This window comes from Theropithecus gelada, chromosome 1 (assembly GCF_003255815.1).
Source record: "Theropithecus gelada isolate Dixy chromosome 1, Tgel_1.0, whole genome shotgun sequence".
Taxonomy (NCBI): domain Eukaryota; kingdom Metazoa; phylum Chordata; class Mammalia; order Primates; family Cercopithecidae; genus Theropithecus; species Theropithecus gelada.
In genome coordinates, this window is record NC_037668.1 from 47,818,012 (window position 1) to 47,961,469 (window position 143,458).

Below are 143,458 nucleotides of genomic sequence, written 5' to 3' on the forward strand. Positions count from 1 at the left end.
AGCCCATAATCCTATCTCACCTTCCACGCAGGGTCCTAAAGCTTGTCTGTGCTTTCCCACAGGACTGGCAGCTCCTAGTGGTCAAGAGCCCTGCAGAGCATTGCCCTCCACCCCATTAGAGACCACCTGTCATCTTTCCTTCCCTTCTCCACCCTCCCCCTGGGGCAATCTTGCTGTAGCCACTTCCATGCCTATCTGTATTCACACAAACACATACACACATGCAGCTTTTCCCTTTTTTTAAAACAAAAATAAGTTTATGCTATATAATTTCTCTATCCCTTTCTTCCTTATTTCCTTCCCTCCTTATTTCTTCCTTTCCTTCCTTCCTTCCTTCCTTTCTGTTTTACCCTTCTGGAAGAAAAATTCTTCCCCATTCTTTTTTTTTTTTTTTTTTTTTTTTGAGCTGGAGTCTCACTCCGTTGCCCAGGCTGGAGTGTAGTGGTGCGATCTCGGCTCACTGCAGCCTCTGCCTCCTCGGTTCAAGCAATTCTCCTGCCTCAGCCTCCTGAGTAGCTGAGACTACAGATCCACACCACCATGCCTGGCTAATTTTTGTATTTTTTGTATAGACGAGGTTTCACCATGTTGGCCAGGCTGGTCTCGAACTCCTGGCGTCAAGTGATCCGCCCGCCTCAGGCTTCCAAAGTGCTAGGATTACAGGCATGAACCACCATGCCCAGCCTCTTCCCCACTCTTGACGAGTCCTCCAGGAGCAGAGCTATCACGGCTCTGCTGACTGTTTCACCCCCACACATGCCCTCCCCTCTGAGTGACCTATCTCATTGGTGAGTCTGGGCTAAGGAACTGAGTCGCAGTAGCCCAGCCCCTTCCTCCCCACTGTCTCTTGGGTATGAGCTGCCCACGGGGAGCTAGGTTCTGCTTGGCTCTTCCAGTCCCTGCCACGGCCCAATGCTGCCTACACCCAGATGGGCGAGTCTGCCTATTCTGAGTACAACATAAGGCAACCCACTTCCCCACAGAGCACCATCTCTCCCAGAGCAGCTTTATCTTTAGTGAAGGTGATGTTTGGGGCTCCATCTGCCTTTCTCTGGTGCTTATTTCTCAGTTGGTTCAGAATGTGGGTGGGGAAAGAGGGTTATTGTTTATCAGCACTTACGATCTATCACATACCTAAAGACCCGGCTCATTTTAAGCCACTGATTCTGTTGGGATGCTTTTGGTGGCACATAACAGACGGTCCAACTAAAAGTAGCTTGGACAATAAGGGGCCCGTTCTCTCACATGGTAAAAATTCTGTGGGCAGATCTCTCCACCCACCTCCTGATCTTGGACTCATTTCCTTCCTCAACTCCTGGCCCAGCTCTGGGTCAACTTTCCCATCACTGTACCCACTGTAATGGGAGAAAGGGGACAGGAGAAGACGCACCACCGGGGCCCAACGTCTGCTGTGCTACTTCTATCTGTGGGTCCTTGGCCGAGTGATCAAATGCTCTGACCCTCAATTCCAACCTCTGTGACATGAAAATAACAAGATCTTCCTGCCAAGAGTGCGGTAGAGATGAAATTAAATCATCAAGAGTGTCTAGCATAGTCCTTGACACATAGCAGGACTCAGTATCCGGTAGTTCATGCCCCATTTCCCCTCCTATGACCTTCTCAGTGAAGAAGAAAAACTTAAATTGTCCACTTTAGTGCTTAGAAATGTTTTGATTTATGCCTTAGCTGTGTGTCTGTGTTGCTCTTTGTAAGTGGGAAGCCACCCTCATGTACCTGTGCTTTCAACCAGGTCCCAGGCAGTAGGGAATGAGCTTCTCCCATTAGCCACTCCCTGACCTACTTCCCTTTGAGACAGGAGGTATTCTTGGGGCTAAAAGTGCAGCTCCTAAGACACAAAACAGCTTTTCTCCCTTGAGGTCATCTGCCAATACAAACACAACAGGCACCCAACAGACACCCCGTAAGAGTCCTCTAGGGCTGCTGTAACAAAATACCACAAACTGAGTGGTTTAAACAACAGGCATTTGTTGTCTCACAGTTCTGGAGGCGGAAGTCCAAGATCAGGGTGTTGGCAGGGCCATGCTCCCTCCGTAGGCACCAGGGAAGGATCCGTTCCACGCCGCTCCCCCTGGAACACGTGGTAGCTCCTTAGCACATGGCAGCATCACGCCAATGTGCACATGGCATTCTTCCTGAGCGTGCATCCTTGTGTCTCAATTTCTCCTTTTCATAAGGACACCCGCCATATTGGATTAGGGGCCCACCCTACTCCAGCATGACCTCATTTTAACTAAATACATCTGCAGTGATCCTATTTCCAAACAAGGTCATATTCTGCAGTGCCGAGGGTTAGGACTTGGACATAGGAATTTGGGGACACATTCCAACCCATTACATACCCCATGCTTAGTCATAGTATCTCTCAAACACACCCCCTCTTCCCTCTCTCTGTTCTTGCTCATGGGTTCCCTTGACCCGAGATGTCCTTTCCCTTCCATCTCTGTCAGCATTCCACCCATCCTTCAAGGCCTACTCAAACACCGCCTCCTCCATGCAGTCTTCCTTCATCCATCTGCTCAGAAACAGTCTCTCCCTTCTTCGTCTTCTCTGACATTCTCTTTGTGCCCTCATTATAGTGCTATTCTGAAGTCAGCCCCACACTTCGTTCAGTTGTGCGATGGTGTGTCCAGGGGCAGAGCCCAGATCAGCCACCTTGCAGCTGTGTGGTCTGGGACCTCCTTACTCAAGTGTGGCTCATGGCCAGTAGCGTCCACACCGCCTGATTAGAAATGCAGAATCGCAGGCCCCACCACAGCCCCACTGAAGCTGAACAATCTAGAGTTTATCAAGGTCTTCAGGTATTTCATAGGCACACTCCAATGTGAGAGGCACTGGTCTAGCACAAGTTACTTATTTGAGCCTCAGTCTTCTGACCTGTAAAGTGGGGATAGTGATAGTACCTGCCTTATAGAACTGTTAGAGGAGTAATTGAGAAAATGTGTGTACAGTACTTAACACAGCACCTGCAGCAGTGTAAGTAACTACTAAATAATGGCAGTTATTATTAGTATTAATATACATTCTTAAAGAGCAAAGATCAAAATTAAACAAAGGAATACAAATAAAGCTTTCAGAATAACCTTGCTAAGCCCTCAACAGGGGAGAGCTGGTGTTCATCTTAATGACTGACTCCTGCTTTTCCTACCCACCCCACCTCAGGCCGGTGCCTTGCTAAAGTGTTTATTGAGAGGAAGGCAGTGGCTGAGTTAACAGGCTCAGATGGAGAGGGAGCCCTGGGCCTCATCAGTGCTAACTGCATTCTCTGGCCAATGCCAAGGCCCTCCTCCCAGGCAGCTGCCCCTTGCCCCAGTTCCACTCCCAGCCAAGAGCCCTGGACACGCATACACAGGAGTTTCCTGTCTTCATTCACCTCCCACAGTGCCCACAGCAGAAAGAGAGAGAGAGAACATGCTGGAATTGTCACTGAGGGTGTAGAGAGGTTGTGGGATGTGATTTTGGAACATGAGACACTGAATTTCTGCCGGGAAGGGAAGGGACCGGCATGTCAGGGCCACCCACTCTGTGCTGGGATCCTCTTGGACCTTTGCAAGTTCCTTGTCTCATTTTCTCCTCACTACAAAATCCCTAAGAAGCCATTATTTGTCTTCTCATTTTGTAGATGAGGAAACTGAGGCACATAGAGATTGAAGAGCTTATGTGAGCTCACCAGGCTGGTCAGTGACAGAGTTGCGATTCCAATCTATGTCTCTCTGATCCTAAGCCCGCTACCCTGAGACAGATAGGAAGAAAGGGGAAATGGGAAGACCTTCAAAACCCCTACTGCCTAGTTCTGTTCAGAGCAGAATAAAGACTAGCATGGAGAAGAGGGCTGCCACACAGGTGAGGACCACAGAGGAGCCTTCTGGAGCAATCTAGAAGGAGGGTGTGTTTGAGCTGGGAGGAATCTCTTTTTTTTTTTTTTTTTTTTTTTTTTTTTGAGATGGAGTCTTGCTTTGTCACATAGACTGGAGTGCAGTGGTGTAATCTCGGCTCGTTGCAACTTCCACGTCCCAAGTTCAAGCAATTCTCCTGCCTCAGCCTCCCAAATAGCTGGGACTACAGGTATGCACCACTGTGCCCCACTAATTTTTGTATTTTTTAGTAGAGATGGGGTTTCACCATATTGGCCAGACTGTGTCTCGAACTCCTGACCTCAGGTGATCCGCCCACCTCAGCCTCCCAAAGTGCTGGGGTTACAGTCATGAGCCACCGCATGTGTCTTCAAGCTGGGAGGAATCTTGGTGAGCATCCCATTCAGCCTTCCCGTGGCCACTGCTCCCACAGACAGACAAACGGAGGCCTGGGGGTTTCAGTGGGCCTTGTATTAGCAATGTAAGAAAATGCACATTTACTGAGTCCTGCACTAGGTGCTGTCTCATCCCTTCCTTTGGAGGCTGCATGAGCTCACGAGCCCATGACAATCCCTATCAGCTGCCATTCCAAATCTTTTTGGGAATTAGGTGGGGAACACATGTTTCAAAAACTCTTATCACTCCCATTTTACAGATGAAGAAACGAGACTCAGAGCGGTGAGGTGACTTTCCCAGGGCCTCAGAGCCCGTGAACAGCAGGGCCAGGATCATAACCCAGCCCTGCCTGATCCTGAAGCCTGAGGTTCCTGCCACTGCCCCACTTAAGAGAAGGAATCTCAGAGAAAGAACCCAGATGGAGGCTGCCCTCTTCTGCCCCCTGTAACCACTTGTCCTAGGGGGTGGGGAACCACAGTTCCTTTTCCCAAAGCGCAGCAGGCACAACCCTACGATATTAGGAGGTGGACAGAAGTCCAGTCTAGAGGTCTCTGCTCGGCGGGAGCCTCTGACAGCTACTCACCATTGCCAGAGGTGGAATATTCCAGACGTGTTCAACTCTGACCCCAGGGACCTCTGATTCAGCCAGGCCTTGCTTTCCACTGTTCCTGTCCGCTCTCTCCAGCCACGTTTGTCTCCCTGATTCTCACCTCTATAAGCGCCCTATTTATAAATGCATTCCTTTGATTGCCACATCCTTTTTCCTCCTATACTTTTATTTACTTAATATTTTTTGTTCAAGTGACTAACTCTTATAATCTGACCTCTTCCTGAAAAATAGCCAAAAAATTGCAGCCATAGTATGCTCATCATTCATGCTGAAATCCATAGAAATAACATGCAACTGTTAGAATAAAATTTGTTTATTCTTGTACCAAGTAAAAGTATCTGAAGTTGCACCAGAAATAAGAGTACCAAATTCCAGAAAACTCTGGCCTATAGAAACTGAACTAATCTCCAAAACGACTTTTGCATGGCAGTGTTATCCTTACCCTCAATTTGACAAAAAGGAAATTGAACATCATGATGACTTGCCACCCAAGGTCACATAGCCAGTGAGTCGGGGAACCCAGGTTCCCTGATTACTGGTGCCCCACTCTCCCTACTGATCTGAAAAATACAGTTACCTCTGCTTCTCCCTCACCAGCTCTTCCCTGAGTCTCTGGCAGTGGCTTCTGGGCCACTCTGCCAAGGCTGCCATCCAAAGAGCTATCCAGTAGCCTTCCCTTTGCTTGAAGTTCCTGTTTTCTTGCAACCTTTGGCACTGTCATATTCAGTCTGTGAACCCTCCCCCTGCAGCCTTTGAGGCAACCGGGAAGGGACAATCAAGATTCTGCAAGGGAGGAAGCTATGCAATGCCTCCAAGTTGTCTAAAAGGGGGACATTCTAACTCCCCCTCCCCAAAGGACAGCTTGAAGAGAGGTCTTCCCTGAGTCTAAGCTTCTTCATGCTACGAAGGCCAGCAAAGACATGCGAGATTTCTGCAGCCAAGATCAATGTTACAGATCGTTGATTGCATAGACAGAAATCCACAAATAAGAAATTCATTGGGAAGATGAGGGAAAGCTTTCAGATTAAAGGAAAACTGAAACAAACACACAAGCCAGATCTCAGAAAGAAGAAGAAACCAAAAATCCAGGTAGCAGGAGCGAAAGGGCATCTGCCAGGGCCCTGTGGGTGAATTTTGTTCACACAGTCACTATCTCTGTGTGACTCCCTTTATTTAAACTCCAGAGCAATCTCGGGTTCTGAGTCCACCTCTTTGGTGGGCATTGGAAAGGATACCTTGATTGACAGCCCCACCAATCCCGTTCATGGCAGAGAAGGGAGTGCTCATGCCAGGAGCATCAGGGCTGTCTGATCATAATGAGGAGGGATGGGTACTGACATCCAAGGTAACCGCCACGTCACCTTTAGAAGATGCCAAGGGGTCCATTATTTTCACAGTCAAGGCAATTCTAGGTCCTTATCAGAGCTGTGAAATGACGTGGGTTTCAGTGCGGATATTCTCAGATAACCAGCTAGACTAAAGGAGGGTGAGAAGAAGTTCTCCTGAGGATGTCTTGGCCTACAAGTAGTTCTGCCTCCAGATAACTGTCAAGTCCCTTGGTGGTGACCAGAGGTCTAGGGAGAATTTGGCAGGTTCCTACTCACTCATTCTCAAAGGCTCTGTGATGCCTGCTTCCAAAGATGGGCACACAATCTTTCCCATCCCACATGCCCTTTTGCAAATGTGGCTTTGCTACTCCTCCTACCAAGAGATGAAATCTATTCTCCCCACCTTCTTGAATCTGGACCAGCTCTAAGAGTTACTTTGACAAATAAAATATAGTGGATGTGATGCTGTGTGACTTACCCATTTAAGTCTTAAGTGGTCTTTTAGCTTTTGGTTTTGCATTTGGTACCTTGCACTTAGGAAATCTACCTGTTATGGACTGAATTATTACTGCCTTCCCACCCCCTGCCACCCCCCAAAATTCATATGTTGAAGACCTAATTCCCAATGTGACATTATTTGGAGATAGAATGCAGATGGAGGCTGCCCTCTTCTGCCCCCTGTAACTACAGCACAGCTTGTCCCAGGGGGTGGGGGACAAGAGTCAAGGTCAAATGAGGTCATAAGGGTAGGGCCCTAATCCAATAGGACTGGTGTCTTTACAAAGAGAGGAAGAGACACCAGGAGTATGTGTTCGCAGTAGAAGGGCCATGTGAGGACAGTGAGAAAGTGGCCATCTGAAAGCTAGAAAGAGAGGCTTCATCAGAAACAAACTCTGCCAGCACCTGAATCTTGGACTTCCAGTCCTGTGAGTGGTGAGAAAATAAATTTGTGTTTTAAGCCACCCAGATTGTGATATCCTGTTATGGTAGCCCAAGCAAGCTAACACACCTCCAATTTTTAATGGATGGAATCCCTCAAGGATTAATCCTGGCCCCTTTCCTCATCCCACACTTTAGTACTGGTATATCCACCCCAGAACTTAAATGCCACCTATATGTTGGCAACTGTAAAATATAGCTTAAATGTGGCCACTTCTCTCCAGCCCTGTTGCCATCACTTTAATTCAAGCCAACTTTTTCTCTTGCCTCATGTATCAGTCAGCTAATGCTATGATAATGCTGCATAACAAATACCTCCCCCCACAACACACAAATCCCATTGACCTGCCACAACAAACATGTATTATTCTTGCCGATAGATTTGTGGGTCATTTGGGAAAGTTCTCTGGGCTACAGTTCAGATTCTAATCTTCTCTGTAGGTCTCCTCATTCTCTGTGAACCAGCAGCTACCCAAGCCATGTCTTTCTCATGGCAGGTGGCAGATGCATAAAAGAGTGAGCCAAACTATGCAAATGCTTTTAAAGCCTCTTTTGCATTCCATCTACTAACATTCTAACATTTAACTAATGTTAAAGCAAGTCACATGGCTAAACCTAAAGACTAGGGGGCAGAAAAGTATATTCCTCCCATGGAAAGGAAGCCATGACAAGGGGCAGGAAAGGAGGAAGAAACAAAGACAAATAATACCACACCTGGGCTGCTGTAATAACCTCCATTATGGGCATCCCTCCCCAGACCACCAGAAGAGCCATCCTTTAAGAGAAAAATTTGATTAAAACCTCTTGGTGGCTATCCATCGCTCACGGAAAAAATTCCAGATTCTTACTACTGCCTGCAAGGTTCTGCAAGGCCTGGCCCCTGCCTTCTGCTGACACCTTTCACCCCCTACTCACTCTACCCCAGTCACACTGGTCCTCTTTTAATTCCTTGAACTCACCTATCTTAGGAAAGTTCCTCTCCCTAGAAGTCCATCTCCATCTTTCCTCTCTGATATGTTTTGGCTGTGTCCCCATCCTAATGTTATATTGAATTGTAGCTCCCGTAATCCCCATGTGTTGTGGGAGGAGGACCCAGTGGGAAGTAATTGAATCATGGGGGCAGGTTTTTCCTGGGCTGTTCCCATGATAGTGAATAAGTCTCACAAGATCTCGTGGTTTCATAAAGGGCAGCTCCCCTGCACACTCTGTCTCTTGCATTAAACCTATTTTTCTTTATAAATTGCCCAGTCTTAGGTATGTCCTTATAGCAGTGTGAGAATGAACTAATATACTCTCCCTTCCTGGAAAACTTCTAGTGCTTCAAGTTTCTACTGAGTTGTCATTTCTTCAGGGAGGACTTGCCTGTCCCTCTCCCAACCTGATACCTTGTATCTTCCTCTTATACATTCTCCTTACTTCCTGTTGGGGCTGAATTGTGTCCCCCCAAATTCATATGTTGAAATCCTAACCCTCAGTACCTCAGAGTGTGACTGTATTTGGAGAGAGGGTTCTTAAAGAGATGATTAAATTAAAACAAGGTCATTAGGGTAGGCCCTAATCCAATATGGTTGGTGTCTCTAAAAGAAGAGGAGATTGGGACACATACACACACAGAGGGAAGACCATGTGAAGACAAAAGGAGGAGGGAACCATTTACAAGCCAAGGAGAAAGGTCTCAGAAGAAACCAATCCTGCTGACACCTTGATCTTGGACTTCCAGCCCCCAGGATTGTGAGAAAATAAATTTATTTTGTTTCAGCCACCCCATCTGTGGTATTCCATTATGGCAGCGCAAGTAAACTTTTATACTGCTGATACACTTCTTCACTGCATGAATCACAAAGGTAATCACATGTTTATCATGCAATTTCTTTTACGTGCCTGTCTCTCCCACTAGGTGGTGCAACCATACAGAGACCTCATCTGATTTACCTAGCATGGTGCTTGGCACATAGTAGGTGCTCAAAAAATTACTTGAATGAATGAATGAACAAATGAGGTTCATCTTAGTTGACAAAGCAATGGGAGAGGCTGGAGATGGACTTGGTATGGATCCACCCTGCAACTTCCCTTGAGGCATCCACCCTTTCCTCATTCCTCGCAACCCTTGCAAAGCAAAGCTGTTCAACTGTGAGATTTGCAATTTGATTTACTCCCGAGTGACATCACAGCCATCACCATGGCAACACCCCACGATGCCTGTCTGCCAGACAAAGTCTCTCCCGTCAGCAAAGGGCAGGTGGACACCCAGGATGGAAAGGAGCCATTTGAGAGGCACAAGCATCAGCCTTCTCTGCCCTGCAGCCAGGGGCTGATGGAGCTGGTGTTGGTATACCAGGGGTGGGTGCCCCTGTGGGGTGGCAGCCTCAACATCTTTCCTTGCCATGGAAGAACTCTTTATCTCTAAGACAGGCTGGCTGCAGCCAAAAGCAAAATTACACCAGTGGGGGCCAAGTATAACATAGGCAATTCTGGCTGGCTTATCTGTGTAATCCTCCCTTTGGCCCTCAAAATACTTTAGCAGTAGACAAAGCTATTGTTTTCCTGTCTGACTATCTCTCTCTTTCCCTTCCTGATTTCTTACATTCCCTCCTGCTGTCTTTCTGTCCTCTATTTCTCTTACCCTGCCTCACCACCATCTTCTCTCTGTTTTTGTCAACAGTAATCACAAACCTGATGTGTGTCAGACCTTGTCTTGGACAGACATGGAGTATTAACCAGTGTCTAGGATGGGTCCTTCTCTTATGGAAAAAGGAGTAAAGCCCCACCCTTGCCTTTTGGGAGGAGGTCTTAGGTTGCGGCTTGTGGGTGAGGGGCATTGAAGAGGAAAGATATGTTGCTGGTATGATGAGTAAAACCTCAGAACACATTTCTTATAGCAACAGAATTATAAACAAGAGTTGGTCATAGTTAAAATACAACTAGTAACCCTGCAAGTATTTAGGGGTCAAATAAGATTTTATGGATCAGTCTGGAAATCCAACCAGCATCTTACTTAGGTGAAAGGATTCTGATTCTAAACTTTTGACACTATCTTATGTGCACTGAGAGCTGTATCTAGTGGTCTCCCATTTCCTCTCTCTGTACCTCTCAGGGCCACTCAGACTTCCTTCATCCCCAGAACCAAAGGGACCAGAAACTTAGAAGATGTCACAGTTTTATCTACTACTGACCCTGCAGGCAGGGCTGCCTGGTAGTGAAAAAATATGGTACGTAACAGAGTCGAGACAGGCTTGTGTCGGACGGACGTAGACTCCCACCCTGCGCTGCACTGCCTGGCCACCTGATCTCCCTCAAAGAGCCTCAGTTTTTCACCTGTAAAGTGGGGATAATGCATCCACATCTCAGGATCACTGCAAAGAGTGAGGACATCGCATATAAAAAACTGGCCCACAGAAGGCATGGAGTAAATGCCAGCTGTTACAGCAGCTTCTGAAGGAAGGCAGAGCCTGCCTAGCAGCCACCCCACTGGCAAACGTGTCAACAGGAAGAGTGAGAAGTGAGCAATGCCTCCTGAGCTGATGCCTACAGAGGAGCTGTGACAATCTGCCTCTAGAACAATCTCAGCAAGCTGCCTGGCACAGGGGAAATCCAACCATGACGACTTTGCCCAGACTCTGCAAGATGCTTTCTAATTGTTGGTGTTCACGAGGGACAAGCAACAGCTGAGCTCATTCCCTTCCTATCAATTTGCAACATCTGCCCCAGCCCTTACTGACAGTAGAGAAAAATAAGAACTTTCCGAGCACACCTTTAGGCCACCAATCTTCAGTGACTTACTGGGCCCTTCCAGAAATCAGATTTTCTAACTGGTCCCTGCATTAGCCCCAGTTGCTTTGGAGTGTGAGCGCTGTCTCTTTGGGGAGACTGTGGGCTCCTTGAGGGCTCTGCCTTTTTATTCTGTGTAGCCCCAGCACACAGTAGGGGAAGGCAAACAGTAGGTATTAATAAATAATGGATGGATGGATGGATAGACGGATGGATGGATGGATGGATGGATAAATGGGTGGATGAATGGGTGGGTGGGTGGATGGAAGGATGGATGGATGGATAGATCAATGGGTGGGTGGGTGTATGGATGTGTGGGTGGATGGATCAATAAATGGATAGATGAATGGGTGGGTGGATGGATGGATGGATAAATAGATAGATGAATGAGTGGGTGGGTGAGTGAATGGATTGGCAAATGGGTGTGTGGGTGGGTGGGTGGATGGATGGATGGATGGATGGATGGATGGATGGATGGATGGATGGATAAATCAGTGGGTGGGTGGGTGTATGGGTGTGTGTATGTATGTATGAATGGATGTATGAATGGATGGTAGATGAATGGGTGGGTGGGTGGGTGGGTGAAAGCCTTGGTGGATGGGTGTGTAGATGGATGGATGGATGGATGCATAGATGCATGGATGGGTGAATGGATGGATGGATGGGTGGATTGGATGGATAGGTGGATGAATGGATGGGTGGAATGATGAATGGATGGATGGATGGGTGGGCCGATGAATGGATGGATGGATGGGTGGATTGGATGGATGGATGGATAAATCAATGGGTGGGTGGGTGGATGGATGGATGGATGGAAAAATCAATGGGTGGGTGGGTGTATGGGTGTGTGTATGGATGGATGGATGGATGGATGGATGGATGGATGGATGGTAGATGAATGGGTGGGTGGGTGGGTGAAAGCCTTGGTGGATGGGTGTGTGGATGGATGGATGGATGGATGGATGGATGGATGGATGGATTGGATAGATAGATGGATGAATGGATGGGTGGGCTGATGAATGGATGGATGGATGGGTGGGCCAATGGATGGATGGATGGGTGGATTGGATGGATAGGTGGATGGGTGCATGGGTGGGTGGGTGGATGGATGGATGGATAGACGGATGGATGGATGGGAAGATGAGTGAAGTACAATGACTGAGGTAAAAATTGCCTCCTTTCCATAGGGAAATCCAAAAGCATGGGAAGACAGTGGGCTGAGGGAGCAGGTGCTGGAACTCTGGGAAAAGCTGTGAGGACCACAAAAGTGGTTGGGCCCCTATTGGCCTGGAGACCCAGGACAAGTCATTTCTTGTACCCATACAAGACATATTTCATAAAGGTGGGGATGGTGGGCTTGGGTCCCAGTGCAGCCTTTTGCATTGTAGATGAGGGCTTGAGCCTCCATTTCTTCTCCATGGCAGAGGCATGATTATGACAACTCCCTTGTGAGGTTCTTGTAAAGTTTTTATTGAGATAATGCTAGCTAAGCGGTTCACAGAGTCTGACATTTATGCATACTCATGATATAGTCAGAATATATTCATGTTATTTATAACATACAAACATTTATAACTTATAAACTATTAATATCATTGTCCAAGGTAGAGGAATCTCTAGAGTGGGCAGCTACAGAGAGAGGGAGAAGTTTGCCTTTATTTAGTTACATTGTTTTCTGATATTTTCCCTCCCCGGGTACAACAAACCCTGTAGGAGGCCCAGTGATACCCCCTGCCTTAGCTCAGGAAGAGGCAGCTGCCATGGTTTAAAGAACATGGGTTTTTAGGGTGGATAGACCCCACATCTGCCACATACTTTTCTGCATGAGTTATTTCCCTTCTCTGAGCCTCAGTTTCCTCATTACAAAATTGTAAATAACAATATCTTCTTTACGTGATAATTGTTACTAGGATGAGATGAATTTATGTATTTTTAAGAACCTGGGCCAGGCGCAGTGGCTCACGCCTGTAATCCCAGCACTTTGGGAGGCCAAGGGGGGGAGATCACAAGGTCAGGAGATCAAGACCATCCTGGCTAACATGGTGAAACACCATCTCTACTAAAAATACAAAAAAAATTACCCGGGTGTGGTGGCGGGTGCCTGTAGTCCCAGCTACTTGGGAGGCTGAGGCAGGAGAATGGCGTGAACCTGGGAGGCGGAGGTTGCAGTGAGCAGAGATCGCGCCACTGCACTCCAACCTGGACAACAGAGTGAGACTCAATCTCAAAAAAAAACTTGGTCTGGGTAGATATTCCCATCAATTCTCTCCCTCCTCTAAAGAGGCGGGGTGGATATAAATCGGGATTTGGTCCAAGTACAGAAGAGAGATGGTCAACCAGGGGCAGAGCCATCAGGAAAAACTCTGCTCCCAGTCAGCTCTGAAAGGATGAGGCAGAGCATTCCGGGCAGAGAGCAGCACCTGGAAATAAACTCAATGTTCCAGAAGCTGCGGGGAGGAGGGGAAGAGGGGTAGAGGGAAGGAGAGGCAGGCGGGGAAGTTGCAACCTCAATGACAGAGCTCTGCCTTTCAGGCGGAGGGAAGGAAGACACAGAACAGCTTGTAATCGTGGAGGACATGATCAGAGCTGGAGTTTTGAATGGGAAACTGCTGGCCACGTGCGAGGTGGCTAACAGATGGAAAATAACAGAGGCCATGCATCCAGTGTGGAGGAGATGAGGGGGCCTGAGCCAAGGCAGTGGCAGTGAGGAAGGCAGACTGGGGAATGGACTTTTAAAAATGGATTTGAAAATATCCGTTGAGCACTTTCCCCCCACCTCTGACGACTCCATATCCACTCCAATCCCTCCCTCCAAAGCTTCACTCGGCAGCCAAGTGATCATTTCAAAGCAGATCTCATCACATCTCCCCTGCTTACCAGCTCTCTGAAGGCTTCTGAATTCCTTTGAGATAAAAGTCCACATTCTTTAGCATGGTCTGAAGGCCCCATGGGGTCTGGTCATCAGCCTGTCTCATGCTGCTCCTTGTTCTTGCTGCTCCAGCCCATGTGCTCCCCTTTGCACATGCTGTTCCCTCTCCTGGGAGGCTCTTCCTTCTCCTCCTCCTCCTCTCGTTAACACTCACTCATTGAGATCTCAATTCAAGTAGATGTCCTGACCTCCCTGATTAGCTCAAATTCTCCTAGGGCAGGCAAGCACCCTGTAGCTCTCTTGATGGCATTTGTCATCCCAGTTGTTGTTGTTGTTGTTGTACTAACCGATGGCTCCCTCCTTCACTAAAATGTAAGCTCCATGAGGGTCAGCACTGTGTGTTTCTTATCTCATTGTATCCCCAGGGCTTGGCATATAGATGTGCTCAATAAACATGAGTTGAATGCTTGAGTGAAAGCATGAGCATGCACTGCATGCCAGGCACTGTGCTAGGCATGGTGGGAGGCATTTACAGGCAGGGACTTGTTCAGGAGCAGAGGACCAGCCCCTAGGAGAGAGCTGTCCTTCTGACCCCCTGTTCCCATTTCCCACTGGCTCCTCTCCAGTGTTCACAGGGCCAGAGCATCTCTAGGGCCAGCATCCCCTTGGCAACGTTGCCACCAGTCAGGCATGATTTGATGCTTATCTGGACCATGCTGGCTGGGCCCAGCCTTGGAAGGGCTAAGGCGGATGCCATGGCAACGACCTAGCTCCTCAGAGGCCCTGGCTTGCTCCTAGGGATATCAAATCAGACTTCTCCATTCTCTGGGGACTGCACCCAGCATCCAAGTTCACAGCGACAAACATCTGATGGAGAAAAATCACCTTCAAGCTTACTGGGAATACATCATTGCAATCAATTTCCTCTGAGAGCCCAGGGGAACCACAGATCAATTAGCCCAGCCCATAAGTCTGTCCACATGTCCATAGTGACTGTCACCATGGGGACCTGAGGCTCCTCGGTGGAGAGAGAGAAGTCACATCTTAGAGCGGGTAGTGGAAAGCTCCATGCAGCAAGAGGCAGTATCATGGTACTGAGGAAAGAGGCAGGCATCCCGGGCTCGAATCTTAGCTCTGCCTCCTACTTCCTTTCACCTCTCTGCATCCAGTGTCCTCATTTACAAAATGAGGATCATCATAAAGACTTATCTTCTGAGGCTCTTGTAAGGACCAGATCTGCTAATAAGTGTAAATTTCCTGGGGCCCCGAGAGTGTACAACAAATCACAGCTGCCTTCATTGGCATCACTATTGAGAATCCACAAACAGGGCCCTGTAGAGAGGTGTTGCTAGTTCTTCTGTGTAGATGCTTAAATTGGATTAGCCATCTTTGGAAAGTGACATGCCAATGTCCTGCTTCTTTTGGTAGGGCTGAGACCAAGGGTTACCTATTTGGATGTTGAAAAGTATGGCTGTCCTGGCCTGGGAGAGGATGGTTTATCTGAAATGAACTAAATTTCTTAAGTCTCGTGCAATGCAGATAGAGGAAGATTTCTATGTCAACTCTGCGTGGGGTGAGGGAAGAGGCAGTTTGGCCTGTGCCAGGCCCTGTGCTGAGCCGTTGACCTACCTGATCTCTTCTGTCTTCATGACAACCCCACGAGGCAGGTATCACCATCCCTACTTTATAGAGGAGGATATCGAGTTCCAGTAACTTGCCCATTGTCCCTTAGGTAATGAGTTCATATATTCTCATAAATACAACTGAGAAGACACAGGGGTAGCTGCTAGCCCACATGCCATGAAAATCACCATGGGCCATCTTTGGCCAGGAAGCCACCAGTCTCAGTCTCTCCCTGGACTCTTCCCCACCCTAAATACAAATGCTTTTTGATAAGGAGGAGGATTGCATGATTGCATTTGCTTGGACGATGGTCCTGGCTGGACCCTGGGCTCTTCTGCCAGCATGTACTGGTTTCCTCCAATTCCATAGCCGGGACTAAGGACCCAGAGCAGACAGGTGCTCCCCTGGCATATGTCTGTGAGTTAAATAGGTGAACGGACATCCCTCAGCTCCTAAGCACTATCCCCTCCTTTTTCTCTTTGAAAAAGACTCGGCATAGGCCAGAAGCCACTTTCATTTATGCTTTTTGCCCATGTTACACAGGCCATGGAATGTCTGCAAAGGGAACGAGCAAAGAAGCAGTTGGGAGAGATGAGTGTTTTCACATGTTCTCTCCAGAAACCCTTGTGAGAGATGATTCTGTTCATGTGTTTTATTTGCTTCTTTTCTTTTTCTTTTTTTCTTTTTTTCTTTTTTTTTTTTTTTTTTTTTTTTTTTTTGAGACGGAGTTTCACTCTGTCACCCAGGCTGGAGTGCAGTGGCGTGATCTCAGCTCGCTGCAACCTCCACCTCCCAGGTTCAAGCAATTCTCTGCCTCATGCGTTTTCTCCAGAACTAAGTCATATTGTTGCAGTAAGGCCTTCTGTCTCTATCAGAGCCAACTTTAGAAGCGTGTGCTGATCCTGACTTCCCGTGTGAGGATGCAAGACTGGCAGGAACACAGATGCACTTACTAAATCGAAACTCGACTTTGATTTACTACTGAGAGCAAAGGGCCATAATGAAGGTGTCTTAGTCCATATTGCATTGCTATAAAGGAATAAAAAAAGGTTTATTTGGCTCATGATTCCGATGGTTGGAAACTTCACGATTGGGCATCTGCCTCTGTTGGGGGTCCTCGGGCTGCTTCCATTCATGGCAGAAGGTGAAGGAGAGCTGGCGTGTGCAGAGATCACGTCTCAAAAGAGGAAGCATGAGAGAGATGGGGGAGGCGTCAGGCTCTTTTCAACAACCAGCTCTCTTGGGAACTTATAGGACAAGAACTCACTCACCCCCGAGGGAAGGCGTTAATCTATTCCTGAGGGATCCACCCCCATGACCCAAACACCTCCCATTAGGCACCCCCTCCAACACTGGGGATCAAATTTCAACATGAGATTTGAAGGGGACAAATACCCAAACCACAGCAGAAGCTGAGCAACCATTAGCAAGTGTCAGTAACATGAATGCACAAAACCCACAGGCCTGGGGCTGCCGCCAGCTGGGTAGGACCTCAGATGCCTATAAAATCCCTTCCTTTGAGTATTTCTGGAGGTCAGAGAGTGGGGAAGGGGTTGTCCTGCACATACCCTCAAACAAGTCCATGCTAGCTGGACAGCTCCATGCCGTTGTGGTTGTCTGTGCGGGGCTGGGTCTAGTTCTTGTGGATGCTCAAACTGCTGTCTAGGATGGGATGCTATAGTTTAGCGTTCTCCAAGATGAAGCCTCAAGATGTCAAAGTGGCCTCTCTTCCCATTCTATCCTCCCCATGTGGGAGCCATACTGGGGCCCATGCAGGTTGGGAAGAATTTGTTCATGCAACGACTATTTTTTGAGCATTCACTATGTACCAGGCATTGGGATAAAGTGGTCAGGGAGGACCTCTCTGAGGAGGTGACATTTAGTCATTTATGCACAAAGTAATGGGCATAACATCCCTGTCAGAAAGCACAGAGTAAGGGGAGGACCTGAGGGTTGGGCTTGAGGCACTGAGAAGAGGTTGAGTGGCTGGAACACAGGTTAGGGACAGGGAAGTAGAAAGTAAAGTTTGTCAGGGAGTCTGGGCCCTGTCATTCAAGACTGTGGTGAGGAGTCAGTTTTATTTCGAGTGTGATGTCATCCCCAAAGTATTTTAAGCAGAGCAGGGATGTCATTTAATTTATAGCTACCAAGCAACGAGTGCACAGTGGGGTGAGGCATGAAGGGCTGCTGAGAGCAGGGAGGAACCACCATGGGGGCCAGGAAAGGGGCTAGGGCTCGGTCCTGCAGGGAGGCAGGGTGGATGATGAGGGGTGTTCGGACCCAAGAGATATTCTGTAGGGAGAATCAACCATGCTTGCTTATGGACTATCCATGGATAACTTTTTTTTTTTAATTATAAGAATAATATGTGCTCATCATATCAATGCCTTTCTCAGTAGAGCCCAGACCTGGCCCATGTGTCTATGTCAGGACAAGGCACTCCACAGATTTCTCTCTCTCTGGCCCTGGGCATTGGCGCCCAAAGCTTCCTCTACCCAGTCTTCCTTCCCCAGGCAGAGGCTGTGACTACCTCTGTGGCCTGTACTGGCTTCAGGAGCACTACGCCCCCAACAAATGAGCACGTACAAATGGGTACATGCTATAGACAGCAGGAAACCAAGCGTTGCAGACATTTCTAGGCTATGCCTAGAAGAAATCAAGGCCCAGAGAGGTCAAGAGACTTACTCCACATTCCACAGCTACCATGTAGTGAGTTTTAAAACCACAAATATAGATTTTTTTCACCGGATCATATATAGTAATTCCAAGAAGCATTACCTAAGAGATATTCTTGGAGAATCTGTTTCAATAGCTAGGAATTCACTTATGCAATAAACCCATCAAGTTTCTATTATCTATTATGGGCATGAGTTATCTGTTAGCTGCTAGATATCTGGCACCCAGCCAACACCTGGAGTTATAAAGATAAATCAGATAAGGCCTCCTACCCTTGCAAAGCTCCAAGTTTGGTGGATGAGTGGGTACAGGGTGGGTGGGGAGAAGAGGAGTAAGGATGCCTCCAAACCAAAGGGCTACAATACAACCAGACAAGTGCTGTGACAAAGTCATGCTTAATAAGCTATAGGAAAACAAATTAATTGTGCATAAGCCCATCAAACGTTTCTGATATAGAGCCTGTAGTAGGTACTTCTAATGGCTTGAAAAGAGTTGTTCTCAAGCGCTTTATAAACATTTTCCTCACAAGTGCACTTAACCTATTAATTTGGACCACCCACCAGAGCAGGTTCTGTGAGGCTAAGGAAAATGTCAATCATGTTGCATACAAATGGTGGTCCCTGATAGTCATGTGACTGTTTTATGTATTTGAGGCTGTGTTTGTTTCTGGGTGGCCTCACCTAGTATAACTTCCTTGGAGGAAGAGATCATGTCTGTGGCTTCCTTTTATGTTCTGCCTTCTGACTTCAATAATGACTCAAGTGCCTGCCATGTGCTAGATTGTAGGTGCCAGGCAGAGAGCAATGAACAAGACAGGCATGGTGCCTGCTATCATGGAACCTGCATTTGACGCTCACAGAGGATCCTGTTGCTGGGTATTAATTTCCAGCTATAGCTTTATGACTCCTGAATTTCATCTCCAGCTCAGTGTCATCTGAACTCCAAACTAATACATTCAACTACAGTCTGTACCTGGATACATGATTTGCTATAAACTCATTGCATCCTAAACAAATTTCTAGATTCCCACCAATGCCACCATCCAACTGGTCCTCCTCCTGCCTTGCCTATTTCTACAAATGGCACCACCACCCATGTCATTACACAAACCCATAACTGGGGAGGCACCCTTGATTCTTTCTCTTCCCTTTCACCCACACCCAATCCATCCACTGCTCTCTGTCCTCTACCCCACCCTTGCCACCACCACCATCTTTTATCTATTACCACAGTAGCATCTCCATGAATCTTCTCCCAGCTTCCCCTACTCCAACACATTCTCCACCCAGTGGCCAGGATGAGCTCATAAAACGCAACAAAAGCACATTTGCCCTCTTTATATATACCCCGAGTGACTGTCAATGGCTCTCGGAGTAATATTTCACCTCTTACAGTGACCCATCTGTCCCTCTGACCTCTTACTTGCCCCTCTCCTTGGTGGGGGTCACTCTCACTTTGCTCTGACCCGTTTCATCCCCTTTCTCTTCCTTGGGTTTACGGAGCCCCTTCCTACCCTTTGCAATTACTGCTCCCACTGTCTCTGAATGCTCCTCCCCTGCCCCACCCTTTGAACAGCTGGGAGCTGGGTTCCTCCTCATCTTGCATTTTTCAGCTTGGCTGGCCACTCTTCAGAGAAGCACCCCCGACTTCCCAATACAGCATAGTAATCCCAGTCCCCCACCCTAGTGACTCTGTAGCAAATGACTCAAGTTATTCCCTTTGCAGCACTTATCAAGACTTTAAAGGCCTCATTGCTGTGGAGTGTAGGTTCCAGATGGTGAAGACAATGTCTATCAGGTTGACCAATCATGGCCAATGTCTACACAGAGGAGATGCTCAAATACTGGTTGAATTAAAACAAAACAAACAACACTCAAACCTGTTTCTCAGGGCTGTTTTGAGGATGGCATGAATCAGCATGTGTAAAAACACAGCCCCAGGTACCTGGTAGGTCCTCAATGTACTGACACAATGTCCCAGGGGGCCTGCAGATTTCAGGCACTAGAAATGCACTATCCTTTTCTCCTTGGGGAGGTGGGGGGAACATGAGAGACCAGAAGGCAGGAAACATATGGAAGTGCTCCTCACCACACTTGAAAGAATCTATTCACCTTTGTTTTCCTCCTTTTTTAAAATTTGTTTTTGCCATGTGTCTATTTTTAAAGAGCTGGAAGAGCATGGTACAAGATTGATAGCTTCAGAGATTCAGCCCTTTTTTGTCCCCCTAGCAGCCCTCCCTTGCCTTGATCAGCCACCTGTTCTGAGACGCCTGCATCTGTCTGGCCCCTGGCTCTCCCTGCCATCAGTGAGCTGCCTGGGGCCCCTGGCCAGGCCAGGCTGTGTTCTTGCCCCCAGGACAGCTTTGAAGCCAGGAGCTGTCGCTGCTTGTTTGTTTGTACCAAGGCACTATGAATGGCAACAGATCATGAATAAGAAACAGGCACCTGATGACAGAGCAGTCATCTCCAGCCAGCACCGACCCCTGCCAGCAGCCATGTGTACACTCCAGGCAGCCTGCCTCCAGGAGAGACAGCAGGGTGCAGGGTACAGGTTGCTGAAGTTGGAGGCAGGACCCACGTTAGCTCAGTAAGCAAGGATCAAGCCCCTCTGTGTGCCAGGAACTATGTCTGGGTTCCAGCCCTGGCTTTGCCACTAAGCCAGGAGACAGGTAATTTCCTTAACGTTTCGGATCTTCAGTATTCTCACCTATTAAGTCGATATAATAATAATTCCAAATGGGTACCTTTTATTCTTGATAAAGGTCTTTTTCATCAGTGATTTCATTTCATTTCGCTTACTTTAAATATTTTCAAATATTCTCGCTTACCTACAAATATTTTCTGAGTGCCTACCTGGTGCAGGCACCAAGCGAGGCATAGCAGAGGAAGTAACCAAAAGAGCTAAAGTATTGGCCTTCATTGAGCTTGCATTGTAGTAGAGGAGAAAGACATTCACCAAGTTGTTCCGTAACAAAAATGCTAAATTGCGGTTGTGATAAGTGCTACACAATCTACAGAGGGACTGGTACTCAGGGCATGAGAACTGGAGATTGGGGGATTTGACCTTGAAGATCTCCTGGGGAAGTGATGCTTGAGCTGACCCCTGAAGAACTACGGCTTTAATTGAAGGGAGGAGGGAAGAATGTTCTGGGTGAAAGGAATCGCTTAAACAAAACCCAGATAGCCCAGAGCCGATGAAGGCCTGAAAGGGATCCAGTGTTTCTGGAGGGTGCGGAGTGGATGGAAATGAAATGGGAGCCATCTGCAGGGACCAGACCTGCAGGTTCTTGTCGGCAGAGGTGAAGAGGAATTGTGTCTTCATCCAAGAGCAATGGGAAGACATTGACCACTTTAATCGGGGTGTCTTAAGATTGAATTTGATGCTTTGCAAGGTCCATTCTGGCTGCTGCATCGAGAGCATTTGTGGGGTGTCTGAGGGGAAGCAGGACACGAGAGGCGGTTGCAGTTGTCCCAGAGAGAAATGAGGGCAGAGCTGGAGAAAGCATCCCAGTGGCCAGGGCTGTCCTTCGCCAGGGGAGACAGGAACTCCCAACCCCATCCTAAAGAGAAGAGAATCAAGCCTCAGAAAGGACAAATGGTTCCCACAAATAGCCAGTGATGGAACAAGGACTCATGTTTGACCCCCAGGGATCCAGGGGTGAGTATCATTATTTAGGTGAGTGCCAGGTGGCTCTGAGTAAAGACTGGTCCCTGAAGCCGGGGAGGACCTCTTTCCTAAGGCTCTTGCCACCAAAGGTGATGAGGGCAGGCTCCAGCCTGACTCCTCCCTTCTCAACAAATGCTGAGCCTTCAGCCAAAGCCCAAAGGGGCCGGCAGTGGCCAGAAGGAGACCAAGCTCCAGGACCAGCTACAGACAGGACCTGGAAGGTGCATTGTGTGAGCTTTGGTAGCACAGAAACCTGGGCACAAACCCTGCCTCTGCCACCTTCTGGCTCTGTGCTCTGTGAGCTTGCCTGTGGCTGCCTGGCATCCAACCCAAGCTATATAGCATTACACCAAGGGCATAAGCCTTTGTAACCTAGGCTGGATACACTGAGGTTGTTAGGACCCCTTTGATGGATTCTCAGCTGTCCTGTCTCTCCAAGGCTGTCCTCTGGTGGGACAGACTCAACATCAGGGCTAGAAGGGGGTGTATCCTCCCTGTACTGGGGCATTAAGGCATAGGCACTGGCATGGTCAGTGAGGAGGATTATTTTCTCAGTGCTTTGTTTTAACATAACACCACGAGGCGATAATAAAATGAAAACTGACTTTTAGTTGAATTATTTTTAAATTCCCTACAGAAAATGCAAGTCTTATTGCCTGGACTCAGAGCAGATGACTCCCACCAACCAGCCCCCTGGCATGCCATGCTCTCGCTCCCACCTTCTTCCCACCTATGTCAGGTGCCAAGGTTTCCCCACCCCCTGACACTGCCACCTTCTCTGGGGAGGAGAGGAGTAGCTTGCCGTGACTCTTTGGGGGTACTGAGGTAATAGGGTCATATGTTCTTTCATTTGCTGATTCAACAAATAATTATGAAGCCCCTCTATGTGTCAAGACCAGCAATAGATATCGTGAATACAAGTGTACATGAGACATGATGCTGCCTCTGAGGTCTCATTCACTTCTTCATCCAATAGTATATTAATTGAGCACTTTTTGTGGGCGGGGACCTGTGCTGGGCATGGGACTCTGTGGCCCCCTAAGTCAGGTAATCTAACAGGATGGCCCTGCTTCCTAGAGGAGATGCTTCAGCTCTCCTTTGCAGGACGGGTAGAAGAGAGCCAGATGGGGAAGGGGCAGGGTGTCTTCTAGATGGAGGGATTGACATGGGTAAAATCGCAGAGGTATGAGACTCCAAGTCCAGGGAACCACAAATAGTTCTATCTGGCTGGAGTGAAGAGTCCATAGGAGCAGGGCCAGACATCACGACAGATCAAAAAGGGCCTTGAATGTTATGCTAAAAAGTAGAACTTTTTATGGAAGGCCATGGGAGAGTTGATGAAGGGCTTCGGGGGGGTTGAGAAAAGAGATTAACAGATATTACAAAGATCTGGCTACAGTGTGGGGAATGGACTGAAATCTATGAGACTAGAGACAGGGAGATCAGGTAAGAAGCTGTTAGGAGGCTTGATGCCAGGGGAATGGAGAGGAGGACCTACCCAAATGACATGAGGAAGGTGAAATCTACAAGAGGTAGTTGATATGGTTTGGCTGTGTACCCACCAAAATTTCATTTCAAATTCCCACATGTTGTGGGAGGGACCCAGTAGGAGGTAATTGAATCATGGGGCCAGGTCTTTCCCATGTTGTTCTCATGGATAGTAAGTCTCATGAGATCTGATGGTTCCTATAAGGGGGAGTTTTCCTGCACATGCTCTTTTATGCTTGCTGCCATCCATGTAAGACATGACCTGCTCCTCCTTGCCTTCCTTCATGATCATGAGGCTTCCCCAGCCACATGGAAGTGTAAGTCCAATTAAACCTCTTTCTTTTGTAAATTTCCCAGTCTTGGGTATGTCTTTATCAACAGCATGAAAGCAGACTAATACCCCCTAGTTATAGCCAGAAAATGCTGCATACCAAGCCACTCCAAACTCAGTGACTTAAAGAAGAAATAATTGATGGTTACATATCTCTAGATTAGCTAAGAATTGGTTGATCTTGGCTGGGCTTTGCTGGATAGCTGTGCTGAGCTGTGCAGGACTTGCTTATGAATCTACAGTTGGCTGATTTCAGTTGGGCTTGATTGGGGTGGTTTAGTCCTGCTCTGTGTATGTCTTATTCTCCTCCTGGAACCAGTGGGCCAATTTTGGCACATTTTTCTTATGGCAACAGGGGCAGAGTCCCAAGAGAACCAACCCAATCAGGCAAGCCCTTTATCAGCCTTTAATTACGTAATTCCCACCAATATTAAATTGGCTACGTCATGAGGCTGAACCCAAGGTGAAGGGATGAGAGCAACATTCCACCTTTTTAGAGGAAGAACTGCCAAATCACATAGCAAAGGACATGGACACAGGGAGGGATAAAGAACAAGGGCAATTCATGCAATTTCCTGGACCAGGTAAGAGATTAGAACAGGCAAGTTGAGAGAAAGGGAGTTCACGAGGGTTTGTTTGTTTGCCAAGAATGTGATATCAGCCCAACTGTCTCCAAAACTTGCGTTTGGTCCCTTTCATACCCCAGATCCATACTTGGCTGGGTCCAGCCCCTTCAGGAATTAAGACTGAGGCAGGGGTCCTCTCAGATGCAATGCCTATGAAGCCTGGCTACCCTACTTAGGCTGTTCTAGGGAAAGGGCCACCCCTAGGCCCCTGTCCCCCATCTAGACTCTCCCTAGTCTCTCTGACAGCCCTGCTCTGCACCCCCAGCCTGCATCACTGAAGGACCAGCTTTCCTTTCTTATCCAGACTGTGTTGATTACACATTCCAGAGATTTGTTTCCCTCCATGTGGGCAGAAACAGCCGCACAATTACTTTCAATCCTGTAAACAGAGGGCTGGGTGGGAAAAGAGGTGCGTGTCTGCAGGCAGGAGGAATCTACTGCTTCTGTCCTCTGAATTCCCTCTTCACCTCTTCACCCACCTCTCTTCTCTTGCTCCGTTCCAGACCATCCACCTTGCATTCTCCAACTGCAGAACAAATAGGAAGGAGATTTAGCCTCTCCAGAGGGCAATCCTGAAGGAAGGAGGCAGAAATGGCCTGTACCCTGGCTAGCCTGACCAGGTGACCTGGGGGAAGTCATCTCCCCTTTATGGATCTCAGTTTCACCCCTATAACATAGTAATATTCATCTAGGGAACATTGCATGTTTATTAACATTGCATGTTATTTTAACAGACGCTTGTATGGTGCTTACTAAGCCCTTTGCAAATATTAACTCACTTAATAATCATAACAACACTTCAAGGTACCGTCATTTTACAGAGAGGAGACTGAAGCACAGAGAGGTTAAGTAATTTTCCCAAGTGCACACAGCTGGGAAATGATCAAGCCAGGGTTTGAACCCAAGCTATTTGGTACCAGAGTCCACATTTAATTACCGTATTATGCTGCTACTTCCTTTCCTGGCGTCTCCGAATTTCTAGAAGTTCAGCAGCCTGGCCTCTTGGAATTATGCCTGTCCTGTGTCCTTTATTTCCTCTGAATGGGTATTGTGGATTAAATTGTGTCTCCCTAGAAGATATGTTCAAGTATTTTTTTTTCTCTAAGTTCTGTGATACCTGTGCAGATCATGCAGGTTTGTTTCATAGTTATATACATGCCATGGTGGTTTGCCATACCTATCAACCCCTCATCTAGGTTTTAAGCCCTGCATGCATTAACTGTTTGTCCTGATGCTCTCCCTCCCCTCGTCCCCACCCGCAGGCCCTGGTGTGTGTTGTTTCCCTCCCTGTGTCCATGCGTTCTCATTATTCAACTCCCAATTATGAGTGAGAACATGCGGTGTTTGGTTTTCTGTTCCTGTGTTAGTTTGCTGAGGATGATGGCTTCCAGCTTCATCCATGTCCCTGCAAAGGACATGATCTCATTCCTTTTTATGGCTGCATAGTATTCCACGGTATAAGATATGTTCAAGTCTTAACCCCCAGTACCTGTGAATGTGACCTTACTTGAAAGTAGAGTCTTTGCAGATGTGATCAAGCTGAGACGTAGTCATACTGGGTTAGGGTGGGCCCTAATCGAATGTCTTTATGTGAGAAAGGAAAGGGAGATTTGGAGACAGACATGGAGACACACACAGGGAAGACAGGCACGTGAAAATGTAGGCAGAAGTTGGAGGGACGCAGCTACAAGCCACAGGATGACAAGGATTGCCAGCAACTGCCAGAAACTATGAGGAAGCAAGGAACAGTTCTTCTGTGAAGACTTCAGAGGGGGTACGGCCCCACTGGCACCTTGATTCCAAACTTCTAGCCCCCAGAAATATGAGAGAATAAATGCCTGTTGTTTTGATCCATCCAGTTTGTGGTCATTTGTTCTGGGAGCCCCAGGAAACTAATACAATGGGGTAAGAAAATCTTGAACCCTTCAAGAAGAGGCAGCTCGAAGCCTTCTCCACTCACACCATTCACATCTCAGGTCCCCTGTCTCCTGCCACCTCTCATGTCCTCTTCACGCCTCGTATCCACTCAACCAGGCTGACGTTGTTCTCCCAGAGAGTTTTTGTCCTAAAATGTAAACTCCAGGCTTGGGACGGAGGAGTCAAAAGGATAACCAGTGGATACAGACTTCTGGTCCCATGTTCATTGGGAGACAGGGATCTTGAACTCGTGGGGGACTGAGAATTGGACTTTGGGAGCCTGGGGGTATTTGGGGGTGGTGGGGGTTAGAATTCTAAGTGGCTATGTCCCCAAGCCCCGGTCCCCTGTCTCCAAGGAACCAGGACTCTCTGAGCCGAAAAGTGACTCATAGCCACTCTAAGAGGCATGAGGTCGTGTAGCATTGTTGCAAGGGCGCTAGACTTGGGAGTCATGGAAAACTGAGTTTGAATCCCAGCTCTGCCATTTCTTGGCTATAACTACAGGCCAGTCACTTCAGCTCTCAGGTTCAGTCCCCACCCCATACGGAGCAGGGCTGATGATAACTACTGCACTGGGTGATGACGAGGGTTAAATAAAATAATGCACGCAGAAAGGCTTCAGGGAACTGTTGAGTGGGACAAAATCTGGTTGGGAAACTGTGTGCCAGGTTCCTGGAAATCTGTGTCTTACTCATCACTTTCCCCAAGCACTCTCCAAGGCCCGCCTCAAGGTGAACAAGTGTAAGTATCGAACTGAAGGTAAACTTTGTCTCATCCTTGGTTAGTCCTTATATGACATAGGCACCTTTTCATTACCCAACCAGTCATTTTCTCCTCAGCCCGTGACAGCGATTTTGCTTCTCTCTAGAGGCTGATCCAACATCTCAGCAGGGGTTCGGAGGTAGTCCAGGCAAAACAGCCAAGCCTGAGAAGTTCATTTGCCCTTGTCTAGTTCACCTTCCTCTCACCCCCTTCACTCCCTCTGCCCAGCAGTCCCCTCAAATTCCTCCTCCAGAATGTTCTCTAAGGTTCTTTTGCTGGGGCTTCCCTTTCAGCTGTCCAGCACCTTCATAGATGGGGAAGTCCTGGGACTTCAGGTAGCATATTTCGTGAAGTTCTGGGGGGGACTCGAAACTCTTTTGGAACCCTAAGTTGTCACTCCATAATGGGGAATCAGTGGTTTGTGGACTTCTGGCTAAGATCACACTTCATCTGTTACCCCAGCAGGGAGTTCTTGCACCCCACATGACATCTGTGCTCCCTTTTCCCATTGCGTCCACGCACTACCCCTATCCCATCCTCAGGCTCCACTCTCCTTAGGCAGAGAGTCCAGAAGAGGGGGCTGACCATCAGTCCCAGATGAAGCCTCCTGTGTGGAGAAGGAGGTAGGGTGGAGAGGTAGCATCAGACAGACCTGGGTTCCAACTTTGGCTCTTCCACATCCTGTGTGGTCTTAGGAAAGTCATGTCACCTATCTGAGCTCATATTTGAAATGAACATAGCATATCATCCACCTCCCAGGGTTTGGACCAGAACGAGTGAGATGCACTTCTTCCAGGCCGTGTGTGCGGTGCCCAGCACACAGTGACAGCTGTAAAAGGCCAATAAAATGCAGTGGAGTTTCCAGTGTTGGGATCACTGTGAATTTGAATCCCTGCTCTGTCATTTCCTGGCTGTGTACTTTCAGCAAGTCACTCTGCCCCTCCGAATCACAATTTCCCTATAAACCTGAAAGAAAGGCCCTCTTCTTGAGGATTTTTATAAGGCTTAAATGAGTCGTGTGATCATTTGCTCCATCCTGTACCTCTGAAGCATCTCTCAACTTTGAACTCTGTAACTCTAGGCTCTGAATTTAGATTTTGCAGTCCTAACCCAGCCGGCCACTTGGCTTCCTTGGTTATGACAAGCCCCTGGCTCTCTGGGCTACCTAACTTTGTATCTCCAGAGTTCAGACCTCCAGTCTGATGCCTCCAGGAGCTGCACCTAGAATCCTAGCAATTTCCCGTGTGGCTTTGGCATGGCCAGGGGCAGCAAGGGATGGCTTGGGACTCTAAGGGTGAACAGGCATGGCCAAAGGCCCCGGCAGAGGACCTGCCCACGACCACGGTCACCAATGCTGTCTGTTCGCTGTACTGTGGCCTTATGGGGGAAAATGGATTGGCAGCCTGTAACACTTGGCTAAAAACTAAACTTGCTGAGGGGGCAGGGAGACAGAGAGGGGCCAGCTCCTGCACAGGCAGAAGGTATCCCTGGCCCATGCAGGCTCTGCACAGTGCTGAAATTCCCTGGAGGCAGCCCCACTCCCCAGGAAGGAGCTGCCCACAGGACTGTTATCACTGGCCAGGCCCTTTCCTTCAGCCCCAGCAGGAATTAGCTGAGGCTGCTAAGTGGCCTCCAGCTTTCTCCTGTGCTCTGGAGAAGGGGGAGGGAAGGGCGAGGGGTGGGGAAACAGCACCAGCGGTGTGTGCGTATGGGGTGATTGTCATGGTTACGCTCTGACAAAACAAATGGCTCGGCTTCCTGCAGGCCACCTAAACAGCTATCGCAATGTGGGCATTGATCAAGCCAGCTGCCAGGGCAGCGGGCGCAGGGCTTGGGCACTGGAGCCCAGCCCCGGGCCGCACCTCCAGCAGCACTGGGTGCAGAAGGCAACCACTGTGGCCGTGGAGAGAGGGAGTGTGTACCTAGACACGTGTGCTTCTGGGGTAAGGTAAGAGCTGGCCCCACTTGTGTGAGGAGGAGAGGCTAGACAAGGGGGCTGCTCTGGGTGGGCAAGGGCATGCATGAGTGTGTGCGTGTGTGTCTGTGGTAAGTTTGTGTGTCTATGTGCATGTGTGTCAGGGTGGGTACACCATGCAGGCACCATGGGGAGGAGCCCAGGATGCCAGGATGCTTCAACATAAGAAGTGAGGGAGCATGGCCACATGTTGCTACTCAGGTCCGGCTCGCTCTCTCTCTCTCTTGCTCTCTCTCTCTCTCTTTCTGTCTGTCTCCTCTCTTTCTCTCCCTCGCCACCCCTTCTCCTGCTCCCTCTTCTCTTTCTTGTTTGCTTTCTGTGTCTGTTTCTCTTTTTTCTGTGTGTGAGTCTCTGCATCTCCTCTCTGTGTCTCTGTCTCTCTCCTCTGTCTCTGCCTCCTTCCTCCCTCTCTCAACCTTCCATCCCTGCCACCTGTTTCCACCAGCTCCTGGTCAATCCCCCATCATCCCTCGTCTGTACTCCAGAGCTCTGGGGTAGTCAGGAGCCCTGCAGGGTGCCCACCCCGGCAGCCGGGCTCATGCCTGCTGCCCTTCGGATGCCCGGCAGCTTGTGACCGTCCCCAGAGCCACCGGCCAAACGCACACCCTTTTCTGAGCCCCGCGTCCCTGGGCTTCTGCAAGGTAAGAGGGGAAGAAGAAAAGGTCCCCGGGCAGAGGGAAGCGGCTAGGGGAGAGGAACTCAGCAGCGGGTGCAGTGTGGCGTCTGCTAACACATCAAGCCTCCGCTGGAAGTTCCACCATAACATCTGCGGCAGCCCCAACAGTTCCACCCCGTGCTCCTGCCCGCCCGCACCGCGGCAGCAGCAGGAGGCCTGTGGGGCGGGGGCCAGAACCATTCCCTCCTCTCTTCTGAAGAGCAACAGGCATCACACACCATCCTGCCTCTCCCCCTAACCCCGTTCCTTCTTTTGCCTTTTCTTTCTTTTTCTCTCTTTCTTTTTTTTTTCTTTTTTATCTTTTTCTTTTTCTTTCCCTCTCTCTCTTTCTCTTTTATTACCCTCTCTTTCTCTCTCTCTCTCTCTCTTTCCTCCCTCCCTCCTGTCCTTCCTTACCTCCTCCCTCCTTTTTTTTTTTTTAAGACTTAGGAAGTAAGTCTTCTCTGCTGGGGCGCAGCCCCTTCCCTGGGCTCACCTGTCTAAACCCAGCCAGCTTATGGGGACTGGACAAGGCTCAAAGGGGTCTAGATGAGCTCTGGTCTTTCTGCTCCTGCGAAGAGGCCATAAGGCCATGAGACTCTGTGGTCAGCTGGGTTGGCCGGTGGGGCTGAGTACATGTGCATGTGTGTGCGTGTAATGCACGCAGGCATATGCTCTTGAAAGGTATATTAGGGGCTGGGCGCGGTGGCTCAAGCCTGTAATCCCAGCACTTTGGGAGGCCGAGATGGGTGGATCACGAGGTCAGGAGATCAAGACCATCCTGGCTAACACGGTGAAACCCCGTCTCTACTAAAAANGGCTGAGAAAAGCAGGGGAGATCAGTGTTGCCCAGGGTTTTAAAGGATAAATAGAAGCTCGTCAAATAGATAAGGTGGAAGAAAATTCTAGAAAAAGGGGAAAACCCCAAAAAAAAAAAAAAAAAAAAAAAAAAAAAAAAAAGAAAGGTATATTAGGGCATGTGTGTGTAAGGGGATTTTCTGGAGGGTAGTGACGTGTATCACGTGAACTACATGAGTTGGTAAGCAGGTCTGTGGTGTGTGTATATAAATGTGTTTACATGTTTGTGGGTGCATGTGTGTTTGCTGCTGTGCAGGGATTTAAGAGTGCAGGGACATGCATGTGTTTGTGTGCCCACGTGTGCACATGCAGAGGATTGTGACTTGAACTTGATCCAAAGGTTGCTGGGCAGGGTCCCCAAGGTCTGATGTGTGGCTGCGGGGCCCTCATCCCCTCACCCAGCCTTGGCTGGCATCTGTCTCCAGGAATAGTGCTTCGGTTGTCTCCAATCCAGCCCCATCCAGGTGATGGTGCAGGGCTGGTGGTCACCATGCCTGGGTAGGTGGCCTGTAGACCCCACTGCCTTGCTGGTCTGAGATGAGCCAAGGCTCCTGACCTGGAAATGGCTCAGGCTCTGAGCAGCCTCCTTGGCCCTAGCTTCAGGATTAGGAAACTCTTATATGTGACCTCACAGAAAAGGAGCTAAAGACACCCCCAGATCTGGGCCAGACACAGCTCTCAGAAGGTGCTCTAGACATTGGCCATTAGGCTGTTAGTAAAGTTGTCCTGGCTGGAGGGAGGAGGTAGAAGACAGGGAGCCCCACCCAGGGTGATGACATCGGTGTTCTGTTCCAAGGGGCTAGGACACCCACTCAGACATCCCAGCGGCCCCCACTCACCCATCCCCGCGGTCCGCACTCACCTGACAGCCCCTGGGCCCAGAGGGAAGAAGCACCTTTGTGCTTGCTCTGTCTCACTCATTGCGACTTTGCTCCAGACTCTGCTCTGAGCCAGCACCTTCACTGACTGGCTGGCCTCTCATTACCAGACAATGATGCAAATGCTGGTTATGGCTCTGTGAGAGGCCAGGTCCATGAGGGCAAGGGACAGCCCTGAAGAAAGAAAGGCAGTGGAAGAGGCACCCAGAGGCTCAGGGGCAGCACTCCTCCAGGCCGCTGGCCTGGGTTCCTTTTCGGGTCCTCTCTGCTGAATACCTACCTGGGTTTCTCTCAATACCCCTGGTGGTTCCCTGTACAACACAACCTTGAGTGACCAATGACCAGGCAATGCAGACATAGGGTTCTCGTAGTCTCACAGGCATCCTGGGAAGGGGCTTGAGCAAGGCCAAGAAGAGGGTCACCTAAACAGGAAACTGACAGACATCCCTGGGGGAACTGGCGAACAGCCCAGTGGGGTCACTGGACTGAGTATGACTCCAGGTCACCAGGGGTGCACAAGTCCTCCATCCTATGAAACCCTCTGGGTTCCTGGATTCCTTAGGGAGAGGGGATTGGGATCAGGAGTGTTCTGTGTGGGGCTAGGCAGGCTTCCTCAAGGAGGTGATGCTAGAGTGCGGATTTGGAGGAAGCCATGGATGGATGTGGCTATGTGGGTGGACATAGAGGAGCAAGGAAGTGTTTCCCACATGACCAGAGCGTGAGTACAGGCAGGGCTGGGAGGGGCAGGAGGCCTTGGTCGATCAGTGTCAGTTTGAATCAACAGACAAGAAAGGGTGGAAATAGGGAAAGGAATGAAAACCATTGGATCACTGGGTGCCCACTTCATGCCGGGCTCTGGGCGGCATGTTGGGTCTCTGTTCTCAAGAGGCTTGCAGTCTCAAGTGGGGAAACCAATGGTCATCAATTACCCAAGCTTATGCAAAATAGCACTCAGGAGAAGAGCTCCTGGATTTGAGACACAGAGGCAAGGGCTGAGTCAGAGGCATATCTTTGTTCAGTCAACTGCTTATGCATTGAAGCAGGGCAGGGCAAGCTTGAACCTGGAAGAATTTTTGTCTTCAGCATCTGGTCACTTGCCTCCCTGTAGTCCTGGCCCCAAGGATGAGCCTGCAAAAATAGCAGAGAAGGAACAGTTAGACATGGGGGTGGGGGAAAGAGGGACAAAGAGTAGTACCTAGTTTCTTCCTTGTCTTGTGTCATTCCCTTACCTGGTGCCTTCCTCATGCAGTTTTATTTATTTTTTATGTATTTATTTATTTTTGAGACGGAGTTTCACTCTTGTTACCCAGGCTTGGAGTGCAATGGTGCAATCTCGGCTCACTGCAACCTCTGCCTCCCGGGTTCAAGCGATTAACCTGCCTCAGCCTCCCAAGCAGCTGGGATTACAGGCATGTGCCACCACGCCTGGCTAATTTTGTATTTTTAGTAAAGATGGGGTTTCTCCATGTTGGTCAGGTCGGTCTCCAACTCCTGGCCTCAGATGATTCACCCGCCTCAGCCTCCCAAAGTGCTGGGATTACAGGCGTGAGCCACCATGCCCAGCCTCCCATGAGGTTTTACTAATCTCTACTTTACAGATGATAAAACTAAGTCTTGGAGAGCTCAAAGAGCTAGCAATAGCAAACGGCAGCGCCACCCTCTAGAAGAGAACTTAAGACCATTCCATGCATGGAGATTGTTACAGCAGGATTTAGCTGAGCAAAGCTGGATCCTAGGGTCCCAGAGGAAGGAGCAATCACTCCTAGACAAAGGGGTAGGGAAAGGCTACATGGAGGAGGTGGGTTTGAAAGGACCCAGCAGGATGAGTAGATTTCAAAACCCAGAGATGGGATCACAGGGCTCTGGGTTGAGGGAGGAACATAAACAAGGGTGCAAAGTTGAGGCTTACAGATGTCTGGGGAATAGCACATATTCTAGTTTGGAACACAGAGTCAGAGTGCAAGAGAAATATGGAATCAGGCTGCAAAGGGGAATTGTGAGGAGAAGCTGAATTTGACACGAACAAGTCAGGCTTAGTTAACACAATGAACAGTCACAGAGCAGGGAAGCACCGTGGTCAGATCAAGATCTCAGGAAGAGACATTAACAAAGGCAGACAAATTAACAAACCTGAGAAATTGAAATCTCACCTCTTGAATCCTCACTGGGGTCTGGAGGGATCCTAGTCCCCAATCTGAAAACCATTTGCTAGATCATACATTGTGTATCTTCCTAAGGCAAGGGTCCCAGGGTGTCTCAGCACAAAACTCTTCTCCCTATTCCCATGACCACACTGAGGATCAAACTGCTGGGCACGGGACTCTCTGCCAAGAGGTTCCTTCCATGGGTGCCACTGTGGAGACAGAGGCAGGACCCAGGGCTAGGGCAGGAAGCTGGAGTGATGGTCCCAACCCAGCCTAGAATGTGGCCACTGGGGGAGTGGCTGGAGGGCAGGAGATGGGTCTACCTGGTTCACCGTAGTATCCCCACTTCTTTATTCAGGCCCCATGAAGGGGTCTGCTTAATCATTATCTGCAACCCCATAGATGTGAGGTTGTAGGTTGGTTTGTTTGTTTGTTTGATGCAGTTTCTCTCTGGTTGCCCAAGTTGGAGTGCAATGGTGCGATCTAGGCTCACGGCAAACTCTGCCTCCTGGGTTCAAGTGATTCTCCTACCTCAGCTTCCTGAGTAGCTGGGATTATAGGTGCATGCCACCAAGCCTGGCTAATTTTTTGTATTTTTAGTAGAAACAGAGTTTCCCCATGTTAGCCAGACTGGTCTCGAACTCCTGACCTCAGGTGATCCGCCCACCTCAGCCTCCCAAAGTGCTAGGATTACAGGGGTGAACCACCTTGCCTGGCCAAGGTTGTGGGTGTTTCAAAATGTCATCCTAATAGAGAACATGAATAGACTGTCCACTTACAAAAGTAGTCCCTGAATAAATGTCTGTTCTTGCTCAGAACCAGCATTGATCCCTGCCCTTCACACAATATCCGTGTCCATCAGTTTCTCCGTCATGTGGGGTAAGCCGCTGATCATACAAAGCCGAAGGATTGCATGGTGAAACTGACATCACATGAAAGTTGTGGGAGTTAGTAAGGCCAATCAAAGAAGACACTGGAGGACTCCTAGTCCTACACAAGGCCATAGATAAATGAGAATCTGGCAGTTAGGCCAGAGAATGACAGAAGAGAATATGGACAACAATGAGTTCATGATAAGAAACTTTGATCATTATGCTGTGACAGTGAAATATGACCTTTTTAAAAATGTCGTATCATACTAGCATATAATTTTGTTCAGGAAAATCATGCCCTGCTAAACCAATCAATATTTGATTTGTCCTTTGAGGACTGAAAGTTTTGGCACATGGTTGTAACTATAATCTTATTTTGGTCCAATATAAGATTCTATTTTCATATTTTTAGTCTCATTTTTCAAAATGAAATCCCAACTAAAATCTTTTTTTCATTCACCCTTTTGTATGACATGTTGGTCCCTGTTTTAAGTAGATTCACTTACAGTGGGCTTTTTCTGGTCAAATTATTGGGTTAACATGGGGATCTCTCATGATGAGTGTTTAATGCTTGTAGAGTTTATAAATGAATGACTATGGAGTCCTTTCCAGAACCATTCACTTTTGCCTTTCAGGCCTCTTGCCTCTGCATTGCCTGCCTCACCTCAGGTCATTCATTCATTTATTCAGCATTTAATGAGCACCTGCTGATTGTCAGGTTCTCTTCTAAGGCACTGGGAATACAATTGTTGACAAAATATACAAAGACCTCTGCCTTCCTAGAGCTTATATTCTAGTGGACCCACTGGCCAATCTCACCTTCTTCCACCTCTTGCTCCCTTCAGATACCATAGATTCTATTCCTGGGACCATCACCTTTGCTCAAAGACCCAAACATTCATGGCTATACTAGCCAAGTTAGATTAGGCTACGCTGCAGTGAAAAAACAGCAACGTTTTAATTCCTGCTCCTGCTGCATGTCCAAAGTAGGCCATGCCTTTAACAGAGGCTCCTTGGGGCACATTCCTCCATGATCGCTGTGGCAGAGAACATGGCATGGGCAAGCACACACTGGCTTTGAAAGCTTCCACCCGGTAGTGACACATGTCACTTCCACATATTTCATTGGCTGAAGCCAGAGGCACATCTAGGCCTGCAAGGAAGCTGGGAGCTGCAGCTTACCATGCACCCAGAGGAAGAGAAGGCAGAAGATCTGTACGACGGCATGAAGATCACACGCAGCCTTATTCAAGAGCAGGGCATTGTAGCCTTGATCAGAATACTTACAGGAAATAGGGGAGAAAGGACAGGTCATCTTGGGTTGAGTCCCTTCAAGGATCTTAGCCCCCTTCTCTGACCACTGGCACTCCGGGTTGACCAGCAGATCTGAATGCCTGGTGGCCAGCAGGATTGGCCTCTGCCACTCTCAAGCCTCAGCACAGCAAAGCAGCAGGTCCCCTATTCACGGAGGAAGCTCTGCCCTGGGAGCTCCAATCCTCCTGTGTTATTTTCCCTCTGAGCCTCAGTCTCCTGATCCTTAAAATGGGATAATAACCCTTATTTTGCCCCTATTCATAAAGCCCTAATTAATTCATGATGTGAAAGTGCTTTAATCATAAATCGCTTTCTATGAGGCATGGAGGCTCATTATGATTACTTTCATGACTCCATGGTGGATTTTTTTGGGGGCCCAGGGGACAGAACAGGGTCCTGCTCTGTCACCCAGGCTGGAGCACAGTGGTATGATCATATCTCACTGCAGCTTGGAAGTCCTGGGCTCAGGCAATTCTTCCACCTCAGCCTCCCAAGAAGCTGGGATTACAGGTGTGCCACCACACCTAGCTAACTTTTGTGTATGTGTGTAGAGATGGTCCCCCTATGTTGCCCAGGCTGGTCTCAAACTCCTGGCCTCAAACAATCCTTCCACTTCAGCTTCCCAAAGTTGTAGGATTACAGGCATAAGCCACCCTGCCCGGTCTCAGTGGTGAATTTGAAAGGGTAAGCTGGTCAGGGGCTACATCCTCTTCACTGCTTACAATACCATCATTTTTAATCCTTTCCTTTGAATTCTTGAAGACTTTTCTAAGATACCCCATTTCTAAAAGATTCCTTACAAGCCTGTCAGGAAGTCTGGCCTTGATTAGCTTCACCCCCACATCCCACCTTCCCCTACACAGGGCAAAGCCGCCAGCTCACCTTCGCAGTCAGCCAGGCACTGTGTCTGGCGCTTTACGCACAGTCTTCTTTCTCATCGTCACGAGGCAGTGGGGCGAGCTTTACTTCTGTGCCCTTTTATAGATCAGAAAACTGAGGTCAGGGAGGTGAAGTAGCTTGCCTGTGTCACCCAGGGCTACGAGTCCAAGCCTGACTTTGAGTCTAATTCCTGGAGCCTGATTTGCTCCTGATGCCCAGGCTGGCTGATGAGGGCAATTCTGCAGCTGGCCTCCCCTCTCTGCTTCCTTGTCCCCAGTTGGTTTAGTCTATGTTGCTGACAATCCCATGTTGTCCCTCGGACTCTCAAAGAGAGGGCTTTTCTCTTGCTTCTGTGGATGTGGGATACTGTTACCATGGATTTTGCTATGGCATAGTGGTAAATGCAGAGGCATTGGAATGGAAGCAGCCAGGGTTCAGTTCCCAGAGTCAACCCTTCTTAGCTTTATGACCATGGGCAGGTTTACTAACCTCTCTTATACTCACTCAGATCACCTGTAAAAAGAAAGAAAAATTGCACTTAGAGGGTTATGAGGGATCCGTGTGATCATCCACATAACTTTCTTAGCACAGTGCCTACGACCCAATGGAGGAGTTTGTGCAAAGTGTAGGGAATCTCTAAACCCTAAAACCCTGCCTTCTTAAACCTGGTTGCAGTGGGGAACTTGGTATTCTAAATGCAACCTCTCCAACTGTCTCCCCCTTCTCTCTTAACCTTCGGCTGGTTCTGCACCAGCTGAAGCCCAAGAAGAAGGTCAATACCAACCTTGCCCGAGGTTTTCCTGCAGTAAGATGTGCCATGACATCCATTTTGAGGCTGTTTGTGTGTCCCTTGTGTTCCAGTTTTGTTTTTTTGTTTTGTTTTTGTTTTTGAGTCAGGGTTTCACTCTGTTGCCCAGCCTGGAGTGCAGTAGTGCAATCTCAGCTCACTGCAAGCTCCACCTCTCAGGTTCAAGTGATTCTCATGCCTCATCTTCCCGAGTAGCTGGGACTACAGGCGCCCAACGCCCCACCTGGCTAATTTTTGTATTTTTAGTAAAGACAGGGTTTCACCATGCAGGCCAGGCTGGTCTCAAACTCCTGACCTTAAGCGATCCACGTACCTCAGCCTCCCAAAGTGCTGGGATTACAGGCATGAGCCACCGTGCTCGGCCTCCAGTGGCATCTTGTTGAAATGACTTCGAAGTGGGAGTCGTCTCTAGTGTGCTGACTTGGTAGGAGAGAGAGCCAGGGTACTGATCCACTATCCCCACTCAAAACGTGGGGAGGATGCTGTCTCCTTTCCCCACTCCTACCGCCACCTCCCCACTCCTAGAAAGCACAGCAGAAGGGCAGGAGCCAGTGAGAGGTGGAGCCCTGGGGGTTTACGGCAGTCGGTGTGGAGGGGTCAAAGGCCCTGTGTAAGAGCAGCTGGCTGGCAGGTGCACTAACTCAGCCTGGGCACCTGGACCTGGCTGGAAAGGAGCAGGCAGCAAGGAAGGCACCATTAACAACTCAGGATCTGGGGCCAGATGCTTGGATTCAACTCCTGGCTCTACCACCCACTCACTGTGTAACCCTGAGGTTTTCTTCACCTCTCTAGGTCTTGATTTCCTCTGCTGCAAAGTGAGGATGAGCTGCCTCATAGGGTCTTTCTGGGGTTTCAGTGTGAAAATCCCCCTGGCACTCAGGAAACAGCGCCACCTCTGAGAAGAGACTAAGTAGTCAGACACCTAGATCCCTTCAACAGGGCGGGGCACAGGAGGAACGGGTATACATCCTCAGTTCCGATGTGGGTTGTCTCTCAAAGCAACTGAGACCCTGGACTGTCAATCTGAAGAGATGGGTGGGATGAATTCTCCAGGTGCGCATCCTCTTGTTGTTAGATAAAGAGGCCAGGACCCAGAGCCCAGAGGGACCCCGTGGGAAGGACCTTCTCCAGGTCATTCATGTATTCATTCAGCAAATAAGTATTGAGGGGTGATGAAGCTTTGTGGTTAGGAGTTTGATCTCTGAAGGTGGAGTCCAAATCCCAGCTCCACTACTTACGAGTGTATTACCTTGACCAAGAAATGTAACCACACTGGGCCTCGGCTTCCTCTTCCGCAAAATGGCAATAATAGCCGCGCCTTCTTGATAGGATTGTCCCAAGGGTTACCAGAAAGAATTCATGAAAAGCACTTAGAACGCCACCTGGCATCTACTCATTGCTCAATATGTGTTAGCTGGGATTTTTCAAAAACTGTTTTAGGCACTCTTCCATGTGCTAAGAACCATAACAAGGAAGAAGTATAGCTTTGACCCCTACCCCAGGGTCTAATGATCCCACCAATCTTTATGTCCCACCAGCTGTGCTCCGTGCAGGCCCACGAGGTGTGGCCAGGCCATATGTGTGACGGCAGGGTCCCAGTCTAGGGTTCACATGCAGTTGGTGGCAGAACTGGTCGTCAGGCCAGGGGGAGGCACTTTGACTCCCGGTCCAGCACCCTCTGCCACCCCACAAAGCATCTCTGTGTGCGGGGGGCAGTGTGTGCAGGGAAGCAGTCTTATAGATTGGCCCAAACTGCTCTGGGACCTCAGAGAGAAGGGAAGGCAATGAATGTATTCTTTAGCCAACACCTAGGCAGGGGGCCCTGGGATGGCTGGGTGGCAGGTCTGAGAGCTGTAGGGGGCCAGAGCCACCAGGGGAAATGCCAAAAGCTCAGGTACCCAGATGCAGTCATAGTGGGTGGGAGAGTGAAACCACGAGGACAACCCAAAACGAAAAGGGAATTAAAGCAATAGCCAACATTCACTGCGGACCAGAAACTGGGACAAGCATTTTATAGGGCAGTGTGTCCCTTGCAAGCCTCTCAATAACCCTAAGAAAGAAACGACATTTTTACCTGCCCACTATACAGAGGGTGAAACTGAATTTGAAAGAAGCATCCAATGAGAGAGCACTGGAGAAGGAAGAGGAAAGACAGATTCCAGGGCAGGAATTCACTTCCTAGCCTGTCATTTTACCACTTCGAGGTTGTGCGGGAAGGCACAGTACAAGGATTTAGTCTTCAACTCCCTAGGAGCCCCACTGCAACCGAGTAGCTCTAGAGGGGCAGTGGCTGGATTCAAAATCAGCTCTCCCTCTGTGCCACCAGCCGGCGAGCCCCTCCGCACACGGAGAGCAGTGTGCTGGAGACAGGAGCAAGGCTGGAAGCCACACAGAGAATTTACTTAGTGCTTTTCAGTGGAGCCACAGGGATGCTGGCAGCTGGGCTGGGTGAGCTCACCTTGCAAACATGCCCCTGGAAAGGTGGGTGTAAACTGAATTTGTGTAATAAAGCCCAATTTTCCCAGAGATGTGTGGGTGCATTTCTGAGTGACCCTCAGAGAGCAGAGGCTCCAATGCAGGAGTCTTACTGGGCCCCCAGGGGACAGGCATGGCACAATTTCCGTATATGTAAACGACTTCCTCCTTGATCCAATCCGACAAGCATCTTTTCAGATGCTTAGCCCAGATAGATGGCCCTCATTTATCTTTTCAAATGTGGATGCACTTATTTCTCCCTTCTTCAGCCGGCCCAAACACAGTCTCCTAGCTGGAAGCCCCAGACGTCGTGGGTGGCTTGGCCCCAGCCTCCTGTCCAGACTGACTGTCCAGGACGTCTCAACTGGCTGGACTCCAGGTCTCTCAGGCAGTGTGAGGACACAAAGCACTGAGAAGCCTGAGCATTCTGTGCCGTTACTACTCCCCCAATCCCCAGCCCCCACCAAAGGAGACTACAGCTATCTCCAGGATAGAATCTCATGGGCTCTGGGCTGAAATAAATTTCTTCCGTTGTATAGCCAAGGACTATATCCACCCCATGACACATTTCATTCTATTTATTTGGCCACTCACTCATTCATTCAACCAATAGAGTACATGCCATCCATTCATTGTTGAGCACCAACTACTGGCCAGACACTGGGGAGAGACAGAGTATCCTGCCTCAAGTTCTGGGGGCTAACTGCTCCTGGTTGGGGTGGGTGGGGGACAGGACACAAAGCCTGAGGGCAGGGGCCCTGTACTTCTTGGTCATTGCAGTAGCCCAGCCTAGCACAGTGTCTGGCATAGAGTAGGTCCTCCCTATAGGTCTGTTAAATGGACACATGGCACATGGATGATGAGACAGATAACGTGAGTGGTGCTGACTGTGCTGGTGGCAGGGGGCAATCTTAGGCAATGCAGGACCCTGAGAAGGCTCCATGGCAGTGATAACATTGAAGCTGACCTTGAAGGATGGCTAAGGATGGAGAGGTGGAGACAGCATTCCCGGCAGAGCCCTCAGTGCCAGAAGAGATAGTGGTAGCAGAAGTCAGCCTTGTTTGGAGGCATAGCAAGAGTTCTTGACTGGCTGGAGCACGGGGTAAACGGGGTCAGGGTGGGCCTCACAATCATGGATTTGTTACCCACGTTGGCTGGATATAGGCCTACGTGGGGAGGTTTAGAGGAAGGAGACCAGAATATGAGAAGCCCAGAATTCTAGAAGGTTAGAACAATCAGACCAGATCCAGAGAACCTACAGACTTGGCCCCACTTTGATAGGAGTGTTGGTGCTGTCTGTGATTGGGTGGCTTTGGAGCACAGGCTTCTAAAGGGGCCATGAAAGCAGGACTTCCTAGAGGGGCTGGAGATGAGAAAAGGAGCAAAGGCCTCTAACCCCAGGTAAAAGGGCAGGTGGCAAGTCCAGAATTGCTTGTGGGCTCACAGTCTTCATCCAGCCCAGGCCTGGCTGAGCCCACACAGGTGGAGGACCCCAACTTTGTGGGGCAGGATCTGGGAGGGATCAGACCAGAGTGAGGGTGAGATGCTTCCAGAATGGCTTTGCAGGTGGGAGGAACATGTTGTTTCAGGGACAATAATGTGCTGTGGATGCAGGGGAAAGGGTAGATTTCAGCAATAAGAACAGAGTCAGGGTCAGGGGTTACTAGGGCAGATGCTAGGCAGAGGCCCATGGGACCTTCCCAGCTTAGACCTGGAGGAAGCTAAGGCACAAGGAGGTTAAGTCACTTGCTCAAAACCATGCAAAATGTGAGTGGCAGAGCCCAGCAGTGTGACTGGGCCAATTACTCTGGAAGTGGCCATCACAGGGACTCTAACCTCAGGCAGTACCCCAGAGACTGGGACCTAGGCACCCCTAACCACTACCTCACGGGCAAGTTTCTGCCTTCCCAATCTCTTTCTGAAAAGCAAATATCCCCCAGCAAGGTGGGCATGAGGGCCTTCTCCTTGACCCCAGGAGCCTTGATACAGCCCCCTCCCACCTCCACCTCCCTTGTGATGGCTGAAGCCAGCAGAGCCCCAGCACTCTCTTCCCCTCTGTGCTCAGCATGAACTGGGAAGCAGCCTGAGCAGGGGAAAGAGCAGGCTTTGGAGTCCAGGCTGGTTTCCGTTCAGCTTGGCCACTCTCTGGCTGTGTGATGGCTTTTGGACCTCCCTCTGAACCTGGAAATTGGGAGTAGGTGTGAGTACTAGTGATGCCTGTGAAGTACTAGAACCTGGTAGGTGCCCCCATTCAGAGTCCCTCATCCAAACCAAGCACAGTCAGGGAGCTGGAACAAGGCAAAGGAGGAGGTGCAGCCACTGCTGTTTCAGAACTCACAGCCCCACGGAAAGATCAAGCCATTGCAGATGAGTGGCTATAGTGCCGCAGGATGTGGGGTGTTATAGACAAGGGCTCAAAGGCTATGGAAGCCCCAAGAAGAGCGTGTCTGTTGGACTGGAGTGTCAGAGAAAGGGAAGGCTTCCTGGAGGAGGTGCATCTAAGCCTTGAATGATGACCAAGACTTTGAAGGCAGAGGAGGCAAAGGGTGGCAAAGAACCTGACATGTTCAGGGCATGGTGAGAGGGTCAGTGTGTTTGGAGGAAGGCGAGCATGTAGAACGTGGCGGGCGGGCGGTGGCACTGGAGAGAGACGGTGACCCACTGGGGAGAGCCTTGAATGCCACACTGGACATTTGACTTACTCTTTTGGACAAAATCAATGGGAAGCCATTATGCTCAGGAAAAATAGAGGGGTGTGTGTGTGTGTGTGTGTGTGTGTGTGTGTGTGTGTGTGTGTGAGGGGACCAGAAGGAAAACAGCCTGGAGGTTGAATGACCAGGTAGGAGATGATACAGACAGTCTAGGGGAGATCAATGAAGCAGCAGCAATGGGAAGAGAGAAGAGAGAATTGTAAGACTCGCTCAGGAAGAGGTGACAAGGCTTGGGAGAAACTCAACGCAGGAGATAAAGTAGCCTCATGTTTAAGCACATGGTCCTTCTGCTTGGGTTTACTCTTAACCTCATTGTTTACTGACTGTGTGGCCATGAGTAAGTTGCCTCACCTCTTTGAGCCTTGGTATTTTCATTTATTAAATAGGGATACTAAGAGTACCTACCTCCGAGAGATGCTGAAAATCATATATGTAAAGCACTCAGAGTGGTATTTCATCCATTCAGCAAATACTTATTGAGCATCTACTAGGTGCCCGGCACTACTCTATGGGCAGCAGATACAGCAGTGAGCAAACTAAAACAAAATTCTGGCCCTCACAGGGATTACACCTTGGAGGGTTAGGATACACATTAAACAAGATAAATAAGCAAGATATACATTATGTCAGATGGTGATAAGTGCTAAGGAAAAAAACAAAGAAAGGAACCTGGAAAGTATTGGGAGGTTGCAATTTTAGGAATGGTCTTGAAGATGGAGCCATCCCAGATGGTGTGTGAAGTTCATGGCACGGGAATGGAAATGCAGGCTGAGCTGGGAAGGAAACAAAGGTTGCTGACATGCAGGGTCAAGGGGTAAATGCCCACGGTGTTGATGCACTGTTCCCAAGGATGCTCGAGTCACCTGAGATGATGGCAGGGCTTGGGAGACAGAGGAAGTCATGAGCCAAGCACCAAGTGTTGACTAAAGGAGTATGATTGAGACCTTAGAGAAGGCAAGCCACAAGGATGGGATAGCCAAAAGGCAGCAGTCCCCCAAGGAGAAGGGTTTTGACTGGAGGACAGAAGAGTGACAGTCTTGGCGCAGGCAGCAACAGGGACCCAGGACACAGAGTCTCAGGAGAGGCACAGGATCTGGGGTATTTTGCAGGCCATGCAGAGGCAGCTGCAGAGGACACAAGGGAAGGTTTGGAGAGGTGGGCGGTGGGCAGTGGCGAGGAGCTGGCTCAGGGGCACAGAATTACAGAGCTTCCTCAGTGGGTTGATGGTCTGTTACAAGATGGGTGGCACCTATAGTGGGCAGGGAGGGTGGGTTTGGACCATGGTACATAAAGACTGGAATGAGAGCCTAACAGATTAAACGTCCGTAGCTTCTCTGTGGAGCTGCCCCTGACCTGGTGGCCAGAGGATATCTCTCCCTGAGCTGAACCCATGCAAAACCCAGAAACGACCAGCCTGACATTGTGATAACATATGGATCCATGCATTCATTGAACAAATATTTTTCATCCCTTTCTATGAGGGCAAACAGAGCTCAAGGTACTTAGGATGCATCAATGAGAAAAACAGGCTCCAATCACCACCCTTGTGGAAGGAAGCAGATGAAAAGCAATAAATGCAATAAAAGTTTTCTATGTAATATGTTGGAGAGACATGCTATGGAAAATACCCAAACAGAGCAGGATGAGGGATCTGAAGGAAAGCAGGGGAGGGGTGCAAGTTTAAAGCAGGTTTTCAGGGCCCTTCCTAAGAAGGTGCCATCTGAGCAGACGTGAAGGGGTGAGGAAGCGAGCCACGAGCACGTGCATGTCTAGAGGCTGGAGTGAATCCATTAAGCAGGTGGTCAGAAGGGAAAACAGCAGGGGCTTAGATTGACGGGGGCTTGAGGGACATGGGAGCCATCAGAAAGTCTGAGTCATGGAGTCACACAACTTTGTCTTCAAAGGACGACTCTGACTGCTCCACTGGGAAAACACAGTAAGGGGACAATGTGGCTGCTGCAGTGGGGATGACAAGAACAGGCTGGATTGTGAACTTCCAGCATTATTTACTGTCTGTCTCTTCCATTAGTATCTCCACTCACGCCTGCCTGTTCCCACTGTATCCCCAGCACCTAGTGTCCTTCAGAGTCCTTGGGAGGCTGCTGGAACTCATTCATTCCACTTTAGAAATATTTATTGAGCACCTATTATGTGCCAGGCATAAATATGAATAATGTCCTGCCCAGAAGGACAGCAACTATTTGGGATTTATCATCTCTAGGCCATCACAAAAGTGTTGGCATTTAACAGGCACACCAAGAACCTCCTCTAAGCCATATAGAACTCTTAGTGTCCAGGTTTGGCCCAGCGTTTCATCAGGAAAACACTGTCCAGAGCCTCAAATCATTCCAATCTTTCTATGTGCCTCTTAGAGAATATGAGAGGGGATCCAATTTATAACTCTGGGCACTCATTCTTAAAAATCCTTTTTTCCTGCCCTCCCCTGTCCTCCCTCCCTTGTTCTTTAAGTCCTCCCTCCCTCTTCTCCCCTGGCCCTTTCTGCCAGCTCCACTCAATCCCTTTCTGGTTTCTCTCACCTCACCAGCTCTTTTCCAGACGCAGCATCCCAAAAGTGAAGGAACTGGGCAAAGACATGTTGTGTGGCACACTGAGGAAGGAGGTGGGGAAGGTAAACACAGTGTTGACCCTCACACACTTGACAAGCCCCACTCACACCAGACAACATTCCTAAGACTGAACCCTGGCTTCCCACACTCTGAACCGCAGATGCCATGGCCTTGTCCCTGTCCCTGGGTGATTCCTGTGGCCCACGCCCATCTGAGGCCCAGGTTGGGACAGAGCTGGAAGGGAAGACACTCAGCATAATCTATTCTGGTCCTTATGGTCCCCATCTCTCATGGGGATGGCCCTGGGCCCCTCCCAGGAGAAAGTCCTACACGTGTACCCATTTACTTGTGTGCCCTTGAGGTACCCCAAACCCACATCCAAAGCCAGCACACTCCCTTGAGGCCTCACCGTCCTCATCTGCAGAAGAATAATACGGTTTTATGAGGATTAAATGAGATAATATATGTGCCTGGCACATTTTCAATGTTTAATAAATTCCAGCTGTCATCGCTATGACCTTCCCCCACTCCCACATTTCCTCTGTTGCCACATTATAAACTCCTTGCCATTTGGGTTGGGTCTCATCCTTATATAGACAGTGGCTAATTCAGAGCCTGGAATACAGTAGGTGTTTATCAATGCTGGATGAATTGATAAAAAATATGCATTTACCAGGCCCCCACAGGATTTAAAGTTTATTCTTTCCAAGGGGTTCTGACATTCTTTTTTTCCATAATATAGATTTTGGTTTTTTATTTGCGTGTGTGTGTGTGTGTGTGTGTGTGTGTATGGTTTTTTAAAATAATTTCAACTTTTATTTTAGATTGAGGGGCTACATATACAGGTTTGTTACATGGATATATTGCATGATGGTGAGTTTTGGGGTATGACTGATCCCATCACCCAGGTAGTTAGCACAGTACCCAACAGTTAGTTTTTCAACCCTTTTCCCCACTCCTTCCCTCCCCCACCAGTAATCTCGAGTGTCTATTACTGTCATCTTTATGTCCACGAGTGTACAATGTTAAGCTCCCACTTTCAAGTGAGAACATGGGGTTTTTGGTTTTCTGTTCCTGCATTATTCGCTTAGGCTAATGGCCTCCAGCTGCACCGGTGTTGCTGCAAAGGACATGGTTTTGTTCTTTTTTATGGCTGCATGACATTCCTAAAGGGTCAATGCTGAGGGAGTCTGCCGTCTGTTATCAGATGTCCCTCATCTAAGCCCCGCTCCCTGGGCCAGGGACAGTGTGGGTAGACTGGGTTGGATAAGATGCCTTTGGCAGAACCTCACCCCAAGGTGGACTGGAGCTGAGGTCTGGGTTCAATGCATGTCTGGGTGCTGGCGCCCTAAGGCTGCGTTCCCCAATCAGTATTCCAGACAGGAGCGAACCAGGATGCGGGCGGGGGTGGTGGGGGAGAGAGAACGTTGGGAGGGGGAGACGTGGCTCTGTCAGGAAATGAAGGCTGCCTCTCCACCCCCTTGCCCCCTGCCTCCCCACCCCCTTGAAGTTGCCAGGCTTTGCCAGGCTTTGATCTGGCCACCAGGAGAGAGATCTCCTAAGAGAAGGCCACTTGGGGAGACAGCAGCTCCCTCCCGGCTCTTTATCTGCCTGCTGCTGTCAGTCAGCCCGACAGGAGATAAGCCCAGAGCTGTCTGGGCCTGAGCCCAGAGGGAGAACATAATTAAAAAGCCACTGCTGGCCTGGCGGGGTGCCGGGGTGTGGGGGAGCACCTGAGGATCTCAACTGGGGACATGGAGAGGACCCAGGAGAAACAGTCCCTTCTTTGAGAAAGAGCAGGGTACTCAGCACTCATTGAATAGCCTTGCAAATAAAGGGCAGCAGGCTACCAGCCCAGGGAAGCTTTGCCTGGCACCGACCCCACAGACAGGAAAACCCAGAGGGAATCTGACCTCAAACTTCTACTCCACACCCTTCATATGACTTTGCTTTCCATTCCCACCCTACTTCTTCAAGGCATGTGATTACTTGGGCGGGGGTCTTGGGAGGCCCTAGATCATTGAGACACGGTCCTGAGAAATGCTGTGGAGGCCTTCATGCTGCAAGGATGAAAGCCATGCATTCTCTTCTTCATTCAATCAACATAAAGCGGGTAGTGAAGCCAAAGTCGATGTGGCCCATGCCCATGTATATAGCGCCTACGCTCAAACGGGAAACAGAGAGTAACAGACGTCACTCAGAAACAGAACGCAGCACAACAAATGGTTAGAGATACTCTTGGGGAGAGAAACTCAGCTCTGTGCGGGGATGACAGAGGATGTTGGGCACACTGGTCTGGCCTCCCTGCGGAGGGGACCCGAGTTGACCATGAAAGATGAGTAGGGGGTTACTAGTTTAAAAATGGGGGTGGGGTGGGCCTTCTGGGAGGAGCAGCAAGCACAGGGATGGAAGGAGCAGGACACGTGTCCGGAGTGGAAACTGCTGAGACCCACAGGGTGTGTTTGGGGACCGTGGGGATGCTGAGATGGGGAGGCCAGCAGGGGCCCAACCCCATAGAGTCCCAGGCCACCTTAAACTTTGGTTCTCTGTCCAAGGAGCAAGGGAACTCATTGGTGAGTACAAGAGGGAAGTGGGGTAGCAGAGACCTGTCCTGTTTATGTGTCCAGAATGTTTGTTCTGGTGAGTGGGTGCAAAATGGATTCTTGGGCAAAAGTAGATTCAAGAGGCAGATCAGGAGCTGCAGTCCACGTGGAGGTAGTGGTGGCCTGGGACAAGGTGCTGGTGGCCGCGAAGGGAGGATGTGGATGGATACAAGGGTTTTTCCAGAGATGACACATGGGTCTTGGCGATGGATTGTCTGTGTGTGTGTGTTGGGGTGGGGAGGTGGGAAGGAGGTGCAGGAATGACTCCCAGGTTTTGGCCTCTACACCTGGAAGAATGTGGCTCCCCTTACTTTGGTGACTATTGGGGGTGGCCCTCACATACCAAGTGTTCACTGCAGTGAGCAGGCTCACTGAAGTCAGAGAAGGAAGGACGTGGTGAGCTATTCCAATGTCCTCATTCTGCAGGGGCAACATCTGAGGCTTAGGGATTACAGGACACACAGAGGATGGGGTCAGAGCCTGAGCCCCTCGACTGCCTTCCCCACATGGTCTGTTGGGAGAGTTCCAGGCTGAACGTGAGGCTACCTGGACTCTAGCCCTGACTGTGCTCCAACCATTTGAGTGAATCCCAACAGGTCACATGCTTTCAAGCCTCAGTTTCTCTACCTGTGAAATGAAAGGAAGAGAATGGCCACTTCTCCTCTTCTCAGGGAAGAATGGTAGTTATCCTGCGGTCACTTCCTTCCCAGGAACTAGGAAGTTCTTGGGGAAAATGAAAACAATGCTGCTTTGATTGGTTGGGGTTGTCTGAAATGGGAAATCTAGGTTGGGGGGACTTGGGGGAGCCTTTCCCCACTTCCTGCCCTTCCTCGTCTTGCAGGTTCTGAAGGCTGAGTAGCCAGCGGGATGCCTGGCTTGCTGAATTGGATCACGGGGGCAGCCCTGCCCCTCACGGCGTCTGACGTTACCTCCTGTGTCAGTGGTTATGCCCTGGGCCTAACTGCCTCCCTCACCTATGGCAACTTGGAAGCCCAGCCCTTCCAGGGTAAGGACACCTGCTGGGGCCTCCCCGGCTCCCCGGGACCACTGCCTCCTCCATATTGAATCCCTGTCTTGACATTTACTTGCTGACTGACCTTAGGCGAGTCACGCCACCCCTCTGAGTCTGTTTCCTCATCTGTAAAATGGTGAGACTATTTCTGCTTTGCAGGCCCCAAAGCTAATAGCAAGGAGGGTCAGGATTTGAGCTGAAGAAGTTTGGGTTCAGCCCCAGCCAACTATCCCCACACTTTTCTTTTTCTTTGAGACAGGGTCTCATTCTGTTGCCCAGGTTTGAACGTAGTGGTGCGATCACGGCTCACTGCAGCCTCCACCTCCCGGGCTCAGGAAATCCTCCCACCTCAGCCTCCCAAGTAGCTGAGACTACAGGCATGTGCCACCTCACTCAACTAATTTTTGTATTTTTTGTAGAGACTGGGTTTTGCCATGTTGCCCACTCTGCTCTCGAACTTCTGAGTTCAAGCAATCCACCCGCCTCAGCCTCCCAAAGTGCTGGGATTACAGGCTTAAGCCACAGTGCCAGACTGTCCCTGCACTTTACAGCCCACAAGGCACACTGTCCACTGGTCAGTCCCACACTTTCTCCAGGGGGCCTCACAAGAGGAGAGGCATCAAGACTCAGTCAAAGCCAGAAGCCTCCACTCCTAGCCATGGTTCTTGCTCCTATGACCCTGGGGAAGCTGCCACCACCTCAAAATCAGGATGTTCCTCCCCACTGTCCAGATGCCCTGGGTCATGGCGGAGCCGATGAGGTAACACAGTAGGCAGGACTTTGTGGACTGAGAAACCATCTGTGAATATGAACCACAGTCAGGGGTGTGGAGGCACACTGGCCTGCCAGAGTCATTTGTAAATCAAACTCCTCTCCTTCCACTTCAGGAGGGGAGTTGTGGGAAGGCCAGGAGGGCACCGGCCAGGATTCCCTTCCTATCCGCAGTGATGGGGCCTCCTAGCCACCAAACTTCGTGTCTGTGGTCACCAACCTTTGGTGACAAAACCTCAGCCCCACCTGAGATTCTGAAACCCCTGCAGGGCTGCCCTGGGGACCAACACTACCAAAGGGAGCCACAGGGAAACTTTCTTCCCCTTAGAAATTTCCCGGGCAGGGCAAATGGCCCTGTTCCTGTGTTCAAGGAAACCTAGAGAGGGCGACTTAAATTAGGATCCACCTGCGACTCAGGGAGCTAAATACCCAAACTACTTCCAACAGCCCTTTGGCTTTCCACATGCAGAAGGCACAAGTCCCCCCACTTTACAGATGAGGAAACTGAGCCCCAGAGGGAGCGGAGGTCGGGGTTTGTGGGGGGCTCACCCTGGACCCAGCATTGTGCTGTCCCGATATTAAGAGGGTAGATAAAACAAGACCTTAACACTGTCAACGTGATCCCCAGCCGCCAGCATTACTCACAAGCTGCTTCAGAATGGCAGGATTTCTGGCCCCACCCCAGAGCTACTGGATCCAAATCTAGATTTTAACAAGACCCCAGGTCACTCGTGAGCTTCTAAAGTTTGAGAAGCACTAAGATATAATAATGTGTGGCACGTGGCTTCATAAATGATGCCTATTTTTTTCAGTTCTCACTACGACCCTGGGAATAGGCTTCATTATCCCCATCTTACAGGTGGTGCTAGGAGGCCTAGAGAAGCTAAGTGTCTTATCCAAGGTCACCTGGCTAGGAAACATGACGGGGCCTGGATTAGAACCCTAGTCTTCCTCCAAAGCCCCAATCTTCCATGCCACAGGTGGCAAACTTGTGGTCCATGGAAAAAACTGACCACACAGATGTGCTTTATGAGGCGCACACAACAAGTCCCATAAAAACCCATGTTTTCACTCTCTTGGAAAATCAGAAGTTCTGGCCACACCAGGCTCACACACCTGCAAAATAAGAGCTGGCCCTGGCGCTGCACTTACCCACCTGGTCCCAGAGCTGGCTCGCTGCCGAGGCCTCTGGGCATCTGCTGAGTGGCAGTGGACACCACCCAACCAGCAGGCCAAGGATTCAGGTTCCTTCCAGGCAAGGGGTGTGCAGGGTGGGCCTGGGGCACCTCGCGATGCTGGGCCCTGCTCTGACAGGCCTCTTCGTGTACCCCCTGGATGAGTGCACCACGGTGATCGGCTTTGAGGCGGTCATTGCCGACCGTGTCGTGACGGTACAGATCAAGGACAAAGCCAAGCTGGAGAGCGGCCACTTTGATGCCTCCCATGTTCGATCCCCAACAGTCACAGGTAAGGAGACCAGAAGGGCTGCAGCGGGACCTGGGTTGGGCCAGCCAGAGCTGCCTGGGCTGGAGCCTCAGGCTGACTGCAAGGATAGCAGCGGAACATGAGAGAGAAAGAGCACTGAACTAGTCAGGAATCCTGGATGGAATCCTGTGCCACTTTGGGCCAATAATTAACTTCTCTGAACCTCAGCTTCACTGTCTGTAAGACAGAGGTAATTGACTTTCTGTTGTCACTCGAAAGTGTGTGAGGATCAAAGGAAGGGAGGTAACAAAAGGATTTTAAAGGTCTCTCTAGAGAAACAGAATAACATCTTTTAATTTCAGAGGCTGTGGGACAAGTCCCGCCAGGATTTGACTCCCTTTTCTGTTGCTTACAAATGGTGTGAGCTTAGAGAAAAAGTTAACCCCCTCTGTAAAATGGAATAAATAGCTGTCCTCACCTGATGCTCAACCAGGATAATGCAGGCAGAGGACTCACATCACAGTAAATACTCAAAGCGTGGCTACTAATGCCTGCTACTGAGGAAACTGAGGCTCAGAGAGGAAGAGCAACTGGCTCAAGGTCAGTGAAAGGCAGCTGTTAGTGCCTTTTAGGCAGCATATCACACAGCATGCTGGTGGAAGAGCCAGGGCAAGAACGTAGACCAGGTATAATACAATGTAAGAGATTCTTACTGTTGGATCTACGATCAAGGTGAAGTTTGTTCAAGTGGTTATTAAAATGTTCAATGAACACTCATCCTGTATAAGGTGCAAAGTTGTCCCTGAGTTGTTATGATTTATCACAGTCCAAAAGGTTAGTTAGGATCTGTCTAGGAGTAACCATGATGGGAGCAGGGGGTGGAAAGTGACTGTGTCAAAAGAGGTTGTGATGATGTTAGAGGAAAAGACCAGCCTAGATCAGGGACCAGGGAGGTGTTCATGGAGGGGTTGGGTGGGTGGGTAGACTGGGTAAGCAGGGACGAAGAAATGGGTGTTTTGATAAAAGGAAAGAGCATGAGCAAAAGTATGGATCCCCAAGGGCGGGGGATGCTTTTATTTGGTTCTTGGGTTGGGAAGTAGAATTTGGGGGATGAAGATGTGACCCTCTGTTGGGGTTTTGTGAGTCCAAGTTTTCCACCCCCAGCAAGGTCGAGTGGAAAGTTCACAGGCCTAGAGTCAGACACATGGGGGTTCAGATCCTGGTTTAACGGGTTACTTATTCACAACACACACCCTCAAGCTGAGCCTTGATTTTCCCATCAGCAAAATGGGGCCACTCACTTACCACAAGAGCAATCTTAGAGGGGATCAGAGATAATCTATGTACAGCCCCTGACACCAGCCTGGCACTTAGGGAACATTCTGCAAGAGGGGGTTTCCATCGCCCCTCATTCCTGCACACCGGGAAAGGTGACCTTGGATGAGGATTTGGAGCGGATCCTGTTTGTGGCCAACCTGGGGACCATTGCCCCCATGGAGAACGTCGCCATCTTCATCAGCACCTCCTCGGAGCTCCCGACGCTGCCCAGCGGGGCTGTGAGGGTCCTTCTGCCTGCTGTCTGTGCCCCAACTGTGCCCCAGTTCTGCACCAAGAGCACTGGCACCTCCAACCAACAGGCCCAGGGGTAAGGAAGCCCTGCCTAGACCAATCAGAGTCCCAGGTGGGCAACAGAGAGTGCATCAGGTGACATTAGTAGGGGATGGGGTGGGGGAGACAGGGAGGAGATGGGGAGGCTCTGCTGTACGGTTGCCACCCTCTGAGCCATTTGCTTCTCCCCTGCTCACTTTTAGAGCACTTAAAAGCATCCCTGAAATGCCCTGTAATGGTACTGGCCAGAAGTTATGAAATTTGGACAGCTTGGAATCAGCATTTCCAAGCTGTCCAAATTTCATAACTTTACTCAAGAGGTACTTTCTGATCACCTGTGATGTGCCAGACACTGGGCTGGTTGTTAGGGATAGAGAAGGAGAAAAACCAGTATGTTTCCTGACATTTTGGAACTTAGTGGAAGACCATTATCCAACAAATAACACAACTAATTATGTGACTCATTGTATACTGGAATGCATTAGTGACTGAAAAGCACAAAGAAGGAGAAGTTCATTGGGCTAAGAGTATAAAAGAGGGACCCAACCTGGGGGGTCAGGGGCCGGGCCAGGCTTCTCTGAGGAGTGATGTTTCAGCTAAGAACTGAACGATGAGGAGGATGTAGGTGCAGAGAGGAGCGTTCCCGTAGGTGACAGCAGCAGGGACAAAGGCCCTGGGGTAGCAAGGACAGGGCACTGGAGAGGAACAGAAGCACAGGTGGTTCATGATGAGGCTGCAGAGGCATCGGACACCCTTTGGCCCTGGCTAAGATTGTTTCTCCAAAAGCAACAAGGAGCCATTAAGAGGGTTTTCAACAGGATGGGGAAAGGAACATGACAAGCCCGTACCTGGACAGTTTCTCTGTCCTCCCCTCGTGGTATGGAGGGAAAATGAGGTGGGTCACAGTCTAAGGCACTTACAGCTGAGATCATTTTCTATGAAAATAAGTGCTGTAGGGGACGGAAGGGGACAGAGTGGGACAAGTGCCATTTTAGCTCCAACAAACAAGAACTAGGCATCATTTGTGGCCTGACCTGAATGAAGGGGACAAGCCATGAACATATACTAGAGGGAATATTTTGCACAGGGAGAGTCACAAGTACAGAGGCCCAGAGGCAGCAGCAGGTGCCATGTGTCACGGCAGCAGCAGAAATGCTAGTGTGGCTATTGCAGAATGAGACAGGAAAGGAGAGAGGTCAGATCGGTGGTGATGAGTGGGATCGTGCATGGTCTTGAAGGACGACACTTGGCACAACAGAGAAGCTGGTGGCATAAGCCAGTCTTAGACCAAAGAGCACCAGCCTGTGTGTTGTCTTTGTAAGTGTTGCCGGTGACGATGAGCCTTGTGCATTTGAGAGGCAGGGCCTAGCTGGGACATTCGGGACCTCAGTGGATCAGGGAACAAGAGGCCAGGAGGCCCTGATGCCACTGAGCGGGTGCTAATACGCTTATTTCTGCCCATTCTAGCAGACAGAGCTAAGAGTGACACTCTTGGAAAAAGACTGCCTCAAACCCCTGTGAATCTCAAAGGAGCTCAGATAGAGTGACACAAGACAAAATCCAAAAACCAGATGACACCAAGTGTTAGTGAGGAGAAGGGGAAGGCTTGTTCACTGCTAATGGAATTAGGAATGGGGACAGCCACCCAGGAAAGCAATCTGGCAATCCTCAGTGTGCCCTTTCCCCCGGGGATCATGAAGAAATTATTTCACAGGTCCAAAGGGAACACAGACAGGGATATTCATGGTGGCGTTATTTGTGGATGTGGGGAGGCCGAGCTGGGAACAACAAGTACAATGTAACGGATGCCCCCAAGTGATATCAAGTTAGCAGCGAGGACTTGGGTTTGCAGCCTCCTGGGCAGAGTTTTAAGACATAACATTGTGCCAAAAAAAAAAAAGTAAGAGATCGAATGAGATTCATAATATAAGGCGATCTTGTCAGCTTAAAGCACAATCACACCCAAATGCTGCCCCGTATTTTACAAGGATGTGTGCATATGGAAGGACATAGATTAAAAGCCTTAGGGGGTGTGCCTGTGGAGACAGCATAGGATGGGAGATGGGGTGGAGATCGCAAAGAAAGAGGGCCCCGAAACGTGAGCATTCAGCAGGTGACAGACACTCGGCTAAGTAGTTGCTCCTGGAGTCCTCAAAGCAACTGCAAAGTATTGTACCCATTTAAAGGATGGGAAAACAAACACTTAGAGGAGAAATGACTCGCAAGGCTTGCAGCTCACAAAGACAGAGATTCAAGACATGGTGTGACACAGTACAAACCATTTCACCATGGAGCCAGACAGACCTAGGCTAGGAGATCTGGGCTAGGACTCTGCCAGTTCTTAATAGTGGGAAGTTGAGCCAGTCACCTCATCACACTGAGCTTCAGTTTCCCTGCAGAGACTCTGACATCTTCCCAGAGCTGTGGTGAGAACGATGTGAGCTACCCCTCGGGAGCACCGTGCCTGATGCCTGGTCCAGCGTGGGTGCTCCTTGGAGGTGGCTGTGCCTTACGTCAGAATCCAGGCTTTCCCTGGGGTCAGGTTGAGTGGGAGAGTACGGGTCTGAGGGCCCCCTTGGCGGGCTGGGTTGCCTGGAACTCATTGTCCTCTCCTTCTCTTCTCACGCTGGTCCCCTGCTTCCACCCTGGCTGGTCTCCTTTCCTTCTCCCGGCACTTTTCCAGCAAAGACAGGCACTGCTTCGGTGCCTGGGCCTCGGGGTCCTGGAATAAGTTGTGTCTAGCGACTCTCCTGAACACTGATGTGTCCAACCCCATGGAGTATGAGTTCAGCTTCCAGCTGGAGATCCGTGGGCCATGTCTGCTCGCAGGTGAGAGGGAGATATCCAGACGGGATTGGAGGGCTTCAGGCCAAAAGTCAAAGGCTGCCAGGGATGGGACAGGGGTGGGCAGGGAAGCCAACTGGCCCAGATGGGAGATCAACAAAAGTACACAAAGCCTGTGGACCCCCATTTCCCATGGCCCCAACAAGCAGCCCAAAGATAAGTCCCTTCCCAGGACGGATTTCAAGGCCACCGACTTCCACCCCAATGGCTTCCTCGGGAGAACATCCATGGGGAATGGTGGACCTTGGTCTTCTCCTAGAGGCCACAGCTGTAAAGCTGCTTCCTGGTTCTCACCTTGTCTGCTTGTCAGAAGCACCCAGAGACACCCGAACATCCTGCAGCCTAGATCCCACCTCCCAGAGATTCTGGGGTATGTTCTGGGCATGGAAACATTTAAAAGCTCCCCAGAAGATTCTAACATGCAACCAGGATTAAGAACCATTGCTCTGAAGGTTCTCCCCACAACCACTCAGAGCCTTAAAAGGACACTAGGATATGGTTTCTTGTCAGTGCATGCGCTCCTAGAGCAACATTGCATTCCAGTGTGAGGTGCGTTTATGGAGCACCCATCAAAAAAGCACCCTTCGACAGAGCCATCTGCTTGGCAGCATGCTGGGGGCTGTGCGTGCCCTATAAGAATGCGACTCCTCCAACCCCCACTAGATCCTGAGTTGAGAGCAGGAAAAGCCATCAGACACCATCTATCTAAGCCTGCATTTTATAGGTGGAGAAATTGAGGCAGCCTGGCCATGGTCATACTGCAGGTCAGGAGCCCCTAATGGGGCTGGCATGTCACTCATCTCTGGCCTGGGTCTTGGTGTGCCCCAGCGAACTCCTCTCTCTCCTGACCTCATGAGCCTATATCCCCCTTGCCTTTCTATGCCACTCAGGGGTGGAGAGTCCCACGCACGAGATTCGTGCCGATGCTGCCCCATCTGCCCGCTCGGCCAAGAGCATCATCATCACCTTGGCCAACAAGCACACCTTTGACCGGCCTGTGGAGATCCTCATCCACCCCAGTGGTACGGTGCCCCACAACGGGCCCCTGGGTTGCCTGTGGGAGGGAGGAGGTGCTGAGCCTGTGGGGACAGAACATGTGGCCCTCTGCCCAGCAGCTAGCTAACCAGGGAAAGGCTCGGGGGTGTGTGGCCAAGGAGAGGAGACCCACTACTTTCCTCCCAGGAAAGTTGGCTCTAGCTGGTGGAATCAAGTGTCTCCTGCCCTGATTCAAGCTCCAGAGGCCTAGGGTCTCATCCACCCATCAGGACACTTTACCCCAGGCCAGCTGAGCAGGGGATCTTTGAAAACCAAAGTTCAGTGAGACCCTGGAAATTCTGTAGCCTCAAGGAGAAATTCTTGTCTGTTCAAGAATTCACAGAAGTCAGGACCTGAAAACATCAGAGAGGCATTTAACCCCATCCCACTACCATTTTACAGATGGCTCAGCTGAGGCCCAGAGAGGGGCAGTGAGTCACCCATGGCCACTAGGCTCCCCTGCCTCCCAGCTAAGGAGTCTTCCCAAGCCCTACACTGCTTCAGGCAGCCAGGGCTTCCCCCCTGCTTCCAACTGGGAGTCCCACCCCTGTGAGAATCTTGCACCTAAACCAAAGCCCCCAGCATCCTTCTCCTGTGATACCTGGCCAAGCGCTGAGAGTCGATCTCATCTCTGCAGAGCCCCATATGCCCCATGTCCTGATAGAGAAAGGGGACATGACGCTGGGAGAGTTTGACCAGCACTTGAAGGGAAGAACAGATTTCATTAAAGGGATGAAGAAGAACAGCAGTGCAGAGCGGAAGGTGAGGGCAACTGAGGCGGGGAGCGGATGGTGGCAGAGTTGGGGTGGCACTGAGGCCTGGTCTCCACTGAACCAGTGAGGTGGGGAGGTAACCTGCCCGAGGTCATGCAGCAAGCTGGAGGCAGACACCAGGCAAGAAGTGTTTCCTTCTGTGGGCCCCAGGGCACTGCAGGGCGCTTTCAGATGCCCCATTATCCCGGCTCTGTTCCCACCTCCTGCTAGGTCACCTTCCTCCAGGACCTCGCAGGTGCGTAAGCCAGGAAAATTCACATATGGTGGCAGAAATTGCCTTGGCCTCCTCCGGGCCTCTGCATCCCCAGGGGTGCCCAGGACCCTTCAGCTCCTTACCTCCTGGACCTCCCCTACCCACCAGCTGAGTAGCCTCTTGCTCTTCCTCCCTCTGGGGCCCTTGCTTGCTATGACATAAAGGACAAAAGTAGAGTGGGGAAAGCTGTCCCCCACCCCATGAAGCTGCAGGACAAGGAGGCCTGGCCAGGGGATGGGGATGGGAAAGGGAAGGTTGGAGGCTGAGCGTCAACCACAGGTCACACCCTGTGCTCTGCCTCCCACTCACGGTCCTGCACACTGAGCCAGGTCCTGAATGCCAAGATAGGTTTCAGAATGATGGCTCATCTCTTTCCATTAGCCCCTTTTTTAGATGAGAAAACTGAGATCTAGCACCTAAAGATCACCAGTGAGCTGGAGGAAGGGAAAGACTGTTATCTCAGAAGTTAGATTTGGTGACCAGGAGGCTAAGGGATGAGAATGGATTCTGTGGGGGCAGTTGAGCTGGATTTCACAACACCTCCCATGCTCTACCCGCCTAGCTGGCACAGGGCAGTGGCAAGGTGAGGAAGTGGACAGAGACCCCACTGGAAGCACCTGCTCTCCCAGAGGTGCCCCTCAGCCAGATGAGTCAGTTGGGAGAAGAAGTTGGAGCCAGGTTCTCAGAGTAGGGGGTGGCATTGCCAGAGGGCCAGGTTCTCAGACTAGGGGGTGGCAATGCCAGAGCTCTGAGAACTGCTGCCTGTATGCCAGAGGGTCCCAGTGGGTCTCCCAGGCCTGGGGCTGCCTGCCTTGCCTGCCAAGCCTTAAATCAATTAGCTCGGGGATGGTGGAAGCAAATGAGAATTAACTTGCCACCTTGGGTTGGTTATGCAAATAGCCTGTATTCTCACAAACTCCAGGGATGACAGCGATCAACCCACAGCTGCTAAGAAATGATGAGTTTATTGTAATTGGATAATGGCAGCTTGAGGAGACATTAGAGAATCCTGAGCCAGGGTACCCACCCCGTCCCTCTGACAGGAAGATAAGGTTTCTGGAGGTGGCTTCTCTCACTGACAGATGTGGTTGCTGCTGCCTTGGGCTCTGTCATCAAAAGAGCCAGTCTGGGCTGTGGCCTCTGGTGGAGGGGCTTCACGTAGGAGAGAGCGAGCCAGTTCCCTTGGCAGGGAGAAGAGTGGGTTGCGGGTATCCACAGGGTGAACATCAATCAGGAAGAGTGGGTGGGACAAGCTGTCAGAAACCCTGGTTTAGCAAGGAGAGGGCAAATCACATAGAAGGACACACCACGCGCAAGAGACAGAGATGCCAAGAGAAACAGAGGCTGAAGGGAAAAAAAAAAAAGAAAAGATGCACACACAGATCAGTGGCAGGCAAAAAGGCCCACACAGATTAATTCCCTCACTTATTCATTCAACAAATAAATCTTAGGGGGGCAATACTGAGAATGACACAGTCTTTATCTTCACGGAGCTTGTATTCTGGGATGGAAAGACTGAGGAAAAAAAACAAATCAGGCCAGGCGCGGTGGCTCACCCCTGTAATCGCCGCATTCTGGGAGGCCGAGGCAGGCGGACCATGAGGTCAGGAGATCAAGACCATCCTGGCCAACATGGTGAAACCCCGTCTCTACAAAAATTAACTAGGCGTGGTGGTGCATGCCTGTCATCCCAGCTACTCGGGAGGCTGAGGCAGGAGAATCGCTTGAACCAGGGAGTCGGAGGTTGCAGTGAGCCGAGATAGCGCCACTGCACTCCAGCCGGGTGGCAGAGCGAGACTCTGTCTCAAAAAATAAAAATGAAAAAGCAAATCAAGAGGGGTGATATGACCACAAGTCATAGGTGCTGGGTGTTCTTTAGCTGGGTATCAGCAAAAGCCTGTCTGAGGATGAGACCTGGCAGATGACCAAGAACCCACCGTGGGAGGAATGGATGGAGAGGGCACAAGGGATGAAAGAGCAGGAAGCAGAACAATGGTGACCTGTTTGGAAAACAGGAAGAAGGTCAGTGCAGCTGAAATGTAGGGAGCAGAGTGGGTAGAGAGGAGGTGGACAGGTAGGCAGGGGTGAGGCCACAGGGGGCTTCCTAAACCATGGTTTAGAGTATTCGGGGAGGGCACTGTTTGAGCAAGAGAATGACAAGAACAGTCACTCTGGCTGCTCTCTGCAGAGTGGACCACAGGGAGATAAAAGTTGGACAAAGAGAGCAGGAGGAGACTATTGCAAAGGTCCAGAGACAGAGACAGTCCTCTCCTGAACATGGGCAGTAGCAGTGGACACAGAGAGACATGGACGCATTCAGGCTGCATCTTAGCAGCAGGACTGGCAATGCTTTGCTGCAGGATGGAATGTGTGGAGTGAGGAAAAGAGGGGAACCGAGGACAACTGTTAGGCGTTTGGTTTGAACAACTGGGTGGGTGGTGATGTCATCTATTGAGATGGGGAAGGAACCCAAATAGACAGAAACTGAGAAACAGACACAGAGACACGTGTACACACAGAGACAGCCAGATAAGGAGACAGAGAGAGAAAGTCGGGGTGGAGAGTGAAAGCAGTGTGAGAACAAAGGAAATGAGATTCTGTGGGAAGGGGAGGGGGAGAAGCAAGGGGAAGGGTCCTGGCCTCAGGGCCAGCTAGGAGGCCACATAAAAAGATAAACACCAAGGCACTGTCATTCCCTTAATCTTTACTGATCCATCTCTGGACCAGGCCCTATGTTAAATTCTGGAGATGTAAAAGAAGCTAAGAGATGACCTGCCTTCAAGTATAATAGCAAACAAGTTGGCGGGAGGCAGAGATCGGAGCAAAAAACTGTATTCAACATGAGTGAGAAGTGCCTGGGCCTCCAGGACCAACAACAGCAGCACCAGCAGTGGCAATGATGGCTGCTGTTTAGAGACCATTGCTCTCTGCCAGGCAGCCAGCTTCCCAAATGCACTGAACCCATGCAACAACTCAGTGAGGTATGTCTTCTTATCCTCATTTCATGGATGAGGAAACTAAGTAATTAAGTCCACCTGGAAATTGGGGAAGACTTTCCAAACGGGTAGAATTTGAAGAGTGAGTAGGAATTTAACAATGGGAGAGAATCGGTAAACTAGAGAAACCCAGTTCACAACCAAGAGGAACCAGAGCGCAGTTTACACACTGAGTATAAAAGCGAGAGACCATCACTCAACCAAGGGGCTTCTCGCTTCTGTGCTGACTCAGTTCATCCTCACAACCACCCTGAGAAGCGGACATTAGTCGCCCCATTTGACAAATGGGTAAATAGACCCAGAGGAGGGGCTCGCCCCCATGTCACACAGTAGGATGGTGACAGAGCAGGGATTCAAACCCAAGTCTTTCTGTCTGCAAAGTCCATGCTTGCTGTTGCAACCCGTGAAGGTCTAGCAAACAGAGAAGCTGAGCACAGTCAGCCCGGAAGTCTTCCGTGCAGAGCCTGAGCAGGATGTGGGTGCACGGTAGTGATGGGGACCAGGATGAGTCCCCAGGAGTACCTCTTGACCCCCCGATTGCCCAATCAGAGTGTTCCTTTCTTCTCCAGACAGAAATCATTCGCAAACGCCTCCACAAAGACATTCCCCACCACTCCGTCATCATGCTCAACTTCTGTCCCGACCTCCAGTCAGTCCAGCCGTGCCTGAGAAAGGCCCACGGGGAGTTCATCTTCCTCATTGACAGGAGCAGCAGCATGAGCGGGATCAGCATGCACCGAGTCAAGGTACCTGCTGAGAGGACCCCTCCCCAGGGCCCAGGGCTCCAGGGAAAATCAGCTGTGCGCCCCCAACCCAGCTTCCTCAGCACTTTCTGTTCCAAGAAACAACTTTTAAAAATCAGTTTAAACGGAGACACCCAAACTCCATTTGCATCTCCAAAAAAACGTGAAGTAGTGTGAGCAGAGGCAGAGCTGGCATCCATTTACAAGGGATGAAGTCATCCATAGCTGTCCTTTGCATTCTACAAACTTTAGCTAAAACACCCCGGCAGGTACTGAGTGGAGCAGGGTACGGAGAAGAGAGGAAGGGAAGTAACATTTGCTGAGGGTCTGCTATGTGTTGGATACGGTGCTAGCCACTTAATGCGAAGCTTGGTAACTAATCCAGACAATAATCCTATGCGTTTGATCCTATTTTTGCCATTTTCCATATAGGAAAGCTGATCTTGAGAGTTTCAGTCACCTGCCCAAGGTCACATGGCCAGTGTGGTCTAAAATTAAACCCACGTCCACCTGACTGTTCCCACCACCTGACATCAGAGCTTCAGTGGACATGGCCCCTGCCATCAAGGAATGTATAGAATTTGGTAGAAAAGACTTGGTTTCTCTTTTTTTCAAGTGCCTAATAGGTGCCAAGCCTTGCCCTTGGCCGTCTGGAAAAACAGCAGAATGTAAACACATTTGCTGTCCTCAAGGAGCTGACAGTCAAGAGAGAGACACAGGTCTGCTAGCCAATCAGAATACATGGGAGCTTTGTCTCCCTGCTAAGGAGAGCTCCTCAGGAGAGTGGAAGCAATGGTGATAGAACCCTCCCCCCGACAATCCAGACGCATTTCACCTGTCCCTGCCCTACCCCCAGGAGATTACCAGTCTAGACTGTGGCATTTTACAAGACTCCCTTGTATTTTTGATTGTGCAGATGTCTGTCTCTCTGGAGTTATGAATTCATTTAGGAAAAGGGTCATCTATCCTCTCACCTCTCTTTTTCCATGGCGCCTAGCTCTGTGTTTATGCATGAAAAGCCTTCCATCTCTTTATTGATCCGGGTAAAGGATAACTGAGGTCAGGAAAACAAGGAAGGAGGGGGCAAGAACAGAGTGGGGTTCTGCCATCATCTGAAATTTCATCTTTCCCCCTAGTTTGTTCCCAGAGCAAGCTCTTGTTTCCAGGACAGCAAGCTCAGCAAGGAGAGGAGGGTTGGGTAGGATCTGGGATGCCAGGTATCCCCGCGGGTTTGCTACAGTTGTCTTGAAGTATGACAGAGGAGTCATACACAGGACCCAAGTTCCTGTTTGGAACTTGGGTGTAGGGCTGATTGACACCTTCTTCCCCAACCTGCCCACCATCAAAGGCAAACATTGGAATGAGAAGCTGTCCTCGGTGCTGGAGTGCTGAAGCACGCTCCAGGCCTTTGTGGCCATCTGTATCCCCTTCTGCATCTATATCAATTCATAAGATGTCTCAGCTACCCTAGAGCATCACAGAAGCATAAACCTAAAACATGCCTTAGGGAGCATTTAATCCATTTTCCCTCCACTTTCCAGGTAAAGAAACTGAGTTGTCAAGAGGCTAAGTGCTTTTCCCAGCATCACAGGGTTAATGAGAGAGCCTGGGCCTTCTATATCTTGCTTCAGAGCTCATTTTCCTTACATTGCTTATGGAGAATTATGCATACTCTTCCACTAAAAAATTCTCTTCTCTGATAATATCATCTCTGCTGCATGGCATTGTGCCAAAAGCAACACCTGGGTTCCAAGGTCAATTCTGCCACTGATTTGCTCCTTGGCTGTGGACAAGTTGATTCTCAACTCTGGGCTTCATTCGTCCTTTCTGTAGAGTGAGAAGGATCAATTCAGGCAGAGTGAATGTATGTCACATGTCCCTTGGCTCCCCTCTCCCCATCAATTCAATAATTGGTCATGACAATTTTTTTCCTGCTGATCCTGGACTCAGTCTATATCCTTGTCATCCCAGTGTTCCAGGCAGTTACTACCAGTTAAATGGAATTAGTTCATAAATGGAAATCCACTTCCTGGACTGAAAGCCTGTCCAATCTTTGCATTTTGGAATTCTCTGACAATAACTTTCTCTGGCTCTCCTTTCAGTCTTCTTTCTCCTTGGAATCTCTCCTGCCCTTCTCCAGTTCAGCTCACTGAGCTCAAGGTCATGCCTTCACAAATGGCTTTGCATTGGTGCCATCCATGTTAAACATGACCCTTTTAGAGAAAGGCACAGAAATTACTCAGGCTACCCACCCCTTTCCCCACTGACAATAAGGCCACTGGAAGGTTGCTTGGGTCCTTAATTGTGACCCATCGGGTTGAAGTTTTAGGAAAATCTAGGCTCGGGGGGAGGGAGAAAATAGAAATCCAAACAGCCTATGCCAAAGGGGAAAGTCCAGCCAATTTAATTTCCTGCAGCTGGTCTCATTCTTCAACTGCCGCTTGCTGCCAAAAACATGGCTTTAAAAATTCTAATAGGTGTGAGCAGAGACAATCTGTATGGATCAGCAGAATCTCCTCCTAGCAGGAATATGCATTAGTGACTAATGAAAAAATAAGCAGACATTGACTTCTTTTGTAGAGAAACCAAATGTATTGAGGCAAGCAATGAAAAGAGATCGAGAGAATGTTAATGTTAATGTTTAATGTTAATGTTTACAGGGTGGGGGATGGGACTGGGGTGTGAGTATGTGGAGCCTGGAAATCTACGTGGTGTAAAATTTGCCAGAATCCAATTTTCTTCTAGATCCTGAAGGATGATGGCTTCCCTGAAGCCATGCTGAGATCCCTGGGGTACTATCAATAAACAAGATGGGGGACATGGAGGTGAGGGGCAGACAGACCTTCATTCCTCTGCCAAGGCAGAGCTGACATGAATAAAAATCTCAAAGCTGTGTTTTTTTTGTTTTGGTTTTTTTTTTTTTGGTTTTTTTTTTGAGACGAGTCTCGCTCTATTGCCCAGGCTGGAGCACAGTGGCATGATCTCGGCTCACTGCAGCCTCCGCCTCCCAGGTTCAAGCGATTCTCCTGTTTTAACCTCCTGAGTAGCTGGGATTACAGGTGCGTACCACCACGCCTGGCTAATTTTTGTGTTTTTAGTAGAGACAGGGTTTCACCATATTGGTCAGGCTGGTCTCAAACTCCTGACCTCATGATCTGCCTGCCTCCACCTCCCAAAGTGCTGGGATTACAGGCATCAGCCACTGTGCCCAGCCAGAGCTGTGTTTTTAAAGCCTCAGTCATTAGTCTTAGGTTTTGCAACCCAGTGTAATTCTTTAGTTCTCCTGAGCCTCAGTTTCCTCATCTGTAAAATAGGGTTATTAATATTAATATAGATCTCATTGGGTTGATAATGATAACCATTTACTGAATGTTTACTATGCACCAGGCTGAGGCTGAGGGGGGTAACATAGAATGTTTAGCACATAGTAATTGCTTGATATTTGTGATTGCATTGTATCATAACCATCATCACCATCATCATCATCATCATTTATTTTGCTTCTACCATCACCTCCACCTCCTTCATTGTCACTATTTTTTTCAATCTACCTTTATCAAGGTCTCCTGGTGGGGCATAGTTACATGGGTTATGTTTAGTGTCCATAGACTTTGGAGGCAACGTGACATAGCTTTGAGTCCTGACTCCATTATTTACCCACTGGATGCTCACCAACATGTTACTTCACCTCTCTGTGCCTCAATCTTCTCTTCTATAAAACAGGGATAATAGCGTACCTGCCTCGAAAGGTTATGGTGAAGATCAGTGAGGTGATGCATGTAAAGTACCTCCTGTGTACCTGACAAATATGAGCTGAGGAGACTGCCCCTGAGGATGTGTCCTTAGTTAGTGATGGTTAGGTTGAGTCTGATGCAGAAGGTCCCACAGGAGGGCCAGAAGCCATTCCATCAACAGTGTGACCTGGACCAGGCCACTTTCCTCCCTTAGACATCAATTCTGCTTTGGCAGCAGGGAGAGGGTGCTCCCTGCTCTCCCCACCTCTCAGGATCAGCAAGAGGTTAAATGGAACTGGAAAGTCATAATAGAAAGGCTTTAAGAAGTCAGACCTGCTACATGGATAAGTTTGACGATGATGATGATAATGACGATAATGGTGGTGGTGGTGGTGGTGGCTTTGGTCCAGCCTCTGGTCAGTGTCAGCAAATTTCTTGATGTGAGGCATAAGGAGTTGCTGGGTGCAGACAGAGGAGGGTAAATGCCTGTTTGGAGGCCGCTCCTGTGCTGGGAAAGAGAATATTGGAGTGTGGTGGTTGAATGACAAGAACTCCTTCCCGAATCCTGAAAACCACTTTCTCTCCTGCCAGGATGCCATGTTGGTGGCCCTTAAGAGCCTCATGCCAGCCTGCCTCTTCAATATCATTGGGTTTGGATCTACATTTAAGAGCCTTTTTCCTTCCAGCCAGACCTACAGTGAGGTAATGAGGGGGCAAGGCTGGGACCAGGAGGGTGGTGCATGGTGGGGAGCAGAGGAAAGGAGTGAAAGGGGAAAAAAATCATTAAAACCCTAGTGCTGGCCTCAGAAGCTGCCCACCCACAGAGAACTCAGATCACACCCGGGGGCAGAGAACTAAAGAGAAGCTATCTCTGTTTGGACATTTTTCTGACATCTCAGACTTCTGACATCCCCCCCTCTTTAGAATCAAACAATATTTTGGGCAAAGTGTGTGTGTGTGCAGAGATGAGGTACAGAAAGTGGGTAGAGAGAGGACATAGCCCAGGCCTGCCACTCACTGAAGCCTCCGTTTCACAAGGATGATGGATGCATGCAAGGTTGAGCTAAGGAAGCAGATGATAAGGAGTAGGGGAGTGAATAGGTGGATGAGTGGGCGTGGCAGTGGGCTAAGAATGGAATTCACAAGGCTCAAGATACTGTGTGAAACAAGAAGGCTGTGGCCCCAGCAGCATGTTCAAAATTGCAGCATCCTACCCAGATCTAAGAAGAGGAAGAGAGGGAGGGAGGAAGGAAGGAAAGGAGGGAGGAAGGACAGACAAATGGGACACTTTTCAACTAAAAATAATGTTATGAGTTTTAAAAATACAAGAATAATATATGTTGCATGCGCTTGTAATCTCAGCTACTCGGGAGGTTGAGGTGGGAAGGTCGCTTGAACGTAGGAGCTTTGAGTCCAGACTGGGCAGCAGAGTGAGACCTCATTTCTACAATGATAACAACAAAAGAATAATATGTATTGATCACCCCACAATTTTTAAATGTAGATATCAGAAACAAAATGTGTTTAAAAATCTCCCGTGATTATGTCAGTCAGGAAAAAAGGAAGAAAAGACACTGCTAAGAGCTTAGTATAAATCCTTCCAGCCCTTGTTCTATGCGTTTACACACATTTTCAATAAAGATAGGATTAGGCCTTCCATACTGTTCTGTAACCTACTTTTCTAATGTAGCAGTCTATCATGAATGTATTTCCATGCCAGTAAGTATTAATCTGTAATGTAACTGTAATGGCTTCCTAGTATCTCACTACACAGATAGATTGGGACTTATTTAACAAAACCCCTGCAGTCAAGCATTAAAGTTCTTCCCATTTTATTTAGTCATCTTTGTATCACAGATTTTGCATGCACCTTTAATTATTCCCTTAGAATTAATTCCTAGCCTTGCGGGTTCAAAAGCTACACATACATCTTAAGACTTTTGATACATGCCGTTACTGCTTTTCTTTTTTCTTTTCTCTCCCTCTTTTTTTTTTTTTTTTTTTTTTTTTTTTTTTTTTTTTTTTTTTTTTTTGAGATGGAGTCTCTCATCTCTCTTACTCTGTCACCCAGGCTGGATTGCAGTGGTACGATCTTGATCTTGGCTCACTGCAACCTCTGCCTCTCAGGTTCAAGGGATTCTCCTGCCTCAGCCTCCCAAGTAGCTAGGATTACAGGCATGCACCCCCACACCTAGCTAATTTTTGTATTTTTAATAGAGATGGGGTTTCACCATTTTGGCCAGGCTGGTCTCGAATTCCTGACCTCAAGTGATCCACCCGCCTTGGCTTCCCAAACATGCTGTTACTTCTAAGGCCCGTCCAAGAGTGGATGTTGAAACAGCATTCCCCTGAGCCAGGAGGAGGAGGTCACTGTATCTAGTGGGAATCTACTCTTGCTGCAAATAACATCCATCCTTGGCCAGTTGGGACCCACACAGTTGGTCCAGAGCAAGGAAATTTGAAGCCTGGATTAGAGAAATGATTTTCTCAAAATGTCACGGGGGCTGGTGCCAGAGTCAGTCTCTGGACTCAGATCTTAAGATTCCTAGTCCAGTGTTCTTTCCATCACACAACCCGCCTCCCTCATCAGAAAAAGAAACCTCATGTATGCCAAGGAATCAGGGGTTTAATGTGCTACCTCTTCCAGGAGTGCTTCTATTTTTAAAGGAGAACCCAGAAAGGACAACTGGTTGGTGTTTCAGGTATTGGTAGGGGGTGCTGTTGAGCAGAATGACACCAAATGAGTGGTCACCCATTCTTCCTGTGAGTGTGGGCAGGGATGAAAGTGGGAGCATTGGTCAACTCTGGTGAGCCTAAAAGAAGATCTAGGGAAACAAAGGCCTCTTCCTTAGGTGGTCTAGAGTCTCTGTGCCATACGGTGACCCTGGGGACTGCCTGCTTCTCTGCAGGAGAGCTTGGCCATGGCCTGTGATGACATCCAGAGAATGAGGGCCGACATGGGTGGGACCAACATCCTTTCCCCTCTCAAGTGGATCATCAGGCAGCCAGTGCACCGAGGCCACCCGCGACTCCTCTTCCTGATCACAGATGGCGCTGTCAACAACACGGGGAAGGTACTGGAGCTGCTGCGAAATCACGCCTTCTCCACCAGGTGGGCCTTGGCTGAGGGTCTAGGCTCGGTGACTCCAAGCTGCTGGGGCTGGGGCACCACAGCCGAAGGGCAATGTGGAAAATGCCACAGGGAGAGGACAGGACTCACAATTCCCACAGGGCTTTGCTTCCAAGATAGTGTGGGCTGATTTCAAAGTTCATCTTTTTCCCTCTCAAGTTCAGAATGGGTGAGCTACCCATGCCTCTGCACACAACTCATAAAAGCAGCCTAGGGAGAGATCCCACAGCCAAGGGAGAGGCTGCTCCCGCTCTGTGCTGGGTGGGAATTGATGGACTGTCTGTGGGTGAATTGATGGATGTGTATGTGGGTACTTCCTGATGGCCCCTCTTCTTTCTCCCTCTCCCTCTGCCTGAAGATAGGGACAGCTCCGAGATCCTGCTGGGCCATGCTCTGTCCCTTTCCACATCAGGAGGCAAAGATGTAGAGAGGATAGGACATAGCAGCCTCTCTTCTCCCCTTCCCCCAGGTGCTATAGCTTTGGAATTGGACCCAACGTCTGCCACAGACTGGTAAAAGGGCTGGCATCTGTGTCCAAGGGCAGTGCTGAGTTCCTGATGGAGGGGGAGCGGCTGCAACCCAAGGTAGGCAGCAGAACCCATGCAGTCCCTTCTGGTGCTGGAACCTCAGAGGCCCAGACCAGTCACATGGCAACTCAGTGGTGGAGCTGGAATGTCACCCCAAAGCTGAGCTCTTCACTAGGCCACACTGCACCCCAGTGAGAACCAGAGACTTGCAAGTCACAGAGCAGGCAACTCTTGAAGCAATGCCGGGACGCTAGATCCTCTGGTCTCCAGCCACTGAACACACACTCCATCCACTGCTGGACAGGATGAGGCTCCTGAAAAAGCTACCTATATGGGTTGGAGCTGTGTTTGAGGTCCATATCTGGACACATTCCTGATGATGACAAACGGTGGCTCAGAAGAATCTAAAGAACCCAGAAATAAAGGAGGCTATAGTCTTCTTTCCATGTCCTGCACATTTGACACAAATAAACTAACCCTTAGAAAATCCCCTTATCAGTCCAGTAAACAAAGACAGGGCTGAGATTAAGAGTGAAGACATTTATTGGGGATAGTGTCTATGAAAGGTGGAAGAGAAGGAAACTGGAAGAAAAACTCTTCAGTCCAAGAGTCTGATCCAACAGCTGTGAAAGGAAAGTGGGAGCAGAACTGGGCAAGAAAGCCTCAGACTGTGATGCCCTGGCAAGGTCTCAGCCGTCCAGCAGGGAGCTCTGGAGCAAAGGTTGCCCATCAAAGTCTGTGATATGCTGAAATGACCAGGCTGTACTATCCCTGCCATATTAAATCATTGACTTGGGGCTTCCAGGGAGAGATATGGTCTTGGCTCAAAAGCTGGGGTGCTGCATCTGGAAGCTGTCACCTAACTGCACTTCTTCCAGCAAGAAGGCATGGTCTTTCTTGAAGGGAGATTTGAAAGCTCACCTCTATACTTGCCACAACCCCCAAGTCATTTTCTCCAGGTTTGCAGTACAGAACATCCAAGGAAATCAGTCTAGGTGATGACCACAGCCGTCATTTACTGAACACCTACCACATGGCAGGCACTTCAAATTCAATATTGCAAATAATCCTTCAACTACACCCTCCTACTTTAACAGAAGGGAAAACTGAGGGCCAGAGAGGTAAATGAACTTGATCAAGATCATTATCCAGTCCATGGTTTGACACAAACCTGTGTGCCCTCGGGCTACTCACAGCCCTACTTTGAGCCTCAGATTTTCTCATTTATAAAATGCTAAACTGGCCAGGTGTGCAGTGGCTTACACCTGTAATCCCAGTACTTTGGGAGGCATAGGCAAGTGGATCACTTGAGGCCAGGAGTTTGAGACCAGCCTGGCCAATTTGATGGAACCCCATCTCTACTAAAAATACAAAAATTAGCCGGGCATGGTGGCAGGTGCCTGTAATCCCAGCTACTCAGGAGGCTGAGGCAGGAGAATCACTTGAACCCAAGAGGTGGAGGTTGCAGTGAGCCAAATTATGCCACTGCATTCCAGCCTGGGTGACAGAGTCAGACTCTGTTTCAAAATAAAATAAAATAAAATAAAAATGCTAAGCTTAGAAAAGATGACAGCAAAGATGCTCTCCAACTCTGACATTCTAGGAATCTAAGAAGCTCAGAGTTGTGCTGACTGCTGGGCAGGTCACCCCAAGGCCTGCTGTCCCCTCTTCCCTGCTCCCACTCCCCACTAAGCTCATACTTACATGATCTTCTATACACATCTCTTCTCACACATCCCCCAATCTGCATTCTGACCCTGCCCTACAGATGGTCAAATCCTTGAAGAAGGCCATGGCCCCAGTCCTGAGTGATGTGACCGTGGAGTGGATCTTCCCTGAGACCACTGAGGTCCTGGTCTCACCCATCAGCGCCAGCTCCCTCTTCCCTGGAGAACGGCTGGTGGGGTATGGCATTGTATGTGATGCTTCCATGCACATCTCCAATCCCAGATATGTAAGTATCCTAGAAACTCCAGGGGTCCATGGGGGCCCAGAACCCATGCCTACAAATCATCCTTAGCTGGAAAGACTATTTGTGACAGCTAGAAACTAATTGGAATTGGGTTTACAGTTGTGGGTTTACAGTTTTCCCAGTTGTGGGTTTACAGTTGCCAGGCCACAGGCATTAATCACAGTGGCATGGCTAAGGTAGATGCCACCATCTCAAAAATGTGGCTCTTAAAAGCCCCTGCAGTAGAACCACTTAAAGAACTTGTTTAAAATGCAGAGCTTTGGGAGGCTGAGGCAGGAAGGTCACTTGAGGTCAGGAACTTGAGACCAGCCTGGCCAACAGGGTAAAATCCCGTTCTCTGCTAAAAATATAACAAAATTAGCCAGGCATGGTGGCAGGCACCTGTAATCCCAGCTACTCAGGAGGCTGAGGCATGAGAATCACTTGAACTCAGGAGGCAGAGTTTGCAGTGAGCCAAGATCGTGCCATTGCACTCCAGCCTGGGCGACAGAGCGAGACTCCATCCTAAAACAAAACAAAACAAAATGCAGAGCCCTAACTTCCATCCAAGTCTGTTGAATAAGAATCCCCTAGGATAAAGCCCAGAAAATTGCATTTTACATCATCTTCCCTAAGTGATATGGTGCACACTTCAGTTCAAGAACAAATGCACTCAGATTTCATTCTCCACACACTCTAGCAAGCTCATATCTCCTTAGATAAGTTTGTGTTTTATTTCTTTACATGGATGATTCCCTTGTCTGTGGTGGCAGAAGTGGGATGAAAGCCAAGAACTTCTGAAAGGGAGGTGAAATTCATGCTAAAATGTGAGAGACTGCCAAAGAAGCTGTTTCCTTACCTATCTTTCCTCTTCCATGAGTCTGTCCACTCTCTCCAAAGGATTTCTCATCTTGTTTTGTTTTTCAAAAAAGAAGTCACAAACTCAATGCCTAGAGAAATTGGGCAGGTATGGAATGAATGAAATGGACTTGGTATAAAAATAAAAGGGGCCAATGCTGTGATGGATAGCAGCTACCACTGAACTCACAGTTGGAAAGGCAATAAGGAGTGGTGAGGAATATGGCAAAGTGGATGGCACACACCCTGTCTAAACTGGGCAGCCCCTATGCAGCCCTAACAAAGTGTCGTCATGCAGAAATGTGAGTCCTATGTTAAATGTGTGTCTAATTTTTCAGGAGAAATTGGAACTTTATGTGAAAAGCTCCAGATTTTTGAATGTTATGAAATGTGTTCAGAATTGTGATCAGGGTAATGGTTAATGTGTTGTGGAGAATGGAGTGTTCAGCCACAGGGAGAAAATGCTAAACAAAATGCTGACCAAGTCCTTGCACAGTCCAGACCTTCCTGGGAGGTCTAGAAGACACCAGTTCATCAACAGACCCTCCCACAAGAAGGGCCTGGACGCAGTCATCAAATCCTTTCTCCTATTGGCAACGTTTGCCCTGCTACTGGTAGGGATAAAGAGGACCTTCACATATTGTTGGTGTAAATATAACTCCACAGCCCTCCTGGAAAGCAACCTAGAAATAACTAATAAAATTAGAGATAGGCCAGGCATGGTGGCTCATGCCTGTAATTCCAGCACTTTGGGAAGCCAAGGCAGGTGGATTACCTGAGGTCGGGAGTTTGAAACCAGCCTGGCCAATATGGTGAAACCCTGTCTCTACTAAAAATACAAAAATTAGCCGGGTGCGGCATCAGGCACCTGTAACCCCAGCTACTCGGGAGGCTGAGGCATGAGAATCACTTGAACCCAGGAGGCGGAGGTTGCCGTGAGCCAAGATTGCGCCACTGCACTCCAGCCTGGGGGATATGGCGAGACACTGTCTCCAAGAAAAAAAAAAAATTAGAGATATATAAACCTTTCAACACAGAAATCCTACTCCTAGGAGTCTATCCCATAAAAATAAAAGTGATGTAATAGATTTATTTCCAAGGATTTATTGTAATATTTTTTATGGTGACAAAAATAAATGGCCACAAACTGAATGCTTAACAATAAGGCATGGTAAAATATTGTGCAGTCAAATGCTAAAAAGAATGGTTGAGGCCAGGCACAATGGCTCACGCCTGTAATCCGAGCACTTTGGGAGCTGGGATTACCAAGGAAGGAGCCTGGCTTGAGGTCAGGAGTTCAAGACCAGCCTGGGCAACCTCGTGAGACCACTTCTCTACAAAATATAAAAATTAAAAAATTAGCCAGACGTAGTGACATATGCTTGTAGTCCCAACTACTCTGGAAGTTGAGGCGGGAGGATTGCTCGAGCCCAAGAGTTGGAGGCTGCAGTGAGCTGACTGTGTCACTGTACTCCAGCCTACGTGCAGTGTGGAGACCCTATCTCTAAACAAACAAACAAAATCATAGTTGAAATGCAAAATTTCCAAAATGTTTTAAGTGCAAAATTCAAGATACTGATAAGTGTGAGCAGTATGGCAAAGTTTTTATAATACAAAAAATGACCCCCAAAAGCTGATGTGTTATTTATACATAGAGGTGACCCTTGAACAATGTGGAGGTTAGGGATACCGACCCCCCATGCAGTCAAAATTTCACATATGACATTTGACTCTTTAAAAACTTAACTGCTAATAGCCTACTGTTGACTGGAGGCTTTACTGATAACATAAATAGTCAATTAACACATATTTTGTGGGTTATATGTATTATATTCTGTGTTCTTACAAAAAAAGTATGCTAGAGAAAATAAAATGTCTTTGAGAAAATCAAAAGGAAGAGAAAATACATTTACTATTCATTAAGCGGAAGTAGATCGTCATGAAGGTCTTCATCATCATCGTCTTGACGTTGAGTGGCGGAGGTGGAGGGTTGGTCTTGCTGTCTCAGAGGTGACAGAAGGGAAGAAGTGGAGGAGGTGGAAGGAGAGGCAAGAGAAGCCGATGCTCAGTGTAACTTTTATTGAAAAAAATCCACATATAAATGGACCTACGCAGTTAAAACTTGTGTTGATCAAGGGTGAACTGTATGTTTATATCAGGGAGAATGGAATGGAAGGAACAGATGGTTTATTTTGTTAATTTTGGTTACCTATTTGGAGACAGGAGTGGCATTTAGAATTACATTTAAAAAATTTAATGAAGTCAATGATTAAAAACATAAACAACCTAAGTGTTTTGAAAGATAATTCCATTCACCATCTCTTGAACAGAAGTTTGTCTCAATTCCCTAAACAAACACAAAGCTTTCCTATTGAGCTGTTTCTTCAGAAATGAAAACCCCACCACCGCGGCTCACACCCCTTGCTCCCTGCGGAAGTCCTTCCTGACACCTAGCCCCACTCTTAGCCCTCTTTTCTGTTCCTCCCTCCAGGACAAGAGGCGTCGGTACAGCATGCTGCACTCTCAGGAGTCTAGCAGCTCCGTCTTCTACCACTCTCAGGACGACGGACCCGGACAGGAAGGTGGAGACTGTGCCAAGAACTCGGGAGCACCCTTCCTCCTAGGGCAGGCCAAAGATGCCCGGCTAGTCAGCAGAAACTCCACCACCAAGCACGGTCGGTCTGCGGTTCTAATGATTGCTACCTCACGTTCAGCGTTTACTATGTGCTAAGTACTTGGTAAAAGCCACCTCATTGAATAGTTAGCAGCTGCAGAGGTCAGTACTGTTACACCCAGTTTACAGATGAGGAAATTGAGACTTGGAGAATTTGAGCAACTTGGCTAAGCTCATAGAGCAATAGGTAGAGTACAGACAAAGAGTCTGGATCTATCTGACTCCAAAGCCTCGTTATGGTGTTAGTTTCCATTCAAAGGGTACTTATTGATTCCCTACTAAGGTTAGGGGCTGAGAGCAACGTGGGAAGCAAAGACGACTCAGACATGTCCCCTGCCCTTCTGGAGCTTTCCATGTAATGAGAGATACATCTGGCACTATCTCTGAAAGAAAGCAGAGTGACAGGGTGCCAGGGACCCCTAGAAAATTTAACAAGCTGTAGGAATCCCAGGAGAAATGAGTACGTCTGCTAGATGATATCAACAAAGACTTCACAAGTGGACTGCTTCTTAGAGGTGGAAAGGGAGAGGACGTTCCAGGCAGAAACTGCCTGAGCAGCAATGTGGAGACTGTGACACTTAGAAAGCACACACACAATTGGCTTCTGATCTAGTGTGGTTGACCCACTTTGTACCTTTTTTTTTTTTCCTGAGGCAGAGTCTCACTCCATCACCCAGGCTGGAGTGCAGTGGCATGATCTCAGTTCACTACAACCTCCACCTTCTGGATTCAAGCAGTTCTCGTGCCTCAGCCTCCCGAATAGCTGGGACTACAGGCGCACACCATCACACCTGGCTAATTTTTGTATTTTTTGTAGAGACAGGCTTTTGCCATGTTGCCCAGGCTGGTCTGGAACTCCTGACCTCAGATGATCTGCCCACCTCGGCTTCCCACAGAGCTGGGATTACAGGTGTGAGCCACCACACCCAGCCACTTCTTTTCTTTTAAAAGAAGCAGCAGGGAGAGCAGCTGGGAAGCTAGACTAGGGCCAGATCCGGAGAGGCTCTGGATGCCAGGGGAGGCACCTGCACATATTTCAGTAGGCAAGAGGTGGAGAACGTGAGATGCTTCCAAACAGGAAAGGGGGACGCAAGCCCCACTCTTTCCCTGCTGTCCCACTCTGATGGTTCCCCATCACCATCCCTGTCCAGATCCGATCGTCTCCCAGCGACGGAGGGCATATAGCACCAACCAGATCACCAATCACAAGCCCTACCCAAGGGCTACCACGGCGAGTGACCCCATGCCAGCTGCCAAGAGATACCCACTGCGGAAAGCCAGGCTGCAGGACCTCACCAACCAGACCAGCCTGGATGTCCAGTGGTGGCAGATTGATTTGCAGGTACCCAAGCATGACAGGTTAGGGAGGAGCTGGGGAAGGCGACAGGCAGGGGAGAGCTGTGTCCCCTGCTTCAACCATGGGACGGGGCCATCCATAACTTACACTGTCAAGTGAGTCCCTCCCTCTTTCCTTTCCTAGGCCTTCATCTGCTTTATCTCCGAGTACATGCTCCAAATCAGGACACCCACCAGTGAATAAGCTCACTCATTCCCTGCACACACACTGCCCAGTTGGCAAGGAACATTTGCATGTTGTCTTTCACTTGACTTTATAGCACCCCTAGGGAAAGAGAGAGTTTAGGGGCCCACCTTGGCTCAGTACAGATGTGGATATTGAGAACCAGAGAGGCAGGGCACCTATCCAGGGTCACACAGTCAGTCAGAGGATTACAACCTGTCTGACCTTTGAGGGACCCTCTGCCTTCAAAGCCTTTTATTCCCCCTCTATTAGACTGCACCTCCTACAAATTCCAGGGCATATACATTTACGCAGGGCAGAGAGGATTTTTTGTTTATTTGTTTGATTGTTTGTTTGTTGAGACAGAGTCGCGCTCTGTTGCCCAGGCTGGAGTGCAGTAGTGCCATCTCTGCTCATTGCAACCTCCACCTCCTGGATTCAAGCAATTCTCATGCCTCAGCCTCCCAAGTAGCTGGGATTACAGGCATGTGCCACCACACCTGGCAAATTTTTTTTCTTTTTTGAAATGGAGTTTCGCTCTTGTTGCCCAGGCTGGAGGGCAATGGTGCAATCTCGGCTCACTGCAACACCTGCCTCCAGGGTTCAAGCGATTCTCCTGCCTCAGCCTCCTGAGTAACTGAGATTACAGGCACATACTGCTGTGCCCAGCTAATTTTTGTATTTTTAGTAGAGACGGGGTTTCGCCATGTTGGCCAGGCTGGTCTCGAACTCCTGGCTTCAGGTGATCCACCTGCCTCGGCCTCCCAAAGTTCTGGGATTACAGGTGCGGCAATTCTGTGGCAATTCTGGGGGCAATTCTGTGCACTGTAGAATGTTTGGCAGCATCCCTTGGCCTCTGCTCATTAGAGGCCAGGAACAACACTATCCCCAATCATGACATCCAAAAATGTCTGCAGACACTTTAGTTCCCTGGGGAGCTAAATCACCTGGTTGAGCACCACTGTCCTAAACCAAATTGTGGTTTAATCCATTTATTAAGAATGGGCTTGGCTGGGCGCAGTGCCTCATGCCTGTAACCTCAGCATTTTAGTAGGCCAAGGCAGGCAGATCGCTTGAGCCCAGGAGTTTCAGACCAGCCTGGGCAACATGGCAAAGTCCTATCTCTACAAAAAATACAAATATTAGCCAGGCATGGTGGCACACGCCTGTAATTCCAGCTACTCGGGAGGCTGAGGGAGGAGGATCACTTGAGCCCAGGAGGCAGAGGTTGCAGTGAGCTGGGATGATGCCATTGCACTCCAGCCTGGGAGACAGAGAGAGATCCCATCTCAAACAAAACAAAAAACAAACAAACAAAAGAATGGGCTTTAGGTAGATTTGTCCTTGTAAGGCTGTGGTTCCATAAAAGCAGCCTTTTCACTCTCCCTATATGCCCCCTCCCACTTCCAACCACCATCCCCATCCCTCCCTACCTCCACTTACACATAAGCTCACTCTCTAAGGGTAGGGACACGGCCATCTTATCCCTGGAGGCCCTTCTCTGTGCTTATTGAGGGACCACTTGATGCAATCAGAAGGCAACCGGCCCTGCAGTCTGTCTGACTCTGCTCCTCAAACATGTCACTCAACTCTCTGAGCCCCAGATGCCTCATCTACAAAATGGGGAGAATAGCTTAGGCACATGATTGAGCTGCCATCCATCAAAAGACATTTATTGAGAGCCAACTCTAAGTAGAGGACTCTTCCAGGCATTGGCTGATAAAAGATGCAGTGCCCGGTCCAGCACCTGGCACACAGCAGGCATCCTCTGCTGGCAGCTTTATTTGGTGAGAGCTCTGAACAGGCTGGTTCCCCTTTACTTCTTTCCTGCACGCTCCCTAGCTCTTCAGACCCATCTCTGCTCATCTCTCACTCCCTCCTGCCTGGCTTCTTCCCCAAACCAATTCTCCTTTATGCATGCACATACAACACACTTACATGTGCACACACACACACACACACACACACACACACTCCATGCGCCCTCTAGGTGGATGTAGGGCTGGATCTTAGACTCATCTGTTGCCATGGAAACCTTCCCAGCTTCAGTTGCTCTCTGTGACCCAGTGTGGTGTTGATGGCTGGGGAAATCCTAGTGTTTGATTGGGCAAGGAGTGGAGGGTAGGGATCCCCTGGGACTTAGCAGCCCTGGCTGGGGTCATCCAGGGAGTTACCAGTCCCCTCCTTCTCCCACATCCTTGTACCATTCCTAGGACCTCTGGCTTAGAAAGACAGAAAGGCAGCCCCCATTTAATGGGGAGACACAGTCCCCCTCCTAATAAATACTTGATAGGGATGGAAAACCCCCCATGGCTAACTGTTAGCCTAAAAAAGTGTTACACCTGATAAGTGCCTTTTCGTCCTCATCCCCTCCCCCTACCAGAGGATGTATATTGGTCCCAGAGGCTTGAAATTCATTTCTAATTAATTTCATATTCTTCAATTACAAAAGTAATACAGTGTTTGCAATAAAAACCCTCAATTACAAAAGTAATACATACTCAATGTTTGCAATAAAAACCCTCAAACAATTCAGTCAGGTATAAAGTACAAATAAAAGGCCCCCTGTCCTATTCCCAGACCCACTTGGTTTTGAGTGTTTCCTTCTAGAAATATTAATACTACACACACAAACACATACATACACAGTACATGTATGTATTTTAATAATCACATATGCAAACTGCTCTCCAACTTACTTTTCTAATGTCTCTTTAATTCACTTTTTAAATAAATAACAGTGCACTGTATTTATTTAAAAGTGAATTTAATTACCCTTTTTGGTGAACAGTTCTATGAGATTTGACAAACGTATATGGTCACGTAATCATCGCCACAGTGAGGATACAGAACAATCGCAACTTACTTTTTTAAAAATAAGTTTCGTCTTGGACATCTTTTCACTTTGGCATGAAGAAAACTACTTCTTTATTTTCAATGTTGTGTGACATTCCATTGCATGGAATATACCAGAACTTATTTGCCAACGCCGACTGATGCCAACCCCGACTGATTTCGGTAGTTTCCAGATTTTTACATTTACAAACAATACTGCAACAAATATACAGTATTTGCACATCGATATTTGCACTCTTGTGTATTTCCAGAAGATTGAATTCCTGAAAGAGGAATTGCCAGATCAAAGGGGCTTATGCATTTTAATGGATAGCACATTGCTAGATTGTTCTCCCACAACTGTGTACCCATTTACATCAGCACTGACAGTCCATGAGAGACCCTGTCTTTCCATTGACCACAGGGGTGCCATCAAACATTTGAATATTTGCCAATCTGCAAGATGGAAAAAAATTATAAACTTTTGCTATAAATGGCCTGCAAATGCCTTTAACACATTATTCTATTAAGTTTGTATTTTACCCCCAGTGATTTATAAAAGCTTCTTGAAAATGATCTTTGCCAAGACTATTACAAATGTATTCCTCCATTTATCCCTTGCCTTTTCATGTCTGTTTGTACCAGCACAAGAATAGATAGATTAAATCAACAAACCAGAACAGAAAGTCCATAAATAAAACCAAATGTGCATGAAAGCTTTGTTGCGATAGAGGTAGGAAACTGATTAAGCTGCAGGGATTCAAATGGAAAAAACTGCATTCAATAAATTGTGAGATTCTTACCATTTAGAAAATCAAGAAAAATCTGATTCCTTTCTCCTTACTCCAAAATAAATTTCATGTAAATCAAAGATTTCAACACACAAACAAACAAAAATGAAATCCCAAAAATTCTAGAATATTTTTTGAGTGAGAAAGACCTTTTAAGTATGACATATGGGAAGACATAAGGAAAAAAGGTTGATAGTTTTAACCATACACACAAAAAAGTTTAAACTTCGTGGCAAAAAAAAAAAAAAAAAGTGGGTTTAGAATTATCCGTGGTGTATTATTTTCTATGTGGCTTTCCACGGTTTGGAGTTTCTCCATGGTTTCGGATTATCATTGTTGATGTTTCTCATGGATAATGGAGACTGGGTCATGCATCCCTGAGTACTGGAGGGGCAGTGCCCAGGAGGAGCTGCTGTGCCCCAGGAAAGAGCTGGTGGGGTGGGGGTGGGGAGCCGGAGGAAGGAGAGTCCAGCCACCAGGAGCTCTTCCTCCTCCGCCGTCTCCTCCTCCTCCTCTTCCTTCTCCTCCTCCTCTTTCTCTTTCTCCTCTTCCCTCCCTAGCCCTTGCTGAACAGTGGTCAGGACCTGGACCAGGGCCCCAAACTCCGTGGCCCAGGGGCCCGAAGGCCCTCTCTGCTGCCCCAAGGCTGCCAGCCCTTCCTGCCCTGGGGCCAGGAGACCCAGGCCTGGAGCCCCGTGAGAGAGCGGACTTCTGACAGCCGAAGCCCCGGAGATCTAGGTAAGTGACCACAGGATCCAGGACCTGACTGGGGACAGCGAGGAATCCTTGACTGTGGTTCAACTTCAGATGACAGGCCCAGAGGGGAGATGCCTGGGTCTGTCCCCTTGGGGTCTGCTGCGGCTCACCCCTTTCTGAGGACCTCACCAATCCCACGCTTCCCAGTCACCCTGGTTCTTGAGTGACCTGTGAGGGTGCAGTTCCATTCTCAGTGCCCCTGTCCCACCCCATCCTATCTGGCCCCCTCAGGCACTAGCTTCCTGGGAGGCGGATGTGTCCTCCCTTGGGGACAAGCCCATGCCCCCGCAGCTGTCCTAGGAAAGCAGTTGGAGTTGTCTGTTCCCTGGGGAGATGGAGGGAGTTGTACTCGCTTAGAAGTGTCTGCTCCCTGGGGAGGGACGTTGCCCCCCTGGGAGTTAGCCGTCTGTCCCCCACGTCAGCGCTTGGCCCACTTGTCCCTCTGCCCGCAGAGCCGTCCCACCACCCCTCTGCCTTCGAGACAGAGACATCCTCGGACTGGGAGGCCCCAGCCGAGTCCCAGGAGCGAGCCAGTCCCAGCAGGCCCGCCACCCCTGGCCCGGTGCTGGGCAAGGCCCTGGTGAAAGGCCTGCGCGACAGCCAACGCCTGCAGTGGGAGGTGAGCTTCGAGCTGGGGCCCCCCGGACCGGAGCGGCGCGGCGAGAGGGATGCCGACCTATGGAGCGAGACCTTCCACCACCTGGCGGCCCGCGCCATCATCCGCGACTTCGAGCAGCTGGCGGAGCGCGAGGGCGAGATCGAGCAGGGTGAGCGCCGCGGACCTGCGCCCCTCCGGCGGACGGCCTCTGGAGGACCGCCCCCCTCCACACCCACACCCTCACCCTCTTCCCCACCCGCCCCGGTGATCCTCCCAGTCCCGCGTGGTCCGCCCACCTCCTTCCCGGGTCCTGCCCCACCCCCTCCTCACAGCCCCGCCCAGTTCCCCGCCCACTCTCCCTATGACCCGCCCACCTCCTTCCCCGCTCCAGGCCCTACTCTCGCCCCATCCCCTCATTACAGCAGTGCCTAGTGCCCCGCACAACCCCCCATGGCCTGCCCACCCCGCCACTCCCCGCCATAGCCAGTCCCCACCTCCATAGTCAGCCCACCTCCTTCCCTGACCCGGCCCCCACCCTGTGCCAGTCCACTTCCCCCAGGACCCGCCCTGCTCTCTCCCGTCGGCCTCCAGGACCCGCCCCCTCCTCACAGCCCCGCCCACTGCCCGCCCACTCGCCTCTGCGGCCTCCAAGCTCCGCCGCCTCCCCATTCTGCTCAGTGCCTGGGCTCATTCCCTACTCCTGCTCCAGGATCACCCCTTCATCTCTGGCTTCAACCCCCTTCATCTGCCCACAGCCCCGCCACGGCTCACTGTTCCCCCACTCCACCTCACACCGCAGCCTGCAGGTGCCTCCCCTCACTCCCAATCGCCCTTCCCCTCCCGCCCACCCACCCACACACGCACAGCCCAGGGCTCCATTCCATTGCCTCCAAGATCCACCCTCTTCCCCCTGCCTCCGAGTAAGTTGCCTTCTCCCCCAGCCCTGGGCTCTTCCACCCCATCCAGTGATCCGTCCTCTTCTCTCCCCGCCTCATTCCTCTCTCCTATGGGCGCCCCATTTCTCAGTGCTCCCCTGCAGCAGTCCCAGTAGGGCTCCAGAGACAGAACAATGGCGACAGCCCACACCTTCCTCCAAGTCCCCCAGTCCAGTCCAGGGGCTCTACGCACTCATTCATCATGCCTTTATTTACTGTGGATCGGCTGGGGGCCAGGCTCCCACTGGGTCGTGTAAACGCAGTTGAACAGCCCGGTGAAAAAGCAATCTCCATCCCTTCCTTACCCATGAGTGCTTGACAAACTAGCAGGGAAGCCAGCATTAATCACATCATTACACAAATAATTAATTGAGTGCATTTGTCCTAAGTGCTATTAAGAAAAAAGACAGGGATCCAAGAGATTGTATAACAGGGACGGTGGGGGAACTAATTTAGTCCAGGAATTGGGGCAGACTTTACTGAGAAAGGGACTGGTGGGATCTTGATGGAACACACTTGGAGAATAGAAATATAAATAGAGAATGGTTATATCATTTCTTTGTTGTGAGTTTATGCTTTATTTCTATAATAATATTATTTTGTTTATATTTTACTTGTATTTTTGTATTGTACATGTAACTTTTTTTCTTCCCATGAGCTCCTCACCTTACAGTTTACGAAGCACTTGTCTACCCTTCCTCTCTTTGGCTCCTCACACAGCCTTCCGGAGGCTGCAAGTCCCGGAGACTGCTCACCTCTTCAAAGGAAAGCGACTGGGCTTTGGGGTCAGACCATCCTGATCTCAGATCCATTCCTAACTTGCTATGTGACCTTAAACTCACCACTCTTCTCTGATTTGCAATGTCCTCAGCAGTTAAATGGGTCAGATCAGTGGTCCCCACCCACCAGCCAGGGGACCTGTTAAGTTTTACGGCAACGTTCCCATTAGACATCTGCAAAATTAAAGTACAAAATACAGACAACATAGTGGGTTGGGTGTTTTTAAAAATAAAACTAGTTATTTAAAGGAAGTAGCTGTCTTTTATTCTGAGACAATGTCTTACATTTTTACATTAAAATATCCTTTATTTTATGAAATGATGTCGTGAAATGATGGTGGTTTTTTTAAAAATGTCTTTAGTTAGCAAGTTGGCAAGTCCTTGATTTTAAAGGCTTATTTAATCCTAAAGATGGGGACCACTGGTAGAGCCCCCACTTTAGCTTCCAGCGCTTCTGTGTGAGGGAAGAATTTCTGAGTCTGAACAGTGACCCCAGTTTCTCCCTGCACAGGGTCCAACCGCCGCTACCAGGTGAGCGCCTTGCACACCAGCAAGGCCTGCAATGTCATTAGCAAATACACAGCCTTCGTGCCTGTGGACGTGAGCAAGAGCCGGTACCTGCCCACCATGGTGGAGTACCCCAACTCTGGTAAGGCAGGTGAGCGGCGGGGGCCCTCCTGGGGGCCAAGCAGCCCCTGTGGACTGGGGAAGGGGGCTGAGACACAAAGGACCACAGACCAGCAGGGAGGGGTGTGAGACAGGGCCTAGAAGCAGAAAGGCCCCCAGTGGATGATTTGGCTGCCAGCGGGTGGGAGCCCCTGGGGCCTCATCCCACTGCTCTGCAGAGGCTGTGAAATCACCCTAGTCCTTTTTTCCACCAAATGAAAATGATTTTATTGTGTTTCTTCAAATGGGACAATATGTGCTCATTATAGAAAATTCTAAACTATAGAAAGATATAAAATGTAAACAATAACTGAGACCAACAGTCATCCAGGAATGTATATTAGTCACCTGCTTGGTGTGACCATCCTTCCAGACTTCTCTCTGTGGATATCAACATGTAGAGAAATCAAAAGACAGATCATTTTACATGAATTGGATTATCCTAATATGTGCTATATATTTTACAAAATATGGGCATGGAAAGTGTCACTCCATGAAATGAATCTATATCATTTTAATAGCATATTCCCCTGCAGGTAGATGTCATCCTCAGAATAGCCAATTAGTGTTCCAAAGCACTTTGTATATATTTTCAATCCTTTAATCCTCAAAACAGCTCCACAAAGTAGACACTATTATTATCCCCATTTTATAGATGGAAAACAGAGGCAGAAGGAGCTAAGTTACTTTCCTGAGGTCACACAGCCATAATGGGCTGGAGCCAGGCTTTACATTTATTGTCCTGGCTCTGGATTATGCATTTTCCTCTACTCCTTTCTACTGCCTCTGAAAATTTATTGCAGCCTTTTAAAACCTATTTAGACCTTTCGTTTATTCCCCATTTGGTTATTGTAAATTATACTGCAAAGAACATCTTTGTGCATCTGCCTGGTTATCACCTCAGTGTTAATTAATTCGTAGAAGTAGGACTGCAATGTCAAGGGGATGCCCGTTCAAAACTGTGATGTATGTTACCAAACTGCCCCCTTACCGTCCCACAGGTTATTCAAATGTCCATCCTCTCCAACACTGAATATTGTTTATCTTTCTAAACTCTGCCAGTCTGATAGGTGAGAAGAGAATCTCTCTTTTGTCATTTTTTTAATCGTGAGATGCTTTTCATGTTTATGAACTATTGGTGCTTTTTCTGTTTCAAATTACATTTTTCTGTCCTTTATGGTCACCCCTCCCCTGCTTTGTATTAGCAGACCTCCATAAAAAATTGTGTTTGGAAATAGAATATGCCCTTCCTAATTCCACCTGTCCCCCTTTTCTTCTCTGTGGTATCAAAATGATCAACCCTCCTCAACTGCTGTCATTTCAGGCAATGGAGTGGCCATTTAATCAGGCTGTTGCCTTATTCTTGTTGCAAGGATGACCATCCCTCCCACCCATCTCTGACCAGCCTGCTAGCATCTGTAGCCACAGCCTGGGAAGTTAGGGACCTGGCCCATATCTTAACCAAAGTCCCAAAGCCCCCTAAGATCTGGATCAGCACTTCCCCAAGTGTGTTTCAAGAAACTAGAACTCTAATTTCATGTCCTATGAATAGCCATCCAGCATAAAAATAGAAAATACCAGATTAGGAAATACATTTAAGAACCACTGGATTAGCTAAAGTTCAAATGCTTTCTTTACTACAGAACTTCTCAGAGCCTTTAGTATGTTAATATACATCAAGAGGCTCAGCGATGGGCTACAGAATGCAACTTCTCCAAAACTTGTTTCCCAACACAACTCCAATTTTTAAGGAAAAACTTACAGACTAGTGTTCTCTGAGAGTGGGGTTCCCTAAAGCATACTTTAGGGTGCTGTAACATCTTTCTTCTTCCCCCTCCTCCTCCCTTTCTTCTTCTTCTTCTTCTTCTTCTTCTTCTTCTTCTTCTTCTTCTTCTTCTTCTTCTTCTTCTTCTTCTTCTTCTTCTTCTTCTTCTTCTTCTTCTTCTTCTTCTTCTTCTTCTTCTTCTTCTTCTTCTTTCTTCTTCTTCTTCTTCTTCTTCTTCTTCTTCTTCTTCTTTTCTTTGAGAGAGTCTTGCTCTGCTGCTCAGGTTAGAGTGCAGTGGCGCAATCACAGCTCACTGCAATCTCCAACTTTTGGGCTCAAGCGATCCTCCCACCTCAGCCTTCCAAGTAGCTGGGAATACAGGCACGCACTACCGCATTCAGCTAACTTTTTTTTTTTTTTTTTTTTTTTTAATAGAGATAGGGTCTCGCTATGTTACCCAGGCTGGTCTCAAACCCTGAGCTCAAGTGATCCTCCCATCTCAGCCTCCTGAAGTGCTAACATTACAGACATGAACCACCCTGCCCAGCCCAGGGTGCTGTAACTTCATCTCTTTTCCATCCACCCCCTCTTAGTAATGCCCTGGGATTTCAGGGGCCTGCGCTGTGGGAGGAGTACTTGGGACATGGATCTCTGAGACAGTAAACAGAGAGAAGAACAGAGTGTTCCTGAGAAAACTGGCCTTTTAACTTCCTAGAAAACATTGTGGCTTCTTGAACATTCTCTCAGCAATAGTATCTACCCAGCAAGCTAGATATTATCCCCGTTTTCCAGATGAGGAGACCATGGCTCAGTGGGGTCTGCACCCATCCAACTGGAAAGCAATGGGGCTGGGCCTCAAACCTGGGTCTTTCTGACTCTAAAGCATATGGTCTTACCTTGTACCTTGCCTTCCTGCCTTTGGATAATTGAAAGATTGAAGCCAGAATCATTCCTGTCAGCCCTGGGGGAGAGGCAAAGGACTGGCACATTTGTACCCAACCACCCGCTTCCCCTTGTCTTCTGTGAAGGAGCTGCCCTGCGTATGCTCAGTTCTCGAGCTCTGGCCCAACAGTGGAGGGGCACCTCTTCTGGCTTCGGACGGCTGCAGACCATGCTTGGAGAAGACGCGGCAGCAGGAGATGGTAAATTTCAGGCCCTAAGGAAGAGCCACCCTGGGCACTTTCGGAAGCCTGGGCCCCTGAGGTTACTGTGTTCTCATGTCCGAGGCCCTAGGACCTCTCTCTGAGTCTGCACTGTGGGCTTAGGCAGGTCCAAGGCAAAGCCAGGCATCCCAGGCTCTCTGAGGCCTAAGAGGGACAGAGAGGTTCGGTATGGCCTGAGCACACCACCACTGACACAGCTCTCTCTTTGCCAGGGAGCAGCACCACCTCCTACAGGCACCTCTCCCCTTGTGAGCTCTGCTGACCCTGGTGCTGTTCCCTGCCTCCAGCCTCTGAGTCCTCCCAGGCACCAACTGCCAGGAAACCTAATAAACAAGGGAAAAAGCAAAGAGCGAAGAGGCAGTCCCATCTGTTTGGGTCCCACCATCTGTTTCTTTCAGGATTCCCAACAGCCTCCTTTGAGCCTTCACCTGGTTTCATTGTGCCTGAAGCTTGGCTCCTTGAAGAGCCAGGTTTTGACCTTTTGGTGACCTTGCACTAGTTCCCAGGATGGTTTTAACCCTCTGTGTCCTGCGTGGATGTGTGTCTTTCTGTCTCTCTAAAGACAGCCTAACTGCTGCACTCGTCCTAACCCCTTTCTAGGTACCCTCACGTGCACAGTGAGGATCTCCTGCCTTTTGCTGTGCAGGAGGAAGACATCAGAGGTCCCGCCTGGCCACTAGTCCAGCCACCCAGCCCATAAGGATTTTTTATTCCAGGTCCTAGAAAGTGTTCACAGACACTGATGGGCTTTAAAACAAAAACAAAAACAGAACCCAGTGTGACGGGGTGGAAACACAGAGGAGCTCTTCAGAATCAAAATGTTCTTTCAATTTCTTGGTCCCGTTGGCCTCCAAAACCCAGGAGAACCAGCTCCACCCCTGAGCCAAGCTGAGCGTCCAGGCTTCAGGAAATTGCTGGTCTATACCTTCCTTTCTCCGAAGCTTAGCTTTTTTGGGTGGCCCATGGCTTCTGTCAAAATCACGAATCCTTTATTTATTTATTTATTTATTTATTTATTTATGGAGTCTCACTCTGTCCCCCAGGCTGGAGTGCAGTGGCGCGATCTCGGCTCACTGCAACCTCCACCTCCTGGGTTCAAGCGATTCTCCTGCCTCAGCCTCCGGAATAGCTGAGACTACAGGCACCCACCAGCATGCCTGGCTAATTTTATATTTTTAGTAGAGTTGGGGTTTCACCATGTTGGCCAGGCTGGTCGCAAACTCCTGACCTCAAATGGTTCACCACCTCAGCCTCCCAAAATGCTGGGATCACAGGCATAAGCCACCATGCCTGGCTACAAATCCCTTCCTTGAAATTGTTCTTTGATTCATGCCCACATTCCTACTTTTTTTTCCTTTTTTTTTTCCTTTTTTTTTTTTTTTTTTTTTTTTAGGCAGAGTCTGTCGTCCAGGGCTTTACTAAGCACTTAGCAATGGACTAGGCACTATATGCGTGTTATCTCATTTAATCTTTACCACACTGTGAGATAGATAATATTATCCCGAATTTGCAATCAAAATTTATAAAGTAATTTTACCAAGTCCCCACAGCTGGTCAGTGGTGGTGGTGGTGGTTGGGGTCAGGATTTGAACCTAGGCCTGTCTAACCTTATGGTGGGGCAACGGTTATATCTGTGAAAGATGAAGGCCCATCCGAGCAGGGTTTGAAACCCTAGACTTACTCTCCAACCCACCTACAGACACCATGAATTAGACCATCACTCTCCTGGGGGGATGGGAGGCGAGGAAGGGAGGGGAGAAGTCCAGCCTCACTAGTTCCTCTGTCCTAGACATGGAGGCAAGTCCCACTGCTCCCTTCAGCGAGACCACATTCCCTGGCCGCGAGAAGCACGGTGCTTCTGAAGGTGAGTGGGCAGGTGGCCCTGCCTCTCCATCAAGATGGTGACAGGGATTGGTCCTGGGGTCAGGAGAGTGTCTTAGCACCAACAAAGTCCTCAGGGCTTCATGGAGTCCTCAAAGCAGCCCTCTGCACTGGGAATAGGATTATCCCCAATTAAAAGATAAGGAACAGGTGCAAAGAGGTGAAGTGACTTGCCCAAGGTCACAGAGCACACTGGTGACAGAGCTGGGCTTGGATTAGGCCTCCCAGTTCCCTGCTGAGGGACCATTTTGCCACTCCGCTCTGCCTAGAGTCCTCTAGCAACATGCCAAGGAGGTCAACTCAGTGTCCCCATTTGGGAATGAGCAGAGCTGAGTGAAGCTGTCACTGCCCCCACAAGTAACTTTCCAGAAGATCCCAGGGGCTGCCGGCCAAGGAATCTTGGAGGCCAGCTTTTTACATGCGGATATAATCTCATCCCACCTCACACCAACTGGAGCAGAAAGAGCTCCGCAGCCTAATGGTTAGCTCCAGTCCCTAGGAGCGTAGCTAAGCCCCTGCCCCTCTCTGGGCCTCTATTCCCCCTGTTGGTCAGTAAGCAGTTGGACAGGGTCATCTTCAGGTCTCAACTCGGTCATTCCATGGCTCTCCAGGTCCCCTGCGCAGCCTGGCCACAAATACTCTTTCTTCCATGAAGGCCTCAGAGAATCTCTTTGGATCCAGGTAGGTGGGATTTCCAATAAAGGTACACTCTCCTGCCACCCATTTTCCTGGGGTGGTCCCTGGGGTTTTCCCTGACTTGGAAGGCCAAAGGCAGGTTCAGCCTGACATTTAGGCAGGTGTCATAAAAAAGGCACTCCTGCCCAGAGCAATCACTGTCTCCAGGCCTCACCCTACCTCAAATCCCCCTCTTTACTTTATCTCCCACACTTCCAAGATATCTTTCCAAATGCAAGTACACATGGGAGGGCTGACAGAAAACTCTTCTGACCACTGGGCTAGACAAGAATATGATAGTAAAAGAGGGTCATGATCCAGGTGTAGCAGCTCACCTCTGTAATCCCAGCATTTTGGGAGGCCCAGGCAGGAGGATCACTTCAGGCCGGGAGTTCGAGACCAGCCTGGGCAACACAGTGTGACCCTGTCTCTACAAAAAATTTAAAAATAGGCCAGTCGCGGTGCTCACCCCTGTAATCCCAACACTTTGGGAGGCCAAGATGGGCGGATCATAAGGTCAGGAGTTTGAGACCAGCCTGACCAACATGGTGAAACCCTGTCTCTACTAAAAATGCAAAAATTAGCCAGGTGTGGCGGCGCATGCCTGTAATCCCAACTACTCGGGAGGCTGAGGCAGGAGAATTGCTTGAACCTGGGAGGCAGAAGTTGCAGTGAAATGAGATCATGCCACTGTACTCCAGCCTGGGCAACAGAGCAAGACTCCATCTCAACAACAACAAAAAATTAAAAAATGAGCCAGACATGGGTGCACGCCCGTAGTCCAGGAGACTGAGGTTGAGATGATTGCTTGAGCCCAGGAGGTTGAGGCTGCAGTGAGCTACGATCGTGTCACTCCAGCCTAGGTGACAGAGTGAGATCCTGTCTTAGAAGCAAAACAGGACAAAAAAAGAGGGTCCTCAGGAGAACATTAACCTCTTCCTAGTCGCAGGTGCTGCTGACTCATTGAGTGACTTGGAGCAGTTGCTTCAAGCCCATCTTTCCAGGCTTCCGCTTCCTTAGCTGTCAGATAAGGAGGTTGGAGGGAGCCATCTGTTGCATCCCTTCTGACCCTGACTTTCAGGGGCTTCTGGGTGGGCACTGGAGGTTGAGATGCCCAGGGCCACCTGACTTCACCTGCACAGGCTAAATCTCAACAAGTCCAGGCTACTGACGCGAGCAGCCAAGGGCTTCCTGAGCAAGCCACTGATCAAAGCTATGGAGTCGACCTCCGGGAACCAGAGCTTCGACTACGTACCGCTGGTGAGTGCCCTGACCCCAGGTGTCAGTCTCCCTCGGCTCCACTCAGCAGCAGGGCCTTCCTGTGATCCCCCTGCCCACCTCTCCACTTCCTCAAAGAGAAGAAGGCTTTGGTCTTAGAGCTCAGATCCCCCTGAGTTTTGAAGCTTCCTAGAGCTTCCCACCCAAGTAGTTAGCATGGCAGAAGGAGTTTGCATGAATCTCCCCTGCCCAGAGGCCTAGGGATATTGCTAGAAGCCAGCACCAGCATCACGAAAATTCTTTGCAATCTGCTATCTTTGCCTTAAAAATTCGTGGGAATTTTGCATTCTACTCCACGCATCTATGTGTATCTGTTTTTCAATACATAAAAATAAGCTTTGAAATGACTCATAAGTGAGTAAAATTAACATCCCAGGAACATGGACCGTGTTTAGCAACTGGGTCTACAGACACCCCAGCATGCTGCAGCAGGGTGAGAGGCCCAGGTCTGGAGTGGGCTTCTCTGAATTAAGGAGCAAAGGAGACTGGCCGTGCCACATCTGGGGCCCCTCAGGACTTGGGAAACAGAGGATGCTAGAAGGAGGGGCACAGTTTGAGCATCACAGCATACCTCTTCTGTCCCTGCATACCCAAGTGCATAATATTGTGAATTTCCAAATATCCAGAGCGACTGGGCACTAGGCATGTTTTCACTCAACAAGTATTTATTGAGTCAGGCCCAGTGCTAGACCGGGGAGAGAAAACATTGAACTAGACAAACGTAGTTTCTGCACTCATGGCGCTAAGTGTCTAATAGGATTCAGACAAGGAACCAGGCAATTCTAACTGTTGGCAATGGGAGAGATCTCGTTTGGTTGCGGAGTATAGGAGGTGGACATCTAGCCCAGGCTTGAGGTAGGGGGAGCAGAACCAAGCATGACTTCTTGGAGAAGGTCAAGGCTAAGCCAAGACTTGCAGGATGAAGAGTTTGGCCAAAGGCCTCCAGAGGAGAGACACAGCTTGAGAGCTGGGGAATGGAGTTGGAGCGGGTAAGAGTCAAACCGGGGTTAGGCGGTGCAGAGCTTTATTGATCGTATTTTGGACTTAGTCTATGAGACACTGAAGTCATTGAACTGAGCCTCCAAAAAGTGTGTGATCTATGCCTCATAGGGATCCCTGTGTATGTAGGACAGATGGATTGGGGGTAGGGAGAGGGGAGGAAAGAGGAGGCAGGAATAACATAAGGAAGCACGTGATGGATTGCAGAGCGATTTAGAAAGTAGACCTGTTGGGACTCGGAAACTGATGGTTACACAGGGAGAAAGAGGAAAGAGAGCTGCTAGAGTTCACTGCATGGCAGGGGACATTTCCGGTGGTCGACCTGGGCCCACCCACCTAGGACAAGAGGCAAATATGCAGTGAAGATGTTGACTTGGGCTTGGAGAATGATCTGTTTGAAGTGTCTGCAGGATAAAGGATAGAGATGCTCAATTGACCTGGGTATCCTGAAAATCCCCCAGGCAGGCAGGGTGGGACAGGCAACATGGATCCAGGCTTTTGCATGGCCTGGGGCTCCCTGGGCTAAAATATTTGAGGCCCACTGAAGGGCTTCCCCTGCTCCAACAGGTGTCTCTGCAGCGGGCCTCCGGAGCCTTCCTGCTCAACCAAGCCTTCTGTGAGGCCACACACATCCCCATGGAGAAGCTCAAGTGGACATCCCCTTTCACCTGCCACCGAGTGTCCCTCACCGCCCGCCCGTCTGAGTCCAAGACCCCGAGTCCCCAGCTGTGCACCAGCTCCCCATCTCGGCACCTGTCCTGTGACAGCTTCTCCCTGGAGCCTCTGACCAAGGGCAAGCTGGACCTGGAGCCGAAGGCAGTGATGGAGCACACTGGGAAGCTGTGGGCCACGGTGGTGGGGCTGGCATGGCTGGAGCACAGCTCGGCCTCCTACTTCACTGAGTGGGAGCTGGTGGCCGCCAAGGCCAACTCATGGCTGGAGCAGCAGGAAGTACCCGAGGGCCGCACGCAGGGCACACTCAAGGCTGCTGCCCGCCAGCTTTTTGTGCTTCTGCGGCACTGGAATGAGAATCTCAAGTTCAATATGCTCTGCTATAACCCGAATTATGTGTAGTTGGGTGAGGGGGAGGCTGGGTGGAGGGAAGGGTGGGGAGGAGAGGGATGGGTAGGGTCATGTCGGCCTGGTTTGGGGAGCTTTTGGAGCTGTAGCCAATACATCAGTTACTAGAAAGAGCCCTGGACTGGCAGCCAGGAGGCCTGAGTTCAATCCCAACTTTGCTACCATCCAGCCATGCAACTTTAAGCCAGTCCCTGCCCTCTATCTGGGCCACAGTTTCCTCATCTATAAAATAAGAGGGTGAGATGAGGGAAGTGGAGTGGATCTTAAATGGTTCAGCGGTTCCTTTCTGCCCATGCAGGCAGTCCCAGGCCGACTGCTGCTGGGGCTGGGGAAGGAAGTCGCAGTGGAAGCCTGAGACCTCTCTGGAGGTAGACCACGTGGGCACAGCAATGCCCACTCAAATAAAAGGGCAGATGAGAGGACCCAGTGACCGCAAGTAACCAGGCCTACAGGCTTGCAGAGGCACATAGAGACTAGCCAGTCTGGTGCTTGTAGGACAGGCTCTTGTCTCCAAGGTAACAGCCTAGGACCCCCTAAATCCCACTTAAAAGCCAATTGGAGAACCATCCTTCTCAACGCTTTTCAAAAGAGTCGCTCGGGGGCCTTTTGTTTTGGCTAGGAAGCTTCCTTAGTACATGCTAGTATTGACTTACAGATCATTAGTGGCTCCCTCACTAAGAAGAGGTGGTGGCAGGACCAGGGAGACACCTTGTGAGTTGACGTGTTAGATTTAAGTGGCAGTCTGTGCGAAAATAGTCCTAAAAGAACAGACATGGTCACAGAAGTCAATGAAGACGCCAGACAACACCTTAATTTACATACTTTTAGAAATTGGGTAAAGCAAACTGCATCACTTGTACTGAGGCACTAGGGAGGCACCTCCAAGTAGGTCACGCCATGGGATCAGGGTGGCCTCTCGAGCCATGCCACGCTGTGGGAGAGAGGCACCTTTTTGCAACAGAGAGCCATGCTTGGCTGCAGTGCCTTTGGGGATGGCCGCTCTGGCCAGGGGAGACCTGATTTGTTTGGTGAAATGAATGAATTGACACTTTAGGCAGGATCCCCAGGGGCTTCCTGCCCTCAAGCCCACTGTGTGATGCCCCACTGTGTGGGGACTGGAGTGCTGTGGCCTCAGATACCCTAATGGCTGGCACTGAGCTGCCCAGTCTCCTCTGCCCCACTGACTCCCCTGGAGGTGGGTCTAGACTTCACCAAGGAACCCCACTAGCTTGGGACTTCAGGCTGAATCTATCCACCCTGGAAGCCTCTTCCTTCAAGGCCTTAATCTCTCCTCATTAAATTCCTGTCCCAACCTTGGCGTGAAGCTCCACAGACTTCCCTCTTGGGAAGGCCTTGAGAGCTTAGCTCATCAAACCAACCCATGGGGTCCTGTGGGCTCTGGCGCAAGCCCCAGCCTCAGGAAGACTCGAGGGGTGTGCAGCCTCCAGCAGGGGCTGCAGTCAGGGAGGAGGCTCCAGCAGAACACCCACCGGGCACAAGGGGAGAAAAGGCAGCCCCAACAGGATACAGTGCCCTGCCCCCCACTCCCCACCCCTCCATCTCACCCTGCTGCTGTGCCACAAGTCTCCCAGGAGGGATTCTCACAGCCGTTTTGAATACTTAAGATAAAATCCCATTGCTGCCTCGTGAACTGGCCCTGCTTCAGACTTACCCTCTGGGGAGGAATCCAGGCAGGCAAGCCTGGACACTGTGGCCATCATGACTCCAGGTGGGGCAGGACGCCAATCAGGGTGTTGGCTCAAAGTCAGTGCCACCAAGGCGGGTAAGGGCTTTGGGCTGTCTTGCTCCAGGCTTCCAGGAGATGGGAGCAGAGCTTTGTCATCTCCCTGCACACCCCCCATCCCTTGCCAAAAAAAAGTATTTAGCTATGCAGGCAGCAGCCTCAGCTTCAGGGTAAGGGTGGCCGGGGGTGGCATCTACTTCCTGGACCACAAGTAATGGAAAAAATGCCAGGTTTTGAGTCGGAACGCCCAGACTCAGGTCTCAGCCTAGTACTAGTTTGGGCAAGCGGTTTCTCCTCCTAGGTGCCCTGGAGCTGGGGCTTTCTCCTGCTCTGACAGTCCCAGACTCTCTGCCTTTGAGATGTTTCCTTCTTCATGACTGTGAATTTGCTTGAGTTCTCTGTGTGACCTTGAGCAAGTGGCGTGTGTGTTCTGGGCCTCTTTCCTTCTCTATGTAACCAGGCAGAAGTGGGCTGTCCAGCACCTCCCCGCCCCACCAGATGAGTCTGATTCTGGGTCTCCAGGCTTCAGCATGGACAGTGGCCAGGGCTGGAAGTGAATCGGTCTCTGCCAGGATAGAACTAGTGCTACAAGATGCCTAGCAGGAGCACAAGAAATCCAGCAAGGTGGCGGGCACGCCACCCACTTCTCAAGGAAAGTTCCTCAGACTCTGCTCCGGCACTAGCCACTGGAGCTCTGCAACATGTTTGAGGCCCAAGAAAACTGCTGAGGTCTGCAACCCTGGCTCCCGTGCCCAGCCCCAAAGGTGCAGAAGAACAAATCTTCATTGGTTGCGAATAACCCAAGAGCTGTGGGGGCAGGTCTGGACAAGAGACATTTTTAAAGACCTTCAGGGGTATTGAGATGACACGCAGCCTCAAAACCGTGCTACCAGGATTGCTAGGCAGAGGACCTAAGGGACACGTTTTAAGGAAAAGATAAGAACCTTTGGTAATTAGTGCATGCATTGAAGCTAACAGAGTTCTAAAGGTTCTGAAGCAGGGAACACATTGCCCCTGCAGTCTCATTTACTTTGGGTTAATCTGGTTTAACTTGTTCAACCAGCCCTTGTTTTCTAGGTCATACAAAGGAATATTTATGCCCTGTACTGTCTGAAGAAAGGGCTAATGCCACTGCATGACAAAGCCCAGCCTCCAAGCTGCCCTCAGTGGGAAAAACACTGAGCTGAGAGCTGAGGAATCAAAGCATTGGTCCCAACTCCACCACCAGTGTGCTATGTGACTTCTGGAAAATTACTTGCTTTCTCTGAACCCCTGTTTCATCTTTTTTGGAATGACGGGTGTTCACAAGATCAGCATTTCCAACACTCAGATAAGACACGAATAAGCCACCTATTAGAAGCCGTGCTATGGGCAAATACGTTGGGGAAGCAGTAGGAAGACAAACTTATTTAGGTTAGGACAACCCGACCCGTTAATATGTTACTATGCGTTGTCAGGCTGCGAGCAGGTGGCCCAGCAGCAGCTCTTCTCAGCCTACTCGGTTGGAAAATGCTGGCCTAGGTCTCCCTTAGGGCTCCTGGGGCACTGGCATTCAGAAAGCCTTTACTGGGAGCCTACTGTATGCCAGGCATGGCATACTGGGGTACCACGGTGAACATACGAGGTGCTGTCCCTGTCCTTTTTGGAGCTTGGCAAGGAGCATTTGAAGAATCTCTGTTCCATGAATCATTTTCCCATTCCCTGGTTCTGTAAGTGGGTTTGTCTTCACTGGCCCTTGAATGGTCCTGCCATCTGTGAGTGTGGCCTCGCATTAGCACTACCTAGGCACTTGTGCTAATGGCCAGCCCCCTGAGCTTTCGGACACTCTTTTATGGTGTGGTATGGTACAGATGACCACAATAGCTCATGGCATTGCACAGCCAGAGGGGAGTTCGTGCTGGGGGCCTCCTTGTTCAGGTGGAGCAGGGATGACCCTGCAACAGAGTGCCCCGAGGGCCCAACCTCCTGCCACACGCAGATGCAGAACCCGGTCTCTGAGGCCCCCCAGCTCGACACCAACTCCAGATGCCAGGAAAATCGGGCCCCATCCTTTGGCAGACTTACACTGGCCTTGCCCATAAGCAGCCCCGGTTTCCAACCGGCACCCACGTTTCCCCAGCCAGTCCTCTCTCTCTCAGCAAAATGAATGGCCTCCCCTGGCCTTCACTGACCTAGCTGCTACTCACTGCCACTTGCTGTGGTTGATGAACGGACCAGCTGCTTCCAAGATTAGATCCTGGTGGGCTTTCACCTGCTCTTCAGAGACATGGAAAGCAAGGATTCCTCCTTCTCCCTTCCAGTTGGTTCACCAGGAACAGCTGTCAAAAAAGGTTTCTGGAAGTTTCCTCTAGATCCTGACTTGCCCTCTGTTAATCCCTACCCTTATTTGAGGGCCATGCTGCTGCTCCCCTTCTCTTTTCCTTGGCAGGGACTCCCCATGAAAGGGAAGGAGGAAAGGGGTCTCCCCGGTCTGTGTACAGCCTGCCCCCCATCCTGCGATTGGCCGCCCCATTGACCTGCCTGGCTGGATCCTGCGTGACACCCCAGCACCTGTCATTCAGGGGTCCAAATGCCCAAATGCATGTCTATTTGCACATTATAACATCTCCAAGTGGTCCTTAGATTCAAATGCATTCCATACTTTTAGTGCCCTGGGAAAGGAGAGGGAAGGGTACTGCCACCCCAGGAATGGGGCACGTGCTCATTGCCTTGGCACTTGGAAGATTTTTTTCTCACCAATCTAGCAGAGACTAGAGAAGTCAACAGAAAAAAGATGGACATATTCTTCAGCACTAACATAGCATGCTCTGCAATGCCAGTGTAAAAATAACCGGGGCAGGGGTGTGTGTGGCATTTTGCAGCTGGGTAATCTGATCCGCAGAGATCTGCCCAAGGTCAGAGGCTTGGCAGCAGCTCCTGGCCACGCCTACAGCTCCCAATTGTGGACCTCTCTGCCCTGTGTGTCCAGCCCTGCTCCCAGCCCATTGACTTTAGCCTCTCAACAGCACTGCCTCCCCGGGTTGCCCAACGAGGTGGGATTTTTCTCCTGTTCATGCTGCAAATCTCCTTGGCTCAGGGCCAGCCGTCTTGAGCTTACAGCCGCGTCCCAATGCAAAGCGCCTCATCTCAATGCCGCTGACTGTGGTGACACATGTGGTATAGTTTCACTATCTGCCCAGGTGGCTTTGGCTCAAGTGGCATGGCTGGTGCTTGTCCCCGTCAGAGCCTCAAGTGCCTATAACACGCTACCCGTGCCCTCGCCTCCTCACCTGTAATGTCCCCACAGTGCCTGTGACACTTTCTTCTTGGGATACGCATCACCTGCTTGCCTGGTAGCCAGTTACATAGATGTCATGGAAGTCCTGGATGTCAGCCGTCTAATGTCTACTGATACTCAGCAAATCCTACCCTGGGGCTGTGTATATGTCTGTTCTCAAAAGAAATGGCTTCTTTGTACATGGTGGCTACTGTTCTCTTCTAGGCTTTGAGCTGATAAAAATTGTTGAACCTGATAATATGACAAAGTTATACTTGTGTCTGATATTTTGTTCTCAAAGCCAAGGATACTTGGTTTTCAAACTGGCAGTTCAGTGATCTGTTTGCCTCACTTCACGTGTCACATCTGCCTTTGCTCAGGTTCCCCATAAGGTGACCAATTGTCGCAGTGTGCCAGGGACTGAGGAAGGTTGCCAGGATGTGAGACTTTTGGTTTTAAAAGTGGCATAGTTCCGGTTAACCTGGAACAAGTTGGTCACAGCAGTTCCTCCAAAAGCAGAGCCCGAGACAAGGATTCAGTGCAAACAGTTTATTTGGGTGATTCCAGAAAGCACCCTTCAGGAAATACGGAAGTGAAATAGGAATGCAAAGAACACCAACAAAGGGAAGGTGATCAAGCAGGTTACTGCTACAGGTGTGGACCCTTGCCCCACTGGTAACTCTGGGAGTCAGAGTAGATGCACACCCTAAAGCTCACAGTGAAGGAACGGGGTGCATGTACACCAGCTCCACTCAGCCCTTGGGGAGGGCCACTCTGGAGGATTCATTCCTTGGTGCTTCTGGTCTAGCACAGGTGCACCAGCTGAGAAGGCTCCTGCAGCTCGCGAGAAAGCCGCCAGGCAAAGAAAGGTAGGCGCTGGCACTAATAAAAGGAGAACATGATGATGCAATGTCTACCATGCATTTCCTTCAGCCCTGGCACCTCCCCTGCACAAATGATCGAGACATGCATACAGTATCTTTGCAGATGTTAAAGTTCCAGATATGCTATCTACTATTCCAAGACCTCTGTAATAATAAATGACCAGGACATATCATTATGGAATAGAGACAGTCTAAATTACAAAGGGTAACCCATATTTTTTTAAGTACATTTGGTTTGAAATTAGGAAGATGAACCATGAAACTGATTTTTTTGGTTTTTTTTTAAAGAAAGAGATGCAGGTGCTGGCAGATGGGACTCAGGCCCAAGTGCACTGACCTGAAACATGCCAAGGGGCTGCAGCAAGGCACTGACGGCACCTGCAGCAGTGTCTGTCCTGAGCTGCTTGCCATATTTCAGATTTCTCCCAGAAGCAATTCGTGATCACAAAATATATTTATTTGAAAATCATTACCAGCCACCATCTTGTCTTGGAACCCACACAGACTGACCCCAAAATCAAACACAAGGCTCATTTAGAAATCCTTTAGCAACTTGCCTTGTTTCCTCAAAATCAATCATCCCTTTTTAGATTTGAGGGAGAACAATGGACTATAATGGGAATTCCCAATAGGCCAGAAGCATTGAGTGGTGTGCTAAGGGCTCCCAACGGGAGAAATTGGAGGAGCCCCCAGGCTGAAGCTGACATGGTGAACAGAGACCCTGTTCACATGCATGGCCCTCCTAGGTGACGTTCAGCTGGATAATGGGCTGTCACTGTGATAGTCAAGCCCTCTCCTTGGCCCTCACCATGGCTCAGGCTGCTGGGGGGACCTGACGTCCCCTTTGTACCTCACTGACTTCTATGAACCTGGCACTGCCTCTCCCTTTGTAGGACACGTGCTTCTTTGTTCTTTTCCTCCACTGTGCATCCTGTAAAGGCCAGGTGTGTGTGTGTGTGTGTGTGTCCTGCTGGGATGGCAATTAGGGTCTCCTGGTCCCTCGCGGGTGTAGAACACATTGAGGAAAGCAGGTTCTTGGGGCTTCTGGGCTCAAGAACTCTGTAGTAGACAATGAAGTCAGCCTGACAGTTCAGGATTCTGGGTCTCCTGGGTCCTCCATCCCACAGTACCCGACTCCCTCCGAGGCACTGCTTGCCCCCTGCCCCAGGAAACCCGAGCTCCCCTGGGCTCAATTAATCTGTATCCTGGTCTGAAACGGAGAGAAAATGCCACGTTGAGTCCAGCCTAGCTCTGCCAAGCTCTTTTGTTCTGCCATCAAGCAGCAGGTGCCCTCATTTCCATCTGAGCCTCACCTAGAATCTCCCAATTATGAATTCATCCTAGAAGCTTCCAGACCACCCATGCACCAAGTCCAGCAACCCCAGATCCAGGGCCTGGGAGGAGGAAGGGGGCACATGTCCTCCATGATAAGTGAGACAAGGGTAGTCTGGGATGGCATCTGCTGAGAGGGGTTCCTTTCCTAGCCTGGGGGAAGGAGGGGCGCTGGATACCCAGGATGGTGGCCGTCCCCAGCTCCTGAGCCCTCAGTAAGATCGCAGAGAAAGTTGTTTAAAACGTCTTCCTCAGCCATCCCGAACTGAACTAACCACCCCCTGCGCTACTCCCAAGCTCCAAGATCCTCCAGGTTGCACATACGGGCCCTCCCGGGTGCTGACCCAGTCTCCATCTACCCTTCATTCCTGGCTTCAGAATCCGGGGCTCCCCACTGGGTAGGAAACCAGGGATCCTTTGTAGGAATTGCCTTCGCCCTCCAAGCCTGCTGTTCTGATACCGTTCAGCAGAGGGCGCTGTGGGCGTGCACTGTCTTCCAGGCCCGGGCCAGCGCCTACCAAAGACATCTGTGGAAAGAGGAGCGGCAGGGATGAAGGAAGGCTTCAGAAGCTATTCCTGTCCCTTGTCAACAGTCTTTCTTCTCTGCTAAAAATGTGACACTAGCTCACCTGGGGCTGGAAAGGAGAAGGTGACCTCTTGGTCCTTCCCTGCTCGGCCCACTCCTACTCCTCTTCACCTATTGGTACCCCCTCCTCCTCCGAACTCCACGGGAAGCCACTCTCACGAACACTTCCCAGAGTTCCTCTCAGCAGCAGCCTCACAGGGCACACCTTATTGCACGTATGTGTGTCCTGTCTCCCCCATCGGACTGGGAGCTCCAATCATACTTGGAAGTCTCCAGCGCAGGATGCTGTTAGGTGAAAGGCACTTAGAAGAGACCTCCTGACAAAGCAAAACAGGATAGAGACCAGATTCTCAGGCTTCCCCAGACAAGCCATCCAAGTCCTTGCATGTTCACTTTGCCTATGAGGGACATTTCCCAGGGGCACACTCTACTCCTGTCATCCTTCAAAGTTCAATGCAGAGCTCACCTCCTCCAGGAAGCCTTCCCTGACTGGCAACCCCAGGGCAGACTGGACCTCTCCAACCTCTGCTCCCACAACCCTTTGTGCATACTCTAGGTAATGCCTGCTACAAGCACTTCCCAATGGCATTTCAGGGCTGTGGGGGCATGTGTCTCCCTCATCAAACTATGAGCAACTTGAGAGAAGAGACCTGGCCTCAGTCATCTCTAGGCCCTCTGCAAGGTCTGGAACATCCTAGCTGCTCAGTATATGTATGCTCAAGTGCAAGGTTAAAGTCTGACCCAATCATTCCATCTTTAGTGAAAATCATCCAAAGTTATAACTGGGGAGTCTTAAATGTCAGACAGGATTCCGAGGTCTTTCCATTGATTCCTCTCATTTGCTCCTCACAACTCTACAGATTACCATGTTGGTGTTATGAATTAAGGATGCTGAAGTTCAGATACATCAACTAATTTACCCAAGGTCATCCAGCTAGAAACCAATGGGGCAGGATTCAAACCCAGGTCTGACCCTCTCTGGAGTCAAGTCTTTTAAAAGCATTCATGTGTTCATTCGCTCATTCCACCTGTGAATTCACTCCACATCTACTGAGTATTGGGTATTACCAGGCTAGGCTAACACAGCCAAGTAAAGGGAAGACAGGAGAGAATTTGTTACTGAGCTTTTCATTTTCTCCCAAGGTAATGGAAGAACTGCTTTTCCCTGCTCAACTGCTGGGACTGCAAGTTCCCTCTCGTCTTGCCCACCAAGTCCCTCTCCCCATACCATCTCCAGAAGGCAAATGAAGCCCAACTCTTCCTGTCCCTCCCTGAGGAGGCAGCTGGGAATCAGGATACTCAAGACACAGGAGGAAAATCAATGACACATCTTCCTGCCTTTCCCCAGCTCATCACACACCTGCTCACAGGCCAGCAGGAAAAGCAGCAGACAGCCTCTGGCTTGGGGGACCCAGGTCCCAGCTGCTCCGACTGTCGGCATTCCCAAGATGTCAGACCTAAAAAGGGTGCTTAGAAACCTCCAAACACTCACCCCCACCCCCATTTTATGGATAGAGATACCGAGGCCCTGGGAGGGATAGGCCCTGGGACAGAATCACTCAGGTCCCCAAACACCTGCCTTCACTGGGCCAAAAGCTCTCACATTAGAGCTACTCTAGGGTAATATTATGGTTTGAATATCTGTCCCCTTTGAAACACATGTTGCAATTTAATCCCCAATGTGGTAGTATTGAGGGGTGAGGCCTTGAGGAGGTGATTGGATCATGAGCGCTCTGCCTTCATGAATGGATTAATCCATTAAGAGGTTTTCATGGGATGGGAACTAGTGACTTTATAAGAAGAGGAAGAGGGTCAGGTGTGGTGGCTCATGCCTGTTATCCCAATACTTTGGGAGGTCAAGGCAGGTGGATCACCTGAGGTCAGGAGTTTGAGACCAGCCTAGTCAACACGGTGAAACCCCACCTCTACTAAAAACACAAGAAATTATCCAGGCATGGTGACAGACACCTGTAATCCCAGCTACGAGGCTGAGGCAGGAGAATCACTTAAACCCAGGAGGCGGAGGTTGCAGTGAGCTGAGATCATGCCACTATAGTCCATCCTGGGCAACAAGAGCAAAACTCTATCTCAAAAAAAAAAAAAAAGAAAAGAAAAAGAAAAAAAAAAAAAAGGACAAGACCTGAGCTAGCACATTTGCCATCTGCACACTCAGCTTCCTCACCATGTGATGCCCTGCACCACCTCAGGACACCAGAGTCCCCACCAGCAGGAAGGCTCTCCCCAGATATACCCCCTTAACTTTGGATTTCCCAGCCTCCATAACTGTAAGAAATAAATTCCTTTTCTTTATAAATTACCTAGCTTCAGTTATTCTGTTATACGCAACAGAAAATGGACTAATACAGGTAATGTCTTCAAAAGAGCCACCGTGAAAATGTATGTGTTACACGTAGAGGTGAGGGCTAGAGATAAGTGACGGCAGAGGGGCCATGCACACAAGCTAGATACTTAGGATGGTGGAGGCAGGGCTCAGGGCAGCAGGGAACCCTAGATGGAAGGGGAGCAAGATCTGGAAACAGGCTGGAAGAACAGGTGGGGCCTGCAGAAGACAAATCCTGCTGCCCTCTCCAATTGGTAGTAAAACCCAGATCCCTGGATACTGCAATAAGATGGGGGGACCGGCTGTCCACGGCTCCCAGTAATCATTCAGCGAAGGCACAGCTCGCTACAGGTGCACAGATTATGTGCCCCTAGGCAAGTCCCTTCGCCTCTCTGGGCCTCAGTTTCCCTGTCTGTTAAAAGAGGGAGGTAAACTGGATAACTCCTAAGGTTCCCTCCAGCTCCGAGGCTGTACGTTAAATATCTTGCTTCCAGACCTGAGAGCATTCAAGGATGAGAGGGTGAAGGAGAATGCCTCCACCCCGCCCTTGCTTGCTGTGAGGTTGTGTCTGCTTTCCTGGAGACACGGACTCTTCCTCAGGCCATAAAGCCCAGCTTTCAGGTGGCAGAGTCCAGCATGGGTGCACCTGGTCCAGGGATGGAGAAACGAGCTCCAGGAACCCAAACAGCCACCTTGAGCCTCCAGTAACCACCAACCAGGCAGAGCACCCAGATTCAGTGCCAGAAGGTCCCACAGCCACCAGGACAACATCCCTCCAGGCTTTGGGACAGGAAGAAATTACAACCACCGTCAATCAGAAGTTTGGCCTTGGGTAGCAAATCATGCATGAGCTTCTGGGCTGACCTCTCTGGCCAGCCAGCATCTGCCTCTCACTAGCTGGGCAAGTGACTTTACCTCTCAGGGCCTTCGTTTGCCCATCCGGAAAATCACCATGCCTACCTCACTCATGTTCACACCAAGAAATGTGCTTGGCCCAGTGTGGCTCAGCAGAGGGGCCCAGGAGGCCCCTGCACAGCTGGCTTTGCATCCATCTTTATTGAGTGGGGTGGGAGGGGCAGGGCACAGTTCCCTGGATTTTATTAAGCTGTGATTCCCAGCCCAGAGAACTTTCAGGGTGACACCAGCAAGGCCTAGGAGTTGGCAGACACTACACACAGTACCAATAATAAAATTAAATGAATCAGTGTTCTCAAGTTAGCCCCTTTCCTAACCACAACGACTGCCTAGAGTGGGGCAGTACTAATGCATAGGGCGTGGGTGGTCCCGGCAACAGGGGTGAGGGCTGAGGGGTGAGGGCCTCCACCAGGCAGGAGGCGGAAGCCAGCGTGGCAGGCTCCCGCTCCCTTCTGGGTCTTTCCAGCCTCCAGCTGGCTTCTGGCTTTGCTGGACTATATCTTATGTCCCTCTTCATCTGCTTCTCTGTCCCAATAGGTCGCCCACCCCTGGCTTTGTCCCGCCTCTCCACGCTCCTCCGGGGAGGGTCTGCCCTCACCCCTCCTTCCTCCAACGAGCACCCTCCCCAGCCTCCTCCTACAAACCCCGCAAAGCCACAGCTGTCTTTAACCCAAAATCCTGCCAATTAAACCGCTCCCTCCGGCTCTGGCTGCGGCTGCTGACGTCGAGAGATCCGGGCGAGGCGAGGCCGCCGCCTACGCGGGTGGGGTTGGGAGAGGCGACGCCCCCCTCCCCGGGCCCCGCGGCCGTCGGTCAGTCCGCCGGCGGCCACACGAGCCCGCACCAGACTCAAGCGCCACCCGTCGGTCCTCGCTCCCGCCGGGCCTCGCATTCCTGGTCCCCCACCTTCTGCCCAGACCCTGCCCACGCTTCCCGCACCAGCCCTAGGTCCCAAGGTCCCCAACTTGGGCGAAGATCCCGCCTGGGCTCCCCGCATCTTCCCTTGGTCCCACGGTCCCCAACTTGGCGCCAAGACCCCGCCTGGGCTCCCAGCATTGCCCCTCGTGCTCGGGGCCGCCCGCCCCACGCCAAGTCAGCAAATGTAGCCCAGGCTCTGCCTCTCGCGCTGCAGCTCCGCGACCCCCACTCCGAGTTCCCCGCGTCCCAGCGTCCCCCGTGCGCTCCCAGCACCCTCCGCGCCCCGACCGCGCACGCCCCGCGGACGCCCCGCCGCCACCCCGCTGGGTCCCCCGCCCTCCCGGCAGCCTCCGCGCCCTCGGTCCTCGGTTTCCCCGCTCCGAGCGTCGCTGGCTCTGCCTTCACAAAGGCGTCGCCGTGGGAACCGGGAGGGGGCACATTAAGAGCAATTAGCCTGCGCACACTTGGCAGCGATACCTTAATAAATAATAGTCTGAAAGTCATGTAAATAAATATTAGAGCGCATTACGAGGGCAGGAGGCGCGGCGCGGGGCCCGCGAGCTGGGGGCGAGACACCGCCGCCGCTGGGGATTGACACGTGCAGCGGGGGCCCGAGATCCCCGCGCCCGGGCGGCCTGCGACCCGCTGCCAGGGGCCGGGCAGTCAGGGGTGGAGGGAGAGGCCCGGGGAAGGAGCCCCAGGGAGACAGAGAAGGCCACAGAAGGAAATAGGGAGAGGGCATGGGGGAGAGAGAGAAGGAGGGAGTTGGGGAAGAGAGAGAGAGATGGAGGGTGTGAGGACGCAGCAGGGAAGTGGAAGAAGCAAAATTTGGTTCCCTAGGGCTCTGGGAGATTCCTCCCTTCTCCTGGCCAGGCTTCTTTTCCTTGGCCCGGGCTGTCCTTCTCCTCTGCCTTTCTGAATGCCCCTTCCCAGTCTCCTTTGCTGGTTCCCCCTACATCTCCCCAGCCTCACCGCTGGAGGCGCCGGGCTCAGACCTTGAATCTCGTGGCTCCTAGCCTCATTCATTCACTAGATGAGCACAGCCCGCCTAGATGCTTCCCAGTCATCCACGTGTCAAGGGCTCCCACCTGCAGACCTTCAGCCAGATCCGTCTCCTCTGACCCACAGGCTGACAGGTCCCTTGGACGTGGGACCTCAACTGGCCGGACACTGAACCCCTGCCCTCCCCTCTAGAACCTGTTTCACCCATGCTGTGCCCCAGCTCAGGAAACGGCTCCAGTTTTCCACTTGTGGAGGAAAAACCTTCGTGCCATTCTTGACACCTCTCTCTGACACCTCCTATGTAGCCCCTCAGAGAGTCCTGCCATGTCCACCTTGAAGGGGTTTCCAGATTCCTCCCACTGCCATCTGCTCCACGTTGCCGCTTAGCCCAAGCCCCACCCTCTCTCACTGGGACTGCGGCTACAGCTCCTCCTCCCTGGGCTCCTGCCCCCCTTAACCTCCACTATCCCTGTGGACAGAGTGGAGGCTATAAAAGTACAAGTCACCCGAGTAGCTCCGACTACAGGCGCGTGCCACAACACCCGGCTAATTTTTTGTATTTTTAGTAGAGACGAGGTTTCACCATGTTAGCCAGGATGGTCTCGATCTCCTGACCTTGTGATCTGACCGCCTCAGCCTCCCAAAGTCCTGGAATTACAGGCGTGAGCCACTGCGTCCGGCCAAGGCAGGAGAATCGCTTGAACCCGGGAGGCGGAGGTTGCAGTGAGCTGAGATCCCACCACTGTGCTCCAGCCTGGGCGACAGAGTGAGACTCCGATTCAAAGAACAAAAGAAAGAAAGTGCTCACCTCTCTGCTCAGAAGTTTGCTTCAGAGGAAAAGCCAAAGTTTTTAAACTCCCCCAGCAGGCTCTACTATCTGCCCTCCACCCCTTCCTGGCAGCTCCGACCTCCTCACCCACTTCTCTCCCCCTCGCTTCTCTGCTCCAGCCACCAGGACACCCTCCCTGCTCCTCAAATGTGCCAGACCTGCTTGCACCTTCAGGTTTTGGCACTGGCTGGCCCCTTTTCCTGGAACATTCCCCAGCTGTCATCCTAGTTTAGCCTATCTCCTTCCAAGTCTTTGTTCAAATGCCCCATTCTGCATTTGGCCATCCTATTAAAACTGAATTTCTCCTCCAGCCCAAGAAAACCTCCTCCTTGACATTCCGCTTTCTATTCCTTCATAGAACTCAACCGTTTCTAATACCCTGCATCATTTAGTGATTTTGTTCATTCTCTGTCTCTCCCAAGTAGACAGTAAGCTCCATGAAAGCACGGATTTTTGCCATTTTTTCCCTTCACTGTTGTATCCCCAGTACTAGAAATAGTGCCAGGAACATAAAAGAGATTCAGTAAATATTTGAAGGAAGAAAAGAAAGTGGATATGAGGCTGGAGGGAAGGAAGGGGGAAAGGAGGAGAGAAAGAGAGCCCGGAAGGAGGGAATGGCTTGGGCAGGCAGGGCAGCCTGGGCAACCATCACTGGGAAGGGAGTACTTGGAAGCACCCTGCCTGCTTGGAGCTTGGGGTAGCCCCAGGGCTGGCATTTGTGAGCAATTCCTTCACCAGCCAGTACCCAGGCTGAAGGGGCTCCAGGTTGGGGATCTCAGATGCAGCAGCCCCACCCCAGCCAACACCTCCGCCCCCAAACCCACGGAAGGGAGCACCAGCTCCACCTCAGGCCCCAGCTGGGTGTTGGACGCCAGTGCTAAGGGCGGCACTGCATGGGTAGGCCCCTGGTAACAGCCACAGTAATTACTGGTTGTATGCGATTAGGGGATAATTAGGCTTAATAAGTCCAAAAGTAATTACCACGCAGGCTGCTTGCTGCTTTGGAAAACAGGGGCCCCCAGTGAGCGGGAGCCAGATAATTGAGAAGGGGGAGAGTGGGCATTATGGGCATTGGGGTGCTGGGCCATTTCTCTGGCAGATGCCTGAGTCCTCCCTGCCTCATCCCCACCAGGGGCTTGCTCACCTCCAGTGATGAGGAGCTCACTGTTGCGCAGATAGCTCCTTGCATCACTGGAAGTCTGCGTATACAATTTTGCATACAATTTAGGCTATTACTATTCCTGACAATAGTGTAGCCTCTTCACTTTCTTACTCAACATCTTAGCATGTGAATAAACACAGACCTAAAGTATCATTCATAAAAGAAGCAAAGTGTATCCTCCTAGGTATCACCACGGATAGTCCTATCGACTCACCACAACACCGACGTAGTGCTTCTCGTTAGTGCCACTGAGTTCCTAACTCTTTAGCTGTACTGCTACTCCTTGGGGGCCCCACAGAACCAATCCAATCCACTTTTCCAGAAACGAATCCATGTCTCCTTGAATCTTTCTTCCTTTAGACAGAAGCCAGTGGCTGGACACATTGCACCCTGCCAAGGAAGTCTTGTGGTGCAATGAAAAGGGCGCCCTGATCCTGCTGCCAACTAACCTTATGGCCTTGGGCAAAGTCGCTTGACCCCTTTGGGCTTCCATCTTCTTGTCTGTGCAAAGGGGGCAGGGGCACCCCAGCTTTGCTCCCTCAGGCCAACCCTAAGACCCAAGCAGCCCCAGGTCCATGCTAGCCAAGGGCTTCCATGCTAGAGGCTGGGGGAAACTCAGTGACCTTTTCCAACCCTGGAATGGTTTCCTTTCTTTCTCACTGGACTGCCCTTTAGAGTTACCTCGGGAAGAGGCCTGAGAAAGAGCAGCGATCAATGCTCTGATCTGAACATACATCCCTGCCCTTCCATGACCTCAGACATCTGCCTTCATCTTCATTCTTAGAACTCAATTTCTACTCCATATGGGGAGTGGAAGTTTGCAGGGCTCCAAGAATATCACAATAAGATGTAAATGCTTTCTAAAGTTTGCCATCATCACTTGGGTAGAGATCCATTTGTATGACTATAATAAGCTATGATGGTTTATAGGATGACACTTTATATCTGTTTTCTTACTTGATCTCTACCTCAACCCTGTTGAGGCATGTGTAGTGCTGTCTGTATTTTACACATTAGGCAACTGAGGCCCAGTAACTGGGAAAGAAGAAAAACTTGTCCAAAGTCAGATGGCTAGCAAAAAGCAGAGCCAGGATTTGAACCCAGGTCCGGTTCCAAATCTTGTGCTTGTAACCACGACTGTATACTTCCTTGTGGCCTCAGAGCTACCTGCTCTAGCATCTGGGACATCAGATAAGAGGATGAGACAGGATGCAACGGTAGAATCCACCCTCCTCCCCAGTATTAGAGCCCAGGGGCCTCATCACAGGCTAATGAAGGTCTCTGGCCCCATCTCGCCAGCATCTTTCTTGGCAGGACGCTCAATGTAACTCTTTCTCCATCAAGGAGGATTTTCCTGAGGATCCCAGGGGGAAAGAGAAGTGCCTGAAAGAACAAATACCACAACAGAAGCTTCTCATCTCTGCCTGGAGCAGTGCAACATGGAGACAGAACACGCGAACATAATTAAGACCATTCTAGCCCTGTAAACCACAAGGCCTGCAGGCCAAAAGAAGGAATGGAGTGAGAATAGCCTCATTTAGCTCCTGTGGACTCCAGAGGACCACAAATATGGATTCACTAGGAATATGCATCCTAAAGTCCCCAGAGTAGGAAAAAACTGCTACTGCCATAAAAATAATAGAACTGTCAACAGGCCATAAAATCTGCTCCATTAATAGGAAAAATATATCATGGAGTTTTCTTTCCTGCAAGAGTATCAAAATTACAATTTTTTTCAGAAAATCAGAAAATAATATCACTGACAAACAATGATCCATGAGAGAGGTGGACCAGGGTTGGGTTCCATAAATGCTCCCCAAGGTAGTGTGGTCCCAAAGCACTGCCCCCCAGGAGATTTTCAAACATATGGAAGGCAGGTGCCCACTCCAGGGGATTCTGATCCAACAGGTGAGATGCAAGACCTTGAAATCACAGAATTAAGTGGAACCCCCCCCTCCACTCCCACAGGAGATTCTGTAGCAGCCCTTCTAGCCCGTGCCGGGGTTGGAGACCACTGCCCAGGTGCCCATCCAGGTTTCAGCACCAGGGACAGGGCACACAAGTCATCTCTCAAAAGTATTAGGCTCGGTCACTCTGCTTATGTGGGGAGCTGTTTTTTAAAAAATACCTTAGCTCTCTTTTTTTTTTTTTTTTTTTTTTTTTTTTGGTGGGTGGGAAACTGAAGATATCTCGCCTCCTCCCTCTCTCTGATTGGGAGAAAAGCATGTGCTTTGGGGTGAGCACTGCAGCCCAGGTCCTGAAAGGCATGAAAAGTCAACCAGGGAGGGAGCAGATGAGGAGGGACCGTCCCCCAGCAGCAACAACACAAAGACCTCCTGCCTTTATTTGATAATGAGGAAGAGGAGGGCGATGGAAAGGTCTAGGCTTGGAAATCCAGTGTAATAATATTGAATCTCACCCTAACTGGTTGTGTGGCCTTGGGCAAGCTTTTTCTCCTCTCGGGGCCTGCCCACACACTTCCTGGGCCCTGTGGCTGGGGAGGGTAAAGCTGGCATTTGACCCTGTGTCTTCCTGATGACTCAGATAATGCTTTCTCGCTCTACCTCACTCAACATGGTCTCCAGTGAATAATCCCAAATCAGCAGTTCTCAAACTGTGATCCACTCAAAAAGTGAGAGTGTCCTCAGAGACAGATTTTGTGCATAAAAGAAGAGATTGGGAGTACTATAGTAAAAAAGAGTTTGAGGATTTCTAAGGTAAACAGAGTCATACAGGTCTTTTTGCTGTAGGACTTCCCGACCCTCTAATGTGCTATCATGTTATTTCCAAGATGGCAGCCAAGAAGTATTCAGCGTTTTTCAAACTTCCTTTCATGCAATACTTCTAGGAATCACTAACACTTATAGAGCACTTATTAAGTGCCAGGCACTGTCCTAAGATCTTTCCATTTTAAGGCATTTAATCTTCACAACAACTTATGAAGCATGTGGTATTATTTTTATTATTACCATTTGCAGAGAGGGAAACTGAGGTACAGAAGGACTTAAGCCCTTGCCCGATGTCACATAACTTTCGTGCTGCAGAGCAAGGATTTAAACCCAGGCAGATGGGCTTGAGTCTGTGCTTTTAACTGTATCACGGAACCACCTCTCCCAACTTAAAGGCCTGGAGTTTATTAAGTCACAGTTTGGGAAATGCTATTGTACAGGCACGTCTACTTAATTTTGGAAATTTTCAACGATAGATTTTTAAAACTTTTTCTTTGATTTTGGCTGATGTTTAGATACCCTGAGCAAATGGTGGCAGGCCCAGATGATGGCAGGGAGGCGGGGGGGCCAGTGTGGTTTGTTTTATTTGCTTGTTTATTTATACTTGAGATTGGCTTTTCTCTACGTGAGGCAAAGAAGCTAGATTTCTTTTTATTGATATGCAGTAATTTACATATTTCTGGGGTACATGTGATATTTTGATTCATGCATACAATATGCAGTGATCAGATCAGGCTGACTGGGATGCATTTCTAATGCCCTGGTTGGGGACAGGAAAAAGGAGGGAAGAGGGCATAGCTGCAGGAAGGAGGGAAGAAGAGAGGAAGTAAAAGAGAAGACAAGAGGGACAGAGAAGGAAGAATCATGGCAAGAGAGGAAGAAGAAAAGGCCCAGAGGATGAAGAAAGGTGAGAGACTGGGCTAGGGAGAAGGGAAGTAGAGAAAGAGAGAAAAGACAAGAGAACAGGAAAAGGGCTGAGGAAAGAGGCAAATGAAGACTATCCCAGCCTCAGCTTCAGTACTCTGGGGCCTTCTCTCCTGTCCCCTGTTCTCTGCTCTCCCAGCCAAGAGCAGCTGCAAGGAGAGGAGGTGAGGTATCCCCTGTCAGGGCAGAGGCTCTGCAGGCTCCTGGGGGGACAGGTTTGGGGGTTACTCCTGCCTGCGAGCCCAGGACTGTGTCTTGAGAGTCCTTTCCATTGCCTGCATCCCATTCTGGCCCAGCCTCCTCTCCAGTCACTTTTCTGTGCTGTTTCCCCAGAACAAATCAGCACCTGTCACCAGCCACCAGGAGCCTCCACTCTCTTGTTCTCCCCCTGGACCTTCAAAAAGGCTTGACACGGTTTCTCTGCAGTGGTTCCTCCCCTCTTAGGTGGCTCAGTCTGCTCCGGGACTCAGCCATGCCTCTCATCTTCCAGTCTTTTAAAAAAAAAAAAAGGTGAAACATGGATCCTGCTTCTCTTTGCACAGGGAACATCAGCACCAAATTGGAGCACTGTTGGTGACAGTCCATGCTCTGGGCTCAGCCCTGAGGCTTCCTTGAGGGCATCAGGGTGATGTCACTGCACTGGCATGAGCTTAGTGGACTCCAGCCCCATTCCAGTCAGCACCCCCATCCCAGCCTCAGGACCCTCATAGTCCAAGCCCTCACTCCCGGCACCTCTAGCAGGAAATTTGGAGCCAGTGTTGCCATGGCAACCATGATACCAGCAATTGTTCTTCATTATGCTTGGGGATAGAATTATATGATCTGGAATCAAAAAAAAAAATGCAAGGCAGCTAACACAGTGGAGGGAGCCATGGAGTCAGGGAGCCTCCATCTGCTCTCAGCAAAGTTACTCTCAGGCAGATTAAACAACTTACCTGTCCTTACTGGGACTCAGTCACTGCACCTGTCAAATGGTACACCTGTGTGCATATGAGGAGGGTTGAATAAGATTATCCCCAAGTTCTCTGAATCCGCGGCTGCCTCCAGGAACCCAGTAGCAAGGTGAATGTATGAAGGGCCCCTCAACACACACCCACAGTGCTTATAAGAGGGTAAAGAAACAGTCAGAAGGTCAAAAAGGTATCATCAAAAGTTCTGATGTTAGTCTAACTTAGGCCCGTTAGTCCAAAGGAAGGCAGCCTCCCTCAATGAGCTGGTCTCTCTTAGAAAAAAAAAGCACCTTTCTTGGGGGTGATTGCCAGGATTCCTTGGTCCTCTTCCAATCCACCCACTCCCCAAAGCAACCCTGCCTTTAACCCAATCGTTCCCCTTCCAGTAATCTGGAACATAGAAAAAGCCTGAAACATAGAAAAAGCCTGAACACAAAGAAACACATAGCAGTCTTGTTTATAACAGTGAAACTTTGGAGTCCATCCAAACGTCCAGGTATAGGGGAATGGCTAAGGAAATTAGGGCGCATATTCCCAACCAGAATACTATGACAGCCAGTAAAAATTATACTTGCCAAAAATTGTATTCTCCTAGGACAATGCTTCTGCTCTAATGTTAAGTAGGAATAACAAGAAGCCACATGGTGCCTGCTGTGGTTTTTTTTTTAAGGGCATAGAGGAAACAATGCTGGGTTTGGGGTAAAGTCCATTTTCTTTTTTGAACTCTACTTCTCTACATTTCTACAGCTAGCGTGTATTATTATATTCTAGAAACATTAGTAAGCCGTTTCTAAAGGGTAGCTGGACAGGAAGGCAACAGGGCTTGGCTGTTCTTGGTTCAGATTGGGACTCTGACATTCTACAGCCATGGGCTTAAGGATTTCTGACCTCTCCAAGCTGTGGTTTCCTCACATGGAGATGACAATGACACCTATGCCAGAAGGCTGCTGTGAGGATGGAATGAAACAAGGTCCCAGGAGCCCTGAGTACATGGTGGAGATCTGGCACATAGTAGGTGCACAGATAAAGTAGCTATTGGCTGGGCTCTCAGTGGCTGTCATCGCAGACTGAAGCTGGCTGGGCTCTGGCAGCCTTTCTGAATCTTGGCCTCTGCCTCTCGGCCTGCAGAGTGTTGACTCCCCCGTGCTCTCTCAGCCCTGTCTCCAGTCCCATCTGGAAAGGCTACCCACTCCCCTACCAGCCCAAGTCCATCCCCAGATACCAGCCTTCCTGGATCATGCTCAAGGAATTGCCCACGAGGTTGTTCCAGAACGCCAAGTGGAACCGGGGCTCCCCTAGCTCCAGCACAGGCTGAACCACCTCCCAGCCCCTTCCAGCGTCCTTAGAGTCTGCCCCACCACATTCAAGCCAAGGGTTCTCTGATCCCAATTGCTCAAAAAGAAATTCTCTAGCTCCAGGGGCTGTGCCCTTTTCGAAGCCTGTGCTACATTTCCTGGACCCTCTGGGGAAGACATAGCTGTGACCTTAGGAGAGAAGCAGCCAGGGCTGACTCAGCCTCTGCAGCAGAGCCTGGGGGAGAGGAGCATCTTTCGATGAATCAGCCCCACCATGCCTGGTGACAGACGTGCTTTACCTCTGATCATTCCACCATTTTGGCACCTAACAAGCAGGGAGAGGCGGAGTGGAGCAGGCAAGAGAACAATGAATATTTTGTGGGAGCCGGAGGCAACTGAGGACCTCTGTGGAGTGACAGGCAGACAGAAGCAGGCAGGACAGGGGGTAAGTAAGTTGCATAGCTGGGACTTGAGACATCAGCATGGCGGGAGGGACCCTAGAAGGGCCCACTTCCTTCTCTGCCTTTTCTCTCTCATTTCTTTTCTTTTTACCTTCTGTTTTCTCCCCCTCCCTTGCTTTCTTCTCCTTTTCCTTCATTTTGTCTTTTTCCTTCCTCCATGCTTTCTTCATTCCTTTCTCTACTCATTAATTCATTTCTGTTTTCGAGTGCTTCTTTCATCTATGTATTCAACTGATATTCCTCCTGCCGAGTCCTGTGCTGGGGACATTGGGATGAAAACGACACAACCCTGGTCCACACACACTGACCATTACAGACCTCATCACTCTAACAGTATGGAGGCTCAGAGAACCCAGGATAGACCAACGCTCTGAGGGTGTCTGGGAAGGCTTCCTGGAGGAGGTGCCTGCCGTGTAGAAGGAAGAGACCTTGGCCCAGCAGGCAAGGCAGGGTGAGCAGCTAGGCAGAGAACAGCGTGTGCAAAGCATGGCAGAGGAACTGGGCAGGAGTGGCCAGAGGTGAAACTGTGGCCAGATGGCAAGGGGCTGATATGCCAGATGGCAGATATGCCACTTGTTGACTTAATTCTGGACCAAGCACTTTAATAAGTATCTCCCTTTTACAGACAGGGAAACTGAGGCTTGGAGAGTTATGTGACAGGTCCAGCATCACTCAGCCAGTAAGTTGCATAGCTGGGACTTCAATCCAGATCAAGGTGGCTCTAATAGCCATGATCTTGCCCCTTGACCACAATAAACCTCAGCTCAGGGGTTTGAAGAGGTGTAGACCACTGCCGACAGACAGGTGGCCAGTGAAGCAGACTTCTGCAGTCTTCGGGCACATGAGGCACTTCTCTGTTACCCACAGAGGCAAGGGGCACCTGTCCTGTGGGTAGGAGGCTTCGCAGCACACTATGCCACTGGGGAAATCTGTGGCATTGTGCTGGGCCTGTCTGGGAAATAAGCCTGAATGATTTGAAGGACAGCACTCTCTCCGGAAATCCCTGTGTGTTGTTCTGACTGGGCACCTCTAGGAGCCAGCTGCTTCAGGTGGTGTGTGAACCACACAGCCGCCACTTGCTCCCAGCCCTGCCCTGGGTCTCTTGAGAATCACAGTTGCAGGCAGTGTGCCCCACAAACGAGCCTAAAGGCATTACCACCACAGGACTGAGGGTGGCAGTGCTGAGCAACTTCACCCACAGCCATCACCTCCTCATCTCTAAAGCACAAAGATTATCCCCAGCTCCTGGTGGCTGGTGTCTCCTCTTTGCTTGACAAAAGGTGGGGCCCCCTGGGGGAGAGGGCTTTGGAGGCAGAGCCTTGAGTCCAGGTCCCAGCTGTGTGACCTCACCTCTGGGAACCTCAGTTTCCTCTTGTGTAGGACCCTGATGATAACATCTCCCTCAATACCTAACAAAAGCAAATATTTATGACACCTACTTGAAATAACACAAATGAAGCACCAACTTACCAAGTTTTATTTATTCAGCAAGCAGGTATCAAGTGTCTATATGTGCCAGGCACTCGCATGGGGGTAGGGATGGGACACCACAGAGACCAGAAGGAACAAGGTTCCTGATTTAACGGAGCACCCATGCTGGAAGGGGAATGGAGTGGCAAAGAACATAACTGGGTAATGTAAAGGCAAGTGACTGGGAAGCTATTTGAGGCAGGGTGATGATGGAGGGCTTCTCTGAAGAGGTGGATGGCAAGGAGCCAGTTAGGCAAAGACCACAGGAAGACATTCTGCAGAGGGAACAGCACGTACAAAGGCCCTGAGGCAGGAACAGGCTTGGCGTACTTGAGCCTGGTGAGGTTGAAAGATGGCGGGAGGGTGTGGGGAGAGTAGCAGGGGCTGAGGTTGGAATGGTGAGTCCAGCCAGCTCAGGATGGGTTCCCAGAAGGCCCAAGAAAGGAATGTGACACATAGCAGGAGGTTAATGTTAGTAGCTGTGGGTATGATCTTCTGGTCCCATGCCCTCATTTTCTAGCTGGAGAAACTGAGGTTGGCCCATCAGACTTATCTTTTTCCTACAGGTGGGCTCCTTTCTGGCCTGTGCAACTGCCAGTCCCTTTGCTAATGGCCCAGATGCTGAGGGCCCCTGTGCCGTCACAGCTCAGGTCTTCAGTTCTGAATGAGATAAGTGGAGCCCCAGGCTCCACTAGGCCTGGCACAGCCGCCTTTCCCAGCCACCTCCAGCTCTGCCAGTTTCACCTGCTTTAAAACTGTAAGATGGCTGGGTGTGGTGGCTCACACCTGTCATCTCAACAGTTTAGGAGGCTGAGGCAGGAGGATCGCTTGAGGCCAGGAGTTTGAGACCCGCCTGGGCAACACAGCAGAAGCCTGTCTCTACAAAACAATACAAAAATTAGCCAAGTGTGGTTGGTGTTCACCTGTAGTCCCAGCTACCTGGGAGGTGGAGGTGGGAGAATCACTTGAGCCTGGGTGTTCAAGGCTGCAATGAGCTATGTTGGCACCACAGCACTCCAGCCTGGGCAACATATTGAGAGCCCAACTTAAACAACAACAACAAACTGTAAGATTATGGCTATCAGGGGAATGGCCACCTCTCTCAACACTAGTACCACCTGTAAGCTGTGCTCATGTGTGACCCCTCAGGCCCTCTCCAAGAATAGCTGGGACAGCTAGGCCCTTTCTGTCAAATGCCTACAATGCTGTTGCTCAGGGCTGTCCCCCGAGAACCACCCCATCCCCACATTCAGCAGTCTCTCCCCTCTCTGTCTCTCACTGTCTGTTCTCGCCCCCTTTCTCTTCTCACTCCTCGTCTCCATTCTCATTCTCTCCTCCATCTCTTCTATTTTACTTTCTTCCCTTGTCTCCACCCCACTCCTCTTCCCCTTCTCTTCTCTAGATTGACTAATTAGTTTGTTGGATGATTGACTGAATAACTGATTTCTCTCTCTCTCGGTTCCCAACAGATTTCTAGGTTGTTTACAGAATGCCTAAAACTCAAGGTCAACTATTGTATTAGTCCGTTTTCACGCTGCTGATAAAGACTACCCAAGACTGGGTGATCTATAAAGAAAAAGAGGTTTAATGGACTCACAGTTCCACGTGACTTGGGAGGCCTCACAATCACTGCGGAAGGCAAAAGGCACGTCTTACATGGTGGCAGGCAGGAGAGAAATGACAGACAAGCAAAAGGGGCTTCCCCTTAGAAGACCATCAGCTCTCTTAAGACTTATTCACTACCACGAGAACCGTATACAGGAAATTGCCCCCATATTCAATTATCTCCCACCAGGTCCCTCCCACAACATGTGAGAATTATGGGAGCTACAATTCAAGATGAGATTTGAGTGGGGACACAGCCATAGCCACCATATCAACGATGATCCAGTCCAGGTTTTCAGGTGGCCAGGGTCAGCCCGGAGCTAATGACCACAACCCCAGAAGAGGAGAGGGCTGCCAGGAAACCAGCACTGGAAAGCTCACCAAGAGTGTTTCTTTCCACAGTGCTGTAGATAAACATTGAGATGGGGGGCAGTGAGCTCAAGGTGTGTCCCCCAGCAACTGTCTGCAGGGCAGCATCCCACCCCCATGCTGCCCCTTACAAGCAGAACCACCAGCTTCCAGGAGTGTCCAGGGGCAACCAGGAAAATCAGAATCATCTTGGGAGCTTACTGAAAATACAGATCCCCAAGCCCTCCAAGCATTACTAAACTGCATTTTCCAGGGCTGGAGCCCCAGCAATTAGAATTTTAATAGACAGTCGGAACTGGGGAAGCCAGAGCTGGGTGAGGGCTGGAGAGAAGGGAGTTGGCTCCCTCCTTTGTCATTCACTAGATCACTATTGGGCATCTCCTATGTGCCAGGCAGTGTGCTCAGAGCTGGGTATACATGAATGAAGAAAAGAGGCACAGTGCCCACTCCTGTGGAGCTCACTCTGCTGGGATCCTGGCCGGAACCGTAATGCTCCCAGGTTCCACATAATCCTGCCCTGTCCATTTCCTCTCCTTGCCACCTGCCCTCTTTCCCCATGCCCTAGCCCCTTGGCCCCTAATGCCAGCTGCACCCGCCTCACCTGCTTCCTTGAATGTCCTGTGCCCTTCCTACTACCAGGCATTTTACACAGCGCTGGGCTTGAAACCCACCCCAACCCCACACCTGCCCCATGTTTACCTCGTTAAACTCACTCATCCACCAGAAGCATTAGGAGTGAAATAGAGAAAGGCTGGATTCTGAAGCCAGAGAGCCTGCGTTCAGACCCTCACCCTGCTACTTATTAGCTGTATATTATCGGAAAATGTACTCAATCTTTCGGTGCCTCGGTTTCCCAATCTGTAAAATAACAAGAGTTCTTATCCCATAGGGGTAAGGATGAAATGAGTAAATATGTACGAGTGAAGCGCTGGGAACAGCACGTGGCCCTGCGGATGATAGAATATTGAAGAACTGATACAACACAGGTTACAGCCGGCTAACCAAGTTAACAACCAGTGCTGCAGCTGCAGCCCAGCCCACCCAGCGCCATTAGCACTCCTTAGGTATTATCATCGTGATGCCCAAAGCCCACTGGCCAGTCCTGTTCCACATTCTCTCAGCAGCCCTTGCTTCTTTGGGGGTAGAGCTTAAAACTGTGTGTAATTGTTTCCATTCGTGTAACTACTGGAGTCACATCTGTCTTCCCTTCTTCCCCATAAGGGCAGAAACCACATCTACTCTGTCCTCACCCCTGCCACCCCCCTTCCCAGCGCAATGCCTGACACTTCGTGGGAGGCCAAAAACTATTTGTTGAAAGAGCAAATAAATGAAGGAATCAAATGTAACCCTCTTAGAGCCAGGCCATTTCACCTCCTCCTTGAAGTCAACCTCAGCGTGAGTCACATTCACAGAAACATTCGTCTCATACCCAGAGATCATCAAAAGACCAGTGAAGGCTTTTCCGCAGTCTCTTGAGAGAATGCCAGAAGGTGGGGTTGCATTCATCGCTCAGGAAACATCTCAAAATCCTTCCACTCTCGCTCTTGCCTGCTCCAGCCTCTCGGGAAAAGGGCCAGTCTGCTACTCCAAGAGAACACGCAGACTGAAGTGGTGTCCATGCGGTGTTCAGATGAGGCTCTGGAGGCCACGCCGGGGGGTCACTCAGGGAGGAAAGGATTCCCTGGCCAGCCATGGAGAATATGAACCCTTGAAGATGAACAAGAGCTCTGAGCCCACTCTCACAGGCCCACCCAGCTGTCCTAAGGTCCCCTTGGAAGAGACCAAAACAGGAGAAGCAACAGGGGGCCAGAGACCCCCAGGCCCCCCACCACCATATACCACATAAACCAGCTGGTGAGGAAAGAAGGTCCCAGTATGGGCACTTCCCCTCTCATTCTTGATAAACTCAGCATCCAAACGGGCCTCACAAAATGACTGCACTGTCAGGGAACTGAAAAAGAAGAGTTTACTCTCTCCGTTCAATAAGTTTCTTCCCTTCTCTGAGCCTCAGTCTTCTCCATCTGTAAAAGGGCTGCTAAACGTCCTTCCAGCGGGAAATCAAGATGGCAGTCTCGGCAAACGTGGCACAGCAAGAACACTTGGCCTAGGGCGTAGGCAGGAGGAGTTAGAGAGACAGCCAAGACAGCCAAGTCTTCCTTTGAGTTGTTCAGAGAGACAAGCAGGCTTTTTTTTTTTTTTTGAGATGGAATCTCACTCTGTCGCCCAGGCTGGAGTGTGGTGGCACGATCTTGGCTCACTGCAACCTCCGCCTCCTGGGTTCAAGTGATTCTCCTGCCTCAGTCCCCCGAGTAGCTAGGATTGCAGGTGTGCACCATCACATCTGGCTAATTTTTGTATTTTTAGTAGAGACGGGGTTTCGCTATGTTGGCCAGGCTGGTCTCGAACTCCTGACCTCTGGTGATCCACCTGCCTCGCCCTCCCAAAGTGTTGGGATTACAGGCATGAGCCACCATGCCTGGCCAAGAAGGCTCTTACATGACCAAAAAGCTTAGGACAGATTTTATCAAAATGTCCATGTTATAGGAATGCCTCTAGGTCTAGGTCTTAACCAAAAATGATCTTCCCCCCATACCCTCAGGGTAGTTTATCTTATCTCTTGAAGACACACCTGTAGGCTGCGTTGTATTAATTATATGTCTGATCTCCTTGAGAAAGCTGTAAAGATCCCTGTAGTCAGGAAATACTCATTTTTGTGTCCCTGGTAATGGGAGGTACTGTATCCTACGTGCCAATGAACACTCATTAAGTGTCTGCTGACTTGAGCTACAAAAAAAAAAAAAAAAACTTGCTGACTGTGTGATATTGAGCAAGTTTCTTAACCTCTCTGAGTTTCAGTGTTCTCATCTGTAAAACAAGAATTTAAAATGTACCTGCCTCTAAGGTCATTTGGAGGATTAGTAAAGTCACACACATAAGGGGCTTAGTTCTACATCTATCATAGATAAAGCTCTCAATAAATGTTAGTAATTAATAGTATTAATTGTAATAGGAATGAATGTGGTGATGGTGAAAATGACGGTTATGATGATGTAGCAATGTTGATAATGGAGGTAATGATGGTGGCTGTGCAGATGGCAGTGGTAATCATGGCAGCGAAGTTGGTAGTAATGGTGGTGATGGTGGTGGTGATGGTGGTGGTGATGGTGGTGATGGTAGTGACAATGATGGTGATAGTGGTGGTAGGGGTAGTGATGGTGGTGATGATTGTGGTGATGGTGGTGATGGTGATGGTGGTGGTGATGGTAGTGGTGATGTTGGTGATGGTGGTGGTGGGGGTGGTGATGGTGGTAATGATTGTGGTGCTGGTGGTGGTGGTGATGGTGGTGGTGGGGGTGGTGATGGTGGTAATGATTGTGGTGATGGTGGTAGTGGTGGTGGTGGGGGTAGTGATGGTGGTAATGATTGTGGTGATGGTGGTTGTAGAGATGATGTTGGTGATGGTGGTGGTGGGGGTAGTGATGGTGGTAATGATTGTGGTGATGGTGGTGGTGATGTGGGTGGTGATGGTGGTGGTGGTGGTGGTGGGGGTTGTGATGGTGGTAATGATTGTGGTGATGGTGGTGACGGCAGTGGTGATGGTGTGATGGTGGTGGTAGTGGTGGTGGTGGGGGTAGTGATGGTGGTAATGATTGTAGTGATGGTGGTGGTTATAGTGGTGATGATGGTGGTGGTTACAGTCATGATGGTAGTGATGGTGGTGATGATAGTGGTAGTGGTGATGGTGATTATGGCCGTGTGATGGTGGTAATGCTGGCAATGGTGTCAGTGATGAAGACAATGATGTCACGATGATAGCCTTGACTAGGTCAGCTCAGGTTAACCCAGAATCAGGTCCCACACTGGCTCCTTGGGTCCAGCCAATAGTTGGCCAGGCAGGCACTTGGAACACTGACAAGGCCTTCTGGCCTCAGTACTGCTGTTGAGGCGGAAGCAGAAAGCAGACACCCACACTCAATAAGAGGTTGGGATGTTTCATATGGCATGTTCTGCCAACAAAAGGTGAATGTAATAATTTTGAAAGGAATATTTGTGCACTTGAGCTGAGGAACAGCCATTTAATACAGTGCTCGGCAGGGGAGGAGAGGCACGTGGGCAATAATAAATATGTATCCATTACACCCAGGAGGGCGGCGGATGCTCGTGTGGATCAGAGGCTGGATGCTGTTTGTTTGGGAAGGGACCGCCTGCAGAAATAAACCACAAACCTTTATTGGGAACCTACTGTGTGTAGGTCTGCTTCTGTGAAGGGCACGGCTAAGCATGAAACCCAGCTGTAACCTCTGAAAAGCTAAACACAGGGAAGGGAAGACAAAATATATAGAATAAAAACTCTGGCACCTGTCCATTCATTCAATAAATGCACACTAAATACCTAGTCTGTATCAGCCTTGTGGCAGGCACTGGGAATACTGAAATAAAAGAAAGGCTCCATCCTCAAGGAGCTCCCAGCCTGGAGGGGAAGACAAATGAGTAAAAAAATATGCACCTAACAGTGGGCTGCATGCCACCTGGGTCCATCACCCATTCAGGCCTCACAGTCTGCCAGGCGTCGTCTCACTCATCTCATTACGTTAGTCTCACCATGAGCCTGTAAAGTGGGTGCCATTACAATCCCCACTTTACAGAGCAGCAAACTGAGACCCAGAGAGGTTAAGTAATTTGCCGCAGATCACTGAGCTCCTAAGTGGAAGAGTCAGGATTTGAACCTGGCCTTGGGAGACTCTTAGGCACCCTGCTGGTCCAGGAGAGGGAGGGCTGAACTCTGCCCAGAGAATCACGGGGAGGGTTCACAGAGGAGACCCCTGAGCTGGTCACAGAGGACAAGAAGGGGTGTGCTGGAAGCTGGGATGTGGAGGGTGGGCAGGGCTTGGGCAGAACAAGACATTCTAAGAGGGGCAGCAGCAGAAGCAATGGGGCAGAGGTGAGAAAGCCTTTGGCACTCCCATGGACAGCGAGAAGACCAAAGTGGCTGCAGCGGAAAGGTGAAGGAGGAGTTGAAGCTGCTAAATTAGGAGCGGGAGCCAGGTGCAGACAACTGGACTGAGAGAGCTCAGCTCTGGGCTCCCGCTAGACAGGCAGTGTATAAACCAAGTAGACTCTGCCCTCCAGCTCCCCGGCCCTGAAGAAAGCCAAATCCTTCCTGGGCCCCAGATTAGAACTCCACCTTCAGATAGGACTAGTGTGGTGAAAAGAACATGAGCTTTAGACATAGGCAGGCCCGGGTTAAAATTCCACCCACAACCCATACTACCTATGCAATTGGGACAATGTATCTAACCTCTCTGAGCCTCAGTGTTCTCGTCTGTAAAACGGGCTCAATAATACATACCTTACTTTTGTGAGAATTAAACAGTGTAATGCTAGTAAAAGAGAAAAGGTTCACCTAAGGTCTGGCATCCAGTAGATGTTCATTAAAAATAAATCCCTTTTTCCTTTCTCCTCCTTTCCCTTCTGGTTTTCCCAGTTCCTATACAGCATGCAAATCATAATGCACATTACTCCTGGAACAAGCCTGAGAATCCTTTGTGGGTGCTGTCTTGGAATTCAGAAAATACAACTCCCATATAGGGAGGATGCAGTACACATAGTAAAGGAAGGTGCTCATTGCATTCCCCAATGTTCTGCTTACTCTTAGATTAGAAATAAGTCTAAAACACTAATCTATAGACAGATGAGGCTGGGTGCTTCTGGAAGGTGTAGGATGCAGGGAGCCCCCCTTCCTGTGGCTGGGGGACTGGGGGTGGAAGGACACAGCACCTCTATCTGCCTCTTCCCTTCTACCCAGCTACCAGTAGGATGCTTGAACGGGAATGCAAACTTAACCATATTCAATTCCTTTCCTCACCCCCAAACCTGGGTTCTCCCAACCCCACGTTCACCACTTCAGTCAATGGCTCATCTTCTCCTCCAGAAGTCTGTCCAGAAGTCTAGAGGTCATTGTCAACACCTCCTCACACCCCTGTCCTCCATCTCCCACCAAGCCTTGCTTATGTTACTGCCTGATGATCTCAAGACTTTTTCCCCTCCTCTCCATCTCCACTCTCATGACCCTAACTCAAGCCCTTGCTTTGTGTCACCTGGACAACCACCACAGCCTCCCGACCGGTGTTCTCATTTCCACTCCACCCCTTCTGCACACCTGTTAATGTCACTTCCTCGCCTTGTGGTTCCCACTGCTCTCAGAATAAAGGCACCACTGTCTCAAAGACAACCTTCCTTAACGGGCCAGAAAAGCCCTGAGGAGTCTGCCCCACCTTCCTGCGTATTCTCACGTCACACTCCTCTCCACTCAGTCACACTGCCTTCCTCTCCCTCTGCACACTCATCCTGCTCCTTCCCACCCCAGGGCCTTTGCACGTGCTGTTCCTTCTAAGTGGAAAGCTCTTCTTGGCCCTATTTATCTATATGACATCTCAGTGAAAGGATGCTTTCTCTAGGAAGTCATCCATGACCTTCCAGACCAATTCTGGGCTTCCACGTAGCACCACATACGTCTCTGTGTAGCACTTATCAAGACTGATTGTACATTTATTGGTGTGGTCATTTGACTAAAGCCAGTCTCCCTGAAACCCCCAGAGGGCAGAGAACATGGCTAGTTTGGCTCCTTCTAGAACCAAGGGCCTGGTACATTATAAGCACACAATGAACAGAATCAGATGAATGAATAAAGGAGGGAAGGAAGGAATGAAGTGATGCTTCTGTACCCTCCTCCTCTGATCTTCAGTAAAACCTAGACTCACACAAAGGCAGTCAGAGACACTAAAAGTGACCTTCCCAAGTCACACAGCAAGTATAATTGAAGCAGACCCACAGCAATCCAGGCTTCCTTACTGGAATGGCTTTCCCAGACCCGCTGACTTGGGGTCTAAGCTCCGCCGTGGGGAGGGGTGCGGGAAGGAGTGCGTTGGAGGAGCATCAAGGGCCAAAGGAGGGAAGAGTTTTATAGCTCCTGGTCTCTGCGCACCTGGGCTCTAATCCAGGCTGCAAAGCACCCTGGCGAGAAAAATGTGTTTTCTGCATGTTATGCTGGGCCCCACCGACACCATATGCAAATGTATGCAAATTATGTGCAAACACAGTCTCTGGTTTAGATGAGAAAAACCAAAAGCCTGGTACCAGGGGAGCCATCTAAGACTAGACCAAGCTGGCAGGCCCTTCTGGCCCGCAAAACTCTGGCACAGCCCTGCTGGCTACACAACTAAAATGGGGTGCAGGAGGTGTAAGCAGGTGGGAACAACTCCCCCAGAGAATCCCCCACCTTCTGCCTTCCAGAAACACAGACCATCAACCCCAGGGGACTTGGCTGCTGTGAACTTTGGGCTATGTTTCCTGAAGTGGGGTTACTCCCCAGGCCGTCCTCAGCACAGCTGTGAAAGGGTCTGCTCTGGGGGCACTCTGCAGCCCCCACAGAAATGTCTCCATCAGTAGTGACTCCACATGGCCTCACTCTTTGGTCTGTGTCTGAATCGCCTGGGAGGGAAACTCAAAAACAGATTCCGTGGTCACCTTCAGAGGTGGAACTTGCAGGTCCGGGAGAGCCTTCCCCTTCTTGGCTAATGAACTTCTGTTCCTCCCTCGTGGAGATGCAGATCTAACTGCCCTGTGAAGCGCATCCTCAGGCCCCCTCACTCTCTCCAGGTAGCACGGGCCTCCTGCGTTCCTTGGGGATCCCACAGCCCTGGATACCCGCAGTCAGAACACTGGGCCCACCGGGGGCAGGAGTTTGTGTAGGGGTTTGTCTCTCCCACTGCACTGGAAAGGCCTCGAAGGCACATGACCAATAGGAAGGGTTTGGTGAGTGAATGAATGAATCAACAAACCAATGAATGAATGTGAGTGAAAGGGAAGCAAGGAGAGAATACATGTAGCATCAATGATCTCTTCAGGAAAATTCCAGAGGGTCTGAGAGTGCCAGTGAGGCACAGATAGCATGGGCTGGACAGATCTGGCCTCCTGCTCCCAGGTGCCTCGAGGGCCAGCCCTGCCTGGGCTGACATCTTCCCTGGCTCCTGTTCCCCCTACCCCCCACCTCCCAGCATCAGCCTAATCGGCTGTCAGCACCGAAAAGAGCTGTTCCTTGAAACCTCACAGCCTGTGATTAGATCTATGGCAGCTTCCTAAGCCGCTCAGTGGTTCCCATGGCAACCCGGCTGGTACCAGACTGGCAGCGGGCCATCTGGAGGAGGTGGGGGGAGGAGGGGAGGAGAGGCAGACAGGTGTGGGGTGGCTGCCTGAGGCAGGGCTGAGGGAGAGGAGGAAGGGAGAGGCAGAGAGGATAGAGAAACTCAAAGAACCCTGGGGAGAGAAGAACAGGAGTTACAGGGACACTGACATGAGTCGGGGAGCTGCAGGGCCTGGGAGAGATGGAGAGAGGTCAGATGGAGGAGGCTCAAGGAGGCTGGGAGCTTGGGAGACGGGGAGAAGGTGGGAACTTGAAATGGGGCAATATGGGGACCATGGGAGTGGAGGGAGGGGTCTAGAGAGCCACGGGAAACTGGGCAAGAGGTAGGGCAGACCAAGACCAAGGGGGATGAGGGCAGAAGGCAGAGACGGCCTGGTCGGGCTGAGACAGAAGCAGGAAACCAGAGGCCTGCAAGCTGGGGAAACTAAGGTAGAAAACGGTCTCTGACCCTGCCCCACACGACACACAAATCAGGAAAGGAGGCGGACAGAATCACTGCCTACGAAGCCTCCAACCTCAGCCCATCTCTAGGCTTGGTGCCTTGGCATCGCCATGATAGAGCCTGGCAGAGAACTGTCTGTTTGACATTCTAAAGGCCAAGGAGCCTCATCAAAAAGCCCCTAAGGTGCCTCTGATCATGATGAGACTGAATAATGCAGAGCTTGGACTCCAGGAGGAATCTCTACCACCCCTCCCAAGCAAACGGTGACGCTGACAAAGAAACACAACGGCACATTCAATGTGCAGGGTCAGCCTACAGATGCCCGCCCCAGAGAACCGACTGTTGAGGCCTGGGAGATGCTGTTTGGGGTTGCCTTGTCTGGAAAAGGCAGCCAATAAGAGGTGACAGACTGGGGATTAGGAATTCCAGCACTGCTTCAACTCATTGATGGCCTTGGACTCACCTGCAGTCACTCCTTTGTTTAAGTCAGATGAGGCACCTGGCAGGAGCTGTCCACGTGCAACTGTCAGGAGCCCAACTCAGAGTGGCTGAAGCCAAAGGGAAAAGAATTTGCTCATGAAATTGACAAGTCCAGTGATTCCAGGCATGGATCCAGGAGCTCCAAAAATGTCCTCAGGGACCCCTTGCCCCTTGACTTCCTTCTTGGTCATTTTATTCTCAGGCGAGCTCTCCCCCTGAGGAGGCACGCGGTCACCAGCAGCTCCAGGCTTATACCCTACCCGAGCAGAAGGAACCACTTTGTTCCTAATGGTACCAGCAAAAGCCGCAGGACTGCTCATTGGGCAGGATTGGATCTCATGCTCATCCCTGCAGAGTGACAGTGACAGTGAGCCCTGCTGCAACAAGTCATATGCCAGGGACTGCTCTAGGCACTTGTATGCCTTAACCCACTTAATCCTTAAAAAGGTCAGGACTACTGTTATTTACATTTCATGGATGAGGAGATTGAAGCACAGAAAGCTTATATAACTTGTCCATAGCTAATGAGTGGTGAAGCTAGAATTCCAACCCAACCCAGATGGTGTGGCTTCATGATCCAGGCTCTCAAGTACACAAGGGTCACCTGGAGGGCTTGTGACAGCACAGACTCCTGGGTCCCAGTTCTGGAGCTTCTGATTCTGGAGCTCAGCGGTGGGACCTAGGTATTTGATGCTATCTGCAGACCATGCTTTGAGTGACTCTGAACTACCCTCAGGCACTTCTCATGAGCAGCTGCTTGGTTCAGCTGCTTGTGCCAATCACAGTGACTCTGATTCGCCACACCTGGGTCCCATGGTCAGCCAGGTATGGGGGAGGTGGGGAATCAATACCTAAGCCATATGGCCCAAAAATGAGGGAGGGTGGACGTAAAGGAAGAAAACGTGTTCTGTAATCAGAAGGGATGCTTGAGCAACTTGGCACCCTCACTGTGCTTTGATTTCCTTATCTATGATATAAGGCTATTAATAGTACTTCCTCATAGGATTGTTGTGAAGATGAAATTAGTTGATACTTGTGAAGCACTTACAGTAGTCCCTGGAACACAGTAAGTACCCAGTAAAAATTGGATATGCACTTAATGTACATTAGCATGAACACACACATATACAAGAACACAAAGGCACCCAGCCACTCGCTTGCAAACACACACATGAGGATGCAAACATAGGCAAGACACACACAACACAACTTTGGGCATGTGGTCATGTGCAAAATCTCAAACACATATAAGGACCCTCCTGTGAACACACAAATGGTTACACGCTCAAAAGCCTTTGAACACACAGTAAGCTGACCTGAGTTTGTTCTCCCAGATCCTCTGAGTCCACTGCCACTGTCTGCTCCCCCGAATAAGCTCTCTTTGATGAATATCAGGAGGAGGAGGCAGGGCTGGAGCAGGGCAGCATCCTTACTAAGAGCCAGACCAGATGTTTAAATCAGACAGTTAGGTTTAGGATTGTTTCCACCAGTTACTAGCTGGTTGATTTTCAGTGAGTCGTTTAACCTCTCTGAGCCTGTTTCCACCTTCAGAAAATGAGGATGATGAAGTACCCACTCCTTGTGGTTGTGAGAATTCATAGGGTAAATTCCTTTGTGCCATGGGGCTATAGAAAGTGCTCAGCAAGAGTTAGCTGTGATTATTGTTTTATTATGACAATCATCTCTGGTTTTTGGAGTGGCCTCCAGATGTGGGCAGGAATCAATGCATGTTTAGAAAACTGGCCAGGACTGGGTCAACCCTCAAAGCCACCACAGAACCAGGTCCCCAACTACCACTGAAGCAGTGGAGGCCACAGCAGCACTGAGTGGCTGCCACCGTACCAGAGCTGCAGCACACACAGCGGGTCCAAGAGCTGTTGACAGCTTTCTGCAAGCACTCACCATCTCCCTCTGCAGCTATGAATGACGGGGTGGTGTTTGTAAATTACAGCAATATGTGATTTTTACTCAGTGATTTGTGTAAACTTATAGGATCCATAGCGGGTGTGGGCAGACATGATTTGCATTGCCAAATGGCCTTCTCTGTGCGCAGGAAACAGGGAACCTGGCTTGGTAGGTCTGCCTGAAGTCATCAACGGCAGCTCCACATTCAAGGACAAGCAGGTGTTAGGAACAAGGTGGCATGCAGGACAGCCCTCCAAAGCCCTCCTAAAGCCAGGCTCCAGTTCCTGCAGACCCCTCCTGCCACCCCTTTCCACCCTCCCCAGCACTTGAGCCAAGTAGTTAAGAACCCAGGCTTTGGAACCAAACAAACCAGGATTCGAATCCTGGCTCTACTACTTCCTCCCCGCATGGCCTTGGGTAAGTCACATCAGCTCCTGGGTCCTCAGTGCATCCTTGGGGAAGCAGAGCAGATAAAAGAGCCTGCCTCGGTTGGGTGCGGTGGCTCACACCGGTAATCCCAGTACTTTGGGAGGCCGAGGTGGGCGGACCATGAGGTCAGGAGATTGAGACCATCGTAGCCAACATGGTGAAACCCTGTCTCTACTAAAAATACAAAAAGTAGCTAGGTGTGGTGGCGTGCGCCTGTAATCCCAGCTACTCTGGAGGCCGAGGCAGGAGAATGGCTTGAACCTGGGAGGTAGAGATTGCAGTGAGCCAAGATCGTGCCACTGCACTCCAGCCTGGCATCAGAGTGAGACTGTGTCTCCAAAAAAAAAAAAAAAAAAAGGCCTGCCTCATAGGGTGATTGGAGAACAGAGAGATAAACATACACTGTGTATGCACGGGCATATACAAGGGCTCAGGAAACAGTAGCTAGGATCCTCACCAGTCTTGGCTCTTCAGTGGGTACTGCCCTCTCTTCACCCCTCCTTCCCAGAAACTATCACCAAGTCTTGGCTCCAAGACACCATCACCCATTGGCACCTGCCAGCTTCACTTGGCATAGACCTCGGGAAACAACAGCAGTAGTGTATCAACTATGAGAGGTATGACTCACTTTTGTGTTTTTAAAACACTTTGAGCACTAAACTGAGATCCATGAGGACAGAGCATTTGTCCTATCTACTGTTTTACCTTAGCTTCTAGAACAATGCCTGGCACATAGTAGGCACTCAATAAATATTTGTTGACCAAGGGATACATTTACCCAGATCCAGATGCTGCGGGCACAGAGAGAAATCAAGCATGGCGGTGGAAGGGAGGTGCCAGAGGCGTGGCTGAGATGAAAGATGGATGACTGGATAGGTAGGTGGATGGATGGACAAATGAACTGTTGACTCTCTCTCTCTCTCTCCCCTCTCAATGGGTCCACCCTCTGGGCATGAAAACCTGCACAATCTGCCCCTACCCCTGGATGCATGGGCAGATGGGTAGGTGGATGGGTGGGTTAGTGGATGGATAGATGGGTTGATGGGTCAGTAGATGAACTGTTGACTCCCAGATCTCTTCTTTCTCCTTGGTGAGCCTACCCCTTTGAGCATGAAAACTTATGCACCACTGTCTTGAGGGTTCCCTACAGGTTACTTATCCAGAGCCCCAGAAAGGTAAGCCTCCAACATTTCCTCATTCTTGGGGAATCTCTAGTCCATAACAGCTATTGAAATAAGTGATGTAACACAGAAAAACATTCATTCAGTCATTCATTCTTTCTTTCTTTCAACAAATATGTATTGAGCAGTTACTATGCGCCAGGCACTCTGTTAGGCATGGAGTGATAAACCAACTACTTAGTGGCTTCAGGAACCTGAACAGGATCTGCAGGAAAAACAAAAGGCCTGCATTCCTCCACATTCTCATATATACAGGTTTGGATTTATAAAATCAAACGCCTAAACCCCCTTCCCCTTCTCCCATCTCTCTTAGACCTTCCCCCAACCCAACCCCAAGGATGGTATCTTCCTTGGGGTTGTCTATACTATCTCTAGGTGGTATCACAGGGAAGTCTTCTTCCAGGCCTAAATTAAGCTTGTGCACTCATTGCCTCCTATTTATTACTATTATCACATGTGCAGTGGTGGATGTGCTGTACTGAGCTGCTTTGCTCTTACGGTAATAACCCTAATACCAAGGGCATGCCAACCATAGTATGCTTCGCTGATCAAAACCTTGCAAACAATCAAACATTTACTTTCTTGTTTCATCCTACAGATGCCAAATTATATTCAACTGATCTATCTCTTTTTACTTTCTATCCAAACCTTGTTTCTCTTGGCTTAGCTCTACCTATTTTGCTAAACTCTATAGAGAACCAAGTTCTCTTGGTTCTGAACCAAGAGACGTTCCAGAACCATCTGGTTCTGAACAGGATGGAGTAGATTCATGTCTCCCGACTCCTCATGCTAAGTACAGCTAAAAATCTTGGACATTGTGTCTAAAACAAGCATAAGTAGACTCTGAAAGATGGAGAGAAGAAGGAAGACTGACTAGGAACCTCTGAAGCTAAGGGATGACACAGTGGTGAGTTCCTTGAGTTCTCTGATTATTTCATAGCTCTCAGGCTGAATGCTGGAGAAGCCAGCAACCTAGAAATGCCACTGAGAGCAGATTTAAAAGCCCCAAGGAAATTTCGTTATCCCTAGTCAAAGGACCAGAAAGAGCAAGAACCTAGTACATAGAAAACTTCTAGATGATTACCACTCCACCCTAGCCAAACATCAAAGGGAAGAAATGTGGCCCAATCTAAAACCCCTTCAGCAAAGGCCAAGTAGAGAGCCTAGGCCTCTACCCCTATCAAAGTGGTATCAGAGAAGACTCAATGGAGATCCAGGGCTTTCATGCCTGCCAGGTAGTAGTACCCCCATCTCTCACCCCAATCCTGATGTCAGTGGAGGCCACATTAGAATTGTGGACTTCCACCTCTGCTCATTGGTAATAAGGCACCCCCTACCCTCCCTACTGGTGTGATATTAGAGGAGACTGAGTGGAAACCATAACCTTTCCTACCATCTCATAGTCATGAAGCTTTCTCCAGCTCCAGTATCAGTGGAGACTATGTGGGGAGCAATCATGAGGTACCCCTCCCCTCCCAGCCAGGGCTGTGTCAATAGAGATCTAGTGAAGAGCCTGAAATCCCATCTCTTCCCCACAGTAGCAAGCCATGTCTCTCCCTTGGGGTGTCAAATGAGGATGAGTGGGAAACCTGAGCTCTCATTTGCCTGGCAGTAATGAGAAGTCATTTCCCTTCCCCCATGGGCATAGTGTCAGATTTAAACAAGATCTAGAATCTCATAACACCAAAAATGTTCAAGATGTAACTAAAAATCATTCATCATACCAAAAACCAGAAAAATCTCAATTTGAATGAGAAAAAACAATCAACAGATGCCAACACTGAGAAGACACAGATGTTGGAATTATCTAACAAATTTTAAAGCAGACATCATTTAAAAAAAAATAAAACCATTGAACAAGCAATTCCAAAACATTTGAGACAAGTGAAAAAATAGAAAGTCTCGGGAAACAAAAGATACAAAGAAGAGCCAAATGGAAAATTTTAGAATTGAAAAATATAATAAATAATTTTTTAAAAATACAACGAATGGGCTCAGCAGCAAAATGGAGAATAAAGAAGAAATAAGCAATAAATTTGAAGGTAGAACAATAGAAATTACCCAATCTGAACAAGAGAGAAGATAGACTGAAAACAAATGGGCCTCATGGACCTATGGAACTATACCAAAAGATCCAACATTCAAGTAATCAGAATCCTACAAAAGGAGAAAGAGGATGGAGCTGAAGAAGTATTCAAAGAAAAAAATGACTGAAAATTTCCCAAATTTTGCCAAAGACATAAACCTACAGATTAAAGAAGCCAAGTAAAACTCAAATAGGATAAACCTAAATAAACTCACATTAAGACACATCACAACCAAACTTCAATAAGCTAAAACCAAAGAAAAAATATTGAGAGCAGTGAGAGAAAAAACACCTTATCTAGGGGGGGAAGAAATAGCTTGGGCAACAATGGTTTATCAGAAATCATGGTGGCCAGAAGAAAGCAGCACAAAACTTTTCAAGTATTAAAAAAAACAAAACTGTCAACCTTTAATTCTGTATCTGATGAGACTATCCTTCAGGAATCAAGGAAAAGTCGAGACAATATCAGACAAAGGAAAAATGAGAGACTTTGTCACCAGCAGATCTACCCTAAAAGAATGGCTAAAAGAAGTTATTGAAATATTAATAGTAAAGAAATGAATCTTGGAACATCAGAAAGGAAGAATAACAGAAAGAGCAGAAAAATTTACCTTCCCCTGTAGAGTTTTCTAAGATAAATGTATATATATTTATATTTATATATATTTATATTTATTTTTATTTTTATATATATTTATATTTATATATACAGGGTCTCGTTCTGTCACCCAGGGTAGAGTACAGTGGCGTTATCATGGCTCATTGCAGCCTCAACCTCCCAATTCTCCTGCCTCAGCCTCCCAACTAGCTAGGACTGCAGGTGCATGCCAACACGCTCAGCTAATTTTTGTGTCTTTTGTTTTTGTTTGGTAGAGGTGGAATTTCACCATGCTGCCCAGGTTGGTCTAAGTTATATTTGATCATTGAAGCAAAAATAATAAATTGTCAGATGTGGTTCTCAAAGTATGTAAAGAAAATAATTAAGACAATTATATTTTAAATGAGGAGGAAAGGGAAATTTAAAGGAGGTAAGGTTTCTATATTTCACTCAAACTGGTAAACTATTAACATCAGTAGACTGTCATGTTATGTAAGTATAATGCAGTACCTACTAAAACCACTTTAAAAGATCTATATACAAAGAGATCTACTCAAATATACTCTAAATGAATCAAAATAGAATTATTTTTAAAATGCTCAAACAAACCATAGGAAGGCAAGAAAAATAAAACAGAAATAAACACAGAAGGAACAAACAGCAAAAAGTACAATGACAGACTTAAGCCCTAACATATTGATTACATTAAATGTAAATGATCTAAATACATCAATTAAAAGACAGATTGACAGAGTGGATTTTAAAAAACATGATCTAACTGTATACTATTTATAAGAAACTTACTTCAAATATAATGATATAGATAAGATGAGAGAAAAGACTAGAAAATGATGTATCATGCAAACAATGATCAAAAGAAAGCAGGAATAGTTACAATAACATCAGAAAAAGCACAGGAGCTTTATTTGTAATAACCAAAAACTGGAAACAACCACAATATCTTTCAATAGGCAAATGATTAAACAAACTGTGGTACATTCATAACACCAAATATCACTCAGCAATAAAAAGTAACTAACTATTGGTACATATAACAACTTGGATGAACCTCAAGGACATCATGCTGAGTAGGGGAGAAACATCTCAAAAGGCCACACACTGTATTAATTCACTTATATAATATTCTCAAAATGATAAAATCATTGAGCCAGGGAACAGATTAATGGTTGCCAAGGTTTAGGTACAGTAGGGAAGAGGGGCAGGGGTGAGTGTGACTATGTAATAAGGAGTCAGCTCTATTGTTTTATATATTTTTTTCTTTGAGATAGAGTCTCACTCTGTCACCCAGGCTGGAGTGCAATGGGGCCATCTCAGCTCACTGCAACCTCCACCTCCCAGGTTCAAGCAATTCTCCTGCCTCATCCTCCTGAGTAGCTGGGATTACAGGCATGCACCACCACACTCAGCTAATTATTGTATTTTTAGAAGAGATGGGGTTTCACTATGTTGGTCAGGCTGGTCTCGAACCCCTGACCTCAAGTGATCCATCTGGCTCTATGTTTGATGTTTGATATCTGACACTAGCCACACCCACCATTCCCCCTTCCCCTTCTGTCCCACATCTAGGCAAGATAATAAAACCTGAGAGCCCCTTCTTTTGACACTAACGGTAAATTCAAACCACAAAGGCCAGCCCACGTGCCAGGAACCATTGAGGTCTATTAAAAACTCATCCCAATTCTTGAGGTCTATTTTTAAAACTCCATAATATCCTTGTAGTCAATCCATCTATAAAAACTGAAAGCCAGTCTCCCTTTCCTAGTCTCTCAAGCCATTTTTACCTGCTTGGGAGCTTCTCTGCTCTTTCTTAAGAGCCTCATTGTATGAGTAATAAACCTTTAATACTGTCTTAGGGTGTGTGGTGGGGGATGGGGGGAAGCTGCAGGGGATGGGTGGGTGTCTGTGTGTGTGATCATCAATCTCTATAAGGATACAGCAGTGTCTGGTCAACACTATGCCTGGCACATAGTAGGGACTCAACCTCAGGGTAGAAAGCAAGGTATAGACAATGACAGAATATAAGAAGCTTTGTAGTAAAGGGGTGCATACAGAGGGGTTGGACCCATGGGAAAGGGTCAGGGCTGAGGTTCCCCAGGCCCATGTCTGAAATCAGAGAAGTGTATGCAGTACTTTATTCTCATTTCGCTCAGTTCAGGTCCGTACTACAAATGCTCTCTCAAAGCTCCTCTGTGCCCAGCTCCGTGGGATAAAGATGGTCCCCTGCCCTTGGGCACTCCCAGAACTAATGCCAAAGAAGTGGGAAGGGTCTTGGCTACTCTTAGAGATAAAAATGGGACTGAGGCATGGGACTGAGGCTTCTCCAGGGAGGGACTGAGTTCAGGTTATCTCCAGGTCCCCCTGCCCAGCACAATTGTAGCACACAGTAGATACTCAATACAGATTTGAAGAATGAATGAACCCAAAATTCTCTCCTTTGAGCCTCTCACTAAACCTCCCCTTAAAAAGCCAACACAGGGTCAAGTGCAGTGGCTCATGCTTGTAATCCCAGCATTTTGGGAGGCTGAGGCAAGTGGATCACTTGAGGCCAGGAGTTCAAGACCAGCCTGGCCAACATGGTGAAACCCCGTCTCTACTAAAAATATAAAAATATAATAATAATAAAATTAGCCAGGCGGCCGGGCATGGCGGTATGTGCCTGGAATCCCAGCTACTTGGGAGGCTAAGGCAGGAGAATCGCTTGAACCCAGGAGGCAGAGGTTGCAGTGAGCCAAAATCACACCATTGTACTCCAGCCTAGGTGACAGAGTGAGACTCCATTTAAAAAAAAAAAAAAAAAAGCCAACATGGGAGTTATTATTTCAGCTTCAGAGATGCCAGTGATGCCCCTCCCAGAAGGAAGGAAGACAAGGAGAAGAAGGGGACTGGAAATGGATGGCAGTAGGGGTGGAGTTTCTCTGAAGTGGATCCTGTGGACCAAATCCTCAGGCAGGAGACCCAGGCCAGGCCCTGTGAGTCCAGAGTGAGCTGGTTTGTGCCCAAGTGAGCAAGCCAGGGAGGGCCAACACCCTGGCTTCGGAGCCCACCAGACTTTATCCAGCTTCCTGGTGTCTTTGTGCCTGTCCCATTTCGTCTCCCTAGATTCTCAGTAAATCTTTCAGTGTTTTTCTGCTGGGCCCAGGGGACTCAGGAAAGAGCTAAAAACTCACACTGACCCTTTGCGGGGAGTGTTTGCAGCAGGAGGTGTATCAGGAGAACCCTAAGGGTCCGTGAGCTCCAGAGCCCTAAGCAGCTCAGCATTGCCAAAAGGGCTGACCAGGGTTTGAATCGTCTTCCACTGTTTACCAGTTGTGGTATGATCTTAGCAAGTTACGTCACTGCTCAGGGCCTCAGTTCATCTATCTGTAAAATGGGGATCATTGTAGGAACCCATATGGTGAATGAGAGGATTCTCTTTGGGAAGAAAGTGATTTTTTGTGTGTGTTTTTATTTTGGGGTGAGAATGAAATGGCACGATGAAAGGACAGAACACAGCCCAGTCTCTGGCAATGGCTGGTATCTCAGACATGCAGAATCTCCAGCAGAGGGGCAGGTATCTGGGAAAGAAAAAAAGAGACCCCAGGAATGATAATGAGGATGGCAATGGTGATGATGATGATGATGGTGATGAAGGTGATAATGATGGGGATGATAGCAAAATGACAGAAGAAAGCTTTACTAAATACCTACCTTACTGAAGGCTCTGTTCTAGAAGTTTCTCATGCAATATCTTACTGAATCCTCCTAATGGCCATCTTGTTAACCCATTTCGCAAATGAGGTACCAGACCCAGAAGTTAACTGACTTACCCAGGATCACATAGCTCAATTTCAGGTCTGTCCAACTGCGGGACATCCAATCTCAGTGAGTGGGAGATACATGGAGCTGTCTGGAATCTGAGCCTGGGCCTCACCCAGGGAGAAGTTTGCAGATCTACCATCCTCTGTAGCTTTCTGATCCTCTCTCGATTCACTCATTCAGCAATAAATGTCCACTGTGCCTGGCCTTGGAGCTGGGAACACCAGAGTGGCTCACATAGCTCCTTTCCTCTGGGGACACTCAGGTAGTCACAGGTGAGCAGGGAGAGAGTGCCACGAAAACAATTAACTACAAAACAAGGAAATGAGAACCACCCTTAAGGCAATGGGAACACCAAGAGGGAGTGACAATCCACCAGGAGCAGGCTCAGAAGGCTTCACAGAAGAAGCGACTTTGGGTGGGTTTTAAGGGATGAATAGGAGTTTGAGGACAAGGTGAAAATGGCGGAGGGAACTGTCTGAGCTCAGGCATGGGGAAAGGGAAGAAAATCTGGCCAGGGAGTGCTGTGGAGGGAGAGTCCAAAATCGCTGTTGCCTGGGTATCAAGCAGAGTAGAGGGTCCATGGAGAGGTGGTAAGGGGTGGATTACAAAAGGACCTGCTGAATGCCAAGTTATGCAGTTTGGATGTTCCCAAGGGCAGTGCAGAGCCATGGAAAGGGGCTGAATCGGGGAGTGAGATAATCAGGTTTGTGTTTTCGAAGGCTGGCACTGGTGGCAGTGGTGCAGGGAATGGAATAGGCAGTGGTGGACAAAAAGGAATTTGGAGAGGCACTAGGAATGGGTCCGGACCCCGTTTCCCTGGGAGGAGGCCAGAGAAGGGGGCTGACACCCCAGTGGTGTCTATCTCGGTCATCCTCTCCAATGTCCTTTCTCCCACTACTTGTCTTTCACTGGAGCAACCTGACACCCCGGAGTGGAGGGTGCAGACACTGGCTAAGCACCTGGGCCCTGAAGACTGACCCAGGTTCTGCCACTTACCAGCAGAGTGACCTTGGACATGCCATGGACCCTCTCTGAGCCTCAGTTTCCTCACCTGAGCAATGAGTCGTCGCAAAATTGAATAAAATCACACATAAAAGGGATTAGCCCAGGGCTGGCATAAAATTGGTACTTGGCAAATGCTAATGATTATCCCCATTTGATAAATGAAGAAACAAAGGCCCCAGAAAGGGGCTGTGACAAAGCCATGGAGGGCAGCTCCTGCCACTCCTTGCCCTTCACCTTCGTCATGTTTCTCCTGTAAATGGCCTCCTGGCCCCTCACTTCCCTGCTCTGTACAATGTATGAGGGACCCTCCTGGAGCCAGGGGTCAGGGCAGGGAAGTTGGCAGATACGTGGAGTATCAGAAGGGAGAAGCAACGGCAGCCACAGGGGTTTAGTGAATTATTCTTCACTCCCCAGCCGCACCCTCAAACTCCTATGTCTCGCCTGCCATCATCCGACCTCCCCTGGCTATGAAACTCTCCTCTGGCTCCTTTCCCAGGGAGTCATTCATGGGCATGAATGGCTTGTCCTCCTCCTCCTCCCCTGCCTTCCTACAGGGCAGATAAAATTCCCCTACCCAGGGGCAGAGTGTCCACAAACAGGACTTTCTGGGGACCAGGATGAACAGTGAGCCCCCAAATTACTCTTGCTTGGGTATCAGGAGCTCTGGGTTCAAATCCCAGCTCTGCCATTAACTTGCAGTGGAATCTGGATATTTTCCTTCTCAGGACCTCAGCTTCCCCTTCCTGGTTTTCTCCTTCCAAGCCACAGCCTCAGACCTACCCACGGTTCCCATAAGCTTTGCTCGAGCTGCCTGGGGCTCCCAGGGTCCGAGGGACACAGATCCCACCCCAGCTGTGAGCATCCCCCTGGCTGCCGTGGGCACAGTGCCTTCTGACACAGTGATGCCTGGGCCCTCCCACTCAGAGTCAGCGGGGCCCAAAGGAAAACCCCTCAGCTCTGTCTGAGCCAACTGCAGAGGTGGCCAGAGCTGGGTTTAAAAATATGAGAGCTCAAGTACCCTCAGTGCCAACTGCCCACACAGCCTGCAGGCTGCGCTGCCCACTTCCCAGATGTCACCATGGCCACTGTGGGTGGCACAAAGGGAATGTGGTGGGGGGGTGGTGAGTCCAGAGAGGCCCGGGGGTGGCTAGTGAGGGGGACGGACATTCCTCAGAGCCTAGACCACAGAACAGGGCTGTTTACACCATCTGGTCATACCTACTTCTTTGGTCTCTGGAAATAACCAATTCTGTTCAGACTCACAGTGTCATAGGAAGTGGAGTCTAACGAGCCTGGAATCGAATCCTGAGTTGGCCACTTACCGGCTGTGTGAGTTTGGGCAGGTCACTTGCCCTCTCTGAGCCTCAGCCCCTATCTGTCAAACAGATAATAAAAGTACCTACTTCACAGGGTTCTTATGAGAATTTGATGAGACAATGCCTGCAAAGGGGCTTAACACAGGGTCTAACCCTAGTAAGGACTTGATCAGCGGTAGTTGTCTTTGCTGTTACTATTATCATGATGTGGTATAGCTGGTCTTTGCTAGAACTCGACCAAGGAGCAAAGGAGAGAGTAGGAAATGGGATGTCCTTGTTCCACTGTCTTGTCACATCCAGACCCCCCAAAGTCCAGGCACATCTGGCACCCATGAAGCTGACAATGGGGTTCCTTCTGTTTGTTAGATAAACAGGGATACGGGGGCCCAGAGAGGGACTGTGCCCTGCTCAAGCAAGCTGGCAGCGGGTAAGAGTCAGAAGCTAGAAATTTGTACGACCCTCTCCAAGGTGAGAAAAATATAACACCCCCGAAACTGGGAGGGCCCCTAAAGATTTCCCCTCCTTTTTCCAGAAAGGGAAACTGAGGCCCAAAGAGGGAAAGGGATTTGTTCAAGTCATGAGAGAGCTAGGACCCAAGCCAGGATTCCCAGCTCCCTGACCAGGGCTCTCTCATTCCGTCCTGCCACCTCGCCCTGCTCACTCCTGCCCCAGCCCTGCCTGCAGTTCTCAGTCCCAGGGAGGGCAGCTAGGCAAGGCGGGAGCAGGAGCCTAGCCCTGCTCTGCTGGGGCTGGGGGCTGCTCTGCTCCCCCAATCCCACTGGAGCCTGCTGCATCCTTATGTAACCCGCTCCTGCTTTCATAACCCACTGCTGCTTCCTTCTGGAGTGGGAGCTCCGGGAGCAGATTGGAACACAGGGAGACATGAGCTGCCTCCCTATGAAAATAGGGTTATTACCAGCACTCGGGCTCCAGTGCCAGCTAATGGCCTTCTCTCATGGCCTAGGGCCTCTCAGCCTCCCCCCAGGCCCAGGGAAAGAGGAGGCCCAGGTAGGACTGGCACTCCATGCCAGGGCAGGGCACAGAGGGAGATCGCCATCTTGGGATGGGGATGGATTCTCTGCTGCTCTGGCATCCAAGGCAGGGACCAGCCCCCAGACTCCAAAGACCCAGGCAAGCGTATCAGCCCTAAAGAGTTCCCTGGAGAGAGGCCTGCAGGCAGGCACACTGGGGAGGCCATGGGCTCTCAGGGTTGAGCTGGAGTTGGAGCATCCTGGTCTCTGGCCAAGTAATTACAGACACGTCAGTTCACTTCTCTGTGTCTTCATTTCCTTATCTGAAGAATGGGACTAAATGAGGACCAATCTCATTGGTTGCTGGGAATATTAAATGAAATTCTGACTGGCAGGTGCCTGGCCTAAAATAATGGCTCAGTAGTCAGCAGCCCCATTTAGCAGATGAAAAAACTGAGGCTGGGACAGGTGATGTGACTTTAGGGGTACACATCATCTAACAGCAGCAAAGCTATACACAAGACAGCAAACTCACCATGCGCTGGGCACATGCTACACATATGTGGACTGAGCTTCTCCCCAAAACAGCCCTATGTGGAGGTGCTATTATTATCCCCATCTGACAGATGAATAACTCATTTTAAAGGGGCTAAGTGACTTTCTTAAGGCACACACTTGGGAAGCGGCAGAGCCGGGATTTGAACCCAGGCATCTGGCTTCAGAGTCCAAGTTCTTTGCCACCCCTACAAAACAACCAGGACCAATAGACTGAGACTGCAGTAAGCAGGAGTTAAGCTAGATGCAAGTCAGGAAGCATGCCTCTTCAGCTTGCCACCATTCTTTCCAATCCCAGTCACCTTCCACCTTACCTCTCTTTGGCTGCTGCTGTGCTGTGTGACCTCGGCTGGGCCACTTAACCTCTCTGGGCTCTCATCTCCCCATATGAAACAAGGAGGCTGATCCCTAGGCTAACAATTACCAGGGTTATTGTGAGGACACATTAAGATAACGAGTTGTAAACCGCTTTTCAGCTGAGAAAGTATCACACAGCTGCGATGGCTCATCACTTTCCTGGCCTCCAACTCCCTCCAACTCAGCAGGAACCAGCTAATGGACACCAGGGGCCTCTCAGCGCCTCTGGCTGTTCAAACAAACACCTCTCCCCTCACTGCCCCTCCCCTGGGCTGCCCTTTGGGTACAGAGGCAAAGCTCCCAGCCTTCCTCTGGGGCTGGGGCAGACCAGGCTGGACAGTTGAGTCACAGCCTTCCTGCCTTCCCTCAACAGGGCATTCGTTTTAGCTGAGACCCTGCTACATGTTTCATGGGCGCCCTCACACCTAATCCTCGTGATTACCTCCATGAAGCTGGGTTTCATCTCCCCCATTTTACAGATGAGAAGCTATAGCTCAGAGAAGTGAAGTCACTGGCCTGGAGTCACACAGCTGTCAACCCAGTGGAGCCAGAATTCAAACTAGGTCCCCATGCCCTTAATGGCCTCACTAACCCACTTCTCAGGAAAGGGGTCTTGTGCCCATTTTGCAGAAGAAGAGACTGATGTTCAGGAAGCTGAAGGCTCTTTGTCTGAGAAGCTGGGAAACGGAAGGGCCAGGCTGGCAACTCAGATCTGCTGCCTGCTACCATGCCCGTGTTCCTCCCTGCAGCTGGATGTCTTGACCAGAATGCACAGATGAGACCTGTGACATCCACCCCGACAGAGAAGCCAGGCAGGTGGACACCATCATTGTTGATGGAGAAGCTGAAGCCAGACAGACCTAGAAGTCTGCCCAAGTCCCAGGGCAAGGACTACCAGTGTGAGAACTGGGCCAACTCATGTCCCCTCCCTGGACCTCAGTCTCCCCAGGTGTACAGGAAGTGCCGGACCCTGGCTTGGTTGAGTAGACCCGTTAAAGCCCCTCTAACTCCAGGAGGTTGTGGCCTGAGCAGAAATCCCCAAGCCTGGCTGATCACCAGAATTACCTGGGAACATGCTTACACCCCCAGTGTTGGGCTGCACCCCGAGAATGTCTGATTTGGTGGAACTAACGAAGGACCTGAAAACCTACGTTGTTTTTATCCAGCACGACCTCAGCTCACAGCCCCCGACCCCAGGCTTCTGCAATCAGCCAAGTCAAGACTCCCAATATAGGACAATTTTCCCAGTGCCAGATGGAACCCAGTCCCCTGCCTGCCTTCACAGAGTTCACAGCTGGGATGGGAGGTGGACTCAGGGGCCTGCGAGGCTCTGGGGTAGGTCAGAGATGGCATCCAGGGGTCTCTGTTGCAGACCACTGCTCTGTTAGAATTCTAGACTTTGAATTGGGGCGAGACCTTGAGAAGTCTCAGCCTTCTTGCTTGAGTAATTCTTCATTTAGCGGATGTTTATCAGCCCCCACTATGTGCCAGGCACTGTTTTAGGTGCCAGGGTGCAGCAGTAATACACCAAAGACAGTCAATAAACAGCCAGGAACAGCAGGGCCTTCCGCAGCTCCCAACAGCTTTCCCCAGGCATGATCTCTCCAAATCTGCCCCGAATCATGAGCTGCAAGTTTAGCCCCCATTTTACAGGTGAGTCACTGAGGCTCTGAATGCCATTTCCATACTGTGTCTCCTCACACTGGGCAGGCGACACCACCATCGCTTCCCAAGCAACCCTGTGTGTCGGCTGCTGATTAGAACTTTCCTGTTGCCACGGCAACCCCCCTGGGGAGGCCTGCCCTACTTTGCGTCCCTGGCATAGGGCGGGCAGCCTCACCCCACACCCCTGAGACAGAGAGATGGGATTTATCCCACTCGCTGCAAGAACAGGTCCCACTGGAAAAAGAACTGGTCTCCCTCATTCAGACATTCAATCAATGTTTAGCAGCACCAACACTGTTCCAGAGACTGAGCCAGGCCCTGGGACAAGAGGAAAAATAAGCCTTGGTCCCTGCCCTCGTAAAGCACACTGATTCACTGGGGAAGCTGACAGATAGCCACGAGCCTGCCTGTGAGGCCGAGGAGCACAGCAACGACGCCAGCAACTCAGGGCCAGGGCAGTGCTGAGCCCTTCCCATGGATTCACGCATTTACTTCTCCCATTAACTTTTGGGTTAGGTATCAGTAGAATCCCCATATGACAGATGAGGAAACTAAGGCCTCAGAGAGGTGGAGAAGCTTGCCCTAGGTCACACAGCTGAGAAGAAGCAGAGCCAGAACCTGGAGACAGGGAGACTCTGAGCCACTCTGTAGGTATTCACTGAAGCGACCCTGACTCCATCATGGTGGCCCAGGAGGCTTTCCCAGGGAAGGTATCTGTCATCTAAAGTGATCTCAGGAAGAGGAAAGGAGGGTGGAGACGGGAGCATGGTGGAGCGGGGGCTCTGAGAGCTGCTAATCACTCAGTGTTCGGGTGAGTGGCCTTGTCCTCCACTCCCTGCCTGGTGAGGCTCCACTAAGGCCTTAGGACACATGACTTGGGAAAAGAAGATACAATCCAGGTAGCCAGTGCTGAAGAGGGACACAGCAGCTACAAGGCACGGGCCTCCTGAAAAGGCTGAAATGCCTCCGGAGGCTTCCAAGGGAGCCGGTTGGGACAGGTGTGCACACACTCCACTGCCTGGCCGTCTTCACACCCTTGGGCAACAATGTCCTGTACCTACGTACCTGTGAGGAGGAGAGACTCAGAGTGCGGCAGGGCTTAGTCTTCACAGCACCTGCACAGAAATACCTTTATTTCCAGGAGAGTGTCATGGTTATGAGTGTGGACTGTGGTGCCCACTGCCTCTGAAAATGCAGAGAATAATCAGTCCTGTGTATATCACAGCGTTGTTGCAAGGGCTGGATGAACCGACATCTGCAAAGTTCACAGTACTTGGCACAGAGGGTGAGTAACTGTGAGCCGTAATTATCTTTGCAGCACATGGATGCACACGGATCTGCATTTTTACACAGATACATGTGTGCGGGTGTACAAGCCCAAGCACACAGTGAGTGCACACCTGTGACAGCACCCGCCTATCTCGCCAGTATATGTGTAAAGCTACTTCCTTGAGTGGGCTTGAATGGACACTAGCTACGGAGGGGTGAACAGGGAGGTGCCAGTAAGCACAAGCACCCACAGGTGTCTGCAGGGAGGGAGGGTACGGGCACGCCCATCCCCAGAGAATATGTGCCTTCCTGTGCGTGCACCTGGGCCTGTATATTGGTGGGGATATGTGATCTGAGGTTGAAGCGTTACAGACATGTGTTTTAATTTATGTGGAGATGAGGAAGGATCTGGCTGTGTTTTTCTCCTTGAATCACTGTGATGTAAAGAAATCTCAGCTCTGCAAAACAAAAGATCAATCAGTAGGGGGAAAAAAAGTGCTTAAGGCTTAAACCTCCTACCACAGGCCCCCAGGGAGTGTTAAAGCCACAGTTCAGGAAAGAGAAACATGATTAAGATTGAAGTCAGGAGTCCACAGAGCAGGAGCCAAGCCAGCCAAGGGCTTTCCTGTTTTCCCAGAAAGGAGGCTTCCCGGAGGAAGCCATGACCCCTTGGAAAACACTCAAAAGCCTGTCTGGGCCCCAGCCTTCCCCAGCCAGTTGAGAAGATGAGTCTTCTTGGGA

At 49.7% G+C, this 143,458-nt stretch overlaps 1 protein-coding gene across 2 annotated transcripts; it reads left to right on the top strand.

The window, feature by feature from the left end:
* Positions 1-28,638: 28,638 nt before the first annotated feature.
* Positions 28,639-92,276, top strand: VWA5B1 (von Willebrand factor A domain containing 5B1). 2 transcript variants are annotated; one of them, XM_025403177.1, is made up of 22 exons: positions 28,639-28,819; positions 48,452-48,616; positions 50,708-50,860; positions 52,249-52,463; positions 55,110-55,255; positions 56,161-56,292; positions 56,943-57,067; positions 60,897-61,073; positions 65,396-65,506; positions 67,714-67,916; positions 68,404-68,518; positions 70,230-70,415; positions 73,762-73,945; positions 75,096-75,286; positions 79,650-79,827; positions 80,298-80,612; positions 82,669-82,806; positions 85,617-85,730; positions 87,541-87,615; positions 88,244-88,313; positions 89,450-89,567; positions 91,152-92,270. In XM_025403177.1, exons 3-22 carry the CDS (start codon positions 50,828-50,830, stop codon positions 91,656-91,658), a joined length of 3,333 nt encoding a protein of 1,110 aa, XP_025258962.1. In that variant the 5' UTR covers positions 28,639-28,819; positions 48,452-48,616; positions 50,708-50,827; the 3' UTR covers positions 91,659-92,270. The 2 variants fall into 2 exon arrangements, with proteins under 2 accessions (XP_025258962.1, XP_025258954.1); XM_025403169.1 differs by having other exon boundaries at positions 28,651-28,819; positions 52,193-52,463; positions 91,152-92,276.
* The last annotated feature ends 51,182 nt before the right edge of the window (positions 92,277-143,458 follow it).

Excerpts from the sequence above, each read along its gene's own strand:
- VWA5B1 (XM_025403169.1), top strand. The coding sequence starts at position 48,478 with ATGCCTGGCTTGCTGAATTGGATCACGGGGGCAGCCCTGCCCCTCACG. Across the intron at positions 88,314-89,449 it reads GAGAATCTCTTTGGATCCAG|GCTAAATCTCAACAAGTCCA; the intron begins GTAGGTGGGATT and ends TCACCTGCACAG. Across the intron at positions 89,568-91,151 it reads GCTTCGACTACGTACCGCTG|GTGTCTCTGCAGCGGGCCTC; the intron begins GTGAGTGCCCTG and ends CTGCTCCAACAG.